The sequence below is a fragment of the Sinohyriopsis cumingii genome, unplaced genomic scaffold (assembly GCF_028554795.1).
Source record: "Sinohyriopsis cumingii isolate HCF-2022 unplaced genomic scaffold, ASM2855479v2 utg001789l, whole genome shotgun sequence".
Taxonomy (NCBI): Eukaryota; Metazoa; Mollusca; class Bivalvia; order Unionida; family Unionidae; genus Sinohyriopsis; species Sinohyriopsis cumingii.
Genome location: NW_028316053.1, coordinates 59,339 through 203,517, shown reverse-complemented (window position 1 = coordinate 203,517; position 144,179 = coordinate 59,339). Strand labels below are relative to the sequence as shown.

Here is a 144,179-nt window from a genome sequence, read left to right as displayed (position 1 = left end):
TTCTTAGTAAATTGAATTACATGTTCAAAAATGTCAATTAAACACAATCCTTTGCATACCAAATTTCGTATTCTTTTGAATCACAATTCATTAGTCATTTGTAAAATGTTCTTTTCTCCCTTGGCAGTCCTAAAAAGTTATAGTTCGACCTTAAACCGTACAACCCTTGATTATGTATGAATATTTTATAGATTCTTTTTTAATAATGGCTCGTGTCGTAAAATCAGATGTTAACATCATGATCATTGTACAAGTTATATGTGTCAGCATAGCCACATGGAGTCTGTATATGTCACTAGCACCTTTATTTTGTCACCGTTACTTGTTAATAAGCTTGTTGCAGTAAAACTTTGATGATTCCAATACTATGCAAGATCATTAAATAGGTTTGCTTATTCTGATTTTTGTTTAGTTTTTAACCTTAGATATTCTTCATCTTTTAATGTTTCCCTTGCAAATAATAAATGTTTTCGATACTTTTTATATTTTTCATATACAGCATTATAACCGTTTTTAGAAAACAAAAACATCGTGATTTATTACTTTGAAAACATGTTATTTATAGTTTTTCATATCGTTATGCCCAAAAACATTGCATTCGTGTGTCTTTCTGTGGTCATTAATGTATCCAAGTGTCGGGCGGTTAAAGTCTGCACTTACTAATAATCTTCAACTGCATGCTTGAATTATTTCAAATGGAATAAGACACTTCTATAGATATAATTTGGTAAAATGTTTCATTGCCTCTGTAAATTTGTGTTTCCGTCCAATGTCACATAGATATAAAGATAGCATCAGACATTAATACCTTTTTCCCGTTTTGTTTTTCTTTACACCAGTCAAATATTCAAAACGTGCTAAATTAAATATATTTCTCCTAGTTCCTTAGAATGGATGATGATTCTTGCCCTTTATCGTTTTTCCTTATTCCTTTGATACAAATGACTATCATGACCATACAGGGTATTAATAACCATCAGACTATATTTTGGATATTTGTACTTTATATCACATTCATTATATGCTGGACCTATAAACCTACCTGTCAAATGTAATAGTGAACCTTTGGAACATGCGCATTGTCATCGCAAACTTTGTTGCCAGTGATTTGATTTTTAAAGAAAATGGCATTATTGATATTACACGTTTTTGGTCTTTAATTGTTAAAATTTCAATTTTGCTATTTTACATGCTTCATGGTATAAAACACCAATTATCAGTTCTGATTATCTATAACCAATGGCTTACTTACGTGTACTAATTTAATGTATGGACAAACTCTGGTCAAATTTAATATAAAACAAACAGCTGTCAGAATATGTTTTCTTGGTTCAAGGAAACCTTCAGAATCACAGTATATAACTTATGGAACTTTTAAATTATTGCAATAGTTTTTAAATACGAATAATAACCATGTTCTGCATTACATCTTTCAACTTTTATACTTGATTACATAATACTTGTTTATAAATTAATTTTTTTCAGTCCCTATTTTTTCTTTTTAAATTATTTCATATTTACTAACTGATATGCTCAATTCATTTTTAAATTCTCTCGTGTTTTACAGGACATACCATTCGCTACCTTTACCTAGACAGTATCATTACGGTCTTTGTGTATCTATTAGGGTTTTGTTAAAATTTGAATCCATTTCATAAGAAGCCATATTTGTTCTTTCAACTTATAAGAATTTGTTACCGATTGTGGCAAAAGTGTTTATGAAGTCTTGTCGCTGGTTCACATGTCTCTATGACCAATGTTAAATTGTCTAACCTGTCAGTCATCCACTGTGTTCTACACTTATATAGTGTCCTAAATTGTATGTGTATTGTTTTAAACTTTGTTTGTATCACAGTTTGCATTTACCTCTGTTCATTATGTTAAGAAACTCGTTTTGAAAAAGAACAAGTTCTACTCAGCTAACTCTCCTACTTGAGTTCGTATAGACACAGTTTAGCAGTACGTTTATGGAACCAAATTGTCTAATTTTTCTGATAATGATCTCCTTCAAGCATGCTTCAAAATCAATGACAAATTTAAACGAATATTGATTGTTGCCACCGTGAAATTTAATTTTCATTACGATTAAGCGAATCTTATCAGACGTTTGCAAGTGGTTCTGTTTAATGCTGCATGTTTACCAAATTTAGCTCTATTCTATTTTTAGATATCTGGAAGGGGTAGATGCTGTAATTTATTATTTTTGTCATGGTGCTGCCATATCCATTATCGAAGTATATTTCTCTATATATATTCTAGCCTCTTTATCTGAAAATATTTCAATATATATTTAGCTCTTACATTTTATGTCTATGTGTGCGACACATGATTTATAAACTGTGTCCTTCATTTCAAGTTGTATGTAAAATGCCCATCTAGCATTCCACAGATAGGTGTCAGCCCGTGGCAGTAGTTATATCTGAAATCCATCGTCTACCACCCCCACAGAAGATTTTGTCTGTACTTTGAGATTACGAAAGGGGATTTGTTTGCAAGCTACTTTTATTCGCATAGGCTGTCATCAGCAGGGGGGGCGAATCGGACAACTTTTTCGACAAAATTTGATTAAGGTTTTAAAACGACAAATAGAGCCTTCCTTCGAAATCTCACTTTTCGAACAAAAAAAAAATAAAGTCTCCGTTTGGCAAATGGAGACTTAGCGTTTTTTGCTCGAAAACGCTATATTTCGCGACAACATCTCGTTGGTGTTTTCCCGTGGTAATCATCGGGCGTCCCGCGTCGATGTCATCGCCACCCCACCCCCCCCCGCTGCTAAGTGGTTACAATGATTTTACAAACAGAGTGATCACTAACTCCTCCTCTTGTAGATCAATTAGGTTATTTGACTGATCGGTAAGTTTAAAATTAATTCTTGTTAAAAACCGATTATGGCATCTCATATAGACCGGATTAATCGGACTCTCAACGATTAAAAATCCCGGAGGGGCTGTTGGTGAAAATGAATAAAGGATATACCCCTGTTGAGCCTGATTTGATTGCTTGGTATCCACCTGGTAACTCCCTTCGATAACATCACACACTAGATTGATTGCTATCACCGATGCAATATTTACGTTGTATGGAGCAATATGCCTACCACCCTCTCCGTTATCGTGTCTGAGGATAATTGATGGACCGAGAAAATCATTAAGAGATTTTCTTAGTTCTGGTGCGTTGTATCCTGAAAACTTGAAATCGGGTAAATCGGCTTCTGTGATATTATACTCGGTTAGGAATTTTTGTTTATTATCATCGCTGTTAGCAGATATTGTCTTAACGATTTGTTCATTAATATATTCTATGTCTGATATAAGTTGATTTAACACCTCAACGTGTTTTCGTGCTTTTGTTTTCCGTAGCTGTTCTAGTTGTGATTGGTAATCACGATTAATCTCGGCAAACGCACCAGTGATATCATTTAAACCAACTGTGACCACGGCGGACGATTCAGGAGTGTGCTTATACGGAAAATACCATCGCATGGTATTCCTGTCTTGAAATATAAACCTGCTGGGTAATAACGTGTTTCTTATAATAGACAAATCATCTCGATATCGGGGGACAATCTCATGATACGATTGCGCATTCGTGTGCAAGTCCGTGGGGATTTCATGAGGTGGATTCTCAGGCCATCCTAGTATGGTTCTTATTGAACTGTTATAAATATCAACCATATACCCCGGTGTGCTTATTTCAATCGTCGACGATAACGTCGGTTCATGAACCGTAATAGCGATTTTTGATTCTTTTCCTGTGATCGATTTTATCCTGCGTTGAAATTCTTTATTGATTTGTTCTATTTGGTATGACCCAGTTGGTATTGTAACCTCCTTCCAGTCTGGGGTCCCATCGGGTTTATTTGTCCATGCAAAAAACAGCGAGTTATTAGGTTGTTGTCCGTTAAATGCGTCCGCTCGGATATTAGGCCAACTGTGATATATTCGCAATTTTGCCAGCGCTATTTCCTTCACTGGAACCGATGATGGGAAGTTCACACTGAATTCGGGTTTCGTTGATGTCACTAATATCATACTTTGTACCGGGGTGGTGTTCTCCGCGATCCGTTGAAGCAACTGAAACCCTTCGGGGTTCAGTGACATTATTATTATTCGTTGTTTTTAGTGTTTAATATTAACAACCTGCTTGTTTTAAGCCCATTGAAGTGGTTTCAGCGACGTGGTTTCCGGCTTCCAGTTGAAAATTTTCGATTTTTGACATCGCGGAGCCATACAACTGGACCATCGTGGAGAATTCAACATCGGATATGAACGAATTATCAATCGACAACGAGATCAACCCGGATAATTTCGAGTACGCGTCGGATACTATTTGATGTTTTACTGTATACTCGTTGAGTTTTTTCTGAGAACACGATGATATCTTTCTAGTGATTGCGTTGGCGACTCCAGCAATTGTTGTCGCCGCGGAGATAGCGATTGAAACGGTGATCGGGGCCATCATGGTCATTGTGGATGAAATGACACCGGCACCAGCTACTATACCGGACACCGAGTACACGGCCACGTCGATGGCGGTTATTCTTCGGCGGTATTTTTTTATTTTTATACGGTATTGTTCGGAAAGCGTTTTCAAGTTCGCGGAGAATTCTTTTACGGTATCGAATCGAAATTGATGTGACGTCGGTGGTACCTCTGATTCAATTACCCTGGTGGTCATTTTTATTTTAAAAGAACTAGTGTTTTCAATTACTCACTTAGATCCACTACAAATTCTACATACCATGTGATGTTTGTCCTAAATAGACTGCTATCAACGGCTTTAATTATAAACCGTTCGATTGTATCCTTGTCAATGATTGTTGATATTGTATTGTTAAACCCGGATGAACTCGGCGATGATATACTGAACTGCATTGCCGAAATCAATGTCAATCGATAAATGCCCTTAACAATTGCGGTGACATCTATTGCATTACGCGTAGGAGTCCAATCGAATGATCCGTATTGAACCGTGTATACGCCACTGCCGATGATCCCATGAGGTGTTTTCATTTTTTCGAGTTGCTCTGTCATTCTAGGTAGTCTGTCTTTAATCGCTTCAACATCAGTAATAACTATTCCTATTCCTACTCCCCGCCAACTCGCGTCTATATTAGTTTTGATTGTTTCTATTTCCCCTCTATACGCGTCCATATTATTCTTGTTCGCTTCAACATTAGTTTTGATTGTTTCTATTTCCCGTGTATTCTCGGTTATACTTTTTTTGTTCGCTGCAACATCAAGTTTGATTGTTCCTATTTCATATGTATGCACGTCTATACTTTTTTTGTTCGCTGCAACATCAGTTTTGATTATTCCTATTCCCCGCCAATACGCGTCTACATTTTTTTTGTTCGCTTCAACATCAGTTTTGATTGTTTCTATTTCCCGTGTATACGCGTCTATATTAATAAGGAGTGTATTTATTTCCTTTGTATGCGTGTCTACACTCCTTCTGTTCGCTGCAACATCAGTTTTGATTGTTTCTATTTTCCGTCCATGTGAGTCTATATTATTTATGATCGTTGCAACATTAGTGCTGATTGTTTCTATTTCCTGCTCATGCGCGTCTACATTATTCTTGTTCGCTGCAACATCAGTTTTGATTGTTTTTATTTCCTGTCCATACGCAGTGATATCATTTATAGTTGTTGTAATCTCATCCAGCTAGGTATTTTTTTTACCAAAGAATTTATCAAAGTTGTCATCGATCCTGTTAACATTTTTTCGTAACGTGTAAAATTGGCCCGACAGCGTTGTAAACTCCGAAATAGTAGTTTTTATCCCCGCAAGATTCGGTTCGGTTACCGTCGGGGTCCCAAAAAAACTAGCGGTAGTGAGTTGTATATCGGTGACAGATTTTTTCACCTCGGTGACAGATTTTTTCACCTGCGCGTCGAGTTCGGTCACCGATCTATCTAACCTTGTAAAACCGTCTTGGACTAATGTTACCCTATTCGTTATCGTCGATAGATGTTCACCCGGTTTGAGTCGTCCGTCGCTGGTATACAACGCGATAGCGTTCTCGGCGGCATCACGCTGTCGTGTTAAAACGTCATCCAGCGACACATTACTGGATTTCAATTTACCCTGGCGGTCTTGAAATGCAACTATTTCACCTGGGTCAACACTTGTTAGGTTCAACGTATCGGCGATTTCATCCTCGATTAGTTTTTTTATGTCATCGGTGGCGGGCGTTTCCGTGGATCCTTTCAGCGCCGAAATAGGTCGTCCCCAAATATCAATCATCGTTATTGTAAAAAAAACGGTGTTTTTAATTAACCCGCCGGGCCTCTACGACCCCACTAGTGTATTCGTTTACAACCACATGAGGTGGTTTTCGCGATGATGAAATCGCCGCGAGTACGTTCAATACCTCACGGCCACATATCGGTGGGTCGCTTAATTGCTGTGTTGGCAGCGTGGAATAAAAAACCCGGGCTGAACACGCCCGGACATACCGCATGAACTCGTTTGGCGGGGCTAACCCGTATGAATCAAAATAGACGATCGCACGCGGATCAATCGCGTATGCAACCCAATGAGTTCCCGCTCCGGAGGACCCATCGAGGTTAATTATGCCTGTTTCAATATTCCTTGGTGCCGCCGGTAATTGATCCCTCATAAAAACACCTCTGAAGTTTTTTATCGCTAGCGCGTTTGCGGCGTCTATTAAATCAAAATTAGACATAGAAGTCATTAAACGGTTCCCGGTAGTCTTAGACCCTTTCCCGAATACCATGAATACGGGGTTCCCGGTAGTCTTAGACCTTTTCCGGCCACGGATCGTTTTTTTTTTATAGCCTTTCCCGGTTGCCTTCTTCAATGCCATCCCCGCCGCGGTACCAACGGCCCCTAACGCCGCCGCCTTAGCCACTGCTGGTGCGGCCGCGGCAATCAACGCTGGAATCGCAGCTAACAGCGGAAATATCCCACCGGTCTTTTCCATGTTTTTAATCGCTGCGGCCGAGAAATCTATCTGAACACCCTTTTTATTCTTCATCGCATCTTTGAAATGTTTTATTTGACGTGCCGTCAACGATATCTTATGATTACCACCTGCCATCTGCGACGGCTTCAGCGTTATTGTGGTTCCGCATTGTTTAGCCGACTTTGATCGTAATTTCTTGACTTGACCATCAGTTAGTGTAACGCCGACAACACTATACGACATTTTTATTTAATTACAGATTGATCTAATTGCTACATGTTTTCCACTGGCGCATCAACGATTCTCATTCGTCCACCAACACCTTCCAACAGCATTGATTTATCGCTGAGAATGACAGCAACCGCTCTATAATTAACACCACCCGGGGCTATACGAGCTCTAAAGTGTATATCAACGACGGATTGTCTCGTTAAATCAAGATGTTCCAACGAAAAGTAATAAATCGGATACAGGTTTTTAAAATCAAATTGTGATATTTGTAAACCGGTATCGACGTTTTGATCACGGCCCATATATGACAGCAATCGATGATACACACATGCGATATGGTTGTCGCCGTAATTAAGCTGTATATCCTCGGATGGTTCCTGTTGTCCGTTTATTCTCAGCGAAACATCCCTGACTCCTAATTGATCAAATATCATATGGCTGCGTTCTTGATTACCCAATCGTTCCCTATTCTGTAACGCAACAAATATATGACGCGGGGCTGAAACACCCTGTTTTGATGCCAAGTGCCATGTAAATGCATCAGCGACATTATCCTCTTTAGCATCAGTTGTTACCGCTAGCCAACTCAACAACGATTTCCCTCCCTGTTCCATAAATGATAACAATCGTGCTTCCGTGGTAACTGATGGAGTTAACACCGGCATCCACAATGCTATTTTAGTTAAAACGACTTTACCGTCAGCGACACCAGCAGCACGCCATATTGCATTGTTATCATCGCCCCTTCGCGTTAGCGCGATTGTATGCTTAGCCCCATAGATAACTTTTCTGACATTTCTGCAAAACCCAAATATGTGATGGAGTGGAATCGCGCATGAAAACTTTCGGCGTGGTCTTTGCAACATTTCTACTCGTGTTGCGAATCCCATATTGTAATTATCGTTAATACTTTTCATAATATTGAAATCAGCGCCCGGTCTTGCCCGGCGGTCTGGATTGGCTGCTTCAGCTTGATTAGCAACTGCGGTATCTTGTGGTGTCAGCACGTTAACGTACTGAAGATGATCAGCGTTATTAGTGGTATCCTTTGCAAACATCATAGATGGGCCCGCCGATCTTGTATAATCATCTGAATACCTCGCTAACCCAATTATCGTCGTTGCAACATCAACCTCGCGTTCTATTGATTCAATTTCTCGCCCGTCAATAAGATATCTGGCGCTCTCAAATAACGCCATGATACCGTTGTTGACGAAACCAACTCGAACACGATTGTCATCTGCGTATGGTGCATTATCGGCAGCATTTGTTACAAGTTCTCCCTCAATTTCGATAAACGCTTCACACGGCAAAAAGTACTTGCTGGTATCTTGGACCTGAAGTTCAATTCGCGATCGTAGGTCGGCTTGTGGTGGTTGATAGGAATAAAATTGATAATCGTGGACAGAATCGTCCCTGCGCACTGGGGCATCCATATCAAACGCGGGATCAGCGGTTCGCGCAAACATTTTATTATTTATCATGTTGATGTTTTCAATTGCGATTTTTTCGTCGTAAATTCTTTGAATTCTGTTTAAGACCACTTCCCGCTATTGCGTTCATGAGCGCGTTGGTTGCCGCATCGGCGGATGGCGGAGTCGCCAACGACTCTAATTTTTCTTCCACGGCGTTATTTATTACTTTACTGACATTCGCAGGCATCACTGTCGTAGATGGCATCACCGGTGGTTTCTGTTTTTTTTTTCTCTTTCTCACCAACGACATTAGTTTATCTCGTGCGGCAGAAAACGCCTTTCCGGCAACATCTCCAATAGCGCTGATTCCCTTATCACGAATAACATCAATAGCCTTCATTCCTAATTGTTTGGCTAACGGCGCTACTTTTGGAGCCATTCTTGTAAATAACCCCGCAATGGTGCTACCGAGACCATCTCCATAGTACGCGCGGTAAACAGGCAATCGCGAGTTTACCACGTAGACGAGTACTGGTTTATCATGGTTATAGTGTATGATCATCTTTATTATAAAAACACCAGTTTTCCAATTAGTGATTGATCACCCCCCCACCACCACCGAATCATAAATTTTGTCAAAAACATCGATTTTCTCTAAATGATTTCCTGGGGTTTTCATCGGCGGTAAAAATCCGCGTTTTTTGTCAATTTTTGTCAATTTTTGTCGTTTTCTGTCGATTTTTGGTCGTTTTTGGTTGGTTTTTGCCGGTTTTTGGTAAAAAACATCGATTTTCTCTAAATGATTTCCTGGGGTTTTCACCCGTAAAAACCGACCAAAAACGACAAAAAAACGACCAAAAACGACCAAAAACGACCAAAAAACGACCTAAAACGATAAAAATTAACAAAAATTAACAAAAACGACAATTTTATAATTTTTTTAATCATCCACTAACTCGTCTATGAGCGTTCGATATGCATTAATGTCCATGATACCGCCTGCAAATAACCGCTTGCAAATATCAGCGGCCTCATTGATTATTTCCGGAGAGTTATTTCCGGCTCGTTTTCCTCCGATTAGTACCTCTAGCCGTGATATATCACTGAGAACACTATTAGGACAGGTAACGCCGTAGGATTCTTTACCAACAGAGTATCCTTTTCCTTTTTTTAGTCTTGCCCTTTTAACCTCGTCGAGGAATGCTTTGTAATCGGGACCACCACCACGTGGTATTTCGTCCCTGTGTATACTCGCTAAATGCACTATTCTTGCCCAATCATTTATATCCTTTACATTTTCCTCGTAACCGCTATTGATATGCTCCTTATCTCGTGTACTCTTAGTAAAATTTGTGGCAGTAAAATCAACCAATTCTTCCCTGCTGCTGAACCCTCTAATTTTATCTATTGTGCCCTTCTTGAGTACATTACGGGGTATATTCCCCCCTTTCTCTTTTTTTTCCGGTATTTCTTCCGGTATTTCTTCTTCTGGTTCTCTTGCGGTAGCACCTAGTTCTTCTTCGTCGGCCATTGTAACATAAGGTTCTTGTGGTTCGGTTATAGCGAGTGGTGGTGGCCCCGGTGTTGTAGCTAAAGACCTTTTTGTTTGTTCGGTCTGAGCCGCTATCTTTTCAAGTACGCCAAGCAGTGACGCCTTTTTTTTCTTTCTTCGTCGGGAATATCCCCGTATATCGCTGTTTTCACGTCTTTGGTTGCACTCGTTATCGGAGCAAAGAGTTGTTCGCTTCCAACGGTAAAATCGGTTTGTAGTTGCTGCCGCGTTTGAAGTTGTTTTCGGACCCTGTCTCGTAACGGTATGAACTTTTTAAGCGCCGCTAGCCGCTCTCTGGCTAGCCGAGTAGTAAGTGATTCGCCTACCATTATTGCAAATTGCTCCGCAATTTCTAATTTCCCGCCGAGTGTACCATCGGGGGCTCCACGGAGTTTTCGTCTATAATCCTTCTGATGTTTTTGATCTTACTAGAAATCTCCCGGCGTCGTTCATAAACACGTCCGAGTTTTTTTCGTATTATTTCAACGGCAGTGAATAGTCCAATGAATGCATTTGCGTCAATGTGGTACAAGTTTTCATTAATCGTATGTTGTAATCGTTTTATAAAAAAGTACTCGCGGGCCAGGGTAAAACGCCCCCGTTTCGATTGCTCGTTAATAATCTCATAATCGGATAATATTTTTTCGCTGTCGAGACTATCAGATAATTCAATTCCTTGATTTTTTAATTTTGAAATCTTGGCTAATATATTATTGATGTCTTCAATATTCATTATTCTTATAAAACATCTTGTTTTTAAATATAAAAAAATGAACTCTAGGCAGTGTGTTAACATTCGATAAAACCGTAGAATAATTCGTTTTCTTTCGGTGTAGCGTTCGCACTGTCATGGCGACTTCGTCAGCGCCATGGGCGCCGGTGACCTTGTCACTCGCTGATATTTGTGTACGAAAATCGAATTCTGTGTCCGGTCCTTTTTGAGATCGCTGTTTGATATACTCGTTCTGCTACTTTTCGTATTGAGGCGATACAAATGTCAAAATATTTTCCTGCCTCATTCATCGACTGAAATATTTTTTCCTCGTGAGTTGTTGTATCAAATGACTTTACGGGTTTTGCTTTCTTTGAGTATTTACCAGTTTCGCCTTTTTTGGTATTTTGACTTTGCGAGATAGCTTGCAAGTTTATAAGAGAGTTATCAGTCTTATTATTATTAATATGATCAATCACAAGCCCATTCTCGATTAATCCGTTGAATACTTCAAATACCATCCTGTGAACATAATACTTCTTCTTTCCGGCACCAAACATCAAATACCCCTGATTATTTACGGTGCCAACGGGTTTCTTCAGTCTACAATTTCTAACAACACCGTCGCGAGATGCCTCGTAATTAACGAGCACAGGGTGAGGTCTGAACTCCTGGTCCATTTGTATAATAATACTACTTGTCTAATTCATTATTTGGTTTAATTATAAATCTTTCAACGTAGTCTTGGGGGGTTTTAATGACGAAGTCAGCGGTGGGGTCAATGACGGCGTTTTTTATTCGTTTGTCATAATAGCGTTTTAACTCTCTGTATCGCTTTCCGCCACAATTAATACACAACTGCGATTTTCCTCTTACACTAACGTGGCAAACCAAGCACGGGAGGGGGCCAAGAGAACCATTACGAACGCTTTGTAAATGATACCCGCAGAATTCACCTCTACATGATTTATTGCACGGGGTTGTCGACCCAATCATCAACCATTTGCATTTATTCATTATACTATATTCTCATTTAAATACTTGTTTTAATTATATGGATGAGTTCGAGAGATTAGCAGCAATTAAGCCCTGGAAAAATATTAAATTCAATCTCGATAGAGCCCTCAAGGACGCACCAAAAGCGTTAATAAACGATAGAACCCTGTTAAATAAAATACGCGATTGTATCAATGAATTCAAGCGTGATGGTGCATCTCATAGTTGGTCAACATTTCGAATTGATGGCGTTGTTGATGCTACCATGAACGACAACCGCGCAGCAACGATAATATCACAACTTGGCTCCAGCGAGTATTTCTTCAGAGTAAAATTCATTGTCCGGGTGGAATCAGGTAATTGGATCATACGTGATAAATTTGAACCAGTTCTCAGCGACAAGAAAACAGTCATTGTTAGCCGCGACTCCAAGCCGGGGCTGTTAACCGGAATTGACAGACCATACTATGAACGAGCGTATCCTGAAACAGCAGTTGTTTATGGAATATACCCGTTAAATAAGAAACCTGATATCGGAAAACTAGCGCCGATGAAACAGTCAACGGGGATAAATTGTGTAGCAGAACGAATAATAGAGCATTTTACAAATGCATGTCGAGGAAACAAATTGACTGATTTACGACGTAGCAAAATCAACCAGTGGGAGGAGACAGTGCGCGAGCGAGGAGCAACCATCAGCGACATAGCGAGATTAGAAACGTCGTTAAGATTTCCAATAACCGTTACAACGATAACCGGTGAAGTATTACACGAATCGAAGTATAAATCAAAGGGAGCCCCAATTAAAATTATTGATCATAACGAACACGCGTGGACGCCCGCGATCACAGTGTTTCCACGGGATAGAACAGTAAAGTATATCCCCGGGGAATTTATACAAGATGGTTTTCTCGCGGAGAGGAAACTATTTGATGCTATTGCCTGCTTGTGTAAAAACGACCCTGTGTCAGTGTGGTTACTTCGCAGCGCTGAAAACGATGCGGATACTTTTGATCAGTTTGTAAGACCAAACGGTGAATTATACCGCACTGAAGCGTTTCACAACAAGATGAAAAAAACCGCCATAGAATTTGAGGAGCATGATGAACAACTGCTAACAAATTGTTTTACGATTTCATCGGTTGCGGCTCATGTTGCAGCAAGGAAAAATGCGTGGAGTCCAACACGCAAGGAATTTCTACCGGATGTACAATCCAGTTGTTTGGAATACTATCGCGGTGGACTATGGAACACTGAATACAGCCGCGACGCTATGATTTCCGTTGATATGGTTGCCTGTTATCCAGCGAGTTTTCTCGGGTATGGATCCGCCGCTGAGTATTTCAAACGATTTGGACACCCCAGACATGAAATGACTCGTGTTGCTATTAATGGACCACTGCCTGATTTTGATTTAACCGGATTCGCTCGCATAGTATCATTTGAGTTCGCGGCAGGACTTCATCGCTGTTGCTATATTTGGATCGGTAGACACATGGCTGAAAAGAAGTGGCTGCCAATAGCGCTGCTACGGTATATGATTGATTGTAAAATGCTAGTTTCGTTGATTGTCAGTGACGCGATTATATCATACCGAGCGCAGACTGAAGTCTGGTTACCAGAACCGGAGCGTCTAGATAGCATAATTGACGAATCCAGAAAACACATCGATGCCGACGAGGAATATATCATCGAATGGTCCAGGAGGATATTCAACCAACGAAACCGCGAGGCAAAAGATCTCGGTAGAAGAATAATCGGCAAGTTCACACAAGGTGGAAAAAACTGCGACTACAAACGATATTGCTCACGACTGATTATAGATGACGCAGAATATGATTTCGTAATCAAGGACGCAGTGGCGAAAAATAAATACGTGAACTGTAAAACAGCTTTCTTGTCCAATGGAACAAGGTTGGGTACAGTTGTTACTTACAGCGATGGAGACAGCCCGGCATACCCGCATTTGAGGGCGTCTATGCTGGGTTATGCTTGCATAAATTTATTCTCGATGATAAATAAATTTCCCGACACCGCGGTTAGAGTAGCCGTTGATTCATTTTATGTTAACGTAAAGTATAAGGGAAACATAGCCGAGTTTACTAGTCCGGACGAGAGTTGGGGTACATGGAGAATTAAAAATGAAATACGACGCGATTATTCCCAGTCAGCAGATGTCACCGTTGAGAACAATTACTTACGCGGTGATAAATTGTCAGAATGGTCTGATGCACCACCGTGTTCTGATCCAATTTGTAGATATAAAACAGTTTATTTAAGCGGCTGTGGCGGGTCAGGAAAGACGACTCGGGCAATTGAATTATTTCGAACGCGGGCAAGTATAATCGTGCTTACACCAGCCCATAGACTAGCGCGAGAGATAAAACAACGAAATGTTGACGCCGTTACTTATCACAGCTTTTTTCGATGCAGCGGCGGTGAGTGGACTCCTGATCGAATGGGGGAAAAATTTATTCCTGAGGTTATCATCTGGGATGAGATATGTACTGTTTCGTTAGATGTTTTACAAATGTTTCTTGAGTGGTTGCTGCGCGCGAATACAGCGGTGATCATGTGTGGCGACCATGGCCAACCACCACCATTTGTCGGCGAGGGTCCACATGATTGGTTAAAGGGTTTTGTGGACTATTATGAAGAAACCGATACTGATTACCGGGCACTTGATGAACAACTGCGCGAGGTTAAAAAATTAATCAGATTACAGCCGGATAGAATTCAGTGTGAAATAATCCGCGAGGTGATTCCGGAAACGCCGTTAAATGAATTCTGGGAAACATGGAGACCAAATGATTTGATTGTAGCGAGTAGAAAGATAGTCAGAGACACACTTCAGCGGAAGTTGTTTACGTTGCATAAGGAAAAGTTTCCAACGCGTCCAGTGCCGTTATGTTATAGACCCGCGGATACACGGCGGCAGAACATTGAAGTTGAAATCCCGGCCCCGACAGCGTCAGGGACAAAAAAACAAATTCTCGTGCTAAATGATATCGTGCTCGTTGATATCAGCGTCGTCGAGGACGCGCTACGTGCTGATAAATCCCCGTGGACGCTAGGATACGCAACGACAATACATTCCTCGCAGGGACTAACCGTCACGGACACAATTGTTTGGATGGTTGATAATCGCATCGAATGGTCAAATCTAGTCTATCTTGCGGTGTCCCGAGTACGGAGAATAAATCAGCTTCGAAGAATTGTTGTTGACGGAGTCAGTGACGAAGCCAGTGACGGAGTCAGTGACGGAGTCACCATCGATGCAAGCGTCATTGATAGAAAACTCTCGGGTTACCGCCAACAGGATAAAAAAAAACAGCGGCGTTTTGATATTGATGCCGAATTAATAATTGCGTTACGACAACAACAGAATAATCACTGCGCGAGTTGTAATTGTGTAATGCGTTGGCGTTATTTGGACAAAGACGCTCGCCAATTTACCGTGGACAGGATCGATAACAGTCTCGGTCATGTCAAAAACAATGTGAGATTGACCTGTCTTGAGTGCAATAGACGCAACGGCGCTAGTTAAGACCACGCGGGGGCAATTGAGTATCGTCAGGTATCACTTGTAGTTGCTCGCGTGTAAACCCCCGCTGTGGGGCAGTTGAATCCAGTCTATAAATCGGTGGTCTATTAGTTGATCGTGTTATCGTTGATATGTTATGTGTGGTAACACTCCAGATAGGATCAGTAGCTCTTTTTTTACCGCCTTCAAGCTCTCCTGGTTCATACAGATATCTAACAGTGACATCGCCGAGAATCGGCTTGGAAACGCTATCTATTTTTGATCTTCCGGGTATATACTTTTCTTTAATCGCGTCGCTTGGCTTCATGTTGATTGCTCGGGTAATCTCGTTATTTAACGCGGCAATTACGCCTGGCAACCTTTTGACCCATTCACGAGATCGTTTTTCTTGGATGAATTCCTTCGCGTATTGATATCCAAATAACCGTTCAGCAACAGTCCGATTGAATCGTTCAACAATTGCCTGATCACGATGTAGCGCAGTATGACCTCGTCGTATCGCGACGCTATGATGTTTCAGCGTTGATAGAACAGCGCCGCGAAATTCACTACCGGGATCAACTTGTAATAGATTTGGCCAGCGCAGAGGACCTCTTCGATAAATCCGCTCAAACGCATCGGCTACTTCAGTTGCTGACTTTGTTTTTAACGGCTCCGCTTGTTTGTATCGACTCGCAACATCAACTACGGTTAGCGCGTATTTGTAACCGTTGTCATGCGGCAGAAATAGTATATCAGCCTGATGAACTTCATTAGGTACGCTAACATCAAAGCGCGAGAAGTTGATTTGTTTAGGCGGTGGTAGATAGATTTGCCATATAGCCTGTTTGGATAACCAATTAGCCGCAGTGGCCCTCGTTACTTTTGCAGCGCTTGCAAGCTTACCAATTGCGGCCTTCCCCTTCCAGTATCCTCTCGGAGAATAATAGATGGATTCCATGTTGTTATTATAAACGCTAGCGTTTTCAATTACCAGCGCGAGAAGCTCCGCTTCCAATCATTAATTTACCTTTCATAGCCGATTTTACCAACCATGAGGCCAATTTTTCTTTGAAGGATTTATCAGGAATAGCATTTAGCGCGTGAATTAATTTTACGTCCGCGATATGACGCTGTTGCAGATCGCTACTTTTGTAAGCAACATCATGAGCATGACACGCCTTATCGATAGCGTTTATTGGATACTCACCGGGTTTGGGCTGATTTTGATCATCGAGTCTGATATCTAATCGCGTTCCGGGGCCACAGTAGCTATATCCTGGGAGGTGTTTTTCTCCTGGATACTTTGCCCACGGGGTTCCGGGGAGTTTTGATAACTTGGCTGCAATATCACCTCCTCGCTTTTTTTTAAAACATCTCCGGGTCTAATAGAAATAAATCTAAATTTCTTTATACCGCATTGTACACACTTGCCAGTAAGCGCCGATCTATTATTTCTTGTTGTAACGGTTGTCATATCATTTGTGCCAGTACGCACTCTGCACTTCACACAATATAGATCCATAATTTATGTATAGAGATATGAATATAATTGATTTTTCGGCGACTAAAACAAGAGAACCAGTTAAGCATGTTGCAGTGTTACCAAACTCGATCCGGATGATTATCATCGGACCATCTGGATCCGGCAAGACGCAATTGTTACTTAATTTAATAATAAGATGGATGAAGTGGGATAAGTTGTATTTAATCGCCCCTAGCGTAGATGATCAACGATGCTACAAGGTGTTGAAAGATTTCAACGAGAATGCATCAGCGATCGCTGAAAAAAATGTCATCGAGTTTATTACGGATATCAATGATGCACCGGGTATCGATGATATTGATGGCGACGTTAACAATCTAGTCGTGTACGATGATGTTATGTTAGACAATCAAAAAAACCCAGCTAGGATATTTTCCAGAGGCAGGCATAAAAACACTGACGTGATATATGTCACTCAACGATACACTCAGATTCCAAAAGTAATCAGAGACAACTGTAATATTCTTGCTGTATTCAACGGCGTTGATACACACACGCTACGAAATATTTGGCAGACATGGTGCGGCGGTGACATGGACTTTAATGTTTTTCGAAACTTTTTTAGTCATGCTCAGTCGACCCCACATGGATTTGTAACGATAAATTTACATGATCCTCGGACACGATATCGTATCGGACTTGACCAAATATTCGGTTAAATTGTAAATAACCACTTAGCAGCAGGGGGGGCGATGACATCGACGCGGGACGCCCGATGATTACCACGGGAAAACACCAACGAGATGTTGTCGCGAAATATAGCGTTTTCGAGCAAAAAACGCTAAGTCTCCATTTGCCAAACGGAGACTTTATTTTTTTTTTTGTTCGAAAAGTGAGATTTCGAAGGAAGGCTCTATTTGTCGTTTTAAAACCTTAATCAAATTTTGTCGAAAAAGTTGTCCGATTCGCCCCCCCCCCCCCCCTGCTCTGTCTGCAGGAGACTATCAAACTTCGGAACTTTTCCTAATTCATCTAATGAATTATATGTGACACTTTTCGGGGCAGGAAGACTTGGTGCAATCTGCTTCTTTACAAACAGCATGGCCTATATACACAGCCGCTAGGTTTACAGATATAGAAAAATGTGTTTTGTCTCTATCGACATTCGAATATAGACCTTTTGGTACGATTATCATACACCTCAACTAAGAGATCACGTGGCCTTATTTACTAAATCAAAAGCTGTTACCGTTACTCTTTAGCAGACTAAATTGTTACATGCACAGATAATGTGTATTACGTGCTATCAGGATGTGCTTCGTGATTTCGACTGTGCACTAACTGAAAATCGATTTATGTGAAAATAATATTCTCAAGTCGGGATAACCCTCTGAGTAAAGCTTAGCTGCTGCGCAAGAAATTTTTAATTTTTATTTTATTTTTTGTGTCTGTTTATGTTATCCATGTTAGAGAGAGGGGGAGGGGCGGGTCTCCACCTCATAAATACAAGTTGCGGGTTGTTCTACAAAGCTCGAGTGTTGTCTCTCATTTCTGTATTTATTTCGAGTACGATATGGTTTATATAATTCCCCGTATTACTGACAAAAATATGACGATATGTGAATTAATGAGATAGGGGCACAGAAAATCAGTCTGCAATTGACATCTCTTCGATAATCAACCTTGAATTCAATTCATAAACACTTCTAAGTCAACTCCATAGTATAGCATGATCCAACAATCCGAGCTTTATTTTGGGTACAAACGATTACCATGATATCTTGGGGGGAAAACACAACTAAAGATTTTAAGAACAAAATCATCCTAACCAGAGATTTAAAAAAAATTAATTAGTCATTTGTAAAATTTTCTTTTCTCCCTATAAGCTCTACATATACATATATTCCCGATATTGATTTGCTCATCAAATTGAGCTCTTTTAGCCAAGAATTTGAAGTGCTTAATACATTATATATACTAATCATTATAATATTTATAATGTTTTAAATAAACTACATACCTTACCCTAAATTTGCAATAGGAAACTCCCATATATATTGCCTAACAATTATAAACGTCAAAAGTCTGGAAATTATGCGTGCAATTTTAATATATAAAAAATACAAATTTAGTGAGAGAAAAGATAAACACCATTTTGACTGCAAGTCTGCAAAACTGCACTTATCTCAGTTCTACTTACCTATATCTGTACAAGTTTTTTTATTAACATTATTTACGAATTGTTAGTTGACTTTTGCTCTTGTTAAATTGGTGCTAATGCACCAGAATTTTCTCTCACGCGAAAATAACACACATCTATACAAACTTATAAATGAAATCTCGTCATGTAACACTTTCTCTACACTCAGTTAACACAATAACTTTTGATATTTTCTCCATTATATCTACATGAAATATACGATTATGTCAGTATCTCGCTATGCTCGATTCAGAGATAAAACACTACTTATATTTACACATATGTGTACGCTATAATAGCTTTACATATTTTACATTACATCTTGTCATATATTTACATTAAGTTTTAAATGTACGGAATTCATTTTCATTTTGAAGAACATCTTTCGTGAAACAAGTTTCAAAAGGAAAACATTCAATCAGGGTTGATAACCGCTCAGATGTCAGTCAGGCATTACAATCGTATCTCTCTGATCCTTGTCACATGCGAAGCACATGCATTTCACTGGGAACTTGCTATTGAAACACGTTCTTTGCGACGTTTAATTTATCTGGTTAGGTCACAAAAGGTTACAATCTTCACTTTTCAGAATGTTTATTGACACCACATGCACGTGCGCTACGCGCTACATGATGGCTCGATTGATGTGATCGGCACCAACCAATAACAAGCAGACTCTCTCTCTCTCTCACACACACACACACACACACACACACACACACAAATCCGTTCCGTTTGACATAAGCCGTCTTGGGAGGCAGTCTCCGTGTCAGATGGACTGAACTACTACTATCCGCAAGAGGCAAACTTGTGTTTTACCAGTAAGAGTGAGTCTTCATTCGTTCCAGTAGCCCAACCGGATTGTGAGGTATAATTGAATTGTTTGGCGGATAATACAATACACAACAAAACAGCATTATCTATAATATGCAATATACAAAGAAACATACAAAGTAAGAATGGACACAGATGCAGATCGATGAAAATGACGTAAGGAGGTTAGTTTACAAAGTAGCTCCGTAGGGAGAGATATGTACCAGTAACGGCCTTAGCAAACGCGGGGCCCGATTTGGATCATTTTGGCGATGCACCCTGGATTTACGCGCGTGACCCCCTGTGATCACTGCATTTGGAAATAAACTTTTTAACAAGTTTTATATAAAAATTTACTCCATCGCTTTCAAAAATTGTTTCTCTCTATATGTATATATTTTTTTTAAATTACTAACGCGCGGGCCCCCTGTGAACGCGGGGTCTATAGGTCTAATCAGCCTAAGGCCGGCTCTGATATCTACAATATGAAAGGTAATACTGTGACGATTAAATAAGAAGTTACGTAATTGATGTAATTTATATTCGTATTCAATTAGTCACAATATTACAAGATGCCTCAATATACGACAGTATTTCTATAATTAAAAGACTTTAAGTAAGTAGCCAACTTATTCAACATTCTATTATTCTGAATATTCGTAAGTTCTATAAATTAAAACATTTTAACTTAAATGTTTTTCTATACGTTGGCTCTTAGATCTTTATATCATACGTGCTGAAGGACAAAATAATACTCATCCTCTAGGTGGCTACAAATAGAACATAAGTTTTCCTGGATTGATTTATAATGTCTAGCCAATTGACCAACTTCCACTTCGAGTCTGTGAGAGAATACTCTAAATTTATTTATTTCAAAGAATAGATGCAATCAAGGTAAAGGATTGCTCCGAAATGTGCAATATTTACATAAAATAACGCTCGACTACTGTTCTTAAGACGATCCATCCACCTTTGGATAAAATTGAAGGATAGCCTTAATTTACATAACTGTAAAGGTGTGTCTTTGTTACCGACCACTTGATTACCCAAACTTCAAACAATCATGATTCTTGAAAAAATATTTAACTATATGTGTGTGTGCGTGTGTGTGTGCGTGTGTGTGTGTGTGTGTGTGTGTTTGCTCCTTTGCCTCAACCAGTACGTCACAATGTAATTAAATCTATTTACTATCATTGTCGCACATTCTAACTCCCCATAAATAAAATTTTGTGTTGTCTTCTTCACTTCTAGTATCTTTTTGCAAAAAATGTAAGTCTATTCTTTCAATTCATTTCTGATTAATCAATCCCCAAACTTAGCAACAATAATTTAAAATAGGTCTGTCAAGAAGACCAATGACATTGCTTGTTTTTATCGATGTAAATTCATACAGGTTTTTTCAAGTAAAAATATTGCCTTTTTAGCTCGCCCTGCCAATGTTTTCTTTGTCTTTGCTTGGGTAAAGCAACCACCAGACATCATAGCAAATCCAAGATAAGCAAACTTATTTACAATTTACAATATTTCGTTACAATAGCCAATTTCATACTGCTAGGTAACTACCGCCTTTTATGAAATCATCACCTTTGTTTTATGAAATCATCACCTTTGTTTTTGAAATGTTAACCTCAAGTTTCCACTTATCACAATAATCTTTCAAATAGTTTAGCCCGGCATGAAGTCCTTTGGATGAAATTATAAAAATGTTACCTGCGTATAAGTAATAAATTGTACCGTGTCAATAAATATACCTTTAATAACATGCATAGCAAACTCCTCTAAATCATTTGCAAATGTTGAATAAAGACGGTAATAAACATTAACCTTGCCGGAAACTATCAATACAAGAGAATTCATCACTTAACCTTTTATCATATTTAACATTATTCTACATCGATTTGATTATATCTAGAAAGTTTCCCTTAAACCAAGCTTTATTAATTTGTACCGTATATTATCCCTTACTCTATATTAAAATACGTGTGAATACTTGACCTATGGAACTCAATAGTGTGTCTGATTGTGATTTCGATTTTTAACGTAGCTTTAGCAATTTTTCACGCTACGATGTCAACAGTGTGGCAGTTTATAGTGATGTCTAGCAGACATGTAGCATCATGTCCCACGCAGTCACGTTATCCTAACACCAGTCCGACCAGTCCTAACACTAACCTCCTAATGCTTAGCGCCTAGCGAGGCAACTGTTTCGTAACATTTTTATAAGTCTTTGGCATGACTAGGATGGGGTTCGAACCGGAAACCTCCCGCATCCAAGGAGGACGCTCTAACCACTAGGCCACCGGAGCGGTCGTAAAATTAAGTAGTTTATAGCGCTTGAAGAAAGTGGCCAAAATATGATCAACCAATCTGACCACTAACATTTTTCCTGTATGAAAACTAAGGGGTTGTAATAGTGGAAGAAAGTGGTCAAAATATGATCAAGCAATCCGACTTATGACATTTGTCCTGCATAAAAGTTATTAAGACCAGAATATACATGCCTTTACAACAACATGCCTTTACAACAACAATTATACTCCTCCTCCACATCGTTGTTGTTGCTGTTGCTAATATTATTATTGGCATGAAACATAAAATTCAATACAAAACGATCCACAAAGTTATGCATGTCACTGAAGCAGAGTAATGTAAACATTTAATTGAAGTATGTTAAATTTTATTTGCTTTTTATCTTGATCTTTTACCCTACATTATATCGTCGTGATACGGATCGCTGCTAACGAACCACTAGGCTACCGGAGCGGTCATAGATTTTAAGACATATATGGTCCGAAGGTCTAGTTATGTCGTTAAATAAAAAGGGCAATTATATATATATATATATATATATATATATATATATATATATATATATATATATATATATATATATATATATATATATATATATATATATAGAGAGAGAGAGAGAGAGAGAGAGAGAGAGAGAGAGAGAGAGATAGATATATATATATATATAGATAGATATGTAGATACATATATAGATAGATATGTATATATACATATATATATATATATATATATATATATATATATATATATATATATATATATATATATATATATATATATATATATATATATATATATATATATATATATATATATATATATATATATATATATATATATATATATATATATATATATATATATATATATATATATATATATATATATATATATATATATGCGTCTGTTGTTGTGTGCCACTAAACTTGGACAGACTGATTTTTGATAAATTTCACAAAAGAGCGATTCCATGCTCGGAATAATCGGTTCATGACGATCCTGGAGATGTGAAATCCCTAATAACTATACAAAATTTTCTGACACGAAAAAGTAGATTTACTGTACAAAAGTAGGGATATATACATAAAATACTGGGAAACGCAAAGATCATAGTTGGTCACTTTGGAGGTAGATTCCTAGTTTAATATTGTGTAATAGTGTGAGAAGGTAGAGGGGGAGTATTTTGTAGAAGGAGCTGTGTAGTCATGCCGAGTCAATATGGATTAGACACTTGGCGGCTGATTCTGCACAATTTGCACCTTCAATACCAGTGGTTTTTCCTTCCACGGTCTTGGCTGGCTGCAGTTCAGTCAAAATTAGGTGATAGTCTTTTCCCATATGAAGAGAAGGATCGCTACTGTACGACTAAGTGATTGGGCCGGTACCATTGCGTCTCTTTATCCAGTGGGTTCCTGGTTGATGGCTGTCGTCGGTGTTGATGACATACGATTGAATGACTTTAGGTTTGAGATAAAGACGTTCAACTTTAGCGCACAACACAGGATTACAAGAAGCAGTGTACGAAGTCCCCAGGTACCCATTTTTTCTTTTTTGTTCACAGGTAATTGTGAGTCATCAATTCAAGCCCGACTCTTTCATTAAAACTGTCAATTAGGAGCTAAACTCTTTGTCTCCATACTCTGTGACAAGAGAGCTTCGATACGTTGGATCTCCAGAGAAGACAGTGGAATGGATGAATGGTCACTCAAGAGTTTGTACCATGTTTTCAACACTTTGCAGTCGGAGATGAGGCTCCAAGCGTCATCCAGATATTCTTCCAACGTTTCTTCTTGACTCATCATCGTACATTTCTTGTATTGAATCTGGTTGCGATGATCGTTTTGACATCCGAAATAATGATTGTGGGTTTAAACTTTTTTTTCAGCTAGGTACTTAGTAAAACAAAAGACTAAATGTTCTTCTTATTCTGACCATCCTGACATCATGATTATTTCTTTGTTTTTTTATAGTTTGTTTTTTCTTGTTCTAGCTCAAAGTCATCCTCGCCACACACACACACACACACCTCCATCTCCGATGAGGCTCCATATTCCAAAGATGTGTCATAATCTTACATAGCTTCCAATGGGCTGTAATCACTTCTCTCAAGTTTTTGATTTCCAGAGTTTATCAATTATGCATACATGATTCTGTGCACTGTGTCCTTGATCAGAACTTCTGCAAACTTACATTCCACATGAAGATGGTACGATTTTTGGGGGTGGAAATGTCCCTCGTCGCTGCTTTTGGTCAGGAGTGTAATCAAAAGCCCACAAAGCATAGCATCCCGCATAATCGTCGTTTGAAATGACTGCCGTTGATACTTAACTGCCCGGTGGCTTCATACAGAGCAAGTAAGATCTCAAGTATTTTCTTCTGTTCAAAGGTTAGGGCATCTTCACTCACTTCGATCTTGTACACTTTGAGGATTTCAAAGTTGAAAGATTTGGAGTGTTTGTTCCGATGAAGCCCGAGTTCTTGACAATGCCGATGATTAAAAGTTTGGGCAACTCTCCTTGGAAAATATTAACCTTGATCTTCATTCGGAGTCTTTTAGCAATGATCAGGATTTACACTATCACTCCTTGTACTGGATATTTGGTGGTCGCTCTACCCAAAACTTTACTTTGGGTAAAACTTCGACAGGAATCACGTAGAGTCGGGCTTATTCGATGATGATTTTGTTCTCGTTAGCATCAAACATCAAAACGGATAGAGGTACTACTTTGATTCATTCTAAGGCAGACATCCACTCCGTTCAACAAAATACTTGTTTGCATCGACATGTACAAGTACAAATACACTTCACTGAACAATAAATGCATGAAATTGTTGACTGGATCTACTTTGACACAACACATCTGGAGGTGTTTTGTCCGTTTTGAGAACTTTGACTTTCGGGTACAAGTAACTGAAATTCAGATCAATGTAATCTTTGGTCTGTCTTCTGATTTCAAATTCGATTGGGGCAGAGTTAGTCAAAGACGAGAAGGGATGAAATTCTACTCACTGGGACTCTTGCATCTACATCCTGGTGGTTGGCATGTCGAACAGATCTAGTTCTGACTTGGAACATTCGCAAGCATCTTGGTGCATCATTTTCTTAGTAGTCAAATACCTATAATTCTCTGGCTTTTCATCTTCTTTTCTACGTCTTTCTAGCAACGTGTTTATGCGCTATGACGCAATGCCGATGTCTCTTTCTGCCTTTCCTATGCTGTGACGTTGAAGAGGAAGTAATGCTTTGACTAACATGGTACATTGCATTTATAGAGGTCTCTCAACGAGCTTAAAGAACTTTTCCAGTCTGACGCAATACAATTTAGCCAGCTCTCACGAAAGCTTCTTTGGGGTTTTGTTTGTCGATGATGACAGTTTGAAGAAATTCTTGCATCCAAGCGACGTCTTTCAATGCATAAAATCCTCACCATCGGTTTTAAGATGGAAGTCACCGTATGAAAAGCAGTTTTGTGCACATCTCCTAAACAATATCCTCATTGTCCAGCTAATCCTTGGCACATAGGATATATGACCTACAAGTCGCTAGAGAATATTTGTCGAAAATGTAGTTTGACCGTGACTTTTCCTTTCGAGAATGGAATTTTTGTCACAGATCTCCTTTTATATCAATGTTGACACTGTCAAAATACGACTTACTGATAGGCAAATAGTGAAGGTGTACAAATTCACGGTGAACGTGATAGTGTTTCCACCCTCATCGTAAGCAGCCGTGGCAGATTTCACATTGAACAGAATGACTCCTGGGAACATATTTCCTGTGAACATATTTCCTGTCAGAGTGTACTCCACCACATTAAAGAACAGAAATATTAAATTCATTTCTTTGTTTTAACTGAACGGGGTATTTAAAATACTTGAAGAATTGCTTTTTGCTGTTGATATCTATCTTGAGACCTGTGGTAGGGATACCACCCAAAATAGAATACAACTCAGGACAAAATGTAAAATCCGGGATTTTGCATCTTTATAATACAATTCCAGACTATGAACAATTGTATGGTACTCGATCTTGACAGTAAGTTTTATTCATTTCCTACAGGGTTTTGTCCAACTGTTCGTCGAACATAGAGGCAATCTATTCACCAGATGTTGAGCAATAAAATAATAGGCAACATGAATTCTGAAGGTCCAGATACTTGACTTGTACATTACTTGTTCTTCTAACCAGTGTTGCAACGGTTGTAACCGTACACTGGGTTCTGGAAGCACAACAAAATTTTTGAACTCCTCTGAAACCCGCAGGATGAGCAGGATTGTAGTAGATTCTAGCTAAAAGGTTCTCCATCACAGTTCTCTTCAACAAGTCACTCACTGTTCACCGATGTTACTCAGTGATTCGTGGGCTTGGAAACCGCTTGAGTGTCTGACGTGCCATAGGAGTAGGACCTGAGGGTGGTGGTGGTGGTGGTAAAGAGGTAATTTTTTCTTGCTTTCTTTTTCACTTCTGGTTTCACTTTTTCATTTTAACTTCTGTGTTTTAGAGAAATATTCTCAGTTAGTTGGGCTCTTACACTGGAATCTGTATGTTGTGTTGTTTGGAGTTATTTCAAATTACTTTGATTCAAAACGATTAATTCTTTTTTTTCCTGGAAAATATGTGTGCTCATATGAAATTCTTGAACAAAGACAACTCTTATAAAAATTTATTCATATATCCCAAACTGGAGTGATATTTCTTGTTTCTACAAGGAACTGCAGACTTCAACGCACTACAGGTTACAGCATACGCCATCACCTTTCATCTTGGATTCTTCGATAGGACTCGAACTTGAAATTATTTGAACATTTAATTATTAAGACTTCTAAAATTTTATTTGTGGATTATTCTTGGATTATTTTTGGATCTGATTCTTAAAACCGTGTTCATATTTTTTTATTTTTACAGAATATTTCTAGGGAAATAAATTATTATATTTTTAAAAGCTTGTTGTTTTCACTCTTTCTTGTGTTACTGTTTATTCGAGCCTAAACACATAAGAACATCTAAAACACTTGACGCTTTCTCACAAGTAAACAAATACAGCTTGGGCCAATTTCTGGGGTGCAGGTCCATTCAGATATTTAGGCTATATCCCTTCAATGTATGGAATCGACTTTCAAAGTAAAAGTAGCCAGGCAAAACTACAGGCAACATATATTCTTCTTTCATGGGGGTGCATTTGGAAGATGTAGTGATAGAATCAGGAATAGCTTCCACAGATATGGATGGAATCCGAAGAGTGGTGCATGCATGGCATCACTCTATGAAAACCAGTAAAGAGGCTGGGAGGTCAGTAATAAATGACATCCCCTTCACTAGTAGAATGGTGAGGAATACTCACGACATCACTTTCTATGGTGGTCATAATAGAGAAGCGGCCATGCTGTGCTGCATCGATGATGTTACAAGGTAGGGCATCGATGCAATTGCAATGCAGCACAGCATCACACTCAAGTTTATCACTTAATCTGTGTCTGTGTGAAATGATTCGTCTTTCTATATCTGCCTTTGTAGTCACAGTGAAGTGTCAGTCTTGGATGTCTTCCATTTTTATACAGGATGATATTGGCATGTCTGTAAGGTATAGTATTGTGTTTTGGAAGATGCACACTTTCTGGTGCACAATGTGATAAATATTTTCCAAAGGCGACTGATGATTTGGTGATTTATTTTTTGTTCTGGAATCTTCTAGTTTAGCCTCATGGAAGAATGAATTTTTCATCATGCAGTTGGAGTATTTTTACATGCATTAATAAATGATCTTTTTGTAAGTGAATCACCGAGGACAAATTTATTGTATGTTTTTATTACTTTCTCAACGTTTGTGGCTTCTGGTTTCATCTTGAGGAAAGTAAATTTTATTGGTAACACTTGCTTATGGCGTTTCAACATGTTAATGAACAGCTGGAAATCAAAATCTAAAAGGTAGCACTTTTAGATGCTAAATTAATAAATTCAATAACAAATATCAATAATTTGTAGGGGGATGGGGATAAATAGTCAAATCTTCGCTTTAACTGGTCACATACAAGTCCGCTGTGTTTTTGTTTGTTTTCCTGAGCTATCTGGAAGAAGTCAGCAATATTTGGTAATCAAATTTCCAAATACGTATCCAATGTAAAACATTATATGTACTGCATATCATGCAATTTCAAAATGATTATAAGATTGCAAAACGGTACCATAAGGAAATTAACTTAATGTTTTAGTAAAAATAGATTATTTTACTGCAGGGAATTGATATTTATTTCCTTCCCCGATTCGAGAAATGTAAATCTTCCATATTTATTTATTTTAGCATACTGGAAGTAAGAAATTAATTGGTATCTTTGTCTGGACATATTTCTTACATTATATTCTAATAGACTGAGATGCCATTGTCTTGGTAATTGTTTTATCATATAGATTTTCCCACCCATTTACAAGACAAAGTGTGATGTATATAAAACATGCGCAAAACTAAAATAAAATTTGCCAGAATTTTGGATGGCAGGTATTTTCAAGGGATTACCTCCAATTAGGAAAATAATATATAAAAATAAATGTTCATCCATCTGTACATGCTGACATAAATCATTGCATCTATTGTCAGCTACCCAGTCTTCCAAGATATATGATGTTAAATTTCACACAAGCCCTCTTATCCCCAATACCTAGGCCTCTTATCCCAATATATAGCCCTCTTATCCCCAATAAATAGACCTCTCATCCCAATATCTAGCCCTCTTATCCCCAATACCTATACCTCTTATCCCAATATCTAGCCCTCTTATCCCCAAGACATAGGCTTCTTATCCCAATATCTAGCCATTTTATCACCAATACCCAGTCATCTTATCCCAATATCTAGCCCTCTTATCCCCAATACCTAGGCCTCTTATCCCAATATATAGCCCTCTTATCCCCAATAAATAGACCTCTCATCCCAATATCTAGCCCTCTTATCCCCAATACCTATACCTCTTATCCCAATATCTAGCCCTCTTATCCCCAAGACATAGGCTTCTTATCCCAATATCTAGCCCTTTTATCACCAATACCCAGTCATCTTATCCCAATATCTAGCCCTCTTATCCCCAATACCTAGGCCTCTTATCCCCAATACCTAGGCCTCCTATCCCAATATCAAGCCCTCTTAACCCCAATACCTAGACCTCTTATACCAGTATCTAGCCCTCTTAACCCCAATACCTAGGCCTCTTATCCCAATATCTAGCCCTCTTATCACCAATACCTAGACCTCTTATTCCAATATCTAGCCATCTTATCCCCAAGACCTAGGCCTCTTATCCCAGTATCTAGCCCTCTTATCCCCAAGACCTAGGCCTCTTATCCCAATATCTAGCTCTCTTATCACAATATCTAGCCCTCTTATCCCCAATACCTAGGCCTCTTATCCCCAATACCTAGGCCTTTTATCCCAATATCTAGCCCTCTTATCACCAATACCTAGACCTCTTATCCCAATATCTAGCCATCTTATCGCCAAGATGTAGGCCTCCTATCCCAATATCTAGCCGTCTTATCCCAATATCTAGCCCTCTTATCCCCAAAACCTAGGCCTCTTATCCCCAATACCTAGTCATCTTGTCCCCAAGACCTGGGCCTCTTATCTCTAAAACCTAGGCTTCCAATCCATAAGACCTGGGCTTCTTATCCCAAAGACCCAGGCCTCTTATCCACCAGACCTAGCCCCCTTATCCCGAAGACCAAGATCAAAATTGGCAACTTAAATAACATTGCTCAGTCCATATATGGTACTTCTACAGCGATTTCCTGGCTTCAAGATTATTCTGCTTGGTTACTTTAAAACCAATAATGAATAGAAAATTATCCATGCTGGATAAAGACCACATTTACTTAAAGCTACTTGGATATGTGTAAGACAAAATCTTTTCACATGGTAACTATTATGCATGTAGTTTCTATTCTTTGGAAAAATGATAAGGGGAAGGCTAGACTATAAACTTAGAAATTTCTGCAATTTTTGTTTTAAAAAGGGAGAACACAGAATACATGTTCCAGCCATTCCTTTTTCTGCCTGTCCATCACAAGCAAGACAACTAAAGAGCAAGTTGATAGTGCATCCCTAAAACTGCCAAGAAGCAATACCTAAATCACTACTATGTTATACATGCAAGATAAATATATTGAAAACCAAAAGTACCAGATTAAAACAATTTGTATTTCGTCTTTGATTATCATACAGTTTAATCATCATATGCTGTTCTACATAAACATCGATTCACCTAGGTAACAGTATCATTGGTGACAAGCAATCCTAATTTACAATTTTGGATGACTTGCAAGAAATACAAAGAATATTGACAAGTTTATGAATTTTGTTTGGATTTATTACCATGCATCTCATTATTTGGACTATTTAATGTTGTGGAAATTGTATCTTTCAATTTAGTAACAATTTCTAAAAGAATATTAACCAGTAGTAAAATAAATAAAGTTGGCATGTAAACAAAGGAATCTTTTGCCTATACTCAGAAATGACAACTGTATTATATGTAATAAGGTCTCTTGAACTGTACTATATATAATAAAGTCCCTTGAACTGTACTATATGTAATAAGGTCCCTTGAACTGTACTATATGTAATAAGGTCCCTTGAACTGTATTATGTGTAACTGTCACGGAATGGTGTAAATGTTATTCATTAAATACATGTACTTGGGTTTCATTTCTTTTCGCTGTACAACGATGCCCGAGGGTGATTATATATATGGTCTATTGTATTTCGAAATCGTGAGTACGATTTGTCCTATGCCACATGTGCAAGGTGCTTTCGATACAGCAAAACGAAAAGCCTAAAGGTATAAATATGTTACTGCATGTAAAGGGTCTTTACAATACTAATGGTTTTGTCAGCAAGCGGCCTGCTTAAAGGATTCGCACAACTCCAGCTGTAGGGGTAGGTAATTTTTCGGTCTTAAGTGATAACTAGTGTATTACCACATTTACCTTTGCATGTTTCTTATATAGTTTTCTTTATACAGCATAATGTGTGCATTATTTTTATTCTTGTTGCAACGTAGTACAGGATTTATGTTGGTAATGTAAAGCTACATTTTTTATAAAGAATTGTTTACTATAGTCTTATTGAGCAGGGTTAGGTTTACTAGTGGACTTACCATTTTGTAATTGCCATAATAATATAATCTTTATAACTTACCATGCATGACGTCCATACGTTATTATGTCTGTATCAAGTTTAGTACACTGTATCGGGTATATTTTCAGCTGTTCTGAGGGTAGGAATATCCAAGGTGTCCGGTGTTGTCTGAGGGTAGGAATATCCGGGGTGTCCGGTGTTGTCTGAGGGTAGGAATATCCGGGGTGTCCGGTGTTGTCTGGATGTAGAAACATCCATTTGTCCGGAGCATTTAAGGTGCCGGAATGTCTAATGTTTAGTGTCCGGAGTGTCTAATGTCAAGAGTGACAAAGGTGACCCAGCTGAAGAGCCATCAAAGGACCAGGGTGTCCGGAGGGTCTAATATTTGGAGTGTCAGGATGGTCTAATGTTCCGAGTGATCATAGCATTCCGAGGGTCCGGAGTCTGTGGCAGTTGTGAAATTGATTCGTAGGAGCTGTGGAGCGGATATGGTGCACGGGTAACGGAGTGTATCCCCATACATGTATTTTATTAGCTGTATGCTAATTTTGGGTTAGTAAGACCCAGTGTATCATTCAGGACTGGAAAGATAGATGGTATATCCGTTCTTGTGTTTAGCAACATAATTTCGCTAACTGAGCGAATACATTTTTACTATGAATAAAAAGCTTACATCGTTTACTATTTGAGTGAACTATATTCATCTTTCCATTATTGAATCATTTGTGAATCATTTATCCTGTGATTTTTTTTGTGTTACTGAACTAATTTATTCGTATTTTTATTTCCATCTTTGAATCTGTGCGTTTTATGTTAAATAAATCCAATATTTGGATTATAAATACGCACACATCTCCATAATCTACTGCTCATATAAATCACCACATTAAACCATATATATATGTGTCATCAAAACGTGTTCTGTTGTCAATCCAAAATATCCCACCCGGTTATCTTGTTACAGTAATAAGGTCCCTTGAACTGTACTATATGTAATAAGGTTGCTTGAACTGTACTATATGTAATAAGGTCCCTTGAACTGTACTATATGTAATAAGGTCCCTTGAACTGTACTATATGTAATAAGGTCCCTTGAACTGTATTATATGTAATAAGGTCCCTTGAACTGTATTATATGTAATAAGGTCCCTTGAAATGTACTATATGTAATAAGGTCCCTTGAAAGGACCGATGCTCTACTGGTCAAAAAGAATTTTCAAGACGAGTCAATTTCTTCTGTATTTTTTTGTTTTTTGAACTGCTGAGTATATCAACCATCACTAATATTCTTCAGAAATTCTGACATAACATATGAAATAATCTGACATAACATATAAAATAATCTGACATAACAAAATAATTCTGACATAACATAAAATAATTCTAACATAACATAAAATACTTCCGACATAACATATAAAATAATTCCGACATAACATATAATAATTTTGACATAACATAAAATACTTCCGACATAACATATAAAATAATTCTGACATAACATATAATAATTCTGACATAACATAAAATAACTGACATAACATATAAAATGTTTCTTACAAGTTCGAGTTAACAGGATGTTTAGAAGATACCTGTAAGTACAGTACATAAATGTTCTGCTATGGCCTTTCACTTTAACCTGATATCATGAATTGAAAATCACTCAACCCGTCTAAGACAACAACATGATACACCCTTATAAGTTTGATTAAATCAATCATTAAAATTGTTTTGAAAAAGAAAAGAAAGAAAATGTTATTTAAGGGGATTATTTAAATTATTCATTAGATAACCCACAAACTGGGTTTGATAAAAATCCATTTATACTTATTTGTGTTATCAATCTCACAAGTCAAACAGTTACAGCTAACATCTGGATTAAAAGACCTTTGACCTTAAAATCTAAGTCAGAGTGCTGACTACCGACTTGTTCACTGGAATGCAAATAAATACAAAGTCTGGTGAAATTATAAACTCTATGACTATGATATGACCATCAAATCAATTAAGTCTGGTTTTCCAAACTACTTCCCAATAGTGCCAATATGTTGGTGGTCAGATCTGCACCATTTTCATCCTGAACCAATTAAATAATGCAAGAGGTGTTTTATTGAAAGCTCAATAAAATGCCACCATTCATGAAAGAAGATTGGTAATAAAAAGATTTTCATGATGGCCCCTATGGTGCCATTTTGGAGATCAGATGAACACCATTTTCATTGGGAACCAGCTACATATTGCTAAAACAGTGCTTTGCAAAAATCTCATGTCAAGACAATATATTCAGGAAAAGCAGACATATAATGATTTTCAAAATGGTTGTGAGGGCAGCCATTTTGATTTTAGATCAGTATCATTTTAAAAGAGACAAAAGTATATAGTGCAGTTGCCCAAGAAATCATGATCAGTAGAATGCATTCAGTTGCTCAGGAAATCATGATCAATAGAATGCATTCTGTTGAAACGTTTTCCATTGCTACTGCTGCATATGGTTTTCCAAATTATAATAATGGTGGACATACCTAATGATGGATCATTGTAGTCATTTGTACAAAATTGAATGGTCTTTATACCTGGATGCTTTCTGTCAAATCTGATCAAAATCTTTTTAGCAGTTTTGAAGACAAAGTCATTTTGAGATTTTACTGTTATTAGTGACTGTGGAAATATTATGGTAGATGAGCATCTTTGTACAAAACTGAAAGTTCTCTGCCAAATTTGATTTAAAATGGGCTGACAGTTGTTTATTTGAAGTTCAAAAAAGTTATTGTTGACAGACAACAAATGGGTCTTGACTATCTTTAGTCACAGTGTCCATATTTGAAGGCAGATCAGTATTATTTGTATAAACTTTAATAGTCTTCAAATGAACTTGATCAAATTCTGTTCTTTGGCTATGGAACAAATGTTATTGAAAGGTTTTCCTATTTTAGTCAACAGCAGCCATAACTGATGGTGGATTGCATCATTCATAAAACATTTGATAGCCATTCATGCCAGGGTGGTCTCTGCCAAACCTAGTCAAAGTACTCCAGAGGTTTTTGAGAGGGAGTTTAAAACAGCAATTGCTGATCAACAGGCAACACATAGAGGACCACACCATAACCTCATGAAATAGCCAGATGAGCTAAACACTGACACCAGGAAGAAATCTATGACTGACACCAAACTCTCACCAGTATTTTTGAATGATGAATAAATAATTTAAATGTTATGGAAATTACTGAGGAAAAAAATCTGAATAAAGAGTGTGAGGCACTTCACTGAAACATTTTTATGTAAATGCTACTTATTTTCAAGTAAGGATAAAATACAAACTAATTTACCTTCTGACAGGCATTAAACTTGTCTGGCACATACTACAAACTAATTTACCTACACCACTTCTGACAGGCATTAAACTTGTCTGGCACATACTACACAACAGAGATATTCATTAATTATAGTTAATTATTATTTTCTAATTTCTCAAAAATTTTAATAAATTACATTAATTAATGCATCATGACTGAATTGACGCAATACTCATTTACCAATTAAATGACATGACACTCATACACCAATTGATTGACATGATACTCCTTCACCAATTAATTGACATGATAGTGATACTCATTCACAAATTAGCTGACATGATAGTGACACTCATTCACCAAATGACATGAAAGTGATACTCATTCACCTATTAATTGACATGATAGTGATACTCATTCACCAATTAATTGACATGATAGTGATACTCATTCACCAAATGAGATGACAGTGATACTCATTCACCAATTAACTGACATGATAGTGATACTCATTCACCACATAATTAATATTATACTAATTTCCCAATTAACTATACTCATTTACCAATTAAATGACATTTACTTGTTGACCAATTAACTCACCATAATAGTTGTTTACCAATTAACTGAAATGATATCATTTACCTACTAACCAAAGACCTGAGCAATTAAATCTTTTTTATTAACCTTCCCCATAGCGTTTCTTGGCATTGTGGGAAGAAATTTCACTATCCTAGGTATATGATATGGTGGCATTTTATCTGCTGCCCACTCTTTAATATCCTGCACAGTCAAGGTCACTTCAGGTTGTGTCACTATCACAGCTGCAACTTGCTGACCCCAGGTGAGATCTGGTAATCCAACAACAGCACAGTCTCGGATAGCTGGGTGAGCCAGCAGGTGACGTTCAATATCCAGGGCACTTATTTTATAGGCACCACTTTTGATAATGTCAACAGAGGTTCTACCAATTATTTTGTAGACTTTTTTTTCATGGCAGTATACTGCAGTATCACCTATAAAAACATAAAACAAACAACAGGATCATATTCAGAATTGCTTAAAAAGTGCATCAGTTAACTTTAATACATACACAATGAGAAGTTTAAGTGTGTGTGTGTGTGTGTGTGTGTGTGTGTGTGTGTGTGTTTGTGTGTGTGTGTGCTATGCTATTTGTTAGGACTAATCAGTAGAACAAACAATAAAGGTCATGATCTGCATAATGCAATAGCAGATCAGGGCCATTCTTGATTACATCTGAACCCAATTAGTACACAAGTATGTATGGTATACAGTTTTTATTTTTGTTGCAGTGATCAAAGTAACTTTACAATCGCAAAGGTGGAGATGATTTAGGATTATGATTTGGATTATTTAATATTGTATATACTCATGTACGAGTCAGGGCCAACTGCAAACAACACAGACCTTGTTCTGATAGTGCATTAAGTGGTGGCAGATTAGGGTCTATGTTGTTCGTTCTACTGATTGGTACTGGTAAACTGCATAGACCCAAATCTGCCAGCATATTATATGACAGATCTGGGTCAAAAACAGTTTGCAGTTGGATCCAACATGCAAGTGAGTATATATGGTAAATAAGAAGAGAAAAAACCCCACTTAAAACTGCTGCTCTATGCTAAAGTTCTAGATGAGATGTTAACACACTAAACGTGTGTGAAGTTTAACATCAGCATCTGATATTAAATGAATAATTTTATTGTCAATTTTGCAACTTTTCATTACATCAAACTGAACTGTATATATGATTTATATTATTATATATTATTTAATGTTATTATACAACCTTGAAGTCTCCATTGATATCAGTTAGTCTGAAGAGTGATGTCATAATATTCTGGTTGTGTGACATTTAGTTTGTTCCTCAAGGCTTTTACATTAGAAACAAATTTAGGAAAAAATGAGGTTTTACTATGATCAAGTACCATAATTACCTTTTATCTGTATTATTTCCTACCTTTAAAACACACGCACGCACACATGTATGCACGCATGCACACACACACACACACACACAAGCATGCATGCACACACACACACACACACACACACACACGCACACAAGCATGCATGCACACACACACACACACACACACACACACACACACACACAATCAAAACAGCCAAATCTACATGCAGACTCAGAAAGACTTTTCTAGTTATGCCATTATAATGAAAACTCAAAAAAACAAATTTTACTGTAAACATGGCAAGGAATAAATTGACTTCTGTATTTGCCTGGATTTCTTTGGAAATGTGAGATGCATTATGGGAAAGTTTGAATTTCGAGAGTTATACAAATATTACAACTGTTATTCTCATTTAAAAAAAATTGAAAACTGAAAAAGATTTGCTAAGTAAGATTCGATAAAAAGTGATAAAAATCTAAATTGCTGAAAACAATCATTTCAGAATTTTGGCTTAAATATTTATAATAAATTAATTGTACTTAATGATGCAAATATTATATCAGCAATGGCTCCCACACACTGTCAATAGCACCTATTACACTTAAGATCACAGAAAGAAAAGAAAAACATGACTGGCTGTAACAAAAGTCACAGCCACTGTAACAATGGCTAACAAACGCAGTTACACCTAGGGCCACAGAAGAAAACCATGACTGACTGAAGAAAAAGCTGATAAAGCCAGTTATACTTAAGGCCAGAGAAAAAACATGACCGTAGCAAAGGTCCTGGCCATCATATCAAGGGTTGACGAAGGCTCAGCATAATCACCAGTATTAACAGCTCCAAGACAGAAACAAATAATATTAAAATGATCCAATGATGCTAGGGAAAAAACATAATCAGACACACTTAAATCAAGACAAAGTACTTGTACTTGTAGGAAGTCATGAAAGTTGATGGATATATTTAACATTGAGGGCAGTACTTGCATATGCAAAAGTAGGTCAGAGAATTCCTTTTATTTTTATGTCATCTGCATTTTATTCCATCTGCATTTCAGCTATCATTTCCTAATCTTTTGTTTGCAGTCTCAGAATTGCACTGTGATTCTGCATTTAGCTCTTCCATTTATCATTTCATTATCTTTCATATGGAACTAAATGGAAATGCGTTTAATAAAGTCAGGTTTTCCATTTTCTTCAAGTGTTAAATAGATATTACTGCTTTTGCATCTGGTGTAAGAACACTAGTGTGTTTTTTTATTTACACTTCAGTTCATAGACTTGATACATTTTATCAATCATCTGATGTGGACTTTCAGTGCAAGTATTACTGTGAAGTGGACTTTCATGAAATTATTCATGTGATGTGGACTTTCCCTGCAATTATCCGTGAGATGTGACTTTCTCTACAAGCATTCATGTGAAGTGGACTTTCATGAAATTATTCATGTGATGATGTGGACTTTCACTGCATCTATTAATGTGACTTTCACTGCAATTGTTCATTATTGTCATTAAAAAAAACCACAGTTGATCCTCTCCAACTGCTCATAAAACAACACTATCATAAAAGTGATTCGTTAACAAACTGGAATCTTTGAATCTGATTCTTAGATGACATGTCGGAGTTGTTCAACAAATAAGATTTGATAATATTCTGTACAAATTCCCCAAAACAGTATGGTTTTGCCTCATTGGCAGAGCCTACAAGTATCTGTAAAGTTCCCCCAAACAGTATGGTTTTGCCTCATTGGCACAGCCTACAAGTATCTGTAAAGTTCCCCCAAACAGTATGGTTTTGCCTCACTGGCACAGCCCACAAGTATCTGTAAAGTTCCCCCAAACAGTATGGTTTTGCCTCATTGGCACAGCCCACAAATATCTGTAAAGTTCCCCCAAACAGTATGGTTTTGCCTCATTGGCACAGCCTACAAGTATCTGTAAAGTTCCCCCAAACAGTATGGTTTTGCCTCATTGGCACAGCCTACAAGTATCTGTAAAGTTCCCCCAAACAGTATGGTTTTGCCTCATTGGCAAAGCCACAAGTATCTGTAAAGTTCCCCCAAACAGTATGGTTTTGCCTCATTGGCACAGCCCACAAGTATCTGTAAAGTTCCCCCAAACAGTATGGTTTTGCCTCATTGGCAAAGCCACAAGTATCTGTAAAGTTCCCCCAAACAGTATGGTTTTGCCTCATTGGCACAGCCCACAAGTATCTGTAAAGTTCCCCCAAACAGTATGGTTTTGCCTCATTGGCACAGCCTACAAGTATCTGTAAAGTTCCCCCAAACAGTATGGTTTTGCCTCATTGGCACAGCCTACAAGTATCTGTAAAGTTCCCCCAAACAGTATGGTTTTGCCTCATTGGCAAAGCCACAAGTATCTGTAAAGTTCCCCCAAACAGTATGGTTTTGCCTCATTGGCACAGCCCACAAGTATCTGTAAAGTTCCCCCAAACAGTATGGTTTTGCCTCATTGGCACAGCCTACAAGTATCTGTAAAGTTCCCCCAAACAGTATGGTTTTGCCTCATTGGCACAGCCCACAAGTATCTGTAAAGTTCCCCCAAACAGTATGGTTTTGCCTCATTGGCATAGCCCACAAGTATCTGTAAAGTTCCCCCAAACAGTATGGTTTTGCCTCATTGGCACAGCCCACAAGTATCTGTAAAGTTCCCCCAAACAGTATGGTTTTGCCTCATTGGCACAGCCTACAAGTATCTGTAAAGTTCCCCCAAACAGTATGGTTTTGCCTCATTGGCACAGCCTACAAGTATCTGTAAAGTTCCCCCAAACAGTATGGTTTTGCCTCATTGGCACAGCCCACAAGTATCTGTAAAGTTCCCCCAAACAGTATGGTTTTGCCTCATTGGCACAGCCCACAAGTATCTGTAAAGTTCCCCCAAACAGTATGGTTTTGCCTCATTGGCACAGCCTACAAGTATCTGTTCTTGGCATCCGTCCGTCTACGAGAGACGATGGCATAGCTCCAAAGTACGCTTTTGCTTATCCTTCTTTTTAGCTCTCTTTTCAGCTTGCTTTATTCTTCTCTTTTCCTCTGCGTTTTGAACTCCCTGCCTGACAGCTAGACGCCAGCTGGAACGGTTGTTTGCACAGCTCTCCCAGTCGTTGACATTGATGTTTGCTGTCTTCATATCCTTCTTGCAAACATCTTTGTAGCGCAGATGTGGTCGTCCAGTTGGTCATGCACCTTCTGCTAACTCCCCATATAACAGGTCCTTGGGAATGCGACCTGGGTCCATTCTCTTGACATGGCCGAGCCAGCGAAGGCGCCTCTCGCTGAGTATGGAGAACATGCTGTTCATGTTGGCGCGTTCTAGAACCTCTGTGTTGGGTACTTTGTCCTGCCACTGGATGTGCAGAATGCGCCGCAGACATCTCAGGTGGAAGCTGTTGAGTTTCCTCTCGTGTCTTGCATAGGTGGTCCATGTTTCGCTGCTGTAGAGAAGTGAGCTGAGCACGCACGCTTGGTAGACACGCAGTTTGGTCTTCTCTGTGAGGTTGGGGTTGTTCCAGACCCTCTGGTTAAGTCTGGCCATCACTGCTGCTGCCTTGGCAATCCTGCCGCCCACCTCAGAATCAATGGAGAGTGAGCTGGAGATGTTAGACCCGAGGTATGTGAAGTTCTCGACAACTTCCAAATTGTACCCATCGATGGAGACAGAGGGAGGGGAGTCTGTGTCCTGTGCCATGACATTTGTTTTCTTCAAACTGATGGTCAGTCCAAATTCCTTACATGCATGGGAGAGGCAGCATACCAGCTGCTGGAGTCCATCTTCCGTGTGTGATGTCAAGGCTGCATCGTCGGCAAAGAGCAATTCACGGATGAGTACCTCTGTGACTTTAGTCTTAGCACGGAGACAGGCGATGTTGAACAGCTTGCCGTCAGCCCTGGTATGGATGTACACTCCCTCGCTGCAGTCCTTGAATGCGTACTGGAGAAGCATGGAGAAGAAGATGGCAAAGAGCGTCGGTGCAAGGACACAGCCTTGTTTGACTCCGCTAACGACTGGGAATGCTTCAGATGTTGCGCCATTGAAGCACACTGTGCTGTGCATGTTCTCGTGGAACGACATAATGACAGCAAGCAGACGTGGGGGGCAGCCGATCTTCTGCAGGAGTCTGAAGAGTCCACTCCGACTAACCATGTCAAACGCCTTCGTCAGGTCTATGAAGGCAATGTAGAGGGGCATCCGCTGCTCGCGACACTTCTCCTGCAGCTGACGTAGTGAGAAGATCATGTCTACAGTTGACCTGCCGGCTCGAAATCCACACTGGGATTCTGGGTAGACGCGGGAGGCTAGGATCTGCAAGCGTGCCAAGGCAACACGGGCGAAGGCCTTTCCGACGATGCTGAGGAGGGAGATGCCCCGATAGTTGTTGCAGTCGCTACGGTCTCCTTTGTTTTTGTACAAAGTGACGATGTTGGCATCACGCATGTCCTGTGGGATGTATCCCTGTTCCCAGCAAAGGCAGAGGAGTGTGTGTAGGGGCTGGAGCAGTGCTGGTTTTCCGCTCTTGAGGACTTCAGGCGGAATGCCGTCGCTTCCAGGAGCCTTCCCACAGGCAAGGCAATCGATGGCTTTTCCGAGCTCTTCCAGGGTGGGCTGTGTGTCTAGCTCCTCCATGACAGGCAGGTCTGGAATGGCGTCCAGGGCAGTTCCAGTGACATTGTTTTGGGTTGCATATAACTCAAGATAGTGCTCAACCCATCGCTGCAGTTGTTTCCCCTGGTCTGTGATGACTTCGCCCGTCTTGGACTTGAGGGGGGCGGTCTTGTAGCTGGGGGGGCCTGTCGCTTTTTTGATACCCTCATACATTCCTCTTGTATCCCCGGTGTCAGCAGCTGTCTGTATACTGTTGCAAAGGTTCAGCCAGTAGGTGTTGGCACAGCGGCGGGCGGTCTTCTGGGCGTTATTCCTTGCAATCCTGAGGGCTTGTAGTGTTCTGGGGCTAGGTGCAGCCTTGTATGCCAGAAGGGCTTTCCTCTTTGCCTCAGTCACGGGCTCCATCTCCTCCCAGTTTGCCTCATACCAGTCGACATTCTTTCGCTCCCTCTTCCCGTAAGCTGTGATGGCTGATTTGTACACAGAGTCACGGATATGGGACCACTTGGAATCAATGGTGTCATCAGGTGTCACTTTGGTGAGGGCTTCCTTCAGTTTGCTGATGAACTGCTGTGTTTTCTCTGGGTTGCTTGCACAGTAGGTGTTGATACGTGGGTGACCCTTCTTCTTGGCGTGGTGCAGCTTCTTGGGTAATATTCGCACCTTGCTGGCCACCAGGGAATGGTCCGTGTCACAATCGGCACTGTGGTAGCTGTGGGTAAGGAGGACACTGGCCAGTTCTGCACACCTGGTGATGACGAGGTCTAGCTGGTGCCAGTGGCGTGAACGTGGGTGTCTCCACGACACCTGGTGGATCTCCTTGCATTTGAAGAAAGTGTTTGTCACACATAGGCTGTGGGAGCAGCACATCTCCAGCAGTCGCTGACCATTCTCATTGATCTTGCCCCTTCCGTAAAAACCGAGACAGGTGGACCAGGCCTCATGGTCAGCTCCCACTCTAGCATTGAAGTCTCCTAGTAAGTAAAGGCTTTCATTGTTGGGGATACTGGATATTGCCTGATCCAGAGCCTCATAAAACTTGTCTTTCTCCTCGTAGGTGGAGTAGAGGGTTGGGGCGTACACACTGAAGATGTTGACCGGGCCTAAGGATGTTGACAGCCGGAGGGCAAGGATTCTCTCAGTACCTGATGATGGAGGTTCAATGAAGGCGATTAGCGTGTTCTTGACGGCAAAGCCTACACCATGCTGCCTAGGTTCATCCAAGGGCTTCCCCTGCCAAAAGAATATGTAATTGGCTTCCCTGATGGTGCCGCTGTCAGCCAGTCGGGTCTCCTGGAGGCAGGCAATGTCGATGTTCAGTCGGGAGAGTTCTCTGTCAATGACGGCAGTCTTCCGTGCATCGTCGATCTGCTGTAGGTCAGTGGTCAATCCAGGACACATGGTCCTGATGTTCCAGGTTGCAAAACGAAGAGTTGGAGTCTGTTTATTTCTTCTTTTAGTCTTTCCTGGTGCAGAGTTTTGTGGCCCACTTGTCGAGATGGTTCTCTAAGCTCCACGCACCCAGTGAAGCAGGCAGGCCATGGCGGGCAGCACCTTACTGACTGGGGGCTGCCCAGCTTGAGGCGGGCGGTAGCTGTCCAGTGAGACCTGATGATCTCTCCCACCGTCAGAAGTAACCCCTGGCGCCAAGCTCTACGCCAATCGAGCTTTGACTTAGAACCGGTAAACTGCTACTTCTCGTGTTGTGCCGACGCCGTACGACGACGCTGGAGTGTCCTCTCCAGTGGAGCTATGAAGCCTGGGCAGGGTGGTATGGAGAATCAGCTGTTGCCCATGCAGCAGATCCCCCCTCTCCACGCAGCTGGTGTGCCCAAGGGAACGACGAATGCCGATACAGCTTGGCACCAACGGCGTCGCAGGAGTTGCCGGAATGACGTTGAAGTCAATGTCATACCGCCTTAGGGACTCCATCTCCGGATTTTCTGTCGGGGTTTACTCCCTCAGCCTTTCCCATGAGTGGGTATAGCCACAAGGCAGCAGAGGTTTGGAATCGGAGTTTTCCTTCTCCTAGATGAGCTACCATCCAAGGTTTACGAGTCCCATCTACCCGAAGCAACTGGTTTTAAGGCGCCAGTGGGCCGCCTTCACCTTCAAGATCAATAATTGTAGTAATAACCCTATTCAAATCCAAGATCAATAAATGTAATAATAACTATATTCAAATCCAACATCCAATGTAGTAATAACTGACTACATTCAAATCCAACATCAATTATTGTAGTAATAACTATATTCAAATCCAACATCCAATCAATGTACTAATAACTGTATTCAAATCCAACATCGATAAATGTAATAATAACTATATTCAAATCCAACATCCAATGTATTAATAACTGACTATATTTAAATCCAACATCAATAATTGTAGTAATAACTACATTCAAATCCAACATCCAATCAATGTACTAATAACTGTATTCAAATCCAGCATCCAATAAATACAAGTATCTGTAAAGTTCCCCCAAACAGTATGGTTTTGCCTCATTGGCACAGCCTACAAGTATCTGTAAAGTTCCCCCAAACAGTATGGTTTTGCCTCATTGGCACAGCCTACAAGTATCTGTAAAGTTCCCCCAAACAGTATGGTTTTGCCTCATTGGCACAGCCCACAAGTATCTGTAAAGTTCCCCCAAACAGTATGGTTTTGCCTCATTGGCACAGCCTACAAGTATCTGTAAAGTTCCCCCAAACAGTATGGTTTTGCCTCATTGGCACAGCCCACAAGTATCTGTAAAGTTCCCCCAAACAGTATGGTTTTGCCTCATTGGCACAGCCTACAAGTATCTGTAAAGTTCCCCCAAACAGTATGGTTTTGCCTCATTGGCACAGCCCACAAGTATCTGTAAAGTTCCCCCAAACAGTATGGTTTTGCCTCATTGGCACAGCCCACAAATATCTGTAAAGTTCCCCCAAACAGTATGGTTTTGCCTCATTGGCACAGCCTACAAGTATCTGTAAAGTTCCCCCAAACAGTATGGTTTTGCCTCATTGGCACAGCCCACAAGTATCTGTAAAGTTCCCCCAAACAGTATGGTTTTGCCTCATTGGCACAGCCCACAAATATCTGTAAAGTTCCCCCAAACAGTATGGTTTTGCCTCATTGGCACAGCCCACAAATATCTGTAAAGTTCCCCCAAACAGTATGGTTTTGCCTCATTGGCACAGCCTACAAGTATCTGTAAAGTTCCCCCAAACAGTATGGTTTTGCCTCATTGGCACAGCCTACAAGTATCTGTAAAGTTCCCCCAAACAGTATGGTTTTGCCTCATTGGCACAGCCTAAAAGTATCTGTAAAGTTCCCCCAAACAGTATGGTTTTGCCTCATTGGCACAGCCTACAAGTATCTGTAAAGTTCCCCCAAACAGTATGGTTTTGCCTCATTGGCACAGCCCACAAGTATCTGTAAAGTTCCCCCAAACAGTATGGTTTTGCCTCATTGGCACAGCCTACAAGTATCTGTAAAGTTCCCCCAAACAGTATGGTTTTGCCTCATTGGCACAGCCTACAAGTATCTGTAAAGTTCCCCCAAACAGTATGGTTTTGCCTCATTGGCACAGCCCACAAGTATCTGTAAAGTTCCCCCAAACAGTATGGTTTTGCCTCATTGGCACAGCCTACAAGTATCTGTAAAGTTCCCCCAAACAGTATGGTTTTGCCTCATTGGCACAGCCCACAAGTATCTGTAAAGTTCCCCCAAACAGTATGGTTTTGCCTCATTGGCACAGCCTACAAGTATCTGTAAAGTTCCCCCAAACAGTATGGTTTTGCCTCATTGGCACAGCCCACAAGTATCTGTAAAGTTCCCCCAAACAGTATGGTTTTGCCTCATTGGCACAGCCCACAAATATCTGTAAAGTTCCCCCAAACAGTATGGTTTTGCCTCATTGGCACAGCCTACAAGTATCTGTAAAGTTCCCCCAAACAGTATGGTTTTGCCTCATTGGCACAGCCCACAAGTATCTGTAAAGTTCCCCCAAACAGTATGGTTTTGCCTCATTGGCACAGCCCACAAATATCTGTAAAGTTCCCCCAAACAGTATGGTTTTGCCTCATTGGCACAGCCCACAAATATCTGTAAAGTTCCCCCAAACAGTATGGTTTTGCCTCATTGGCACAGCCTACAAGTATCTGTAAAGTTCCCCCAAACAGTATGGTTTTGCCTCATTGGCACAGCCTACAAGTATCTGTAAAGTTCCCCCAAACAGTATGGTTTTGCCTCATTGGCACAGCCTAAAAGTATCTGTAAAGTTCCCCCAAACAGTATGGTTTTGCCTCATTGGCACAGCCTACAAGTATCTGTAAAGTTCCCCCAAACAGTATGGTTTTGCCTCATTGGCACAGCCCACAAGTATCTGTAAAGTTCCCCCAAACAGTATGGTTTTGCCTCATTGGCACAGCCTACAAGTATCTGTAAAGTTCCCCCAAACAGTATGGTTTTGCCTCATTGGCACAGCCCACAAGTATCTGTAAAGTTCCCCAAAACAGTATGGTTTTGCCTCATTGGCACAGCCTACAAGTATCTGTAAAGTTCCCCCAAACAGTATGGTTTTGCCTCATTGGCACAGCCTACAAGTATCTGTAAAGTTCCCCCAAACAGTATGGTTTTGCCTCATTGGCACAGCCTACAAGTATCTGTAAAGTTCCCCCAGACAGTATGGTTTTGCCTCATTGGCACAGCCCACAAGTATCTGTAAAGTTCCCCAAAACAGTACGGTTTTGCCTCATTGGCACAGCCCACAAGTATCTGTAAAGTTGGCATCTTTCTTAGCATCTCATCCTCAACACAGAAACCAATTCTTTCAAGCTAAGATTCTCTTTCTTTATGAGCTCTGATGCTGACTTACATTGTGCAGTTTTTTAAGCATTGTTATATTTACATTTTTACTGCCAATGTGGGTATGTGAGAAAGCTTGCCAGTAGCTTCTCGAGGGTCAGTGGTTCTTTCCGGGATTTCCCGGGTTCTTCTTCCACCATTAATACTGGCCGCCATGTATAGCCTATTGTGTGCTGAAAAATGGCGTTAAACCCTACAGCAACAACAACAACAACATTTTTATTAAGCTACATTATCTTGGTGATATATTTAGTTTTCTTAAATTGGGGAATAAACTTAATAGAAGTATGGACTTAGACAAAGGTAACATTTTAACACATTGATCATATTGAAACCTGTTTATCAGCACATTGTTTAAGAAACTGTTTTTTTAATTTCTCTTAATAGTTTAATCTCAGTATAAAGGACAACTGTCTTTAAAGAACAAATACTGTATTTCCTTCATTTTCCCTTATCGATGTGTTGTACTGATCCACTCCAAGGAATATAAAGGGACATAATAAATGTATCATAAACTCCATGATCAAATGTCTTAACCACACCATAACCTTTAATTTCTACCACACATTGTTTGAACTGGTCCAAACCACACTCACACTGGAACAAAGGTCAGTCCATTTTTTCTGCCTCTACCACCCTCTTCCTAGTAGAAACAACAAGCTGACTGAATCTTTCTTTATGGAGCAGTTTCCGAATCTCCTGGAGTAAGGAAATTTGATAGGTGACAACCTGATTATTCTTGGAGATTTCAACTTTCACTTTGACTGTCCTGGAAACCCATACACATCAAAAGTCCTAGATTCTATTCATGTTTTCAACCTCAAACAGTCAGTTAACCAACCCACCCATAAACATGGTCACATTTTAGACTGGATTCTTCATAGACCTGATGATAATATTCTACGGTCCTCCCTGGTATCCCACGAACTTGCATCAGATCACCTCTGCATTATATGCCATCTTGATATATCAGTCCATAACTCTCCACCTTTATTTGCTACTAAGAGAAACCTCCATATAATAAATAGAACCAAACTAATGCATGACATCCAAACAAACCTAATAACTTGCTTGCCTCCTACAGCAGAACAACTCAATAACTGCATGCATTCATTGCTCGACAAACAAGTCCCAGCAACCAAGTACAGAGTATCAATTGAAAAGTGTTCTCCGTGGTATAGCAGTGTTAGGGACCAGCACTGCTAAAAGAGACTGCCGTAAAGATGAGAAGCTTTGGCTTTCCACATGACTCTCTATTCATAAGCAAATCTATGAAGATGCTAAGAAGAACGTCACAAACATAGTCCATGCAGCAAAATCAGCCCACTATAGTACTAAAATCATGGAAAGTTCCAGCTGCAAAGAGCTCTTTGAGATTACTAACAAGCTAATGTTGAGGAACAAATGTACACCACTTAAAATGACCTTCTCTTCAGTCAACCTTCCAGACCTGTTTGCAAATTTCTTCCATGACAAAGTACAAACCATTAGAGATAAGCTTGAAAACACAATTTCAATTGACTCGTTGCCACCATACAGTTGCGTTACAGAATTTCAGCGATAACTCTTAGCAGCATTTGAACCTATCTCTAGATTTAGTACAAACAATCATGATGAAGAGTGCACCAAAGTCATGTGAACTTGATCCAATTCCAAAATCACTGTTGCTTGAGTGCTTAGATCCTGTATTGCCTTCACTAACTGATGTTATTAATACCTCTCTCTCATCCGGGGAATTCCCATCATTTTTCAAAATTTCCATTGTAAAGCCTCTGCTGAAGAAACCAACACTCGATTATAATGATTTAAAGAACTACTGCCCAGTTTCTAATCTCCCATTCATATAAAAAAATCTTAGAAAAAGTTGCTCTATCCCAACTTGTATCTCATCTGAATTCAAACAGTCTTTTTAGTAATGTACAGTCTGCATATCACCCTTGCCACAGTACTGAAACTACTCTTCTGAAAGTAGTTAATGAACTTCTCTCTGCTTTGGATAGCGGAAAGATTACAGTCCTTGCCCTCCTTGATTTGTCTGCAGCATGTGACACAATAGACCATGATATATTACTTCACCGTCTCCAGCATGTATTTGGCATTCATGATACAGCCTTAATGTGGTCCTACTTGGTAAACAGGACACAAATTGTGTCTGCAAACAGGATACACTCCAGCCCAGTTGATCTATGTTGTGGTGTTCCACAGGGGTGTGTTTGGATCATCCTTAAGTGTACCATGATCAGAACACACCTCCCCCTGCTCTGTACCCTACACCAACTATCCAATCGATCCAGAATCAAACACAAAATTTGTTCTCTGTGTTATGTTTCAGTGACGGACTCCAGTCCAACATACCTATATGACCTCACCCATGTGTACACACCAGCAAGACACTTATGCTCCTCTTCTGACAATCGTGTACTCATTATTCCCACTATAAAAACGAAGTCATATAGACAACGTTCGTTTGCATATTAGGGCCCAGAAACATGGAATGAATTGCCCACTGAACTTAGACACAAAGACAAAGTGATCTCATTCAAGAGTGCTATTAAATCTCACCTATTTCAACTGCAAGAACAAACTTAAAGACCCAATAATGTTTCCTACCTTAAATATTTTCAGCATGTTTTATGTTTTCTAATTTCTTGGCAATGTACATTTATATTTGCTACTAATCTGGTTCTGCAGCCTCTGAAAATTCTTGTCACAACTGGGCAAAATACACGTAGATTAGAAGCAGAATGCTATTACAAAACATACTGACAAATTATTTATATTCAGTGCTCACTTTAGCTAATCTACATATGTAACTTTTGCAGACTGATTATCAAGTCATGAATTCTGCAATGAGCATGACAATCTTGTGCTCATCTTGAGTGCTGTATTACATTACTCTCATATTCTTCTTTGCAAAGTGATCTTGTTTTGTCCAGTCTTCTATTTTTCTGACATGTTTTGAAGTTTGAAAAGATCCAGCTGTTCTAACATTTTCAGTCATATAAAGTCATATGAAGCTTGTTTTTGGTTAAGATTGGACACCATTTTGTTTAAAAGTATAGACTGGTTCTCTACTTAACTATCCTATCAATATAATGAATTTGTGAGACAAAGTTTCATACTGAAGAAACCCATCTGTTTTCTTGGAAATTTGTTATATGCAGTTACTACAAACAGAAAATAAGGAAACCATAAGTACGTCTAGGACATCTAATGTAGCATTCTTATGCTATTCTATGCCAGCAGTCATCTTTTCAAGAATATTCTCAGTCTGATATGAATGGAATAAAATATATGATAATAAAAATGACAAACACAACCTTTTATTGCTCTATATTTATTTTTCAATGTATCAAAAATGCATAATCCATATATAGTTGATCATAAGATATAATTAGGGGAAAAAAAAGCATTATGATTGAACCAAAAGCATAATTGCTGGCATGTATATCTTAATGACCTGTTTCAAATCATGTTGCTTTGTGGCTTTACAGACCTGTTTAAACCATGCTGCATTTGTGGCCTTACCTGTTTTAAACCATCCATCCGGAGTAAAGGCTGCCTTTGTGGCTTCAGCTTTTTTCCAATACTCTTTGAAAACATTAGGTCCCTTGACCAAAAGCTCTCCACTCTCCTTTTCCATGCCTGCAATTAACAAATAATGCCAACAACTACAGTCCAATGTACAACAATGCCACATTATTCTGTCCCTAACAAATGTATTAAATAATAAAATAACTGTGAAAACACTATTAAATAAATAAACTCATTGCCTGGACAAGTTAAAATATGTAGTGTAATTTCACTAATTTTCATGAGATAAAAATTTTCATGGATTTCATTCTTGCCCAGAACTAAAAATCCTGAGCAAGTGCATAATGCAGATGAAACTGCACTATACTGGCGATGTGTGACCTCGGTTGGTCCGGGCAAAACTGTTAATCCAGCAAGACTTTGGAACTAAGGGTGCCGGAAAATTGGTGGTTTACCTGTAGTTAAAAATATGTTAAAAGATATCTTATTCACTACTATTTATCACCCATCATACACCATATAAACCATTATTTTTGGATAAATTGTTCTTAACAGCATAAATAGACAACACTCTTTTTAATTTATTTCAAAGTCTAAATCAATCGTTATTTTTTTTCATTTACAGTGGTGAAAACTGCCTGCATATTTTTGGATTTGAGCCATGAAGAGAAAGAAGCCCTTGAGGATGAGACTCAGGAATAGATTAGATGTCAAGTATAAGTCAGGAACTTCCTCCATGGGATGAAGATAATGTGGAGGAGTATCAGATAAGCAGTCAACAACCTTACAATCCCAGCAACAGGAACACTGATATTAGAACTTCTTTGCTGGCTGAAAATAGTTGTCCTATCATTCCAAGGGGGCCCCGAGTGGCCAAGTGGTCTAAAGCGCTCTCTGTTACAGATCACTGCCATCTCACCTCTGTCTGCGTGGGTTTGAGTCTCGGATTCGGCAAATGTGGGTATGTGACAAAGCTTGCCAGTAGCTTCTTGTGGGTCGGTGGTTCTTTCCGGGGTTTTCCCAGGTTCTTCCTCCACCATTAATACTGGCCACCATGTATAGCCTATTGTATGCTGAAAGATGGTGTTAAACCCTACAACAGCTACAACTATCATTCCAATATTCTGGTGCTGATACAGAGAGAACTTTTTCTATTCTTTGCAAAATACAAAGTGATTCAGGAGAAAATCTGGACCAGAGAATGATTGAGATCTTGTTAAGCGTGGAGCTTAATAATCACAGTGAACATTCCTCAGTGATCTTGTGAAGAAAACTAACAATGTTATGGGATTTTATTAAAAGAATCTTTACAGTGAGAATTCTCAGGTGGATTATAATAATGTCAGGTAAATGTTTCAGAAACAGAAAGTGGGCTAAAACCATATTTACCGTATATATTGGGACAAGATAAAATAATTATTTTTTTCCCTGTCCCAGAACTTATGGTGAAACTTTTTTCATCTAGGTCATATGTCCCAAGATATAAGAAACTAAATAAATTTGTATGGAATTTGCAGACACACCCACTGCATGTTGCAATAAAATAGAATAAGAAAATGTTTATTTGATAACAAAATGAAAAAAACTAACCTTATATTGTAATAATTTATTCCTTTTTGTTTTTATCCTGATCATTAACGAATAAAACATATCCACAAACTCTGCATATGTAGTGTAGGCTTCCATACTATAGAGTGCATCATTTATGTTTGATAATGCATGACACATTGTTCACGGACACGAACACTGAGAAACAAATCGTGTTTGGTTCTACTCAAAGGTTTGAATATGTTATCTGACTGAAAAATGGATCCAACAAAATTGCAAACGAGAGGGAAATAATCAACCAATCACTTGAAGACAACTGCCATTCACGCATGACACAGTGTTAGGTGCAAAATAACCAAGACTAAATTATATCCAGGTCAACTATATAACAGTATCTCGAAAATAAAAATCATTATTTGAAAATATATTCACATGAGTGCAAGTGACAATCTTTTCGCTAGCATGGGTTACAAAAGTATCATTAAAGCAAGTTATTGCTGAGTATACTATTTACCCACAAACATCAATGCCTGTTTGTATTAATAATAACTACAGATGCCAAGCAAATAGAAGCCCAGGTGGTGAATAAACACAACTGGCAGCAAGCAGTAAACTGATTGTTTCAACAGGCTGACAGTAAGATGGGGGTTAGAAGTGTGAGAATTAGCACGAACGGTGCAGATTTTTAAAAATCTGACTTTAGTCCTTGCAGTTTCCACTTCAGGTGATGTGTTGCCTCTAACGATGATTTTTCACAACATGAGAAAGCTATAAAAAAAATATTCATGCACCGAAAGAATGGACTGTATGTGTGCATGAGAAGGGTTGTGTTGATGAGATCATGCTGCAGTGGATTAAAGAGTTCTCAAGTACAGTTTTTTATTTTTTTAAATAAAATTTCAGTTAGAGTGTATTTTCTGATATGTAATTTTTGAATGATTTAAAAGATCTCCCACAACTTACAACTTGAAAAGACAATGTGTCTCAGAACATACGGTGCATAAAAAGTTACTTTAAAAATTAATTTATGGTGTCCTAACACATACAGTGTCCCAAAACGTATGGTAATTCATAACAGATATCAAGCTGATTATAAATGGAAACAGACTAATCTGAGGAAAGAAATCCCATGCCAAAGTAAATTTCCATTCCCCATTCTCTTTTCTGACATGATGCCTTGTTTTCATGGTTGCATTTAACAATAAAGGCAAGTAAATTTGTTCATTGCATGGCTGGAACTATTTAAATGTTCTATACTCACCGTATTTTAATCAGGGAAAATTGAAAGCAACAATCAGTAAAGGAGAATTAACTGCTGGTATGATAAACAAAAATGTTAATTGTCTGTCTTTGTTATATACATGGTACGCAAACATGGTCTAATGTCAGCATCTATGACATGGTCTAATGTCAGCACCTACCACATGGTCTACTATCAGCACCTATGACATGGTCGAATGCCAGCACCTATGACATGGTCTACTATCAGCACCTATGACATAGTCTACTGTCAGCACCTATCACATGGTCTAATGTCAGCACCTATGACAAGGTCTACTATCAGCACCTATGACGTGGTCTAATGTCAGCACCTATGACATGGTCTACTCTAAGCACCTATGACATGGTCTAATGTCAAAATCTATGACATGGTCTACTATCAGCACCTATGACATGGTCTAATGTCAAAATCTATGACATGGTCTACTATCAGCACCTATGACATGGTCTAATGTCAGCATCTATGACATAGTCTACTGTCAGCACCTATCACATGGTCTAATGTCAGCACCTATGACAAGGTCTACTATCAGCACCTATGACGTGGTCTAATGTCAGCACCTATGACATGGTCTACTCTAAGCACCTATGACATGGTCTAATGTCAAAATCTATGACATGGTCTACTATCAGCACCTATGACATGGTCTAATGTCAAAATCTATGACATGGTCTACTATCAGCACCTATGACATGGTCTAATGTCAGCACCTATGACATGGTCTACTCTAAGCACCTATGACATGGTCTAATGTCAAAATCTATGACATGGTCTACTATCAGCACCTATGACATGGTCTAATGTCAAAATCTATGACATGGTCTACTATCAGCACCTATGACATGGTCTAATGTCAGCACCTATGACATAGTCTACTGTCAGCACCTATCACATGGTCTAATGTCAGCACCTATGACAAGGTCTACTATCAGCACCTATGACGTGGTCTAATATCAGCACCTATGACATGGTCTACTCTAAGCACCTATGACATGGTCTAATGTCAAAATCTATGACATGGTCTACTATCAGCACCTATGACATGGTCTAATGTCAAAATCTATGACATGGTCTACTATCAGCACCTATGACATGGTCTAATGTCAGCACCTATGACATGGTCTACTATAAGCACCTATGACATGGTCTAATGTCAAAATCTATGACATGGTCTACTATCATATATATATATATATATATATATATATATATATATATATATATATATATATATATATATATATATATATATATATATATATATATATATATATGGTTACCTGGAGTAGTTTTTGACTGTTTGGAGTCTCCCCTGTTGATGATGTCATAACCTGTGGGACTGTATACATTGGGCTTTCCAATACATACTTCAACACCTGGAAATGGATTTCCTACTGCACCTGAAACACAGAGAGCTAATAGGCACCTAAGAATGACTACTGATGGGTCAAGCTTAGAGAACAAGGGCTCAGCCTGTCAATCACCAAGTTTGCACTTTACTACAACTATTTTTTAACATGGCAAAGGGTATTTCTATGCATACACATTTAGCAAACATTTCTGGTCAAAAAATAGGTTGCTGCAGACCTTTTCTGCTGATTTACCTATTTCTGAGATATTTTCCTCCTGTGGGGTGTTTTAAGCCAATCTTATATCTGAAAGAAGTATTAACCCATAATTTTAATCAAATGCCTTACAAGAAATATTTCTTTTTAAAAATTGTTCAAGACATTTTTTTTCATGAGAAACAACCATTCTAAAAAAGATTTTCAGTGAATTTGCTTGTGGCAAAATTTTGTTTTAATTCACAGGCCCCGCCCTGGAGAAGTCTTTAAGGTAATACAAATGAGGCAGACTGAAAGAGTGAATCCAAAACCTAAAGATAAATCATCAGGTAGTAGGTAGGTAGCAATGTAAGAAGGTAAGTAGATCGATAGATAGGCATATACCTGTAGATAAATGTTGGATAGATTTATGAATACATGTAGGTAGACAGATCAAATGAAGGCATTATTTCTTATAAAGACTAAAAAAATAAACACTGCTAAATGACTGCCATTTGTAACATAGGCAACACAATATACTCCATGGAATCATAGCTATCACTAATTGCTTTAGTCAAGTGGTCGGAAGATACAGGAATATTCTAACAGAAAACTGGATGGGACAGAAAAATGATCATTGCAGTGATGGTACAATATCTATCCTCTATTTTGGATGGTGAGAAAGAGTCCAGAAGTCCCTTCCAAATGATACTGTTTTGCTTCAGATGACATCTGCATTTTGAAGTTCTTCAAAGCATTAGCTAAAGATGTTACTGACAAGGAACTGACAAGAGATAAGACTGTATCTTAAAAGTAGTGTGCAATAACCCATAGAAAGTTGATCAAAGCAACCAAATTCTAGTGTGTGAAACATTTTAATTACAAGATGCACCTTGTTGTGTCTATTCATGGTGGTAAATTGTATAGAATATCTTTAGTTAAATTTTGCATACGTGACCTGAGTCTGTTAAAGCATAATATTACATATAATCTATAAATAGATGTGTATGTATGTGTTGACAATTATTAATAATAATCTTAATATTAAGACTTAATGTCTCCTATAGATTCATTTCTCATTGGCTGATGGGGGGTTTTGACATTTCTAGAAGAATTCAGTAACTTCCCATTGGTTGGGCCAGGCCACATGAATAGGCAAGTTCAGTGCAAAATGAAGTGTGATCTGTCATGTGGGTATATTGTGAAAAGAGTAGTAATATTTGGTGTATATAAAGAGAGAACTGAGCAATGAGGTTCATTCCGATTTTAGTCATATCCTCATAATCTGTGTACCTGTTGTAAGTCTGCAGACATGTTTTGTGTTGTACTTAGATATTATTTGCGAGAAAAAATTATTGTTTGGACTGTTCAGTGGAAATAAAAAGTGCTCATTATGTGGACTATAATATTATTTTGGAACTGTTGTGAATTATCTGAATGAGTTCTGGACGATGCCATCTTCACAACAGCACGATTCTTGAAGAACCAGTTTTGAAATTTATGCATAACTTTTCATTCATTTAGGACTTTCATAAAACTTTAACAGGATTATTCTGGATTCACATCATAATATTTTAAGTTCTTCTCACATTTTCAATTATGACTATGATAATCAAATTCTTTGTTAAGTTTTACAAAACTTGTTAGTTTTGCTTCTTTCTCTTACTTGGTTTGTGACCATTTTTGTAACAACCTACAATGCACATTTTGTAGGAACAGATTAAATGGTGTGAAAAAATCACCACAGAGACCATTGCTAGTAATGTTAAAAATCCTGTTTGGGTGCATTGACTGTTTTCATCAAAAGGTTTACCCTCAACATAATGTACAAATGTTGAGTAATTATAGCTTTTATTACAATTCTCATAAGATTTTGAACCAGTTTTTAATAAATCCTGGGAAGCAGGTCACAGTGCCCTGTTTTGGTGCAAATATGTGTTCATTCCAAATTGTACACAATCATTATAGGTTATGTTTTATAAGAGTTACAGCCCAGACACAGAGTATAAGCACACAGTTTAAGCAAATCTTAATAAATTTTAGAATGTTGGCCATGGTATCTCACATTTGGTGTGCAACTCCCATTTATCCTAATATGCATCCAGAGTTCAATTTGTGTGGCAGAATATCCAAAGGTATTTATATCACAGCCCAGAATTGCAACCAATTTATTAATAAATCACTGACATTAGGTCACAGTGACTCAGTTTACAATAGGTGCAGATATATGTTCATTTAAAGGTATTATACAAAGTGTAAGATTTATCTCAATAGGAGTAGTAATAACAAAAAAGGATGAATATATTTTTTTTAAACAAATTTTAATCAATTCTGGAAAGTAGGTCAAAGCAACCCAGTTTAGTGCATGACATAGCTCCATCACATGATGTATCCTTATGTAAGTTTAGTGGCAACAGATGAAAAAGGACTGGAATTTGGGCCAGACACAATTCTGAACCTATTTTAAATAAACCACAGTTACTGTAATGAGGTTACAGTGACACATTTTTCTTGTACAACACATGTTCATGCCAAGATGCACCTATGCATACATAAAGTAGTATAAGTTTAAGCCTGAACAAGGAAAAGAGATTAAGAAATAAAGAGAATCCTAAACATCGACTGCTTCTGGATGCAGGGTTATAAAATTTTCAGCACATGATAGCCACCAATACATGGCAGCCAGCATATTTGGTGGATTAAGAATCTGGGAAGAACCACCAAACCAAGGGAAGCTACTGGCAAGGTTTCTCACATACCCTGTGGGTTGAGCTGGGACTTGAACTCATGCAGAGGAGAGATGTGTGAGTGATCAGTAGAAACAAGTGTCTTAGACCACTCAGCCACTATAGTAAATAGTAGAACTCATGTAATGGTGTTTAAAGCATCTTATCATGTAAAACTAATGGAAATTAAAACTTAAATATTGACGATAATCTGTATATAATCTTGAAGTGTCAAATTCATGTAAACGTACCTGGTATTCTCTCTCCATGTAGTGGGTTTGTGAGAACCATCCCAGTCTCAGTCATGCCATATCTCTCTAGCAGTGTATGACCAGTGTGTTTCATCCATTTCTCCATGATAGGTTGAGGTAAGGCTGCTGATCCACTCACCATTAATCTGTTTAAAAAAATTGCTTAAGAATACCTTTAGTAGAACAAGGTTTCCTTGGGACCTTATTGCTTGCCTGCATACTGTTCTAGGATGAACACTTCTTATTTTATGCCTGCAACCTGTTCTAGGATGTACACTTCTTACTTTATGCCTGCATACTGTTCTAGGATGTACACTTCTTATTTTATGCCTGCATACTGTTCTAGGATGTACACTTCTTATTTTATGCCTGCATACCTTTCTAGGATGTACACTTCTTACTTAATGCCTGCATACTGTTCTAGGATGTACACTTCTTATTTTATGCCTGCATACCTTTCTAGGATGTACACTTCTTACTTAATGCCTGCATACTGTTCAAGGATGTACACTTCTTATTTTATGCCTGCATACTGTTCTAGGATGTACACTTATTTTATGTCTGCATACTGTTCTAGGATGTACACTTCTTGCTTTATGTCTGCATACTGTTCTAGAATGTACACTTCTTGCTTTATTCCTGCATACTGTTCTAGGATGTACACTTCTTGCTTTATGTCTGCATACTGTTCTAGGATGTACACTTCTTGCTTTATGCCTGCATACTGTTCTAGGATGTACACTTCTTGCTTTATGCCTGCATACTGTTCTAGGATGTACACTTCTTGATTTATGTCTGCATACTGTTCTAGAATGTACACTTCTTATTTTATGCCTGCATACTGTTCTAGGATGTACACTTCTTATTTTATGCCTGCATACTGTTCTAGGATGTACACTTCTTATTTTATTCCTGCATACTGTTCTAGGATGTACACTTCTTGCTTTATGCCTGCATACTGTTCTAGGATGTACACTTCTTGCTTTATGCCTGCATAATGTTCTAGGATGTACACTTCTTGCTTTATGCCTGCATATTGTTCTAGGATGTACACTTCTTGCTTTATGCCTGCATACTGTTCTAGGATATACACTTCTTATTTTATGCCAAATGAAACTTTGATGCAAACTCTTAATCTTCATGTTGCCATGGCTTCTACCACAGGCAGAAAAGTCCCAAACAACCTGAAATCTGTTCTGGAGTTCTGACTACAAATGAATATATAAAGTTTGGCAAAACAAAGGATATTTTTTTTTTAAATTATTAAATTAACTGAACATATTTTACATTTGATCTCTGAACACCTCTTTGTAGACAAATGAAGAAGAACTCGAAACTATACAACACTTATCCATTGTTACCATTTGGACATCTAATGTACCGTACTAAGTTGGGTGAATTTTCAGTTGGCAGAAATTGTGATACATGTAGATCGACAAAATAATGAACTGATGGATGGACAAAGAATATCTCACTACTTCTTAGGTTAATGTGCAAGTATTAATAAAGGTAAAATTAATACCTGATCTTGCTTTGACATGATGACCTAACAAACTTGGCAGTTAGATCGGAGCCTTCAACACTGAAAACCTCCGACTCCAAATACTCAATCAGTTTGGCATAGATTGTTGGTACGGCCATGAACAGTGTGATTTGTACAGGATGCTCCATCTGGCCTTGGTTGAGTAGAGCTGACCATGTCTAGAACACAAAAAAGTCAAATTTTTTAGTGAAAAGGGGTCTTACAAATATTCCCAGAGTCAACTGGAAGGCTAACAAAATCCTGTGTCTGAACTACCTTACAGCACACTGCAAGTTCTGCCAATGTCCTGTGTCTAAGGTACCATACAGTATGCTGAATTCAGATAGTTCATTCATGGTTTGGTGTGTATATTGTTAAATATAATTACTGAAATTTTCATAAAGGAGAATAAGTGCCCAGTAATCAAAATGAAGAAAAAAACCTGGGAATTTTTAAAACTAACAGTTAAATAATAAAGTTCCTTTCACAGGCTACTAAATTTAAGCTGTGCTACCAAGTTCCTTCCATGGTGGCCCAAAATTTATCAAACCATGAAGCAGTTCTGTGAAACATCAAGTCTCTGGAAGCACTAAATAGTTTCATATGATTGGAGTTGAGATATATTTTTTATTGATACTTTTTATCCATACTTTTCTCCATGTTTCTCAATCACTACTAAAAGTGGTATCAAGGATACATGATTTCACATTTTATGTACAAGAGGTTATTCTAGTGTACAATTACATTTGTGTAACCTAGGTTCAAGATTAACTTTTGGCCCAAAATTTAAATCACGGGCTTCCTATTTTCTCTTTGCTCTGTTATGTACTTTGTATGTTTACTAAACATTTTCCTTGTAAGTAATTTTGCAGGAAAACAGCCCATTCATCATCAACTTTCCACTTTATTAAAGTAATATCTGGAATGCAATTGTCATCACCTTTTGTTTGAAATATGTCTGCTTTTGTACAGCAGAAATACTTTATTGGTTGCAAATTATGAGCTTGAAGGATTTTCATATGTTTGGAGGAAGGGGTTTATGGGAGTGGGGTTGGTAGTGTGATTCATACCAGCTACCCCAGCACATGGCATACATGCCCTGAAACTGTCACTGTTGTACATGGTCACTACAAATTTTTCATATAATATTAACTTCCTTGTTTAAAGACTGCTATAAAATATGTATTAAATAAAAGTTTACAAAATTATCTTTCTCAATATGTATGATTTGTTAGTGTTATTTATTTATATTTACACCATATCACAGGTTCAAATGCAAATTACAGGTAAATTCACATGGCCTGTACAAAGTCAGTAGTTTACTGACTCAAGTTTGGAAAATTATGCTGCCAGATTAATGGATATGAATATTCATGAAAATCTCCAGCCAATCTGTGGTTCATTTAAAAAATTAAGCTGCTGGGTTAATGGATATGAATATTCATGAAAATCTCCAGCCAATCTGTGGTTCATTTGAAAAATTATGCTGCCAGGTTAATGGATATGAATATTTATGAAAATCTCCAACCAATCTGAAGACTGAATGATGGTGAGTATGGAACTTAAAGAATTAAAATATGACAAGTCATACTGATGATATGTTGATGCAAATTTAGCTATTGTTCATGTGATCCTCAAAGTATATATTTATTCACATAACATTAGACTGTACACATTCACAGCTTTAATTTCATATAGAAAACATCTATCACAAATGAGATTATGTGTACCAGTGTTTGCTTCCAAGGTTCAGAAACTTTTTTTCAACTTCATCATTTATGTGGTTTAGACACCAATGTGACTATTTTATATTTCTTAACACTTTTGACCAGTAACTTAACACTATATCAATCAATGGATGTTCACAATATAACTGCCATGACTTATGGCTAACAAATAAAATGATCTAAATTGATTTGTACAATTTATTCATATATTTTAAATGCAGTCTTGATGTGTTAAATTGTTGTCTAACTTGTTGAAACAGAATTGTTCTTTATAACTATTCAAAATGACATTTAACATAGTGAATTGTTTTTTTCTCATTCAACCCTAATAATTTGCTAGTTTGTTACTTATATAGCAAACCATTCAGCTTAAAACATTGCAATGATCATAAGCTGATAATTACAATAACTGTTTTGAATTTTCCTGTTAAGTATGCTATTAAAAATAAGAAAATAATTATAAATTAAATAATACAATTGTTTTAGATATGAATGAAAAATACACACTCACCTTTTTCAATTCTTTTTTTTTAAAAATTATATTACATTTATTTATATTTATATATATATATATATATATATATATATATATATATATATATATATATATATATATATATATATATATATATATATATAGAACAATAGCTTGTACCTCTTTTAAATTAATGTCTACCCAATCTAGACTTGTACTATATAGATTCCATGCTGTTCTGGAATTTTGGTCCTTTTTGCCATGCAGAATGGATTATCTGCCCCTTCTGCCAGAAATATGACTAGTCAAAAGAAAAATTATAGAACCACATCCATGACTAAAACCCTATATCCACTTTTCAAAATCGAGTTGTCTTAGAATTCAAAACTTTCCTTGAGAAGTCCAAAAGAACTCTAGTGAATTCATTAATGTGGTTTTCATGCTGAACCCAAGGTTCAATACAGTGAGTCAAAAATCATTGGCAACAAAACTTACCAGACTTTGTGAGCAGAGAAACAAACCAGGCCATAAGAAAAAAGTTGCAGGCTTCAACAATGTATCCAACCTCTTGGATAAAATTCTGAACCACCAGCAACCCTGACAAATCATGCTCTAGTAGCAATCAATAAATCAAAGGCCAGATCATTAAAGACATATGGTATCCTGGATTACTCCAGTCCATTGTGGATACTTGGCATCCTGGATTAGCCAAGTCCAACACAGATACTTGGCATCCTGAATTAGACCAGTCCATTATGAATAATTGGCATCCTGGATTGGTACAATTAATTACAGACACTTTGTGTATTGAATTAATAAAGTTCATTACGGATACTTGGCAACCTAGATTAGCCCAGTCTTTTATGAATACTTGGCTTCTTGGATTAGTCCAGTCCATCATGGATACTTGGGATACCAGGATTAGTCCAGTATACTTGGTATCCTGGATTAGTACACTCTACTATGGATACTTAGATACTGGATTAGTCCAGTCTGTTATGGATATCTGTCATCTTGGATTAGTTCAGTCCATTATGGATACTTGGAATACTGTATTAGTCCAGTCCATTATGGATAATTGGCATCCTGGATTAGTCAAACCATTAGAGACACATAACATCCTGGATTAATCCAGTTCAACATGTATACTTGGTATCCTGAATTAGTCCAGTCCATTGTACTTGACATCCTGGATTCATCGAGTCCATTATAGATACTTGGCATCCTGTGTTATTCCAATCAATCACAGATACTTGGATAATGGATTAATCCAGTCTGTTATGGATACTTGGATACTGGATTAGTCCAGTCCATTATGGATACTTGGCATCCTGGATTAGTCCATTCCATCATGGATACTTGGTATCCTGGATTAGTCAAGTCCATTATAGATACTTGACATTCTGGATTAGTCCAGTCCATCACAGATACTTGGACAATGGATTAGTGCAGTCCATCATGGATACTTGGCATCGTGGATAAGTCAAGTCCATTACAGATACTTGACATTCTGGATTGGTAAAGTCCAATACAGATACTTTGTATCCTGGATTTATGCAGTCCATAATGTATACTTGGTATCCTGAATTAGTCCAGTCCATTATACTTGACATTCTGGATTAGTCAAGTCCATTATAGATACTTGGCATCCTGGATTAGTTGAGTCTGTTATAGATACATGTACTTGACATCCTGGGTTACTTGACATCATGGATTAGTCCAGTCAATTATAGATACTTGACATCCTGGATTAGTCAAGTCTATTATAGATACCTGACATCCTTGATTAATCCAGTCCATCATGGACACTTGGTATCCAGGATGAGTTGAGTCCATTATAGATGAATGATAACAGGCAGTTATAACATTTAAGGGTCCATGTCAAAATGTTTGACATTTTCAAAGGCAAACAAGGGAAGACAAAAAAAGCAGTGAAAAACAGACAGTGAACTGGGTCATGACAACTTACAATCATGGACAAAAGTTAAACACTCAATATAAACCAAATATATATAACATATAAAAACTCTTCTGGACAAGTAGATTTTTACAGAGACAAGTGCCCTTTCAAAGGAATTAGGCTCTTTTCATGATTGAGAACATTTTTCTGTAGCTTTTGCCCATGGATCATTATTTAGGCTCGTTTTATCTAAGAAACACATTTTGTTAGATAAACTAGATACACTGATTGACAAAAAGACATTACTTGAGGGTCCCCATGGGTAAATCAGTAATCTAGCTGAGCTACCCTCATGAAAGAAAGATTATTATTATTATTATTACAGTAAACCACCCATTATCCAGACCCACTGAGAGACAATGATTTTGTCTGTAAACTCAGTCATCTGTATAATCCATCTTTAATCAATGTGTATTTAATTTCATTGGTATTTAGTGGCAGTCCATACAAGTAATTTTCTGGACAATTGGCATAGAGATCATTGGCATAAAACAAAGAAAACATACTGCACTTTCAAATGAAGAGCATTTTATGCTGAATGGTTCAATACTGTTTTAACTCATTATCCCCTTGTGTCACATTTAAGCATCATGAGGCAGTACCCTAGTTCTGAGCACTGAAACATCACTATCATTCATGATACATCAACTGGGTGGTAGAAGGGAAGGAGAAAAGTGAAATGATGTTAAACAATGTAGACTTTCTACTCATATAAAAAAATACAGCAGAAAAAACTACACTTTTGAGACCAGACCTCTTTTAGGCTATAATTTCCAATTTTCAGAACCGAAGATTGTGTCTGGATTATTTTGCTGTTAAATCTAAAGCAAACTGGTCTGAACTCTCAGATGAACTTTTGTAAAAAGTACAATAATTTTGAGATGAACAGACAAACTTTTGCCAGCAGAAAGATAAGTTTGAGAATTGGAGAAAAAGTGGACTACATCATGAAAATCATGGGTTCAACAAGCAAAACAAACAAACAAACAAAAAACAGAAGTCCAATTTTCACCCTTCTGCACATGTGTGAATGAAATGGTTGATTAAAAACACTACATTTTTTATACACCTAAGCATCCACCAAAATTAAAATCTCATGGAAACATGTATTTGAACGAAATCAGAAGAAACTCTAACATGTGTTTCCTACCCATATTTCAGGCAAAAATGAAAAGAATCACCATGAGAAAATGAAATAAAGTACTACAGCAGTTGTTAGGCAATTCAAGGGAGGTAACCACTCTCAGGTCTAATCATTTCCTCTCAAGGATGAAATCTGAGTTTTATCCCTTACACAGAAAGTGTGACGCATTTTAAAGCAATAAAAGAAAGTCGAGCTAAATAAAAGAGCTCCTATTATGAGAAGCACGATCTACTTTTAGTAATACATGAATGGACAGCATGCCATTGGGTTTGGAGGGTGTGAAATCTCTTCAAGCCCAAAATGTCAGCACACAAACTTGTGGATTTTAAACGGTATCCAATTTTCTTTATCTATGAATAATTTGTTCATTAGGTCTTTAAACTCATCATTGACACAAATTCTATCAAAGTTAGTACCCTCACACAATTTATAATTTAAAATAACATTTGTGGAACTGACTTGGAAAAATATATGTTAACATATGGCCATTTTAATCATTAAAAACAAGCATTTAGCTAAACTAAACAATTACTTACCATCTTGCTGTCAAACTTAGGTAACATCACACATGTTGCGCCACAGTACAAGGATGTCAAGAGTACATTGACAATCCCATGGACATGATGAAGTGGCAAGACATGAAGTATGACATCTGATTTTGACCATCCCCATGCTTCCACCATCATGTTAATCTGTGCAGATAGGTTTCCATGTGTCATCAACACTCCCTAAAATGGACAGAACTGATAATGAAAATAAAATCATAGAATGTTTGCTAATCAGACAACTTCATGCAAACTGTATGCATATAAATAAAAAGATCTGATGGATAACACTAATGACCAATCCAAAATACAGCTACATCTGATGGGTAACACTAATGACCAATCCAAAATACAGCTACATCTGATGGGTAACACTAATGACCAATCCAAAATACAGCTACATCTGATTGGTAACACTAATGACCAATCCAAAATACAGCTACATCTGATGGGTAACACTAATGACCAATCCAAAATACAGCTACATCTGATGGGTAACACTAATGACCAATCCAAAATACAGCTACATCTGACTGGTAACACTAATGACCAATCCAAAATACAGCTACGTCTGATGGGTAACATTGATGACCAATCCAAAATACAGCTACATCTGATTGGTAACACTAATGACCAATCCAAAATACAGCTACATCTGATGGGTAACTACAATGCCCAATCCAAAATATAGCTACATCTGATGGGTAACTACAATGCCCAACCCAAAATACAGCTACGTCTGATGGGTAACATTGATGACCAATCCAAAATACAGCTACATCTGATGGGTAACACTAATGACCAATCCAAAATACAGCTACATCTGATGGGTTACTATAATGCCCAATCCAAAATACAGCTACATATGATGGTAACATTAATGCCCAATCCAAAATACAGCTACATCTGATGGATAACACTAATGCCCAATCCAAAATACAGCTACATCTGATGGGTAACTATAATGCCCAATCCAAAATACAGCTACATCTGATGGATAACACTAATGACCAATCCAAAATACAGCGACATCTGATGGATAACACTAATGACCAATCCAAAATACAGCTACATCTGATGGGTAACTATAATGCCCAATCCAAAATACAGCTACATCTGATGGATAACACTAATGACCAATCCAAAATACAGATACATATGATGGGTGACATTAATGACCAATCCAAAATACAGCTACATCTGATGGATAACACTAATGACCAGACCACTAAACAATTGTTGTCATGAATACTTTGATATGAATTATAATATAACCTGATTTGAGCAAAATCTACTATGACTGACCACCCATCATTTACAACCTAAATCATTGTGCATAGATAAATTTTACTACATAAATCACTGGTGTGAATGATCACCTGCTAAATGCGATCAGTAACCATGAATTTCTGGCAAAATATATCAAAAATATGTCAAGAAAGCTATGAATGTATCACAAAACTATATATAAACTAAAATGCACCCAAAAAAGAGAAAATATTTTTTGTCCAGTTACTGGTGTTGTTAGATTTATTCGATAAAGTTGCGTGCCACAGACAAAAAACTAGAACACAACTTTCACAGACTTATACATGTAATTTCTCTCATTCTGTACAGTAAAGGGTTATTTTTGGGTTCTAAATCACATCACATGTTGTGGGTGTGGAGTTAAATTACAAGTGAACTTCAAAAACCCATGGAAGCATGAATGCTTGACTAAAAGGATGAGGTTCTCGTAAAGTCTGTTTAGCACCATGAGTGATAATTTGTTTATACATGTGCACGAGAAATCCCTATGGGATTCTGTACTTGATTATTGTCACACCATAAAAAGTTCCCATGCAAATCCAACATATGTGGCAAAGTAATGTCTGGGTTTAAGACTGATTTCTTGAATGGGGAGTGTCTATGTAGGACTCACAGTACTAATTCAGTTCCCATAGTAAACCTAAGCAAACACCATGATATTAAAAATTCAATAACTTAAAATTTTTGAGTGCTCATGATCAAACCTATATTTATCAGTATAAATGAAACCTGATGTCAGCTTCTGTGTAGAGGAATTGATATGAGCCATGGCATTTTCTGGACCTTCATGTGTTTGAAATGTTCTGTCAATTTTGCACCAAAGAGTCAGGTGCTAATTTTAGTAATGAGTGTCCCAAACTCAAGACTGTTAAAGGACTGAAATTCTATCAATAAAACAATGTCACTCTCTATTTTTTTTTCACTTACAACTAGGATAAGCTCTCAAAAGATTCTTTATCCTAAAACATAACTTAGATTATTAACACTCCTTGTCAGCCAAACCCATATATACTCTATTTTATGTTCACCCATTTCTAGGCTGGTTCCCATTTTTCCATATCAGTACCGTGTGTCCTGCAGTTACCACTAACCCAAAGAGATTAAGTTCTCTGCTCAGGAAGGCCATGTCACATAAATGTAAGCTACAGAAGACATACTGGGCCATGTCATACAAATTCAAGCTATAGAAGACAGACTGGACCATGTCATTGCAAATGCAAGCTATAGCAGACAGACAAGACTACGTATGTCATACAAATGCAAGCTAAAGAAGACAGACAAGACCATGCCAAACAAAGGCAGGTTAGAGAAGACAGACTAGACTATGTCAAGCAAATAAAAGCTAGAGAAGTCAGACTAGGCCATGTCATATAATTGCAAGATAGAGAAGGCAGACTGGGTGAGCCAGTCAGCTGACTCAGCTATGACCTGATTTGAGACATTACATTGAAGGCAAGGCTCATGTAAGTCACTTGTATTTCATGAACTGAAATCATTGTGTACCTGATCCTGTGAGACTTCATAGTACACTGATTTATTAACTCCCTTTAACCAAGAGGTCATCTTTTGTGGGGTTAGATCGTGCATTACTGCCATCAGCAGGAAGAGTCTTTTACAGTTGATGTGGATATTGTTCTTGCATCGCAGGTAACATCTGAGGGTACATCCAGGATCCTGCAGCTTAACTTCTCTCAACAGACTTGTTGTGGCCAAAATCATCTCTTCCATGAAATCTGAATGTGTATGAGACTCTTGACTGGGATAGAGGATAACTTATTGCTTTTAAAGAGAAGGAGAAAGAAGTCTGCCATTGGGAAATGGGTACTTAGAGTGATGTGACATCACAGACGTGACACCAGTCACTGATAACACACAATTTAACCTTGGATTTTGTAAAAGTGCAAGATCTTCAGTTGTTGTGATCCTCTACACAAATAAAGCTCCAAACTCCTTTTCAATCAGGACATCCTGAAAGGAACCAAAAGTGAAGGATGAGTTTCTTTGGCCACTGGTGGATAAGTGATGACCTCAACTGCTTGAGCAAAGTGGAGTTTGCGTTGATTCATCTGGATATGGCTGTCACGAAATTGAGCAGATCGCTGTTCCAGGATGTTTCATCTTAGTGGAGCAGTCAAAGCTAATGCAGTCTGTGGCTCTCATTTCTTTATGATCATCATGCTCAAAACTGATGGTGGGAAAGTTATGTCCACATTACCTCCTAGCTGCGTAAAAGAGCAGATACAGCCCATGGCTGTGGGGTCAAGAAAAAAATGAAATAAATATCAAGCATCAGACAACCCCAAAGGGCACAGACCCTATGGAGGGTTCATGGAGAGACAACTCTGTATGAAGCAGTTGTCCTCCCATGAAGATGAGTTAGCGAGGACAGTGAACCAGCCAGAAATGTGTCAGATTTGAATATTACCTGTTACTGGGAGTAGCCATCAAGGTTTTCTTCCCTACCATGAGGCAATGGTCTGGTGATTGTCCTCCCCACCCTTGCAGAGGTATGTCACCACAATCGAATTGTCTGACATTATCAAGACCATGTTTCCATGGATATGTTCTACCCACATGCAGAAGGCACTGAGAATGGCTTTCATTTCCAGGAGGTTGATATGAAGAGCATTCTCATGAAGCATCTACATGTCAATGGCCATCAGAGGTCCAGTAATAAACTGGCACTGTAACAGGTCCACCTCCATACTGAGCAGGTCAAAGATCTTGAAGAAACTTCCTTGTATTAACCCGGTCTTATTTGATGCTTTCTCAAATGCCTGAGCATTTCTATGCATTTAGGAGAAATCTTTCATGCTAATATGTGTTAATAGTTCCACATCTAAATGGACACAATGTTGAGAAGGAAAAAGGTCTGAATCCTCTACAATGGTTATCCATCCTAAACTGTGAATGAGGAAAGCATATGTATAAACATTTAACTTCATGTATATAACCATCCACTTCATGTGTATAAACATTTCGCTTCATGTGTATAACCATCCACTTCATGTGTATAAACATTTCACTTCATGTGTGTAACCATCCACTTCATGTGTATAAACATTTCACTTCATGTGTATAACCATCCACTTCATGTGTATAAACATTTCACTTCTTGTGTATAACCATCCACTTCATGTGTATAAACATTTCACTTCATGTGTATAACAATCCACTAAATGTGTAAAAACATTTCACTTCATGTGTATAACCATCCACTTCATGTGTATAAACATTTCACTTCATTTGTATATACATCCCAGTATGGCAGTATGTTGTCTAGGAATCAGAATGTTGCCTTTGCTGTAGAGGGCAACCCAAACTGAGATATAACTTAGTCTAACATCTTACTGATGGTCCAACTTCAATGCCTTAGTTGATGCCTTCTCTAACACATGCACAATTTCTTTTGAAGCTTTTGGGAGGAAGAAGCCAAGTAGATAGGTTTAAAGGGTTCCATGCCAAGATTTACCAAATGTTGAGCAGGGACAGATTTGACTTCTTTACATTGCTTATCAACCACACTATGAGGGATGTAAGGTTGTTCATGTTGTGAACCAAAAAACACATACGGCTGTTCATGTTGTAACCAAAAACCAACCTTACAGAATGTTACTGTAGTGTTTCATGCTGGAATGTCACCATCTCTGCAGCAGACATCCTGAACTCTTAGTATAGCCCCAAAACTGGGGCTGCATGAATAAGTATATCGAAGTACAAATCGGACACGTCAAAAATATTCACATACTTGTTGCATCTCTATCGCACATCTCAACTGATGCTCGACTTCATATTCAGAAATGTTCTGGAGTAAAAGTCCTATGTGTGAAGCAGAAAAGCAAAATTTTCTTGTGTATAAAATATTCCACTTCATGTTTATAAGTATCCCCCTTTCATGTTTATAAATGTCCCCTTCATGTGTATAAACATCCACTTCATGTGTATAAACATTTCACTTCATGTGTATCAAACTACCACTTCATGTGCATAAATATCCCACTTAATGTGTACAAACATCCAACTTCATGGAATTGCTAAGGAGTTACAAAAGACTATGAAAGGGGATCAGATAATGAAATCTGAAGAACCCTCTGACACTGTTTGGATCACTGATCATTTTCTGAGAATGGACTTTATTGGACAGGAGTAGCATGGCACCATCAATTTCTGTTCAAGATTTGTTTGTGTGTTTTATCAACATGTAGATAAGTTATGTGTGGAAAAAATATTTCTGTACACCTTTTACCTGTGGGGTGAGAAAGTTGCATGCATCACAGCATTAAAGGCAAAATTGACTAAAGCTGAAGGACACATTCAGACAGACAAAATCCTACAGATTTTCTCTGTAGCTTCCATGAACTAAATTCTGTCCATTCCTTTGTCAGATTCGCATATTCCAGCATTGCTTTTTCATCAACTTATTGGGAAATGATGATGAAATATCATCAGCACGCATCATCATCACTATGTTCATTGGATATGTTATCAATAGTGATCACTTTACAGAATAACAGATTGGCTTGATCAGATGACTTCATAAGTATTGACAGATCACTATGAATTTCATAGACTTCATAAGTATTGACAGATCACTATGAATTTCATAGGAATAGTTGCTCTGGTCAACTAGCTGGCTCAACAATCAAAGATAACAGATTCCTGAATACTGTAAATGTTCATTTCTCATCTGTATGGCTGGAATGTTTGGTCTGTAGTTGATATGGTGTACTAAAGTCGGCATATACCTTGTGCACTACAATCAGCATGGCTAGTCAGTTTTGTGGTCAGTTTGAATGGCTGACTCACCAGTTACGGACTCCTGACCACTGTAATCATACATAGCTCGTTTGTTTGACTGGATCATTTGGTCAGAAGTCTGAAAGGTGTACCAAAGATATATATAAATTGTGGTCTTTTGCTGGCTGGTACAGCATATTTGGTATAGACTGTCAGTCTGTATGGTATTGGTATGGACCGTCCATCTGTACCATATTGGAACAGACTGTCCATAACGTATTGGTCAAATTGCAATTGTCCATATCCAGCATGTTTTTTTTTATACTGTCATACATCGATGGGGTAAATGATTGCAAGTTGTCATGTCTCATGAACATGGTCCAATTGCTTGTGAGCTCTCACGGCTCACTGGTCAAGTCCTAGGCTTACCCCGAGTATGAATGCAACATCCAAATACCATTTCTATTTATCAGCATATTGACAACAAGCTATTTGCATCATATTCATCACATATGGTTCCATAGCCTGATTTGAACTATCTGTGCTTTCCACTCTAATCATGGATACAGTATTTTCTGGCATTGTTTCTTCATCTTCATTGGAGGTGGGGTTTTGAAGGCATCTTAACACACGAGACTAATCTACAATTCAAATGTATTCACAAATACTGTAGTTTCAATCAATTTTCATGGAGGACCAATTTGTGTGGTTTTCGTTGTTGCCCTGAACCATGAATTTAAATCCCCAACGAAAACTGAGCCACGTAGGATGATGACACACACCCTGTTTTCTTACAGTGTTTCGTTCCTAGAGTTTAACACAGCTACCAGCATTTGATAAATCAAGGTCAATACTGTAATCTGGTAATTAAATGTTAGTTTTTACGTTTTTGTTTTATGTTTTATTTAACCATTTGAAACAAGAATTATAAATGATTTTATATTGTTTCAGTGTACACATTTGATTAGGCATCCGATAGCTGAAATTTTACACTCACTGCCTTAAATCAATATGTGAAGTAAGGATTGAGAGAAAATAGAGAAAAAGCATAAGGTATTCAAACAATAGTAATAGTGAAAATGAAAGAAAAAATAATACAAAATAACAGTACATGAAAATTAAATTTAACACTTTTTCAAATCGATCCTTCATCTGAGTACAACTATTGTTGAAACGTTTAAATCCTTTTGAAAACTCATTCATTTTATCCATGCATTTTTAATCCAAAAGAACAACAATTATGTAAAACATTATCTATAACTATTTCTTCAAAAACACTGTTATTAATGAAACACTATATATATACACTAATTACAGCAGTATTGAAGCTTACACTTCACAGATTTTTGGACAATGCCACTGTATCAACATTATGTCAATCAAGTTTCATGGTACTCACAAATGCTTCTCAGGTAAATAATCCCCAAATTGCTGAATTAAACAAGTCAAGCTTTCTCCAAACCACTGATAATTAGGTCCGATCTTTCACTCTTTGTCGCATGAGCTGCAATTATCCATTCAGCGTGAATTTGCTTGATTAGTGAGGTTGCAAGGCTTACTAATACTGTGCACTCGTCATCACCAGTAACATCTTTTTCCGTAATGGCATCCATGACCTGTTTAGTATACCATTCATGGAAGTGTGACTTTAATTTTTCTTTGTACTCTTTATTTACCGTCAAGTCTAGTGGTTGAAGTTGGTCAGTACAAGAGAAAGGCACAAATATTAGCTGCCTGGTAAGCAAGTGCCTGCGCTGTGTTCGCAGCTTCTGATGGGTTAGGAAGTCCAGGAACCGAGGGGGGTCTAAGTTGAATTTTGCCACTCTTAAGCCACTGTGTTAATGCCATGATCGTCAGAGAGTACTTATGGTGCAACTTGATGGACAGTGGTTTAAGTAAGAGATTATTCATATGTACTTTAATAACGAATTGGCCTAGTATTGTTGGCTGTGTCGCCTTCCTTTGATGTTGAGCACTCAAACCAAAACACAGCAAAAGTGATTAATCTTGACAGGTGTTTTATTTGCATTCTTAGAGATGGAAGTATTGTTTTAGTGTTGGCTGCATCAGCTTCGACTTACGTTATTCACTTGGTCAAAAACACAGTGTAAGTATTGAACTTGCCAGGTCTTTGATTTGTGCTTATACAGGTGGTAGTATTGTTTTAAAAATTAAAGTGACCACAGTTTGTGTCGGCATAGTTTTATTCTTTTGTATTATTTATTTTGGGTATTTGTATAGGTTAAACCATGAAATTAAATACCTACTAATATACAAACTTTGACAAGCAAAACCATGAATTTAAGTACCCACTAAAATGTCTGTTGTTATTTTGCATGTTCATGAGGGGTGGAGCAGACATCTCAACATCACCCAGGAGACTAATCAATGATGTGACTATATTCACAGATACAGTATGTTCTGATGCAGTTTCTGCACTGGCATGAGGGTGGGGTGGGGTGGTGGAGAGGGCATCAGAACATCCATCAAGACTAATCAACAATCTGGATATGAGATTATGTGCTATGATGTATCTGGAATGTGCTTATTTTTGCAGTCCTTGAACTCTTTTTAAAACTTTAGAGCAAGTACTTTCGTACCAAACTGCACAATCATTAAAGGTGTGTGCCAATGAGCACTTGTATGCATAGACATGTCTCATGTCCATCCTCCATGACTCTGAATCCTTTACACTTCTTGTACTTAGTTGTCATCTGTGTAGTAAAGAAGAGGAAGAAACAATTACTTACTATAAATATACATAAATTGAAATGATGCAAAACGCATTAAGAAAACAATGTAGATGAGTAACAGTTGATAAGTAGTACCCAAAAATGTCTCCAGTAAAGCTGAATGAGATTAAAGTCGCATGTGAAAACAATAAACAGCATAATTATGTCAATTATGTCAAAAATTAGGGGGGCCCCGAGTGGCCAAGTGGTCTAAAGTGCTCTCTGTTATGGATCACTGCCATCTCACCTCTATCAGCGTCAGTTCGAGCCTCGAATTCAGCCAATGTGGGTATGTGAGAAAGCTTGCCAGTAGCTTCTCATGGGTCAGTGGTTCTTTCCGGGGTTTTCCCAGGTTCTTCCTCCACCATTAATACTGGCCGCCATGTATAGCCTATCATGTGCTGAAAAATGGCGTTAAACCCACAACAACGACAACATCAAAAATTAGGAATAAATTCACCAGAATTCACAACAATGAATGCACCATATTAAACAACCACTGAAAATTTAAGATGGATGATTTCAAATTAAGGTACAAGATTAAATGAATTATATGTAGGACATCTTTATAGTATGACAGTGAATATAAAAATATTCACATCCATGCATAATGGTGGCACCCAGGGAGTTAGGGGAGTTAACCTGTAAGAGTTACTTCCCTTAGTCTGCATAATATCAAGACAGTTTTTCATTTTTAAAGAAGAGCTGGAAAGGTAGCTGAGAAAGTTGTTCTACTGTAACATGATCGTGTAATGTCTCTGACAAAGAAACATTTAGAACTTACTGTTATGGCTGAATCCTTTCAAGATCATTTGGAACATACTTGGCTCCTTCTAATGTGAGTCAAATAACTCTGACCCTATGAAACAGACTCAGAGGTAATCATAGTGATACTTCACAAATTGGTTAATTTTTGACATGGCTAGACATGCAAATAACAGTCATATAAAATGACAGGTGGTGAAAATAACATTCTAGGATATTTTAACAATCAATGAAATGCCTACACATTTAAACAGAAAAGGCAGAGGATGTTGATTGATTTAATTATTTGACCTAGTTTAAATGGCTTTAATAAGCGTTTAAATTATCGATACAAGTAGACAACTTGCCTAAAAGTGTGCAAAGGTACTTGCCAACTGCACCCTGCAGAGAAACTCTCTATATTAAATACAGCAATCTGGTTTCATCCACAACAAGGAATACTCCTGATTTTACAGCTGTACAGTACTCTGGTTCCATCCACCTCCAAGAACTATCCCTGATTTTATGAATTTACTTTAGAAACCGTTACATTTTGAAATACAAATTCAAAACAAGTCATTTATTGTTTACAATAGCACCATTTAATTTTTTTAGGCATACTTTTTATTTTATCAGCTGTTTATAATTTGCAAGTTTTTTCACCAAATTTTCTTATTTTCAGTTATACGTATTCAGTTTGCACAAGAATTAAAAGAAAAGTTTTCTTCTGGCCGATCTGATGGAAGGATGATGGTACTATAGCTACCTACATGTGTCATGTTCACTCCTTGTGAAATATTAAATCCATTGCACAATGAGTTTTTTACCAGTAGTAAAGAAATAAATAATACTTACTAACCCTGACACTCTTATTTATTGATTGCTTATGTTAATAAACTTGTTTTGTTTCAAAGCACTGTGTAGCATTTTGTTCTGAGGCACAACTTGAAATATGTACACCTAATGACTGGCAACTTGTCATTCTAAAGCAGTGCAACATACCATACTGCACTCACTGAAATATAATATTTTAAACTCAAGCATTGTTAGTGTTCTCATCATAGGCACATTTTGTGGACATTTTTTGTGAATACCGTTAGTCTGTCATGGTGACAATGACAGATCATGAAGAAAAAACATTAATGTATAAAGTTGGAAAAGATTTTTTCTTCTTTAGAAAATAAATTTCGTTTTAATTTTTATTTCATCTTAAATCATAGAATTTGATACATATCTTTGCAACTATATGATGATTAAGGTTTCATTGACTCAATTTGGTCTTTTCACAGTAATAAGTGCCAGCTAAGCTTTGATATGCTAAAAATAGTTACAATGCATCTGTCTAGGTAAATTGGGAATTTATTAACTTTCTTTCACTAAATAAGCTTGGTGCATTGTTACATTAGAGAAATATTAAGTTGACAGCAAGGTGTTTTTAAAGGTAGACTGTGCTTCGTTGACTCAGTGCGTACTTTCAAGAAAATCAGAGCTAACTAAAGCTTTGATATGCCAAACATAAAGGTAATCTCTTTGCTCGGTTTAGGCATCAGTAAATTTGCAATTTCTTAAGAAAATAAATTTGGTTCTTCGTTTTCTTTCTTGTTTGATATTTCTTTGTTACAAAACAGTAAGCATTGTTCAATTTGACTCAGCAATTTTTCAAAATTGATGACCATAACAAAGAATGTGAGGGATCTGATACAAAAGAAAGAACTCCATCAACAAGGCAAATCTTAAAACGGCCCTTTTAAGGACCATCTGTATAATTAGAAAGATATACTTTACTATCAATACTGACACTTTTTCATTCACTATCCAAAATGACAGACAGTTGTTACATTATGAAAACGTACTGAAATTATCATGATTTTGTTTGTCTGTTTGTTGCTTTATAGCACACCAACACAAGTAGGTTATTTAGTGCTGAGGCAATTGGAGTAAAGTGCCTTGCCCAAGGACACACCACGGCAATAAGAGTAAAGTACCTTGCCCAAGGACACACCAAAGTAGCTGACTAAGGCTGGTATAATGATAGGATTCAAACTCACATCCTTTCAGTCGTAAATTTAGCATGCTAACCACTGCGCCACTAGGGCTCCCTAACAAGATTTTAAAATGAATTATATACTGCGGCTCCCTAACAATATTTTAAAATGTATTATATCACAAGTGTGTTATATAGCTTAGTTGTTTTTTCCCCTCAATATAAGTCAAAAGTTGGAGTGCATGTTATACACACTAAAATATGGTATACCATGGAATCCTGTCCTTAAAAAAAGAACCTGTTCATAGACTAACTTGTCAACCACATAAGTAGTCCACTTATGCCATTTTTTGCTTCCTTCCAGAGAAATGGTAATGACCTCAAGAGGCCAGATTTTCACTTTATAATGTGTGGTTTCCTTTAAAGATGTCAGAACTAATTCTATAGAATAAATTAGTTGATGTCTGAAGTTGAAAATTTTTGTTTACCTTTGGTCTCCCTGTAGTTCCACTTGTGTAAACAATCATGGCTGGCAGGTTTTTGTACTTATTATCACGAAGCATATTTGCATAGTATACGTTTAGTTTCAATGAAACTGAAGGGTCAGGCTGTGTCTCACTTTTATATTCTCCAGTATAAGACTCCTTTTTCAATAATAAGATCTGCACACTGAGTTTCCTGGAGATCGGTTCTATTTTATCCACAAAAGCTTCCGTGGTGATGACTAATGGTGCTTGAGAGTCTGCAATAAAATATTCCAGTTCACTAGCTGGATGGGTCTTGCATAAAGGAACAGATATACCTTCATTCATCCAGATTGCCCATTGTGCTATGACATACGATAAGTCATTCTCACAAAGAAATGCAACACAAGGAGACTTCTCAAGCTTGTTTGGTGAAATCATCTCTCGGATTGCCACAGCCAAATTGGAGCTATAATGAAGAAGATCTTCATAGGAAAACTTTCCATTCTGGTCTATGATTGCAACTCTATTTACATGTTTTTTAGCCTCCAGAAAAACTGGAACTACTATCCCCACCTTCTTCTTAGAGTAAACCAATCTGCTCAAGTAACTCTTGCAGACAAATGTCAAGTTTTGTTTCATCCTCCAAGTGTTTCTGTCTTCAATATATTTGTCGGTATTTGTCATTGTCAGAAATGGCCTATGACCCCATTTTAACACTGGATACTGGTTCTTGTGCAGAACACTGCCCCATGGGCTCTTGCATAAAGCTAGACGACACTGGAAAGCAGATGGCAACTTGTACAATAGCATGACGTTCATCTATTGTTTTCTTCACTTATCTGAAAGAGAGAACAAGATTTCAGTGACATCAATGAACATGAGTAACAAGAACATCCAACTCCATCTTTAACAATTTCCTATTAAACATAACGCCCAGAGCCATTATTTTTTATTAGTCTTAATGCTGACCATATGACTCCAGAATAGTTAGGTTTCTTTATTACTCCCAGTGCAAGCCACTCAAATGTTTGGTCAAAGAACTTGCTATAGAACCAATTTATTCTGCAAAATCTTTGAAACAAAATGATCTTGACCTTTGGAGCAAAATCAATAGGTCTCTTCCATACCTTAAGTGCAAGCCTTCCCCCCACAAAGTTATGTGGTTATGAACTAAAAATATAAAGCAAAAATACAACATTTTTCTTATTTAAACCCTCAGTGAATTTACCTTTGACATCATGACCCCAAATCAATATACATGTACTTCTTTTGTTTGTGTGTGACTTGTTTTTTAATGTAGCTTCAACAATTTTTCAGTCATATCACTAAAATGTCTGCAGTGTGACAGTTTATAATGATGTCTAGCACTGGGGCATTATGCCGCAGACATGTAGCATGATGTCCCACTCAGTCACATTATCCTGACATCAGGCCAACCAGTCCTAACACTAACCTCTTAATGCTGAGCGCCAAGCGAGGCAACTGTTAGTGTCATTTTTGTAAGTCTTAGGTATTGCTTGGATGGAGATCACACCTACAACCTCACACATCTGAGGCGGATGCTCTAACAACTAGGCCACCAGACTGGTTTATTTCTTTTGTACCAATGTCTAAATCATTTCTATTTTAGATGAAGGTACATGGTCAATAACTTAAATTTTCTGCACAAACCATTTTTCTTCTTACAGTGACCTTGATCTTTGATCTTTTGATCCCAAAATCAATAGACTTTTTGCTTGCCTCAAGTGCAAGCTACCCACAAAGTTTGTTCTTGGTATGTAATGCAAATCTAATGTTAATGTGTAGAAATCATTTTTCTTCTTTCTGTTGATGTGACCTTGACCTCTTAATCACAAAATCGAAAACAGTGCTTCCTTTCCCCAAATGCATCCATCTACAAAGTTTGGTAACCGTAGGTGCTGGAGAGCCCAACTTATTATTTCAAAACAATTTTTTTCTTCTTTTAGTCACAGTGACCTTGACCTATGAATCTTAAATCGCTAGGGTCATACCATATCCAATGTCCAAACACGTACAGCATTTGGCAATTGAATATTGAGAAGAACTCAAGTTATTATTCAGAAGATAAATTCTGAGTAGAGTGATCCTTGCTTACAAAAAAACTGGCCATGAGACAGAGAATACAATCAACTTAAGTGATCCTGACCTACAACAAAAACTGGCCCATGTGACAGGAAATAAATTTAGACTAAAGTGATCCTGACCCACAAAAAACTGGACCATGAGTCAGAAAATAAATTCAGACTATAGTGATCATTACCTACAAAATACTGGCCCAAAAGACAAAGAATAAGACATAATGTACTAAAAGAACATTTTATGTTCTAAAATATCAAAGCGTATATACTATAATGGGTTTATGAAAACCAGAGATTAATTATTTTTAAATAATTGTTAAAAAAAACCTTTGGGGGCCCTGAGTGGCCGAGTGGTCTAAAGCACTCTCTGTTACGGATCACTGCCATCTCACCTCTGTCTGTGCCGGTTCGAGTCTCAGATTCAACCAATGTGGATATGTGAGAAAGCTTGCCAGTAGCTTCTTGTGGGTTGGTGGCTCTTTCAGGGGTTTTCCAAGGTTCTTCCTCCACCATTAATACTGGCTGCCATGTATAGCCAATTCGTGTGCTGAAAAATGGCGTTAAACCCAACAACGACGACAACAAAACCTTTGTTTGTCCACCCATAGAATCCAAATTTCACATGCTTTGAGTAACCTTGGAGTGAAACATGCATAGTTCATGCATGATTAGCCACTACAGATGAGGCTTCACATGAAATCATGCATGAATAGTCACTATGGATGAGGCCTCACATGAAACAGTTCATGCATGAATAGCCACAACAGATGAGGCCTTACATGAAATGTAGCCCACTCTTTTACAATCTAAATAAAATAAAGGTAAGAGTTCTAATAGGCATGTATAAAAAGTTCATGACCTAGTGACCTTTTCCCACTGCACTTATTTTTAGTAGCCATTCAGGTAAGGCCTTTCATTTCATGCATGGGAGATAGTAGATGTATAGCATGTCAAATATTCATGTGATTATGTACTAAATGCAAAAACCAACAAAAGCCAGCAAAAGGTGAATTATAGGTTGTTGTGAACTTCCTTTTTTTTGTTGTAGTAAGAGAGATGCATATTATCATTACTTCATGATTCTAGCATGAACAATGCCCAAGTAATGAATATCAAACAAAATGGGACCCCAGTCCGTGTTGCATAAAATATAGGTCATAATAACCAGCTTTTGCAATGAGGGTGTAGTGATCATCACGATGCATCCCCTTACCAAAATTTCATGATTCTAGGTCATTATGTGCAGAATATGCAAGAGACATGTGACCATGGCCAAAATGCAAAACCTTAACCTAAGCAGGTAAAATATGAAACTGAAAGTGGGATCTATTTAAGATACCTTATCAATTAAAGATACTCAAAAATGCATTAAATGTATGTCAGAGTGACCTTTTGTCTTAGGTGTGTGGTACTAACAGATATGCACACAATCAACTATTTTAACCATTCTAGTTAGAAAGGTTTGTTTTGTTGGCTCTAATGGTGTTTTAACTGATTGATAGAATTAGCTACATCATACTGAGGAAATGGATCTAGTGTGGAAAATGCAAGAGAAATAAACTAAAATAAAAAAAATTATCCAGGGTAATTGAAGCATGAAATATGGACAACAGTGACCATCTTTTGGAAGGAGGGTATCATTTTCATCTAAATGCATCCCCTCACTAAGTTTCATGATTCTCAATATGACAGTGTACTACATATGGACTGCAAAAACAACCAATGAAGTTGAGCTAAATTCAAAAATTAGGTCTAAGCCAATAAAATGTGACAAGGAGGTTACATTGATCTTTTGCAGTAAGTGTATGGTACTAAATGAAATACATATAGTCATCTAGTGTTTTTAATTCTAGCATAAACAGCCCATAGGAAATAAATTTAAAAATAAGATTTAAACAAAATCAGCGAAGTTGTTAACATTAGTCAAACTGACCTACTTTAGTTAGCATGGCATGCATATTCCAACAAGAGCAAGTGAATGGCTCCCTGTGTTTAATAGTTCTCTATGTTGACAAGTGAAAGGTTTGTGCACAAATCATTTTTCTTTTTTCAGAGTGACCTTACCTTTGACATTTTGACTTCTAAATCAATAGCTTTCATCTTATCCAACATGTGAGACATCCACAAAGATTGCTTGAGGTATGTCATGCAGAACTATTATTGTACAGGAACTGTTTCTTTTTCTTTCGGGGCCACCATGACCTTTGACCTTTCAAGCTCAAAATTGATAGGGTTATTCCAAGTACAAGCTATCCACAAAGTTTGGTAACTGTATATGATGAGGAACTCTAGTTGTGCAAAAACCATTTTCTTTCTTTCAGTCACAGTCAACTTGTTCTTTCAACCTGTGAGCCCAAAATCGATAGGATTCTTCCTTACCCCAAATGCGAATCATCCATACAGATTACTAACTGTAGATGGTAGACAACAGAAGTTATTTTGTGGAAACCAGGCAGGTAACAGACTGATGGACATATGGACAAAAGCACAACACAATACACTCTCTTTTATGGTTGGCATATAAAATCTCCTGTGGTTCTTAGATGCAAACACTTAGCCAATGTCATTAAAAAGATAAAAGATAGGTCAAGTGATTGGAAAGTGATTAGGTTAAGCCACATAGCCTAGATCTTAGCAGAAAAGGAGATTAAGACACCTGCTAATTGATTGCTAGCATCTAATGATAAGCTGGATGAAAATGAAAAGGCTAATTATGTGTGCATGTGCTTTGACACCTTGCTTTAATAAGCATCACCCATCAAATTTTTAATCTATCGTGTTTTACATTCTTACACAATTTTTGGAACACTTGTATTTTATCAAAAATTCTTGAGTGTTTTTTAAAATTGTAACAAGATTTTGGGACTTATTTGTTTGTCAGAGGAATTTGATCTTCCATATTAATTGTGTTATCTATATCTACATTATGTGTTTAAGTTTTGTCCATGACTGTAGATTGTAATGATAATCTACAAACAAGATATTATATAGCTAATTTTTGTACATGAGTGTAGATTATTTTAAGATAATTAGCTATATAGGTTGTTTATTTGGGTCTGAGTTCATGCAAACGGACCTGTGTAAAGTCTGAAGTAAATTTCTATTGGATTGTTAAGTCAGGTGGATTGTGTTGAGACACAAGTCACATGGGAGGGAAAATGGCAGGGTTATGTGGATGTATATAATGAAGAAGAAAACAACTAATTCATTCCTAATTCCTATTTATATTACTGTTCTTAGTTTATTTTCTTGCTGGAGATGCATTTAATGTTTAGATTTAACTTGAGAGAGATCATTTAATTAAATTATTGATTGGAATTACAAGGTGCTCATATGACTGTATGGATAAAGTACTATTTTGGGATTATTGTGAATTTATTCAAACAAGTTTTGGACAATGTCATTGTGATACATCAAGGCTGTTGACACTTCATTACATTCATTGATATTGGTACATGTGGGCATTCAAGACTTGGAATTAATTCTGAACTCTATTCTTTAGGACTTGTGATAGAACTTTTAAGGATTATTTTGGATTTAAGTCACAATACTTAAGTTCCTCTTACATTTTCATTTTATAACTTAGAAAATTACATTGAGTTTTACAAAATTTCCTGGTTTTGCTTCATTCTGTTGTTTAATTTAAGACCATAGAGTTGTAACAACTGTCACAAATTGTCATCAGAATCTGCTGTTTTTCTGTCATGTATACGCTTCTGTTTTTAAGTTATTACCACATGCGTACTCTTCCAGTGGTAACTATATATAATTTCTTTGGGGCCAAGTGCAAGACTGTGGATGAGCCTGATTTGAGTGAGACTGACTGAAAGAAATTAGTTAAAGCATTTATTTTTGATAAAGAAAACAAATTTTTAAAGAGGCTGTGAGAGTCATGGAATGAATCATGGAATGGCATTTCCATTAGCCACAAAAGAAAAGAATGGAACATTATTAGGTTTATGCACTCACATGTTTCTCCAGACTTTCATGTTTCATTGATAATGTCAGGTGGTCTCTTCACATAAAATAATGGGCCATAAATATAGACAATGAACTGTAATCTCATCCTTGATTCCTTATAACTGTTACATCACCAACAATCAAATTATCAATGTTCTCTACTGCACTAGTTTTTCATTTTTTCACTGTAATAAAAATACTAAGATTCTAATGACACACACATATCTTTCCCAACAATGTTCTCAATTAGTGAAAGGGGAAAAAATATTCTTATTAAGACTCCTATCTTGGGGGGGGGCCTGGGACTCCAACGTTTTCAAGAAAAGAGCCCTGGACCTCAATTTTCAAAATCTTATGGAGAAACATGAATGTACATGTGTGTACAAGTTAGTTCCCTAGGGAGTAGGTGTTAGGAAACTCTGACAAGTACTAATGAAGAAAGAATGGTTGAAATTCTATACAAGCGTATGTTTTTATGTGTGTACTGCAATGCTGACACCTGGGGTACCATAATAGTTCTCCTCTAATTTGAAGCTCTAGGTGAGCTACAAAGCAATTCCGCAGCGACGGCTTTTTAAGCATGATAACAGATCAGATCCTGTGTACAATTTTTAAATGTCTTGATCTGAAAATGCTGTGAAATTCACTAGCTTTTGAAAATTTTCTATGATGTTCTTTTAGTTGTTCTGAGCCAACAAAAAATATCAGATAACCTGACACCAGGGGCCTGTATAAATCTTGATTGGGCCACTTTTATATCCAAAATTAGTTGCTGAATGGGCCTGCAAAAATTTCTTAGTTGGCCTGGAAGAAACCTAAAGTTCGCTGACAAAAAGTTACATTTTCATTCTGAAGTTCTGGACAGACACTAATATTCAGCCTCCTGCCAGACTCCATTTGTAAGTCCCTCCACCTTATGGAGATTTTCAAAGCTATAAACTTTGTGTACAAAGCAAAGCACATTACTGATGAATGGAGGAGCAGTACAATTCCTGTTCTCTGTATTTCATTGGTTACTTATAATTAGAACTCACTTGTCCTGAATGAATAATGCTGAGCTGTCCTTTGCTCACGCTGACTTGGTAATACATCATTGGTGATACATATGATGCATCTAAGGTACTATAACATGACTAATTATGAAACTTTAAGCTACTGTTTTCACTGATTGGTCTAATAAAGGACCCATGCCTTTACAACTTCATTTTGTTTTTGAGTGAGAAAAATGGTGCTTGTTTTAGTTTTCAGAAAACAAACTTAACTCAGTACTGGTTTATATCAGGACATGGAAGAAAAAAACAATTTACTTTTAATTAAAATCAAATTCTGAGGTCATAAACAATTTTGTTGGGAGGGGAGAGGGAGTACACTATTATGACAGACAAATACACAAAAAACATGTCAATTTATATCTAAATGCCATGTCAAGTAAATGGATTTTAAGTCAGGGCAAGTGATTTTTTTTGCTCTTGGTATGACAGAAGAAAACATCTTTGAACACTGCTATTATTAACTCCATAAAACAATGTATTATCATCTTGCTAAATATTTGTAAAATGGTAATGCATTGTTTGTACTACAAGCTTTTATCTGGCTCTTAATTACCAGTTTTACAATTTGTGAACAAAATATTCATCTGCTGAAAAACTACACATCTGGTAACTACTTTTGGTGAAAACAATAGAACAATTTCAGAATAACATTTTGCTGATACCTATTTTTGAGTTATTCCCCATGAGATGATTCAAAATTTACCCCATTTCCCATTTACCCCATCTAGATAGACTGAAGGCAATACTTTAAGTCCACTTTATTTAACATAGCATTCAGTAATTAGAGCTATTCACTAAGATAGTTTAATTGCAATTTTCTAACCTAAATAATTAGACACCCCAATAATATCAGATGCTGTCAAATCTGCTCACATATATCATTTCTTCAATGATATTAGGTTTGACACCTGTCAATTTACAGATGACCATGTGGGAAGCCATTGCGATTCACACCGCTCCGGTGGCCTAGTGGTTAGAGCATCTGCCTCGGAAGCAGCAGGTCGTGGGTTTGAACCCCAGCCGAGTCATACCAAAGACTTACAAAAATGTTACTAACAGCTTCCTTGCTAGGCGCTCAGCATTAAGAGGTTAGTGTTAGGACTGGTTGGCCTGGTGCCAGGATAATGTGACTGGGTGGGACATCATGCTACATGTCTGCGGCATGATGCCCCAGTTCTAGACATCACTATAAACTGCCACACTGCAGACATCGTAGTGATATGACTGAAAAATTGTTAAAGCTACGTTAAAAATCCTAATCACACACACACACACTATTCACACAAATTAATACCCTCTTTAATTATATTTATGCCATTAACTGTCTTAAAGCAGCAAGTAAAATAAACTTGTCATTTTTAATCTGCTATCCACATGATACTCTAAATTCTCTCAACAGAACTGTAGTGAAGTGATAGTAACCATAAAGTAAGAATCAATATAGGAATGCTAAAGTGATATGGAAGAAGAATATTGACCCTGATTGTAGATTGTAAAGGGTTATTTTTGGAAATGCATTACATAGCTTCTGAATAGTGGGTTGTACTTTTAATTTAATTGAACATGTTTATGTGGTCTTTTAACCTTAGAAGGTGTTGAAGTAATATTGTTGAAGAATTTGATTGGGTTTGAGTTCAGGTCATTGTTTCCCCCCAAGGAAATTCTGCCATACCTAATTTCTAATTGGTTGGCTGTTAAACAACCTGGCCATGTGCACAAATTGTAATGTTCTGGAAATGAACATATGATCCTCATCCTGGTTCTGAAATTGTGTCTTAGTTTTTTATATAAGGTATTGAGTAAGAAAATTATTCATTCCTATCTTAAACATCTATAGTACAGTCATTTAGTTATGATCAATTATTATTTTAGAGAATTTATTTATTTCAATTATTCACTGGAATTACATAGTGCTCACAGATATGAGGACTAAATAACTATTTTGAAAAAACTGTGAATTAATTTAAAGAAATTTAGATTATATCATTGCGATACATCAAGACTGTTAGTATATCAACACTATTCAATGATATTTGCACATCAGTACATTAGACTGAACTTCATTCAGAACAACACTGGAACTCATTTGAAATACTCTTTACTTTTAGCCTTGATATAGAGCTTTTCAAACTATTTGGGAATTCATTTACAATACTATGAGTAATTTTTAATTTTCACTTCGCATTTAAAAAAAAAATTATCTTGAATTTTACAAAGCTTCTTGGTTTTCTCTTTGTCATGTTACTCAGATTAAGATCATAGTGTGATAACAATGAAATACAAGTGTAGATCAAATGATTATAGGCCATCTTTGAAAAGTGCATGGTCTGGTCTATTTATAAGTTTTTTTTAAAATAAAGCATGGTCTGGCTCACTCAGGATTTTCTAGAAATGTATGAGTATTTGGGTCTGTTTTGGAGCAGGGAATACTTTATCTTCCGATATATCTTTTCGTGATATTGACTAGATGTAGGAAGCAAAATTTATTTTAAGCAGTGTTTTTAATTTACAGAACATTACCTATTGCATCTGTCTTCAACTGTTAAAAAATCAGATTTGTATAGCATAGATGTTATACCTATTTTGGGTTTGGCTTATAGAAAAGTAGGTTTTCAGATCTCCAAATATGAATTTATATTTGGTTCTGCCAATAAGTGAGATAAAATGCAATAAAATTAACATGAAAATCTTTAAACAAAAGATGTTCTTAAACAAAATCACCAATTACTTTCTTGCATGATTATGCTTTATTACTTTTGATTTAAAATTCTATTTTAATTTTTCTATTTTTGAAATTATGGATCAAACTGACATGAAACAATATTTTGTGATTGCTAATTTGATTCTGTGCAACTATTACAACGGTACAAACTGTTCCAAATTTCAATACAGCTAAATTATTGCATGGACATGTATATGTACAAAGGTTGCACAATATACATACATGTATATACTTGCTTACAAGTCCAAATGCAAACCCATATCTGCCAACACGTAATGCTATGTATCACATACAAAACTCATTAAAAGTTGAAGGTTAATATTTATTTTCCATATCTGATTGGGTACAAAAAGGCTTTGAGTTGCATGCCATCTCATAATACTTGGTGTCTGATATCATAAGTTAAGAAAAGTAGCATCATTAGTGTGGATTACAGGGATGACTTATAAACGGTTCTACACCCATCAACAAATGTATTACACTATTCACTTTCATATTTCTGTGAATACTAACTGCAGACTTTCCTGTATTATTACTTTGCCAGCATTTCTTACTCTCTTCATATTATAATCATGCTGTCTCTTGTAACAACAAAGTTTGGACAGATGTAATAGTTCTAGCACACCTTGCAAAATCTTCCAATTGTTATACAGATTATTTGTTGGCATGTTATTCTGCATGATCTAAATTATTCATTAAGTTTGCTAATGCAACCTTTGCTGACTGCTCAAGTCTAGCTCAATATCCTAATTTTTTCATTATTACTAATAATAAAATCAGTGTTCATGATCAATACACCAGGCAAGGTGTGCAAAAACTGAAATAAATCACTCTAATTTACTTGAGGTGTGGAATAGCACCTGTTCATACCCAGTGACAGCATTTATAGTACCTCATAAAGTGTTGAATGTTGGTTGATACTCCACACAATAAACAGATCAATTAAGCATTAATGGGAATGGTATCTCATGTTTTATTCATTACATCCAATACAAGACTACTTGTTAACTGGTATGATAACAACTGGGAGAAATCTCCACTGCTCCAACAGGTTAGTGATAGCTGGGTTTTTATTGATCTTTCCATTAGCAGATTAGCAATGTGATCAACCCTGAAAGATTAACACTAATGCTAACTGCATCACCTTAAACCCTAGAATGAGAGCAGTAATTATAAGTTACTAATGTATTCCACTTTCCAAAATGATTTAAACACAAACTGTGTGACTGTGTGTGTGTGTGTTTAATATCTGTGTAGTTGTCATTATGTGAGTGTGTATCAAAATGTATGTATTGATGATAATGACAAGGCTAAGTCTACCAGCAATATTTTAATTGAAAGTATATCATATGCTTAAAAAGAACCCATATTTTCTTTAATTCAAGTCTTAATTTCCAGTCATATTGAACAGGCTTATATGAGTAAATAACTTATGGGTCAGTTGTACAATATCACTTATTTGCGTCATGTGCACGGACTCCCCTTTTGAAACAATGATACACACTTCTGTATGGTCTCCTCAAGCCCCACAACACTGTATGGTCTCCTCAAGCCCCACAACACTGCCTAGAAAGTTGGCAGATATGTGAATCACGAATAATTACCTGTATATCTTCAAGTCCCAGACTCACACCCTGCATATAGTTTTTTACCACCTTCGCGTTAATGATAGCAGCTGTTCCGTAGTATGTAATGCAAATCTAACGTTACTGTGTAGAAATCATTCTTCTTCTTTCAGATGATGTGACCTTAACCTTGCTGTTCCGTGCAGCACAAATTTTGACCTAAACCAGATTAGGGACCTACATTACAAGTACCTTACCTCCATCGTAACGAAGACTTGTACATGACCTCATGAACCAAGGTATTTAACAAATGTGATAACAAGGTCTAGACCCCTAGTCACTAATACAGTTGATGCATGCAATCGACGGGCCCAATGTGGGTGAGCAAGTTGGTGCCGTGTTGTTGTTTTTTTTTTCTTTCTTTCTTTTCTTTCTTTCTTATAGCTGAAAATACCTGGGCTTTAATTGAAAGTTTCATTTGCATTATACATCTTGCATTACACGTACCCAAGCTGGGTCACAGGTCCTCGTATCGTTGCTTAGAATTTACCTGTCGTACATGTACTATATAATAAGTACTTGTAGTTATTATATAGTACATGTATGACAGGTACATTCTAAGCAACGATACGAGCCCCTGTGAGCTAGGTATAAAAAAAATAAACAAAATAAAAGCAGCGATCCGATATACGAGGTTGTAATTGCAGTTTAATGTGCACAAATACCGCAGAAAGTACTAAAACTTGCCTTGTTCATACTATTATTACCTTTAAATGTCATGAACTTAAAGTAATAAATCTGTACTAAGGTAGTCGTCTAATTTTGACCCTGAAGAACGAAACCGGAAGTTATAGGCCGCTGACATTTTTCGACAGAACTGTGGGAATCGTTGTTTCTAGTCTTTTTCATCTTTTTGCACAATCGCCGCAAAACTAGCGCCGTTGCTATCTGGCCGTTTATTATGCAATTTTGGATATTATCCATACGCTGACATGGAAGACGCCGTTCGCAAGTTTCCGATTAGATCGGGTTCGTTTTTTTGGCGGAGAAATTTCTGCCGATCGCAATGAGTGTTTTTACTGCGGCGATAACACATCCGAGGCATATTTGTTCATACAGAAATAGCAGAAGTAGAGCCGAATGAGGCAGACATGGGTGCACCAAATATATTATGAACTTGTGAGAGGTTGACCGGTATAAAGTAAAATTGTTTATATGTGCAACATGCACTTTGGAGAGAATGTTGGCATATCTCTACGTTACTTTCATGAACTGTGGCTGAAATTTCTTGGATATTGTACTTGTGGAAGTTCTACATGGCCTAAGCACGCAGCTTACCAAACCGACTGTTACATGTGCTCAAAAAATAGGCCTGAATTAGTCCAAAGTACACTATTTTTAGCAGTTATTCCAAAAAACAACAACAAATTTTGCGAGTCATCACAATGCCAGCTTCTCTAAGTGCAATGAATGAATAATAAAATATATCAAATGTTCAAACAAAAGTTAATGGCTTTTTTTTTTAACAATTTACCCTTGAAGCTCTGAAAGTGAACATTAGCGAGCAGAGCTAGCAGGTATTTTTTTATAGATGTACATCTAAACTAAGGCCAAGCTGTTAACTCTACAAACCAAATTGCATCCATTAATCATACACCAACATAAAGGGATTTAAGAGTTCATGTAACAAGCCTTAATATATACAACGTATTTTTAAAGAGCCAGTATTATCAGTGAGGAAAACCTGGAAAATTCTTTTTTGCTAAATACGAAACTCAAAAGTGTCACGAAATGTAACCTTCGCCTAAAGTACCAGGCTAGGGCCAGTCTACACCTCAAGCTCTTAAATGCTACTAGTTAGGTCACATTTGCATGTAGTCCGCAATCCCAGAATGCCTAAATAGACGTGACAGGCTTTGAAATCACACCGGAACTTATTAAGTTTCGCCGGTACCCTAAGGCAGAAGTGGTAGTAGCAAACTTCAACCTGCTAGCAACTAGCCTTGTTGGCAAGGGGGAAAAACTCTGTCTCGCCCATGGAACTCTATTCCAAGACAATTTCGATCCATGATTTTGTGTTGAGATAAGTATAGTGAAAGTATCGTACCTAACAGGTAGCTGTCTTACTGTAACGTTATATGTTTTCTCTGTAATTTAATCACTGGCAATCCATCAGTGAAAGCCGCGTTTTATCCACTGCCAATACATCTGATGAACAAATAACAAATTTACGCTTTGAAACTAGTCCTACAACGTAAGACACATCACCCGATGGGGGTGGGGGTGGGGGGGGGGTGGGGGGGGTGTGTGCTGGCCCTAAAAGAAAAACATGTACTATGTCTTACATTGTATGACTAGCTTTGAAACGTACAATTAAGATGAAAACGGAGACCCTTTAGACGTTTGTTTTTAATTAAACTGCCTGTACTGTGGGTCATATTTAAATGCGAAATCAACAAAATTCAGGGATGAATATATTATTTTCTCAGTAGGGTTCAATTTTGAGAAAGGGTGGCTCTTTTTGTTTCAAAGTACCAACGGCGTCAGTTATTCACAGAGAAGTGTCCAACTTAAACAGGAACAGAGTGGTTTAACTGCCCCTGTCCCCATATGCAACTGACATTCTTGTTAAAAGTAGTGCCCAATTTCTATTTTTATAGATGATAACCGAAAAGTTGGTGCTAAACTGGTAGCATACAGCTATGGGTAAGAAGGACACAACTGGAGTGCGATCAGCCCCTGTGGAACAATACAGGAAGCAGATAGGTAAGGGACAGACAAACCAACTAATTTTCTGGGTGGGGCCGGGGATTTTCTTTTAGTCTCACCAGACAGTTATTTTAGTGAATTTTCATCCAACAATGACCTGTTGCCAAAAAAGGAGAATAATATTACAATAAAGATACAAATAAAAACTACCTAATGATTTTTGTAGAAAGCATGCTTGTAAGATTTTGACTTGGGTAATCAGGTTAAGTCCTTATGCAATTGGTGGCATTTATACTGAACCAACACTGCCACCAACCCCTCTTGTTTACATTCATTTTTGACGGCCAAGAGCTTTTTTAAATATTTTCCTGTGACATTAGGCAGCTAAAAGAATATGTGCCTTATGCATAATTAAATTTCACTAGTACTCTAACAAATTAGCAGGGGCCTCGAGTGGTGAGTGGTCTAAAGCGCTCTCCATTACGGATCACTGCCATCTCACCTCTGTCTCCATGGGTTCGAGTCTCGGATTCAGCCAGTGTGGGTATGTGAGAAAGCTTGCCAGTAGCTTCTCGTGGGTCAGTGGTTCTTTCTAGGGATTTTCCGGGTTCTTCCTCCACCATTAATACTGGCCGCCATGTATAACCTATCGTGTGCTGAAAAATGGCATTAAACCCTACAACAACAACAACAACAAATTAGCATACCTTTCATCACCCCTCAACAAGCTAGATTTTTCGATATTTACCTCTGTAGCAGACATATGTCAATATTTAAGCCAGGTAGGCTGTTCATTTGCAGGTTACACATTTGATCTCCAATGCTAGTCTAACTGTGACAGGCATTTACCAAACAAGCCAACCCATTTTCAAGCCTAAGTCAATGTAAATCTAAACCACATTACAGATTTAGCTTCTGTTTGAATTTAAAAATGCTAGGCATATAATAATTAGGTTCATGCCTTCTAACTAAATAAATAGGGAGGTGTCAAAATACGAAACCATCCGGTGAGACCTTGAGAATTTATATATCAGTCTGATTAGGGGAAAAGCTTCTTAGTTTCAAAACTTTGAGCACTTCTGAATAAAATGCAACCTCAACATTTGTAAAATTCACAATCGTTTGTTTCTCATGATGTATTGCACTTGTTGATGACAGAGAGCCATGATATAGAGCTACAGCTATGACATTTGGAACAAGGCAGTGCCTCTCAACTAACATAGATTTACTTCTGACTCAGAATGGCTTAGATATGTCTATTGTCAAAAATCAAAAACTTCTTGGTATCTACATTGATCAGTATCTCAGCTGGAATGTTCAGTCACCTATTTGCAGTGGAATGCTCAATCACCGATTTGCATCACCTATTTGCAGTGGCATGCTCAATCACCTGGTTGCAGTGGCATGCTCAAACACCTATTTGGAGTGGAATGCTCAGTCACCTATTTGCATTGGAATGCTCAATCACCTATTTGCAGTGGTAGTCAAAAAATAAGTATTTTAAAATTCTCCCAAGATTTCTACTTCCCCAGTAACTTGAACTTTATTTTTGGAATATATACTACCACTGATAGACTACAGCTATACCATATGGGGAAACACATCCAATTATAGTCTGTCGAGAATTGATAAACTCCAGAAAAGGTCAGTCAGCCCAAATAATAATGAAACTTCCTATTATGACTCTCTCAAATGTTTTGTTTTCACATCTGTAATGGCTGCCCATGAAAATATGTATTCTTTATTTTAAAGGAATTATGACATATAAGTCTTTAATGAACTTTCTCCAGATTATATCTCTTACCTAATTGAACTAAAATGATCAAAATACAGAACGTAATCTCCAATTGATGACTAACAACAATCTTCAGATTCAGTGGTCGAAAACCAACCATTACAAAAGCTCATTCACATTGCTCAGTGACTACTGTATGGAACTCCTTACCCCTAAGGATACGTAATTCAAATTCCCTTGCTTCTTTTAATATATCATGAAAGAAATTCTCTCTAGACCTGCTGGAATGACATGTTGAAGTATCTGAATAGAAAACTTTATCATTATGTCCATAAATAACATGTCCAGGTCTTATTCAATGTATGAATACATATGACTTAGGTATTACTGAAATGTATCTTTGTATAGAATATTGCTCAAATATGTATGTTTCTCAGAATAGTCTCGCATATACATTCATGTTAAATATGTATAAATGAGTGTGCGACATGTTATGTATATTTGATTTAATTTATATTTGATTTAATTTGTTTGTTGTTTAAAAAATTTTATTCTATTCCATGCTATTATAATGTAACTTTATTTACTGGATTTGATATTGTTCAGTTCTGACTGGTTTTTTGTTTTTGTTGTAAACAAATTTATAGAGACATTGTATCTAATGCTGTCCTAGTTCCTGACCTTGATTCAGAACCAGTAAGAGTTGTAAACAACTTTAAAAAAAAAAAAAATTCTTTCTCAGAGTAAGATTCATAAAGTGGAATTGAGGCCATACTTGAAGTACGTGACAAACACCATGTATCAGTTAGGTTTTTCCAGAGGATTGACCCACAACCGGGCATCTGTTTTGCGTTGTAGCTAGATTTATTATTGTTGTTTTGAGAAAGAATAGTCATTAGTGTCTTAACACTTGAGAAGTTGAAGTGTTTTATGTTGTGACCAGTTTTTGGAATAATTATTTTGTTTTCTTCAATTTAATCAAGGGGCCCCGAGTGACCGAGTGGTCTAAAGCGCTTTTCATTACGGATCACTGCCATCTCACCTCTGTCTGCAGTGGTTCAAGTCCCAGATTCAGCCAATGTGGGTATGTGAGAAAGCTTGCCATGAGCTTCTCATTGGTTGGTGGTTCTTTCTGGTGGTTTCCCGTGTTCTTCCTCCACCATTAATACTGGCCGCCATGTATAGCCTATTGTGTGCTGAAAAATGGCATTAAACCCCACAACAACAACTAATTAATCATAAAGTATTTGCATCAAAAATGTCCTTTGGATCACATATTTGACCAAAATATGTTTAATCTCCTGTTTGAAAAAAGACTTATGATGTCAGAAAGAGAATAGTGGTTGGCAAGCTCCAGCAAGTCATCTTTCCTTTAACACTCAGAACCTTTCTTGGTCAGATTGGAAACAAAATTCTCCACCCCAGGTAATATTGTAAAAGCTTGTTAGTTTCACTTTGGAAATCAAAAGACCTGGGACAAAGAAACTTCTGAACAATAAGTAATTTAAATTTGAAGATAATTTCAATTTCTCTGCTATATTTCAAAAATTCTTATCCAGGACAAGCCCCCAACTTCTGTTACAACTCTCTAATCATAAACTAAATACATGTAACAGAAAGAAATGAAAAACTTCACAAATAATTTAACTTTCAAAGAAAATGCGAGTGGAACTTAACATTATTACAAAGTGAATCCCAGATAATCCTGAAACATTTATTTTAAAGTCCAAAAGAATGAACAGTTTCATATAAATTTCAGAACTGGAAATGTACTGACTGGTCTGCCAAGAAATGTGATGTCAAAATGTGTTGTTCAAAACTCCTTTGAACAATTCACAGTAGTTCCAAATGAATATTTTAGTCCAATGAACACTTTATATTTGCACTGAATGGCCCATTTTCCACCCAGATAATATCTAGATACAACATAAAATCTGCAGGTCTGGTATTGCAACAATAACATAAGAAATAAGAATGACCAAAATTGTCCAGCTATTTGTATTTATATACTAGCGAAAGGGTGAAAATGTACTTTGCTACTACTACCTAAATGACAAATTGCAAATTTCCAACATCATAGAACAATCCGCATGATTTCACCCATCTAATGGGAGTTAACTTAATTCATCTAAGATACCAGCTGACCAGCCTCTCCAATGGGAGAAAAAAAGCAACAACTCGTAAACATGTTTACAGTACTAATCATTCTTTTATTAGTAACTGTCAAGATGTGCATAAGCATCTGTTTATAGATCCTATGTACCTTTACATTTTTTAATATCTTAAAATAGATGACATGCATGTACACCAAATCCAACTATAGATAATCACTTCATTTTACAAAATGAATAAAAGTTACAAAAATTATACATAAAATTATGTACCAGGAGTTAATAGATATACATAACAGTTGTGACTCTTGGGGTATAAGGACCTGGTGGTAAGATCAGACTCAGGAACCTGTGACCCAGGGGCATGTCTCCAGGGTACAAAGAGTGACATGGAGGCCAATTCTGATTGATAAATAGCATCAATGGCTCAGTCTTTCTTGGTCTATAAATATGTTACAAAATTGAAGTAGGGATGTAAGGGTACCCAGTCTGGCCACCTAGACCTGGCCAGTTTTGTTTGACTCAGTAATGCCATGCCTGGTTTTAAAATGAAAGTTTGATTTTGCTGGGTTCCACCCTCCACCCCCTAATAATAGATTATAGAATAAATTTAAAAATCATTTTATGTTTGACAAAAATGTGGGTGAGAGAGGGAATCAGGCAGTGAGACAAAATGGGAGTAGAGAAACACTAACACAGTTAAAAATGTACGAATGTAATATTTATTCATGATGGTAAATGTACCTTGAGTTCTATCCAAATATGTAGAATTTTTTTTATTGACCTTTGACCTTCCCTAACTCTTGTCCTAGAGTGGGATTCACTTTGGTATAATAAAATCAACAAAAACAATCCCCACTTCCAAAATAGTAAGTGTAGCAAACTTTATCCAACTCCTACATGGTTTTGAAGTTATGGGCTTCAAAAATACTCTAACAATGAATTGGCACAGATAACAACAGACCACATATAGTATTGAATTGACACAACAGACCACAAATAACATGGACACAAACATCAGTAGACCACATGTAACATTCATTTGACACAGACAACAGACCACACATAATATTGAGGTGACACAGACAACAGACCACATAACTGAGTTGAAACAAACAACAGACCACATAGCATTGAGTTGATACACACAAACAGCAGACCACATAATACTGAGTTGACACAGACAACAACAGACCACATACAACATTGAGTTGACACAGACAGCAAGAGACCACATGCATGCTATATCTCACCTTTTTGTAAAATAACAGTTTGCAGTCCTAAGGCAATGTGATATTTAGCCATTTTTAAAAATGGCACTTAAATTTCATTCAATTTAATTAAAATGTATGTCATCATAATTATCAGATTTAAATTCATTATTATTCACAATGACATTTTTACTTTACTTTATTTAAAGTATGCACAGTGGATAATGAACTTTTGGATAGAGAACTTGCTGCAAAAGTAACAAGTTCTCATTTATATTAGATGGAGCATGTACGTTGTGTTATATATATAATTTGTATTGTGTGCTTGATCTTTGTCCATAACTGGAGGGTAGGAGTTTGGGTCTACCTAAAATCATTTTTTTATAACATGTTTACATGGATTTTGAGTTTAGGACCTCGGTTTTTCCCAGGAAAATTCTGTTGGGTCATAAAATAATATATGTTTCTGGTTGGCAGGCCATCACTGTTTTTTGTTGCCAACCCTGCCACATTTTTTCCCCTGGGTTAATTTTTTTTTTTTAACAAAAGGTTCATGAAACTGACTTGTGCATTTTATTGAGCTGGCTTAGCCCAGTGCTTGAAGCACTTAGAACATTCAATATACAGTTATTATATATATATATTAAAAAAGATTTTTAATTATTTTTTTAAATTCCTGAAATTGATTTGTGCATCTAATTGAGCCAGTTTAGCTCAGAACCTGAAGTGCTTTGTACATTATATATTCTATAAATCAGTCACTTGTATACAGGTGTATGTCCTTGCAAGGTGAGATATAAGTCTTAATTGAAATCAGTCACTTGTATACATGTGTAGGTCGCTGCAAGGTGAGATATAAATCGTAATTGAAGACACAAAATCCCAATAAACCAAAGAATCACTGAAAGCAGACATTTTAATTTGCTCTGAAACACTTAACAGATATGGGTCTAGTAATGATTGCATTAAAATTAATCAAAATGTAACTTTGTTATAAAATGTTCTTTTTCATTTGTAGGCAAACAGGATTGGAAGAAAAGTAAAAAAGAAGTGAAAGCATCCAAATCACATGCCCAAATCAAGAAAACTGCATCTGGTATGCAGGTACTCAAAGACTGGAAGACAGTATTTTTTCTTCTTCATTTTGTCCTGCCAGCGTTAGTTGATAAAAGACTACAGTATCACTTTCCAGTTCTAAAAATAGTGGTGACAACAGTTGTTTAAATATTGATATCGATTGTTGAAGTTTCATGGACAGTTATTATAGCATCAATTATTACTTGGATCTTTGACCAGGATGAAAACATTTAGCAGAAACCTTGTTTCAACTAATAAAAGTGTTAGTAACAATTTTCTAAAGTAGTCAGACTGGTGTATCAAAGTTCCTGAACACTCTAATTCATGCTCCCTAAGTGTACACATAAGCATTTGTGTGATTCTACCGGCAGAAGGTCAGAATTACTATAAAGGCTGTCTACTTAACATACCATTTTATACTTAAAATCTACTGCTTTTGACAATTTAAAGATTTTTTTTTTAAAATGAATTACAAAACCAAACACTGTGTTTGTGCAAGTTCTATAAATACATTAGAGAAACTAACCAAACCAGTCTACTAGAAAACCAGAAATGTTCCACCAGTACACCGATTGGTGTGATGATGCATGACTGAGTAATAGGATAAGATTTGTGAAGGAAGATCTAACACGTGTTCACAGCAAGCTTTTAATTGATTATCTTATTGTTGTAATTTGGGGAATGTAAGGCCAAATGTGGGATGTTTTTTGAGGTGTTGTAAGTAACAAGGGATCAAAGGTGGTCCATACCTTCTGAGGCTTTGATGAAAATCAGCTGACCTTTGACAGAGGGGAGATAAAATGAAGAGACTGACCGTACAAAATGATTTCACCAGACACAACTAGAGTAAGTAATTTGATTTTTTGTGTCTTTTTAAATCATTATTATATGATTCACAATGTTTTATGAGGATTATTTAAGGACAGCTCTTACACTATTTGCTCAATTCATGTCAAAATGCCAAATATTACAACAATGCCTGCATATCAGAGTTGTATGAGTTTGCATTATGTGTTACAAAGGTATGAATCCTTTGTATTTCATAACCTATTTGAGGTTTTCATTCACATATATTCAGTACTAGTCTAGATATATTATATCGGTTAAAACTGTATTACAGGATGATTAATTTTAAAGTTAGGATCAATTATTCACAAAAGCATAAATACATCATGTTTTTTATAATTATTTATTTCAAGTCTAAATCGATCTTTATTTTTGGTTAATTTACAGTGGTGAAACTTTTCAACAAATTCTTGGATCTCTGCCATGAAGAGAGCAGCCCTTGAGGATGAGTCTCAGGAATACATCTTAAGTCCAAGCCAGGAACTTTCTTCTTACGGTGTACATGGAGAGCAGTCAGCAACCTTACAAACCCAGCATCCAGAAAACTAAGCTAGAACGTCTTTGCTGACTGAGCAGGGTTGCCCTGTCATTGCCATATTTGTATGCTGATACAGAGGACATTCTCCATTATTCATAAAAATACAGAATAATTCAGAGGGAAAGCTGGACCAGAAAATAATCACAGTGAATGTCATCTGCAGTCACCAGACAGTGATCTTAGGAAATTAAAATGCTTTTGGATTTTATTAAATAAAATCTTTGAACTGATCTAGAAGATAAATAATTCTAACATTTTTAATTAATTGACAATATACTGATTCCTAATGAGTTATTATTATTTAACATTTTTCCATCAGAATCTGATTCATATTCAAAACTTGATGTTTATTATATTATGAAGAGAATATATATATATGTACCCAAAAATGCACTTGTTTTGTGTTCAGTTTCCATTAAAACACATAAAATGTATGGCAATAAAAAAATCTACTAGTTTAGAAGACAATCCAAATATGAGAGTCTACTCATTTTAAAATCCTGGTTCTGTCATATGTGTGTATAAGTAAAACACAAATCATAATCTCATATTCCACATAAACATGTTTCTATGCATAATATAGAATATCTCTTGACCCATGAACTGAGACATACATATTTTTAAAATTTTGAATAACATTAAACCAACTTGTTAGATATATGCACCATTTTCAAATATTTGATTGTTCCCCTAACAAAGTTGGGCAGGGGAGATAAAGAAAACCTCACCAAGATATGTTGCCTTGCTTGTACCAGGATGCACGTCTTTAATTTCTATAATTTCCTGGAAGTTGTTGCCAGCAATCCTAACAAAATCATGACTAATGGCAGGTGCTCACACTTTAATAATAAATTCAGTATCTTTGCAAAATATTTTAGCAAGTAACTGATGTTTTAATCTGTATCTCATTTTTGTATTTAAAAAAAATACTGTTGCAATACTAGCTCCATAACTAAATTTGATAAACTTCATGATTTACGGTAATTGGGGTTGTCCCAGAATAAGACTTAACAATACTAGTTTGACTCACTACCATGGCTTGCCATGAAAAAACCACATGCTTTATACTCCACTTTCTCTGGACTACTACCTCACCCCCACCCCATTCCCCCAAAAAGCTTGACTCAGTAGTTGTAATCCAAAGTCTGTTACATATATAATGCTTCCTGGCATTCTGACTGCATGTGTAAATTTTGGTAAAAAATATTAAAAATGTCACTGTAACCGCATTCTTTTGTATATTGAACCTTTGACCCCTCCCATGAATCCCAGCAAAAAGGTCAAAACTATATATATTGTGAAGATGGTCATCACATTGGCATCCTATGTACAAAGTTTGGTTGATTTCCACCCAGCAGTATTGGTACAGACAGAGTTATGGACAGACTGATAGATGGAGGTTATCACAGTATTCATGCTAAAGCAATGGTATAACTAGTTGATGTCAAAATGCAGTACAGAAGAGACATATTGTTATTATAGTATATTCTCACACCATCCCATTTGTTTGTACCGCTGACGGATATTAAAAACAGAAGGCATCATGGATATGAAATATGCACAAACCATGTCATTTCATTCATTGATTTATAATTTCTAACCTCATTATCACCAGGGGTCCCAAACACTTGTTGGTGTTTCGAATCAAACAGGAGTTTCTTTAGGAACATGGTGAGCATATTTGCTTGGGCCATTCTATGTTTTCAAGCAACACATGTCATTTAGTTCACCATCTTTGAAAATCTCAATAATTCTGTAAATTTTGCATGTACATCTCCTTGGGCAAATGTTTATAAGAGTTCTTCTGTTTTTTATATGTTCAGTTTGTGTTAGAATTATTATAACTAGATATTGCAGATAATGGATGCATGCAACACAGTTTTTACTCAAATAAGCTTTTCTAGAAACCAGTGGACAGTGAGCAGTCTGACTGATTATTTACATTGTGAGCTTCCATTTGCTTTGAAATGTCACTAATTTGACAGTGGCAACAATCCAGTTAGAATTATAAATCAGTGGGTGAATTGACTAAGTTTGGTTTATTTTTTATATCCCTGATGCTTTTCATGTTTAAATTAGGTTAGAGGGTACAAACAAATAGGCAGGTGTGCGAATACTATAATATGTTACATGCTTTGGATTTATTTTATCTTCTTGTCAATAACAGTCTATGATTCTGATTCCCTCGTAAAGGTAATTTGATATGTAAAAGATATTATGTGTATGAAAACAAATGGTAAAGAATATATGCTGGGCAAAAAAAAATGAGAAGTATGCTAACATAGAATAATTCTACTTTAAATCAACTTTACATGATTCCTAATAATACTTGCATTAATACATGGCACTTTTGATACTGCATTTAAAGGTCCACCTGTTGTATAATTTTGACATGCCTGAATACTTGCATTTTGTAAATCATCAAGTTTTACTTCAAATGTCACAGTGATAAGTGTCTGCATTTATTCCAGTATGGAAGAATTTTATACCTTTCATGTGATGTTTTATTTTTAATAGTGAAGAAAAAGAGTTATCTCCCTTCCTCTTGACTGTATCAAGAAATCCGACTAGCACTATAGTCTCTGTTACTTGGTTTACCTCCCATCCATTCCATCCTTATTGTCTCTCATAATAATCATCCTGACAGGTCAGTTTATAATTTATTGAAACTCTTTCAAACAGTTTCTGAAACAGTTAAAACAAAAATTTATTTTAAAATGAATAGTGAGATAATTTGAAATAAAGTAAACCAGGTCTTCATTTTTCAAAATATTTTAGAAGAAATATTTCTACTGTGCGCTATAGAATAAATTTATTGATTAGAAGAAATGGATTGGAAGCCAGCGTGGAGCTTACAGTACCATAAAACCTGTCATGAGCAACCACCATTTCTGGCAGCAAACAATGGTCTCTCAAGACATGATCTCATTAAAGAAGTAATCCCATGACAACAATTTGATTTGAGCAGTGAGAATCTGCGTATATATGACAGGTGGTTTTTTTAAGGGTTGACTTTATTTCATCATAATTTTTCAAAGGAACATGATACCTCAGTTGGTGAGTGTCCAGACCCCAGTGCTGGCATGCTGCTTCAGATACTTTTGGGTAAGGTACTTGGCCTCATCTCAGCTTACTCGAGCTGAAATAGCTGATAAAAACTAAGGTTACTTGATGAAAATTAAAAAGCCACATTAAATGAAAATTATTATAATTATTATTGTTCATTTGTAGGATGTGCTGTTGATTGTGGGAACCTGCCTGACACTGGTGGTAGGGTTGTACTTCATGCTGTACTGGTACCTCAACAAGGAGAACCTTGTCTCAGCTCCAATGGATGAAGAGTATTAAGATAGACTTGACTTTATCATATGAAATAGCGTATGTTTCATATCACTGAACCCCAAACTATGAAGAACATTGACCGAGACTCACTGTTGCATAATACATTATCATTACACAGTTTTTAACTTCTGATTATGCTTGTACAAGAATTAAATAACCTCAGAAAAATGATCTTCAACCGGAATTGTTGGCTCAGGTGATGCTAATTTTTCTGGGGTTGATATAGCCATGTGTCAGCTGAAGTCAGGAATCTCTTTTATTATATACGACTTTTAATTTCTTTATTTTACCTGCATTAACAGTATGAACAATAGAGTTCATAAAGTTTTAGGTGTCTATATCAAAATCTTAAATTGTTTGTAAAAATTCAACTGGAAGATAGCCTTTAGTTTTATGAATTTAAAGATTTGTACCATTGTAAAGGAATATAAAAGAAAAAGAACAGAAAAGGCAGAGAAACAATGAATGTTTACATATTCCCCTTTTCTGCTGATAGTTTCCATTATAAAGCATTAATTTAGAAGTTGATGTAATGATTTAGCAGTCTGACCCAGAAGAGCAAAGTTAATCGAGAAGTCATGTAATAATTTGCAATAGATCAGGGTCTTTGCTGTTTACAGTTCAAAATACATTATACATGAGCAATACTATAATAATAATTCATTTTTTGTTGAGTTCAGTCTAGTGATTATCATGGCATCTGTTTGCATGTCCATTTGATCAGTCCATATGTCCATCTATACCTTATATTAACCTCAGTATTAGTGGGGGATTTTCTTCCTTTCTTTGGGGTACTTCCGTAATATGGTCAGTTTCTCGGCTATAGTTGGACATAGTCATATTTTAGTATGTGGATATATAGGTCTATGTATAGTACCATTTTACTAAAAACTCTGGGGTGGGCTCGACATGCAGGTCATGACCAGCTTATTTTATTGTCTAAATCATTGTTCTACAACATTTATGAATTTAATGCGCATTTTATTGCCAGATGCATTGTCATGATTGTCCCATTTTGATGTTCATGTGAGTTGGTTAGTGCCTTAAAAAATTAAATTTGGAGAAATTTGTTGACAAAATTTTCATTGTGATGAGGATAACAGTCTTGTTCTTATGGATTTTAAGATGGTTTTAGTCAAAATTTTATTTTAATATCTTTATTGTCACTTTGGGATTAAACTCAGTTTACGACTGTAAAACCATCAACATCAGAAATTTAAGATAGTTATTTGATAGGTCTAGCTTTAGGAATCCCAGGATGGTTACACATGGTAGAGTTAAACATGATAAACACTCTGTCACATGTAAGCTAGTGAGATTTTATGGTATTTTGCACAGAATTACATTCCTCACTGTCCACATTTGTAAGGGAGTCAACATTCCTTCTGAATCGTATGGGGAAAGAGGGTAACATGTCCAGCTTCAAGAACATGACCTATAATACAGTACATTGTATTTAATTTGAACACCATAGCCAATATTACAATAATGAAAAGAAGCTGGCAAAAACAATTGATTGATCAGTTTTTATTGAAGGGTAAATTTTGTTTTCTTACAAGTTAGTGAATGTTTTGTAATCAGAACCATTGGATGGAAGAAACATCCCAAATAGGACATACTTTTGAGCAAGGAAATCTATGTAAAATGCTTAAAATTAAATAAGATCATTATGAATTGATATAGTTTTATTGATAAAGAACATGGCTAAATTGCAAATGTCATTTAAAATTGAATGTGGTGTTGGAATATTCAAATATGGTGACATACAGAGATTCCTGGAAATTTACCTAAAATGTAAAAAAGCAAAGATCTATGAAAACTGTAATGTTATATTATGTTTGTTTTGTATGGTAGTTTAAATACCATGCTGATAATTCTTCAATTTTGTTTTAGATCCTGTTGTTATCAGAATAGTTGATATCTTTTTGTCTCATACATGAATCGCAAGACATGGATATCACCGATTTCCAGTTGGTGATGGCAGTGCTATCGTACAAAATGTCAATGGTTCTGTGTTCAATTTTCTAAAAGTCTTATACATAATTTACTGTTTTAGGGCTATATTAGTTTATGTTTATAGCTTGTACCTGATCTGCTAGGAATTCCTATCTTGCTAACATTAGCAGACAGCTCGTTTCATTATTGTGAACAATGAATGTTAAGATGTTGTGTTTAAGATTTTGGACACTAAATATCATCTACATCATTTGTTCTATTGATTTTGGACACTAAATATCATCTACATCATTTGTTCTATTGATTTTGGACACTAAATATCATCTACATCATTTGTTCTATTGATTTTGGACACTAAATATCATCTACATCATTTGTTCTATTGATTTTGGACACTAAATATCATCTACATCATTTGTTCTGTTGATTGAAGACCAGGGATAATATTACTGTAAGATGCTCAGAATTATAATAGAAGACTTCTCTTTCCAATATAGTTTTTTGTGCCTTGTCTAAAGTTGTTTTGTTGTTTGCAAGTAATATTTTAGTTTAGCAATCAACTTAGTATCTCCTGTGCATATTTATCTCTAATGATATATTGTACTGCATATACTTTGCAAAAGTCCATATAGAATTTTAATAAGTGGTAAATGGTTCACCTGGTTATCTTCAGAATGACAAAAAATGATTTATAAAGTTTCTAGTCTTTTTTAACAATGAATCTTGTAGCTTAAGCTTGGATCAGGTTGGAGGAATCCCCTTTTGGTTCATGTCCCTGTATACCTTTTTGCAGTTCTCTTCAGCCTAACTCCTACAAATTCCAGGTACTTTTAAAATGGCAATTCAGCAATTGATTCTGGTGCAAAACAATTCTTGTTCCAACTCTTTTGTTCCTCATCTTGTCATAAAAAGAATCATCATTACAGTAAGTTTGGAAAGTTTTACAGGTCCAGATTCTTCTGTCAGCATCTTGGTAATGTTGAAACTTCAGTACTTGTGGTGCTTTACTCTGTCTGTCTCTCTGTCTGTCTGTCTGTCTCTCTCTCTCTCTCTCTCTCTCTCTCTCTCATTTTTAGAATTTAATTTATAGTACTCTGCAGTAGTCAGTACTTTGTAAAGTTTGCTATTTTGTAATCTCTCCCTGCATTAATTCTGACATATCTGAGTCAGGCTTCATCTCTTCTCTGTGATATTCATCAAGCTCATTAAACTTAAACATTCAAAGTCTGTGATTTTTCTTCAAGCATGTAAGGTCTCTCTTGTTTCATACAGTGACACAGATCATCGGACCTTCAGTGATTCAAGTCTGAGATGCTATTCAGAACATCATATAACTTATAAAATGGTTTCTTATCCGAGTTCTCTTTTTAGATTTTCTATTTCTTTTCCTCTTACTGACCCTAATAATATTGTTTTTCCATGGGACAGTCTTAACAACCCATTTTTGTGACCCATTATGATGTAAAGAATTTTCAAATTTTAATCTGGCATTCAGCACTGACTTGTGCTATCCAGATGTGTTTTGGAATAGATGTATATCTTTTTCAGAGAATAAAGAAGCTTGAAGCTTGCTAACTTGCAGTCAGTAATACCAAATCTTAGAGAATAAGATTAGTATGGTCACAAAACCTGCTAAAACACATGGCTTTAAAAACTTTATTATTTGTTTAAATGATTCTAGTTTTTCAGACACCATATTTTCCATTGTTCAGGAAAATTTCAATTATGTGCTCTTTGAATGGGTAACTACACTTTCATGTTTTTTAATGCCACTTATAGTTTTCATGATAAAACCATGATTAGCTATCCAGTCTTCCCCTAATCAAGTTTAAAGTATGAATCAAATTTGATTATCTTTACAGCCTTCTTAATTATGAAAGTTTAGTCCTTTGACTCCATCTTTTTGTCAAAAATCTATATTATCTAGAGTGTCCAGCTCCTAACTTTATGTATGTCCATAATCTAGAGTGGCCAGTTCCTAACTTTATGTATGTCCATAATCTAGAGTGGCCAGCTCCTAACTTTATGTATGTCCATAATCTAGAGTGGCCAGCTCCTAACTTTATGTATGTCCATAATCTAGAGTGGCCAGCTTCTGACTTCATGTACATCCATAATCTAGAGTGGCCAGCTCCTAACTTTATGTATGTCCATAATCTAGAGTGGCCAGCTCCTAACTTTATGTATGTCCATAATCTAGAGTGGCCAGCTCCTAACTTTATGTATGTCCATAATCTAGAGTGGCCAGTTCCTAACGTTATGTATATCCATAATCTAGAGTGGCCAGTTCCTAACTTTATGTATGTCCATAATCTAGAGTGGCCAGCTCCTAACTTTATGTATGTCCATAATCTAGAGTGGCCAGCTCCTAACTTTATGTATGTCCATAATCTAGAGTGGCCAGTTCCTAACTTTATGTACATCCATAATATAGAGTGGCCAGCTCCTAACTTTATGTATGTCCATAATCTAGAATGGCCAGCTTCTAACTTTATGTATGTCCATAATCTAGAGTGTCCAGCTGCAAACTTTATGTATATCCATAATCTAGAGTGGCCAGCTTCTAACTTTATGTATATCCATAATCTAGAGTGGCAACTTCCTAACTTCATGTATGTTCATAATCTAGAGTGGCCAGCTTCTAACTTTATTTATGTCCATAATCTAGAGTGGCCAGCTTCTAACTTTATGTATGTCCATAATCTAGAGTGTCCAGTTCTTAACTTTATGTATGTCCATAATCTAGAGTGGCCAGCTTCTAACTTTATATATGTCCATAATCTAGAGTGGCCAGCTTGTAACTTTATGTATGTTCATAATCTAGAGTGGCCAGCTCCTAACTTATATATATCCATAATCTAGATTGTCCAGCTCCTAACTTTTTGTATATTGATAATCTAGTGTGTCCAGCACCTAAATTTATGTATGTTTATAATCTAGAGTGGCCAGCTCCTAACTTATGTAGATCCATAATATAGTGTCCAACTGCTAACTTTATATATATATCCATAATATAGTGTCCAGCTAGTTACTTTATAGGTATCCATAATCTAGAGTGTCCAGCTCCTAACTTTATATCCATAATCTAGTGTCCAGCTCCTAACTGTATGTATATCCATAATCTAGTGTCCAGCTCCTAACTGTCTGTATATCCATAATCCAGAGTGTCCAGCTCCTAACTTTATGTATGTCCATACCCATGTAATCAATGTAGTAACTTTTCTGTGCCTAAGAGTACAGCTAAACTTTTAAGTGTCACATTTTTTATTGAAGAATTATTCAAAGTTCCTTCAAGAGTAAGTTTCAGTGAACCTCATAGAATAGCATCTTAGTTTTACTTATTTACACAGAGAAATGTAAACTTGTTGGATGTAAACAAAAGACTCCAGTAATTACATTTAGTTTTTGCATTTATGTAAGCTTCAGTGCTACTACTCAGCACAGGGTAAAGTAGGTTACACTGTCAGATTTTTTCTTGACTTTGCAGAGCTTTTGGATTATGCCTCAGCTGATCAGGTGAGACATACCTTCTGCAGAATTCTTGTTGTATATTATATTATATGTATTTGTTTTTCTTTTTAAAAAAAATGGAGAATTGTTTATTTTATTGATGTGTAGATATATTAATGGTTTAAAGTTGTATTTCATTATTGTTTGTTAGCTTTGAGACTTAAGAGGAATGATTTTAATAAATTTTACTACTTACACCAAAACTATTGGCTGAAAATTTGTCGTTTATATTTGAAGAAAAATGAAGTCCCTAGTTGTTTTTATTGTCATGAATACTTTAGCATCATCTTACAATTTTATTTTTCAGTGTTAAGTTGTTTGTATGTAATCTTGTAATAATTTTGCAATTTATATAAAATAATGCAATTTTTTTGTTTATTGGTTTTTTCTTGTTTGTGGTCAGAGATAAAAAAATGTTCTTGTGTAGGAACTTGTAATAAGCTACAATATTTTCTTCATAACTTAAATAGTTTTCATTTGCTTAGAATTATTTGCACAATATGAAGAAAAAACTGAACACATTCACTCCAAGAACATGGAAAATTTTCAGCTGTAATTACCATGAACATACTGGGATATTTTGGAATGAGCCAATAATTGCTCCATGTCAAGGCATGGATTGTATTAATTTAAGAAGATATTTCAGCCATTTTGATGCATACATACCCAAAATCCTTGTAGGGACACCTGATTCGCTGATTGACTCTCTAACATACCACTGAAGCACAAAAATTATTGTCACATACTGGTGTAAGTGGAGCATATAGTTTTTTCTTGCAGCAATTTCAGTTGTCTAAAAATGTGTTCATATGTCTAAAAAAGTGTTAATTGAAGACTGGTACAGAACCAATTGCTACCTGCATATTTTTTTGCGTGCAAATGAGACCTAGGTGCTGTCATGCATACTGATGAGAGATCATTTCATGTCAATGTGCTGTCATGTATACTGATGAGAGATCTTGTCATGTCAGTGTGCTGTCATGCATACTAATGAGAGATCATGTCATGTCAATGTGCTGTCATGCATACTGATGAAAGATCATGTCATGTCAATGTGCTGTCATACATACTGATGAGATCATGTCATGTCAATGTGCTGTCATGCATACTGATGAGATCATGTCATGTCAATCTATGATGCCATCAGAAATTCCAAAATGTCTTGTGTGTCATGATTAATAATATTGTTAGATTCACAGAATCTATATCAAAAGAATTTGGCATTAAATGTAATCTCATGGCAAGATGCATGTAATGTTCAGTGGTTTCATAAGGGAGGTAATATGTAATAGCTTTTAACCTGCCGAAGTAGTCTCACACAGTTGATTGAATTCACTGTATTATTATATAAAATATTTTGCAATAAAAATTAGAAAACAAATTTTTTTCCAAAGTTCTTCAAGTACCTAAGTTTGTAGATTTTTCCGAGAAACGAAATTTGCCAAGGAGAAAAATGTCTTGTGCAATACTTTAATGAAAATAAGCATCTTGAAAGTGTCCACCATCACATTTGCCTGTAAACATAGTAGTAAAAGAGCTTTCTACACTGCACATTAAAAATTCCAGATCAATCAGTTTAAATGCTTTTGTTACATTCAGTTGGTATTATAGTATAAATATCTGTCAATGCATTAAGTTTTTACAAGAATTTGGCTTGGTGGCACACTAAAAGAAAACACCCCCCAACACTGGGTATGTTTCTGTCAGCCATGTTTTAAGGGTCACTAGGAAATGACATTGCTTTAGTTTCTGTTTAAGAGGAAATCCAACCCTTGCACTGATAGTACAATATATATGGAATCCCTAGAAATCCACATATGCTTAACAATGAGAAGATGTTAAAATACATTAATATATGTTCTGCACCTGTTCAACATTAATATTCTTATTCCATGTGGATTACCTACCATACGTCTCCTGTCCTTGCCACTAAAATGTGTTTGGAAAAAAAAAGTTCCCAATCAATGAATTGAACCTAGCAGATCCTTGAATCATTTTGGTAAGCAAATACTTCTGTAATAGTAATTGTTCTTAAATCTTCCTTTTTTCATGATCATGTTTTTCATCAGGCTAGGTCTATATTAACACATTAATTTAGTGTTTTGTGAACAAAACTTTGAAACAACATTAGTTGACACTTTGGCACATCATTGATTCATATTTATTACCAGTACCAAGCTTTCTAAGCATTGCCAAAGAATTGTTGTATTAGTACTTAGCAGGCAGAAGGATTCCATACCTTTATCATGGTAGAAATAGGTTACAGGTTGTTATTGGGTGTCTATATTATATTATATATATATATATATATATATATATATATATATATATATATATATATATATATATATATATATATATATATATATATCTGTGTGTGTAACAATGTGTTGATCATTGATTGATGAAAAAGTTCCATGTTCTAATATAAATTCCCAGTGAGTGCAAGATCATTAATGATGTGCACTTTTATTTGTCTTACGTATGCTGTATTTGATGCAATACCTTATCATTCAAGCTATATTTAAAATATGGAGATGAAAGTGTACAATTAATATCAAAGAAATAAAAAAGCTACCTTATAAAAATGAATTGCTCTTGTTCTTTGCATAAATGTATTGTTCACAACTCTGTCGTTGTGGTGGCTTAGTGGTTAAGTGTGCTGGACTAAGTTTCAACAGGGTACAGGTTTGAATCCTACCAGCAAATCAGCCTGGGTCAGCTACCATGGTGGTTCCCTGGAAAGGCACTTTGCTACAGTTGGCTCAGCACTAAATAACCTTCATGTGTTGATGTGCCATAAAATGCCAAACCAAGTTCAAAGCTCTTTTCTTGTTGAGATCTTCATGATGCACTATATGGGTGTGATTTGGATTTTTAATGTAACTTTAAAACAAATTCAGTCATATCGCTACCATGTCTGTAGTGTGATGGCTTATCGTGATATCTAGCACTGGGGCATCATGCCATACACATGTTGCATGATTTCCCACCCAGTCACATTATCCTGACAACAGGCCAACCAGTCCTAACACTAACCTCTTAATGCTGAGTGCCTAGTGAGTACGTATATGGATAGAAATGTTTTGTTATATCCCATAATTGTCAAAAGATGTTTTTGTGATGCTTAACCATATGCAGGCTGTTGCCCCCACTCCGAGAGACCAGATAAATAAACCATGTCAAATTATTATTGATAATCATTATATATTACACCCAAATTTTGGGGGGTACCTTAGCTACAATGTTGCAGCCTCAACATGGTTGATGCTATGATCTGATCCTGTACCTTACAATGGAGCAAATAAAACTATTGTCAAATATAAAAAGGATGACTGTCTTTCAAATCTACTACCCAAGTAGATTTAAAATGCCTGGACTCCCATTTAAATAAATGTTGAGTGTGTTATTGGTAAATCCAATAAAAATCTCTATCTTTTTAATTAATACTACTACTAAAGTGCTTTGTATCAGATTAGAAGATTTATATTATGTGACAAAGAATATAGATTGTATTGTGATCATATAGGTTAAAGTGAATAGACATTAAGGTAGCAGCAAATGCTTGGCTTGTTAGCATCCATATCCTTTCAGTCATCACTTTCTACTACCCAAGTAGAGTTATGTTATTTTAGGAAGTTTCGTTAATGACAACATTATTAAGCTTATATCAGGTAAATTATATTAGAATCATTATGCTAAGTTTAATGTATGCAACATAACAGATAACAAGATTCTTGCAATAATTCATTTCCAAAATAAGGCTCGCTATAGCACATTTTGATATTCTACGATACATTATTCAAAAACAAAATTATTAACTACAATCTATTTACATTTCCAAATAAGGCAGCAATGGCATTATATGGCACACACAAAAATATGGCTGACAATGGAAGTAATTGGTTGCTCTAATATGCCAGATGATCCAATGAAAATATCTGGTAAAGAAGGTCAACTATATTTTACACATATTTCTAGAGCGATATGCAAAATTCTGTATTGAATAACAGGACTATTTCTTCTGGAATATGTAAGAGGACTATTTAATTTCTTCCACTATATGTAAAGAACATGTTCCCGCTGTTTTATAGCAAAACGAGAGAGATAAACTACATCCCTCCTAACTGAATTAGAAATACTTTATGATACGGACAAACCACATCCATCCAGACTTAAAACACTTTATCCTTCCTGACTTATTTAAAGATACTTTATCCCACTTGACTTAAGTAGGCAGATTTTATAATAATTATTATTACAACACTTGTTATCCAACCATTGAGTATAAATGTGGATGGTCAAAGAGTTTTTTTTATTACCTTGGATACAGTTAACTGTGGTTAAGAAATCACACCATCCTATGCCTCAGGCATTTGGACTACTTTGGGTTTTTTGCATTAGTTTTAAATTTCAAATGATTGAAGTGTTTGGAATAATCAGAGCCACTTGGACAAGAGAACCAGGTGAGATAATTCGGTACACTACATTATTTCACAAAGTATTGTGATAGCAAAATCCTACCTTATACTGAGCCTGAATAAAGACCAAACATCAGGAGATTGACAGTGCATGATGCTTTAATAGTTTTGTGTGTGTGGTAAAACCAAATCAGAAAAAAGGATGAAACTTGACATTTTGATAAATTGGCTCAGAGAAATAGTTATGTAAGTGTCATCTGCAATTATTTTAATTCATGAAGTTGGCCTAAAAGGTATATGGAGTTTACATTTTGCTGTTCCTTTCTCCACTCTACCAGTAATTTGGTAAATTGATACATTTATCATTAAGTTACCTGTTTCATAGGACTTTGTTTCTTTATTTTATCTAATCATTCAGTAAATCAGTTCTCAGTTCATATATTTCATAACTATTCATAACTATTTTTCCCATTCTGCAACAGAATTTTGGGCAATATTTGTGCTGTCAGATAAATAAATTGCAAGTCTTGTTTTGAATTGGACCTATGCTCAATGGATATGGAACATGTGTCAGTTTTGACATTGAGGAAATTTAAGTCCTGTTACTTACATTTATTGTCAGTAAATTGGATTTTTCTTCACATAAAACAAACTTGAGCAGGAGTTATTAGTTACATTATTATTTTTAAAATTAATTTGGCCTCATTTGCTTGATGCTTCATATCTCGTTGATACATTCATCATGCCAACCTATTCATCCATCTATTGATCATTAATGGATTTACTTTTTCATTTAATTTGTTGATTCTGTCCGTGGTTAAGGCATCAATTCTTTTTGTTACTTCAGTCCTTCTCTCGTCAGTCCTTTCATTAATCCATCAACAAGTTTTTCACTAATTCAATTTGTCATATCTTTTCTAGATTAATTCTCAACTCATAAATTCCCTCATTAAATTGTAATTTATACTCACATTTTCTGTGCCTTGTAGTTTCACTAGTTTGATTTCGTTAAGCTCTGCATAGGACTGTCATAGGTATAAAAGAGTTATCTCATATGGACTGGTTTTACTTGCTTGTAGTTTATTATCCATTGTATCAAATATTAACAGCCAAATCTATGGCATGTACTGTTACACCGTGTTTGGATTTATGACAGCTGTTTGTATTTTTGTGAGTGTGAATGCCATGGACATGATAAATTCAGTGTAATAATGACTTTATTTATTCCAGTACCAGAAAATGTTTATGTAAAATTTCTGCTATTTGCATGGAAAACAACATAAAAGATTTATTAATGAAAGTTTGAAAAATACATGATTCAGTCTTTAAATAAATGGATATTTTTCATTGGGTAAAACAAATGGATATTTTACATTGCGTAAAACAATGATCTATCGTGTTTCCAGGAAACTTGTTGTACAAAGAACAATTCAAATTACTGGGTTGCTGAATGGGAATGCATTGTATATCTACTCACTGTTCTGGTTAGAGCATTGGGTTTCAGTATTCTATAGGAATAATTCTGAATTTGTGATTGCATAGAAAGATGTGACACTTTAAAGAAATGTAATCCATTAGTTGACACAGTTAGTGGCAATAGAATATTTTATGAATTTTTATGGTTATAATGATGATAATCCTAACTTGTGAATTTGTATGGTTATAACAATAATCTTAACTTGTGAATTTGTATGGTTATAACAGTAATCTTAACTTGTGAATTTGTATGGTTATAACAATAATCTTAACTTGTGAAATTGTATGGTTATAACAATAATCCTAACTTGTGAACTTGCATGGTTATAACAATAATCCTAACTTGTGAACTTGCATGGTTATAACAATAATCCTAACTTGTGAACTTGCATGGTTATAACAATAATCCTAACTTGTGAACTCGCATGGTTATAACAATAATCCTAACTCGTGAACTTGCATGGTTATAACAATAATCCTAACTTGTGAATTTGTATGGTTATAATGAGGAAAATTCCATTCAGGATTTAAAGATACATACCTAGAGACAAAAATCTCAGTTGAAACAAAGTAGATTAAATTGATTTCCAGTAACAGATGATTTTCATATCAATACACCTGATGTATGTATTTTACCAGATTATAAGACTGGCCATTGAGGTATTGTTTTGAGTGTGGCTGTTTCAGATTATCCAAGGGGAAATGAACATCAGAAATTTAATTTCCTGCTGTTGAGGACCATTCTTGAATGTATTGATTTGGTCAAAAAGTGCATAACTGACACTATAAATGTATTCATTTGGTCAAAAAAAGTGTATTTGTTTTGGTCAAAAAGTGCATAACTGACACTATAAATGTATTGATTTGGTCAAAAAAAGTGTATTTGATTTGGTCAAAAAAAGTGTATATCTGACACTGTAAATGAATATTACATAGGGGGGAAATAAGAAGACTCCATATATGTTTCTGTATCTTGTAATGATCATATTCCTTTGGAAAATTTTAAAATTACAATAAGATCTGAAACTGTAGGTTACTATATTAAGAAAGTAAAAAGAGAAGAAATATTAAAGGAACTGAACAGGAAATATTAGAAATTCTTAGAGGATAGATGGGAAAACTATAGGACAAATTTAGGAAAAAAGAAATCAGAATTTGAGAAATATAGAAAAAAATCCATAGAAGGTGTTATATTAAGATCCAAGGCTGGATGGTATGATTTGGGAGAAAAAGTCAACATACCTTTTAAATGTTGAAAAACATAAATTGTTAATAAAACAGTAAAGAAAATCATTTTAGATGGGACATATACCGGTATATACCAGATCAGATAGATATTACAGAAGCTCAAAAACAGCTTTATATGGTATTGTCTAAAAGTAGAATTGCTCGGCTTGATATTGATGATACTCGAGAAGCTCAAAATAGTTTTATATAGATAATATTAAACTTAGTCAAGAATAGAGAGCATCACTTGACTGTCTACTTATAACTAAAGCTGACCTATCTGACAGAAAATGGAAAAAGTCAGATTCAGATGGATTCACTGCAGATGTAGATGGGAAATAGATATTTCCTTTTTTGACCCCATAGAAAACATAATAACAGAACAAGAGATTACCACCATGATCAAATCGTTAGGATAAACAGTAAAAATACAGCTTTTCTTGAGTTAAGACATTACAATACTTTTTTGCCCCAAGCACAAAAGCAGGCCCAAAAGGACTTCTTCCCATGGCTGGGAAAAAAAGGCAATGGAATAAAAAGACCCAACTGGTACTAAATAAGAGGACTGCACCATGGCTGATGCAGATGTGATTTGGCATGAAGCTGGAAGCTTTTTTCCTCATGCCAAAAAAAAGTCAGTACAAAAATCTGTTGCTAGAATATAGAAAGATGCAGTGATTGCCACATGCTATATATGCTTGGCCTGTTGTAGGTAAAAATGATAGATGTAGTAGGCTATCTATATGGGAGTATTGCTTTGTAAAACATGAGAAAAGGAGTAAAACCTATTTTATTATGGATGTGCAGATTTGGTATGATTGCAGAAAGCTTGGTGACAGTGTAGCAGATGGGATACCATGTGCCAAACAAGAGCAAGAAATACTTCTGAAATGGTTTTGCTTCAACTAAAACAAGCAATTAAAGAAACAAAAACTGTTGCAATTGCCAGGCATTGAGAATGTTGGTGGCTAGCAAAGCATTGTGTGAAGGAGCAACTGCAGGGAATGTATTTGACTTGAACTGCTTCCATAGGACTGGCACCAAATTTAAGATTATCCTTCAAAAACGACAGTGTGGCTACTTCATACCCAGTATGAGCATGGTTTTAAAGGATTGTTTAAAAAGCCCTAGCTATAGAGAAAATAAAATGCACAATGTGGCTAGACAGGCAGTCAATGGTGGTGACAGGCAACCTTAGGAAAGGGCAAATAATTGTGCATATGATGCATAGCTGCTGCCTTTTTCAGTCAGTTTCTAAGCATGACAGTGAAGTGCTAAAGGGTCTGCTTCAGTCATTTGTTTATCCCGAGTTTTGTGCCATGGCTTGAGGTTGATTTTCTGACGCATTTCACTTCATGATGGTCATTTTTCATCACTCCATGCAAACTTTGTGAAGATTTAACATGGCCACATCATTCCCACAATGTAAAGTCACCAAAGCAACCTGTTTTTATAGACCCTTCTCCATCTGCCAGGTTCTGCTTCCAACACTGATGCTGGCTGTTTTTTTTTCTCTCAAGATTTTTGTCTATTGAAGATAATGATGTTATGATCTTTTCCAATCACGTTTTCGTCCGCTTTAGAAAGACCTAGCAATGCATAGGCCATTTTAGTATTAAGGGTTTTCTCTTAAAGTTCATACCCATACTCCTTCATTATGTAGGTTAATGAGTACAGAAGAATAAGGCCACCACAGTGATACTCCAACTGTATTCTGCTACCCTTCCACTGCATAATCGGCATACAATTGTCATTAACTGGATTGTTGCAAATCAAGATCAATGCTTGCTTTGAAAGGTCCAAAAGGTTGCCAAACTGTTTTCAATGTCTGATGCTTTGATTGAAACTCATCCATGTCAGAGACAGGATCTGTGGTAAATGAAATTTAGTCTTCACCGCTAGCCTTGCTGGTGCGGCCAGGATAACTTAATTCAGTACATGACACTAGCTGTTTTACAAACTTCTGGTCAGCAGAGTGCTGGTAAATACTGAAGGAGCCCCTAACCAGCTGTACACCTCAGAGCAAGTGCACTTTCAGCAGAAGGATGAGGCACAAAAGTTCTTTGAATGCAAAATAAAAAGGAAGCCGATGGGCTCCAACCTTAGAAATTACCCACTTGTAGAGGGATCACAGTCAACCATTAGCGACTATATATATTTTAATTAAGGCCCTCTTTTAGGTCCGGTGGCTGCCGGCATGATCACGTACAAACATAATCTTTACAGTTGACATCAAATCTTTCAGCGACAAACGAGAAGACAGCGAATACACATTTTAATAGTGTGACTTCCGATGGTACCTGCACAAGCTAGTGTGGTGGCCACCCCAGCTATCCTGAGATGGCTCCTGAAAAGGTTCGTGATGATGTTGCTGAAAAGGTTCCTGTGGAAGATGTGACAATGGAGATTAAATGAGCCAACATGCAAAATTTCAGGAAAGGTGGTTGCAGGCAAAGCTTTGTCCGATTTGAATGCAGCTCGAAAAGAAATACTTGGAATGTGGTAACAATGCAGGAGTTAGACGATGCGAAATCAGTCGTATACTCATCCTCTGCCAAGGTTAGACCCAAGGAAAAATTTGAGATGAGCGCGCTTTGAAGCTGAAACTGGTGAAAACAATATTTTAACCAAAGCATCTGCGCCACTTTTTATTTTATCCTCGGTTTTTTCTTTGTGTGACTGTGATTTTCAACACTGTTCCTTGCGTCCCGCATGGGGCAGCCTTTGCCAAAACGCGCACTACCAAGGCTCCACCCCCGGCCCCACCAGCTCCAATAAAGTTTCGCCCATTTTATCTGGAATAATGTAATGTTGATAAGTAAAGCTACATGGCAGTTCCACCATACCCCAAGGACCTAGTCAACGTGATTTACTATGGCCTTATAGTAGGCTGGCTAGATATTGGCTATACCATGCTTTTCAACTACCTTTTAAAGATGCAGTCAGCATGAGCCAAATAGACTTGGAGGATGTCGGCAACGCGTTCATTATGAAAGATCTTACCCTTTGAGCACGCCAACAATTGTTTAATTGTGTGGCTGGATGGATATGTCTTTGGGATAGCCACCCGTGTCGTAGAAGGCTTTCTGTGATGTTTACGCAAGTGTCTGGGGTTTCAGTATGCATCATCAGGCTGTATGTGCTAGTGTACAGCAGGCGCGCCTAGCGTTGCTTGACCATCAGTAGAAGAATGTGTACATCAAAAGCTTGGCCTATTTAGCTTAAAGCCTGTCTTGACGCTGTGGACGACTACCAGAATTTCTTCAAATATTTTGCGCAGTTTTAACGCTGGATCGAGCATAAGCCGTTTTAGAGCGCCCTTGTCTCAGACAAGCCTCGCCAATGTCATTATGGTCCTAATGCTGTTGTTCAGTAGCTGACATAGTTATGTTTTGAAGCTTGTTTTTGGCTTTGACCCGCAATATGTGTCCATTTCTATGTACAGAGCCATCCACGCTGCTTATCGGTTGGAGCTTGTGCACTTTTGTAAATTTCACCCCAAGCTCTTCTCAATTTCTTAATATTTTATCGGCCATAAAATGTTCTTATTGAGCAGATTGGGGTCTAACTAATTTGCCCCACCCCCCACCCCCCGTTTGCTTACCAATGCCTTTTGGTAGTTGCCAAGATGCTGTTCCGTCACATTCAAAGACCTCGATGCTAATGGGTAGTCACTGAGCAGGACATGCAGGTCTGGTGAATATCCTATCATAGATTCGTCCAGTGGGATTTTCCATGGCTATTCTACAATTTTGGCTTCTAGCTCCATAATTTTGAACTGCTGAAGTTATATTGGTGTATAGTATTTTAATCTATTTGCGAGAAGAAAAAAAAAAACAATTAATATGCTTAGTTAATTCTTGGTTTATAGAAATATTATTAAAAGCAAATTCTAAAACTGGTGAAAATAACTATTGGAATTTAATGTAGAAGTCGGAGAAAAACCCATCTGACCCTGGCGATTTAGCTTTATTTAGTTAATTAATTGCCTGTTTGATTTCTTCAGCTGAAATGTGTATGACACATTGCGTTTTTACTCTACGGTTATTTGTCTAAACTTTATATCTTCACAGTATTTGTTGATTGTATGTACTGGAATATTTTGAGATGTATATAGTTATTTACAGTATTTGTTGATTGTATGTACTGGAATATTTTGAGATGTATACAGTTATTTACAGTATTTGTTGATTGTATGTACTGGAATATTCTGAATTATTTACAGTATGTACAGACCTCGCTAAGTATGGCATTTTTCTGGTTCTGTGGCTTGCACGTTTTTTTTTTTAATGGTACTGTTATTCTTACTTCTGACCCTTTCCTTCATATTGACCTTGCTGCACAATATTTCTTAGTTACTTTTTTTTAATCCTTCCATTCTTTCAGTTTATACTTGTCAACTCTGCTTGAGAATTTTTCCAATACTGCCATTATTTTCTTTACATATTCATCTTCATCTGATATGGAGTTATTGATTTTCCTTGTCTCCTTTTTTGCCATTATTCTCTACTCTTATCATTATATCGACCGCGTTGTGGTCTGAAATGTTGTTACATATTATTTTACACAATTTTATTTCCTCCATTCCTCTTTAAATTCGTAAAATTTGTCTAAACGACTTCCCTCATTGTTCCCATATTCATGTGTAAATTTAATTTTGCTTCCATTTAGTACTAGATAGATGTCCCTTAACCCATTTCTTTCTTTAAATTGTCTTACGATTTATTTATGATATTTATAAAAACTATTAAAACCGATTATGTGACGTCTTCGCACGTGTCTGGGGTTTTAATATGCATCATCGGGCTGTCTGTGCTAGTTATTTTATTAATTACCATCCCTTCAAATCAGACAAAAATAGGAGGAACTGCATAATGAAGAGTAAAGAATACATCCAGTTATGCCGAGACCAAGAGCGCAAAAACTGCATGATTAACATAAAGGAAATCCACGTGAGTTTGGGAATCGTTTTTAAAAGTCCGAAACGTTTTAACAATCAGAAAATAACGCTGGTCAATTAGAACAGAATCACACTCGGACTATTTCGATTGTTCACTTGGGCTTCTTCAAGGAGAAAGCCTCTCTCCATTTCTGTTTTATCTTTATATAATTAATCTGGAAATTGTCCTTTTATCAAATATAGATACGGGTATAATTTTAGAAGAAATGTCTTTATACCTTATATTGTTTCCTGCTGATACGATGTTATTTTCAGAAATATCAAATGGCCTACAAGCATCCTTAGATAAGTTGCATCCATACTGTAAAAGGTGAAATATATTTGTAAATATTATGTTATGATTTTTAATCAAAGAGTTAGAATAAACGATGTTTCATTTTAAATGAAGACGCATTTCTGGACGTTGTAGATAGTTTCAATTATTTAGGACTATGATTATTTTTACCAACCGAGGCTCGTTTCGCCGTGCTACAGACGCTATCGTTTCGTCGTGCTACAGTCGCTATTGCTTGAAAAGGTGTCAAGGCAATGAACATACTCCTCGATAATACTAACAATCTACAATGTCCAATCTTGTGTGATTTATTTTATTCTTTTGTATCTCCAATTGTGTCTTATGGCTGTGAAATGTGTGGGTTTATGAAAGCAAACAGCACAGAACGGGTACATAGAAAATACTGCAAGTATTTAATAGATGTTAAATTTCTACCAACAATATGTTTGTATACGGAGAATTGAGCCGTTGTCCACTTTATTTAAATAGCTATGCGCGTATTATTGGGTTATGGTTCAAACTGCTAAACAAAAATAATTATATTCTTTAAAGATATATATGCTTACTCATTGCAAAAGAAATAATATTTTTTAAAAAATGGGTAAATTAAAGATTTTATTCATTACGCCTATTGAATATGGAGCCTAATCGTCATATAAAAAATAACAATATGAAAGAAAATGTGAACTTTATGTAAATAATGAAACCGAAGATGACTTTTATCTTAATCTGTCCCCTATACCTCTCACGTAGTTCTAAATACCCAGGTAAATATGTGTAAAATGCATTTCAATTTAGATTAACCTCTCTCTCTCTCTCTCTCTCTCTCTCTCTGATATATGTTCACACAGATTTGTATCGCCTATATTTATTATTTAATTCATGCAACAGTGTATTGAAAATCAATAATTATCAAAATGACTATGTGCTTTTAGCAGACACCAAATCAATAATATTATGTTTTGTTCTGTTCCAATATGTATTGCTCCGTTTGGAAAGTACGCTTCCGATAGAGTGCCACTGAAAAAAATTAAATCGTTGTACAGATTACTAAATCGTTCGAAACGGATTAGGACATCGTTATAATAGATTGCTTATTCGTTTAAATGGATTATTAAATTGTTATTATGCACAGGAGATTCGTTCAACGATAAACGGATTATTAAATCGTTATTATGCACAGGAGATTCGTTCAAACGATTGATAAATTTGTATAGTAAGCAAATCGTTTTAGTAGAATTAGTAAACCGTAGGCATATATCTGCAATATGTTACGAGTCTATGCTCTTGAAATAAGTAACAAAAACGAGTGAGGACAACAACTTTGTAAAATTTAACAAATAATTTATTTACCTAGAATACAAAATGAAAAATGAGAAAAAAGAACTTACGGTATTACGAATTAAAGCAAAATTAATCCAAGAATTAAAAGACACAAGTCCTAGTAATAAAAAGTCCTGAATGAAACTCAGCTAAGTCCCAAAGAGATCCAAAATTGAAGGCGATGACGTGTCTGTTATGGTCAGCGAAGTGCTTATATTATTTTAGGTTTTAATTCAGTATAAATTCAAATGAATGTCTTTATCTAAGAATTTTGTCAGAGCACTTTTGTATTTCCAGAGAAAATAATCACTGGAGTTCAACAATTTGACAAAAATAAAATTCAGCCCAAACTGGAAACAACATAATACAACTTAAATAGCTAGATATTAAAGCACACCTGCTAAAATCCTCACAGTCATAAAATAATATAGTTCTCTGATTGACCTCAGGATCACAATTAACATTTTCTAAAAACAACCATTACCTAATATAAAATAACCTCCTATAATGGTCTAATGAGCCTTGTTTATTTGCAACACAATAACCTATAAAATTCACGTGGGAATCAACAAAAACCTTGATCCTGATCAACATATTCGCCACTTCTTGTTTACTTGAATAATAATTCGGTAAATAAGCTCATACACATAGAGAATAATGAAGTTATTATTCGTTCTTTACATAAATGAAATATATTTTTTAAAAATTAAAAAGTCATACAGGTCAAGCAGAAATGAACTCAATTTTGGACAAGGTCAAGTTCAGCAAACAATGTTACATTACAATAACATGTAATAAAAAATATAAAAAATAACAGACAAACGATTAAATTAAACATACATAACATATGTAAGAATTACCATAGGAAGTCTTCCGAAAAAAAATAATAAAAAAGTGGTAATAATTACAAATCTAACAGTAGTTATGACGGCGATATTGCCTAACGATGGGAAATCCTGTGTCAAATCGGGAGGGGAATAGTTTGTTTTGTTTGTTTGTTTTCGTTTCAAAGGAGAAACACATGTGAGTATGACCTTAAGATGGGAAATACTACTTTAAGACGTCCATATTATTAACATTCTATATGGCACTCTGGAATCAAGATCCTGTGTTAAAAATATGTCCTATGTCAAATCGTGGGGGTTTTTTTTTGGGGGGGGGGGAGAAGGGGTTGGGGGTGTCCATAGGAAAAACACATGTGGGTGTGACCTCAAGATGGGAAATCCTATTTTAAAAAGGTCAATAGGATCTGCATTCTATGGCATTCTGGAAGCAAGATGCAAATTATTATGTTAAGTTGAGTTTAATATATGGGTAACGGTAATATGTCCCTCGGGACAAGATGTGAAATAAGTGTTCAAGATTTGTCCATAGGTTCAATAGTATGGGTGTGTCTGGCGGGAAATATAACATTGTAACACGAATGGCCTGTCTGGTAGGAAATGTAAGACTAGAACATTATGGATCTGTATGGTGGGAAGTGTAACATGCATGCTCTGTCTGGTCGTTAACGGCCATGTGATGTAAAAATGTCCATAGGCTTAATATAAATCGGTCTCTATTGCGCTTAACGGAAATTTAACATCGGGAAGGAACAGGGGGTAAAGAGGAATTTAAGATGCAGATGGCGTTTTGGGTACAACTGAAATTTAACATAGAGATGTCACTATGAATACAAAGGCAATTTAAAATGGGAATGACACTCTGCAAAAATTACCTACATAGACACAGAGGCGTAGCTATGATATTTTGCGCCCGGGGACGAACTATAAAATTGGCGCCCCAGCCCCCTCCCCGTTTAATCACATTTTTGAATGTTACCCTTGTTTACTTATTATAATGTAACGTTGTAAGCCTCATTTTGGCGCCCCTGTACCTTGGCGCCCGGGGACATATGTACCCCCTGCCCCCCCCCCCAGCTACGCCTCTGCATAGACATATGGAAATTTTGTAACACTGCTTTTCGTTTTTACTAGCCAAGTGGCAGAAAGTGTGCTGAAATGATGAGGCAGATTTTGGCTCTTTATTAGTTTTCTACAAACATTTGCTATTATGTAACCTTGGCTTTAGTACATTGACTAGTTGTACCCAAGGTCTGTTCACATGTTACAAATGTTTGGGAGGGGGGGTGTTTGTTGTTTTTGTGGGGTTTTTGTTTCGTTTTGTTGTTTGTTTTTTTTTAACAACAGGTGAATGAAATACGAACTAGGAGATATTGAGTTCAGATATAAATTTGTCTCATTGATGAATGAAATCAGAATTGTGACGGTTGCTAAAACAATTCTGTTCTGTTCAAGTTTGAAAACAGCAAAACTAAGGAAACAACATTCTATCTGGGGTATTGGCTTACTGTGCAATCGAAATACAAACACTATTTGACAATTAATTATAGAGAGAGTGAGAGAGTAAAATATAATTATGAAAATATTTTTTTTTCTTTAGAAAAATCATTTTTTGACACTATATGCACATTTGAATTGTATTGTGTGCTTAATTTTTTTTCCATGACTGGGGATTGTGGACAGGGTATTTGCATGTCTGGCTTTGTTATGATTTTAAGGGGTAAACAATATGTTTATTAGAATATGAACTCAATGCCTGATCTTTTATGAGTTAGTAGAATTTTCTGTTCGGAATGATTTGTTTTCAAGAACATTCTTTCACGTCTTAGGTCAAGTGAAGTATGTATAATTAGGGATTTGGTTTTTAAAAAATATGCATTCCTATCTTGAAATCATATTCTAGAATCCATTCGTTATGAGTTCACAGTTGTATTCAGATATAATACGAGAGGACTTTTTTTAATCATTCATTGTAATTAGAAAGTGCTCATTGACTTTAGAACTCATACAAACACATACTCCATTACATCGTTGTGGTACATCAGGATATTCAAGACTATTGATATATAATGATATTAAAAACTGTTTGTAAATCAGGACATTCACTGCTTTTGGTGAACCAAGACATTCAAAACTTTTGGAATTCATTCGGAACATTTTACATTTTTGTACTTGTGATAGGACATTTAGGATTATTTAGAGCATTTAGGATTATGTTGCATTTAATTCACAATACTGCTTCTTAAATTTCCATGGTGTAACTTACAGAAATAAATAACTTGTTGGTTTTACTAAACATGTTGGTTTCGCTTCTTTCTGTTACATTAGTGTGGGTGTTGGGTAGTAGATAATTGGTTGCTGGTCAAACTAACGGCGTGTTAATGATATGGTGAGTATTGGTCTCTCCACCGGTTTGTAAATGGTAGGCAGTGGGTGACATAGAGTAAATTATCTAGTATTGGTCAGTCCCAAAAAATAATTGTATAGCGTGGGTGATGGATAGTAGATAACTAGGTATTGGTTACTCCAGCAACGTGTTGATGTTATAGTGCGTGTACTGTATAGTAGATCTTTGGGTATTGGTCACTCCGAAGACTTCTTGATGCTATAGTGTGGATGGTGGATAGTAGATAACTAGGGTATTTTTCACTCCCATCGTTTGTTGGGGGTATAATGTGTGTATTAAATAGTAGATAACTGGATCTTTCTCTCTCTAACTCGTGTTATATGCATGGTGTGTATTGATCGCTACAACAGCGTGTTGATGGTATAGTGTAGATATTGAAAAGTAGACAACTGGATGTTCTTAGACAGTAAGTGAGGGGTCGGACAGAACAAAATATTTTCTTAACAAGTACAAAATCTTTTGTTTAATTTGTTGTGCGTGGGCATAGTCCAGGCCAAAATAGTCTTACTATTTTAAATTAACTGGTGGTCGAGAATTCAGGTGTATTACCTACTGACTGTAATCGGGCCTTTCTCGTGTAAATTACCGTGGTCAAAACTTTTTGTATATCCATTCAAACGGCATATTTCTGGTGGGCAGTTTGTTCGTACGAATGTTAAATATATAGCCTAATATATAGCCTACTCTTTAGTCATATGATTTTTTTATTTTGAGGACATATCCCACCCCCCAACGCCCACGTTAACCCAAAGGTAAAAAAGTTGAACATTGTATTTCTCATCTTTAAGCTGTATCACTGTCCTATATTTCTGCTAGGTCTGTACTGTCATTGTCATCACATTGCTTTATTTCTTTGCAGAAGAATTCCTTTGGTAATTTCGACATAGCCATCTACGCCTAAAGTTTAGTTAATCCTCTCATTCGATTTAGTACACAAATTTAGTTATCTGTTCGAAAGACTTACAATCTTACTAATCCGCTATAAAGATTCAGTAATCCGTTTAAACGAATTAGTCGTCAGTTAGAATGATTAACTTAAATCGTTGAAACGAATTAATTAATCCGTTAAAATAATTTTTGTTTTTCAGGCACACTACATCGTCAGCGTAGGAAAGAAAGAAACTTCATATTAAAGTGGAATAATGTAAGGAGTAGGTCATGTTATCAATTTAAGGCAAGAGAAATAGGGTAGGTTGTGTATTTAAGACAGGAATGGTTTTATATTTTTGGGGGATTCTTCTTCAGAAGGGCTAGGCAAGTACATAACACTATATATTAGTTTCAGCTAGCTCGATTCCAGATTTTACCAATAGCTAAACTAACTGAACTTTAAAACAGAAAGGTCTATTTATTGAGATGAGGATGCAGTTGCTTGGTCAGCCAGTAGCTCTGCCGAGCAGACAAAGAACTTCGTTGCATAATTGACCGACTGTACCTGCTTTGCTAATTGCTAATAGACTACTCATAGAGTCCCGATACAAGATCATGCTTGTCTGCTCCTTACCTATTAAGCAATGAATTAAGCAGACAGTTCAAAATGAATTAAAAAGTATTATTTCTAATACATTAGAGTGAAATGCATAAATTATCTTCTTATATATATATATATATATATATATATATATATATATATATATATATATATATATATATATATATATATGTATATATATATACATATGTATATATATATACATATATACATATATACATATATATATATATATATATATATATATATATATATATATATATATATATATATATATATATATATATATATATATATATATATATATATATATATATATATTATGATGACCTTTTGTGGAGTGAAATGCTTTAAAATTATTGTGGTTGTCTTAAAATGATTTTAATTTTTCTTATCGAGTTCCCAATTTGTGATACCATATCATAAACCTTTTCAATCTAACTGACTGACCACTTCCTTTTTTAAAGGAAAGTTGTTCAAAATATACACTATGGAAAATATGTAGATTGATACAGGTATTATTATAAGACAAACACATCGCCGCTCAAGTTACACTTGCTATAACTTCTGATATTTATCTTTTTTAATGATTTTGTTCTTTGTAAACACTACTCGCAAATTAAATATTTATTTATTTAGCCTAGAATTCTATCTGATGTTTTAACATGTATGTCAGATTCCAGTTCATTTTCCTACGTTACTATTGCCGTCAAGACATTAGTAGAGACTCACTGGAAGCGTTAATTAACAAACTGCATGATTTTGCGAGAAACTACGAATACACTGGTCAACAGTGAAATCATTACTGACTTGAAAAGGCCCTAATCTGTAGTATTTTGGTGTGCCGAACACGAATATAACCGTGAAAAATTTGTATTGGCTCTCGTTTTGAAGATATTCATATACCTCATTTTCTATGTTTCACTGTGTAAATTTCTCCAGTAGGACTGCAGCAACATCCGGAATAATGATGTAACATTGCATAATACCATCATGCTCACATCATCCACAGTTGATTGCATCATTTTCTGATGCAATGCAATACTAATGCCATGCGGCTGCTGAAGTAAGTTGACGTCAGCAGTGTACTATACATGTGTAGGCCTATTATACTAATGCCAGGCGGCTGCTGAAGCTGACGTAAGCAGTGTACTATATAAAGCCCAATCAGATAGGTTCAGCATTTAAAATATTTTAGACGTTGTGCGAGACAGTTCAAGCTACTGTTACATAAAACTTATTATTTTATCCATTTACGTACAATAAAGAACAGTAATGCCTCGAAAGTGTGTTAATACCGCGGACAATTTTTGCTATATTTGTGGGGAAGTGACATTTGCCAACCAGAAGAAAAGTATCAATTCTCAAGTGAAGAAGGCATATCATCTTTACTTCGGATGCAAGGTTGGTGACCAAGACAAGCCTTGGGCTCCGCATATATGCTGTGCTACATGTACAACACAGCTTTCACAGTGGTTGAATTGCAAAAGGTCATCAATGCCGTTTGCAGTCCCAATGGTGTGGAGAGAGCCAAGCAACCACCTAAATGACTGTTACTTCTGCTTGGTTCCTCCTCTTTCCAGCGGAATAACGAAGCGAAAGAAGTCGAGAATAGTCTACCCAAACATTCCGTCTGCATTGAGACCAGTTCCACATGGTGAGGGACTTCCTATTCCAGAACCTCCAGCAGAATATTCTCTTGATTCATCTGACGAAGACAAAGGTGAGTCGACCTGTTCTTCTCCTGGTCCATCAGCATGCAGTGATTCAGATTTTCACTGTGGTGCATCATCAACCCCACACAGAATAACACAGGAAGAACTAAATGACCTGATTCGTGATTTGGACTTATCAAAGAACAAGGCAGAATTGCTAGGATCAAGACTCCAACAATGGAATCTTCTAGAAGAAGATGTCACAATTACTGCATATCGAAAGCGCCACCAGCAATTGGAGCCTTTCTTCAGAAAGGAAAGTAATCTGATATTCTGTTCCGATATTGAGGGCCTCATGAATGCTTTAAAAATCACTCATGACCCACAAGAATGGAGACTATTTGTGGACTCTTCGAAACTGAGTCTCAAGGCTGTGCTTTTGCACAATGGAAACATTCTTCCATCTATTCCAGTAGCGTATGCTGTCCACATGAAAGAGACATACGATAACTTAAGGCAGCTACTGAATTCCATTGAGTATAACAAGTACAGCTGGCACCTCTGTGGTGATTTGAAGGTAGTTGCCCTTTTAATGGGACTGCAGCAAGGATATACAAAATACATGTGTTTCTTATGCGAGTGGGATAGCCGAGCAAGGGAAATGCACTACATGAGGAAGGAATGGACTCACAGGCAGAATGTAGCCATTGGAGAGAAGAATATCCAACACCCAGCTCTGGTTGAGGCTCAGAAAATCTTGCTACCACCCCTTCACATCAAACTAGGTTTGATGAAGAACTTCGTGAAAGCCATTGACCGGACTTTGCCAGCATTCCGATACCTGCATGAAAAATTCCCTCGACTCAGCGAAGCAAAGATTAAAGAGGGAGTTTTTGTGGGTCCTCAGATTCGAGAGCTTTTCAAAGATGACCGGTTCAACAACTTGCTGGAAGGTGACGCGAAACAAGCATGGAATGCTTTTCGCCTAGTTTCTACAAACTTCCTCGGAAATGTTAGGGCAGAAAACTATAAGGAACTAGTAGAAGACATGTTGATGAAGTATAAGAAACTTGGCTGCAATATGTCTCTAAAGATTCACTTCCTTCATTCCCATTTGGATTTCTTTCCTAGCAACTGTGGTATTGTTAGTGATGAACACGGCGAATGTTTTCATCAAGATATCGCAACAATGGAACAAAGATACCAGGGAAAATGGTCCACTACAATGCTGGCTGACTACTGCTGGACACTCCTCAGAGATGCTCCCGAACAGCTGTACAAGAGACAGGCGAAGAAATCTAAGATGTAGTCAATAACTTGATTTTTTTATAGGTAGGCTATTACAGTTGACCTTTTACTATTGGAATGCATTTCGTTATGTAAACATTAATTTCTTGCAGATTACAAAAAAACTAGAGCCAATTTTGCAATTTGACTGTCATATTCGTGTTCAGCACATAAAAATTGATAAGAATTGACTAATTTTATTTCAGTAACATGACTTTTGTAAAAATTTGTTGTCCAGTGATATCGATATAAACAAAAGGTACATGAGATTTCTGACGAAATTGCAACAATTCTTTTAAATAGCACTAATTAAAAAATATATTTGCAAATAGGAACAGTAAGCAAATTTACCATAATAAAGTACGTAGCAAACCATTTTGGGGAAAGAATGTAAGCTAGCTAGAATACAATATCATACAATATCATACTGCTAAAAAAAATTCAATCTCAACTAAACACCCCCAAAAGAATGGCGAGTTTTCTGGCAGTAGAAATTAAAAGAAGACAATAAGAAATTGTCAAACCTTCATAGGAAGAAAACTCAAGATAAGCTAAGAAACGTGCAATGAACAAATTCAAAACAACACTGGTCTAAATTAAACAACTTGACTAAAGCATATGATGACATACCTATCGAAATTAACACAATTAATGAGTATCTTAAGCTCTTCCGATGAAAATAACGACGAGACAGATGCACATGAGGAACCATTAAATATCAAACACTACACAGTACTAAACGAATCAATCTCTTCAGAGAACATAATCAGAGTACTGAGAAATTTTAAATCTATTAAGTCACCCGGTGAAGAATCCATATTGAATGAATACTTGAAATGTACAGACGTTTTTCTTCCGGTTTTTGTAAGCTTTTTAACCTGATTTTAAATATTAGTGTTGTTCCAGAAACCTCTGCTCGGTATTTATCACGGTTCGTAACGATAGAATTTCGCTTTTTCTAGAAGAAAACAATTTACTATCTGAAACCCAGGCAAGTTTTCATAAAAGATACTCTACAACTGATAATATTGTTGTATTGTATTCCTTAATAGATCTTTTCAACCGAAGATATAAACCAGTGTTATGCACTTTTGTGGATTTTTCACAGGTTTTCGACAGGGCATGGGGAGTTGGCTTATGGAGAAAACTAACCGACACTGGTATGAATGGAAAATACTCACGGTGATAATGAATGTGTATAAGGAAGTAAAGTCTTGTATATTGAATAATAGAAATAAATCAGGTATATTTACTTGCAGTCAAGGAGTTAGACAAGGTGAGAATTTTCTCCGGAATTGTTTGCCCTGTATCTAAATTACACTGAGAATCACTTTTTGAACTCGAATTGTAAGAGCATTAAAGTTGGTTTAGTAGATGGAATTATAGTGAGATATTTTAAATTATTTGTATTACTATATGCAGACGCTACCGTTGTATTTTCAGATACCGAAGAAATATGCCAATAACTTTTAAGTATTCTTGAATTATTTCCGAAAATATAAACTTATCTTTAACAAAAGCAAAAGAAAAATTGTGATTTTTTTTGGAGTGAAGAAACAGAAAAATGTGAAGTTCAAGTTAAGAGATTCGGAACTTGAAATTGTCAATATATATATATATATATATATATATATATATATATATATATATATATATATATATATATATATATATATATATATATATATATATATATATATATATATATATATATATATATATAGGGCTGACCCTAATGGAGAATGGTAGATATTTGCTGGGAATTCAGAACCTAATTAGTCAAGCCAGGAAAGAGATATGCCTTCTTAAGAAAATAATATTAGACCTGAACTTGTCTGTTGACTGTCAGCTTAAACGTTTTGATACGACAATAGTCCCAATTCTCACATACGTACCTGATATCTGGGGTTTGTAAAGATTATATATGATGGAGGCGTTAATTTAGGTTTTCTAAAATATATAGATAAAAGTTTGTTTTTTTTTTAAATCGATCCCCAAGTATATGCTTTGTGGTGAACTTGGTAGAACCCCGTTACACTTACAAATACAAAGGAGAATGGTTGGCATATGGGTAAATCTCATTAATCGTAAAAAAAAAACGGAATTATTTATTATCATCTTTCTGATAAAAATAATGGTCTAGGAAGAAGCAGACTGGCTGAGGGCATTCAAAAATCCTATCGGAAACTTAGTTTAAATTTATTTGGGCTGATCAAAACATTCCCAACAAATGCTGGTTAAATAACATATATAAGGAAAGACTTCACGATCAGTTTATACAAAAATGGGAATCACCCATTACTAACTCGACAAAATCTAATACATATAGAATTTTTAAAACGGAATTAAAATTAAACAAATTCTTTGTTTAAAATATAGAGCAAATATGACAAAATTTCGAACATGTAATTACCGTTTAGAAGATGGGAACATTTACCTATATATGAAAGACTGTGTACGCTTTACATGCAGAAGTGTGAAGGATGAATTTTATTATCTCATTGAATATAGCAACAAAGAAAGCAACTACTACCCAAACAATGTACCAAAGTTTAAAGAATGATTGTGTTCTGAGAAACTTGTTGTTTTTAGAATCCCATCTAAACTGATTTATATTTTATCAAAATTTCGTTAAATTCAAAACTAACTTTACTCGATGTGCGTATTGTTCTTTCCTTTTTAAGGAAGAGAAAAGTAACATAAGTAAACCAATGAGCTTATTAGAGGTTAGTTCGTGTTCCATATATATATAGCAATTTATAACCTGTCTTTCCAATTAAATCAATATCTATGTAATCAAGTTTCAACATTAATTTATTCCATTGAAGTAATTACTTTAATAATGTAATAATGGTGTCAATCTGAGTTAAACTGCGATTACTGGGGGGGGGGGATTATATCGTCCATGGCTGTTGTACACGCATGGAAAGTGAGATTCTAATATTTTGCACTATATATTGCGTAGTGTAACCTGAGTGTAACTTATCTTGTTAATACTTTAGTGATAATTTATTGATTCTTGGTGGCAGGGTTAGATGTGACGTTGTTCTTACGATATTTGCGTTCTTTTCTACCTTAAGGTTGTTTTGCATTTGTAAAATACACTCATGTAAATGTATAGTTTTCATCTTTTGCGAAGTATGGCAAATGCTAGAAATAATAAAACTGAAGAAAATTAAAGGGCACTTTCGAAATGTTCCCTTATATTCTAAAAGCGACTGAATAACACGCAAATGAAAATGCAAATGACACGGACTCTGATAAATGAATGATGCCACCTTTGTCTCCAGTTTACCCTCAGTTGTATTTTATTGTATAATCTCGCTACTATTATGTAACAGTCAGTGTCTTCAACTAAATTTTTCATCCCTTAGCAACTCTCAGTCCATGAAAATTAAAAGCAGTTTTTCACAAAAAAATATTGATCCCTTAGCACACTCCCCACATGAACATTTAAACGCAGTTTCTCGAGAAAAAAAAATGTGTTCATCCCTTAGCACTCTCCGCTCATGGACATTAAAAGGCAGTTTCTCCAAACAAATTTTCATTCCTTAGCACTCTCCGCCCATTAATATTAAAAGGCAATATCTCCACCCACCCACCCAAAAAATTCATGCGCTAGCACTCTCTGCCCATGAACAAGGACAGTTCTTAAAATGATCATTCATCTTGTGTTAAAAACCATGCAAGTCTAGTATTTTTGGTAAGTGTGAACCAGATTCACGAAAATATCTAAGGAAAAAAGCTAGGACATGCATTTCAAAATAAATCTCTCCTTAGCATGTTGCACAACAGTTAAATGGCTATGAGCCCTCTCCGTGGTTTCAAAGGTCAGCATGCCGTACCATATGAGCTTGGTTTCGAATCCTACCACTGGATCAGCCCTAGCTACCACGCTGTGTCATTGAGCAAGCATTGACTCCAATCGCCTCTCAAGAGTTGTTATGCAATAAACACACAAACCAATCATGGCTATGAACATATTCATTCCTAAATTTATGGCAAGACAAGAAAGACAAAACAGCAATTACTCAGATTCTATACTTTCCTGAATTTGTTTTTTAAATTAAAGACAACTGTTGATGCGATGACTGGAAATTACCTAATAAATTGCGATGGTGGTGATTATGGTGGTGTTAGTGACGATGATTATGGTCATAAAGCCGACACTCAGAGGAGACAACGTGGGTATTGGGCTATTCCTCCAGATCATGTCCGAGTGATAAATGCGCCGTTGAAAAGGTCGTTATTATCACCAGTTTAGTATCGGTTTCTAAATCGTTGTTACCTATTAATTCAATCGTCTGTATTTCTAGCATTCATTGTCTGCATTTAATGTATCCGACCTCTCCATGCACACTGTATGTATGTATGTATGTATGTATGTATGTATGTATGTATGTATGTATGTATGTATGTGTATGTGTGTGTGCATAATAATAATAATAAAGAGGACTTTGTATAGCGCCTAATCTTTAGAAGCTCTAAGCGCTTTACAGCATTAGACAACACCTATAACATTAAAAAAAATATAATGATATGATTACAAAAAACAAACACCATGAAATTAGAAGACATAAAAACATGCTGAAAATATTTATGGTAGGAAACATTATTAGGTCTTTAAGTTTGTTCTTGCAGTCGAAATATGTGAGTTTTAAGAGCACTCTTGAATGGGATCACTGTCTTTGTGTCTAAGTTCAGTTGGCAATTCGGTCCACGTTGCTGGACCCTAGTATGCAAAAGGACGTTGTCCATATGACTTCGTTTTCATAGTGGGAATAATGAGTATACGATTGTCAGAAGCTGAGCGTATGTATCTTGCTGGTGTGTACACATGGGTGAGGTCGGATAGATATGTTGGGCTGGAGTCCGATAGTGAAATGTAGCACAGCGAACAAATTTTGTGCTTGATTCTGGATCGAATGGGTAGCCAGTGTAGAGTACAGAGCAGAGGGGATGTGTGCTCTAATCGTGGTACTCTAAGTATGATCCAAGCAGCTGTGTTTTGAACTTTTTGAAGTTTCTGGAGTAGATATTGAGATGAACCAGACAGAATTGAGTTACAATAGTCCAGTCTTGAAAGTACTAATGAACACACGAGTGTTTTAGTGGCATCAACTGAAAGATATTTGCGAATGGAGCTGATGCGTCTCCGCTCAAGATATGCAGCTTTGCATATGTTCATGACATGTTGGTGCAATGTGAGAGTACTGTCTAGAGTAACACCTAGGTTTCGTACTGACCGCGTGAATTTAATGTTGTTGTTGCTGATATTTATTGTTTGAGGTAAAGGATGTGAATGAGAAAGTTTTAGCATCATTCACCTGCAGCTTCTTACATGTCATCCATAATTTCACATCAGAAATGCACCTCTCTACACCTTGGATGGTAGCATCAACTTTAGTTGGGTGGCTAGATTTGTGTATTTGGGTGTCGTCAGCGTACAATTGGTGAGACACTGGATGATGATCTATGACACTTGAGAGCGGCTGAGTGTATAAAATGAAGAGAACAGGTCCAAAAACACACCCCTGTGAAACACCACAACATAGATCTACTGGGCTTGAGTGTATTCCATTTGCGGACACAATTTGTGTCCCGTTGACCAAGTAGGACTTGAACCACAGTAAGGCTGTATCGTGAATGCCAAATACATGCTGGAGACGGTGAAGTAATATATCATGGTCTATTGTGTCAAACGCTGCAGACCAATCAAGGAAGGTGAGGACTGTAATCTTTCCGCTATCCAAAACAGAGAGAATATCATTAACTACTTTTAGAAGAGTAGTTTCGGTAAAGTGGCAAGGGCGATATGCAGACTGTACATTGCTAAAAAGACTGTTTGAATTCAGATGAGATACAAGTTGGGATAGAACAACTTTTTCTAAGATTTTTTATATGAACGGGAGATTAGAAACTGGGAGGTAATTCTTTAAATCGTTATAATCGAGTGTTGTTTTTTTTTTTTTCAGCAGATGCTTTACAATGGCAGTTTTGAAAAATTATGGGAATTCCCCTAATGAGAGAGAGGTATTAATAACATTAGTTAGTGAAAGCAATACTGGATCTAAGCACTCAAACAGCAGTGATGTTGGAACTGGATCAAGTTCACATGACTTTGGTGCACTCTTCGTTACGATTGTACGTACTAATTCATATAGACAGGTTCAAATGTTGCTAATGGTTGCCGCTCAAATTATGTATCCCAACTGTATGGTGACGACGAGTCAAATGAAATTGTGTTGCCAAGCTTATCTCTAATCGTTTGTACTTTGTCACGGAAGAAATTTGCAAACAGGTCCGGAAGGTGGACTGGAGAGAAGGTAGTTGGAAGTGGTGTAGATTTGTTCCTTGACATTAGCTTGTTAGTAATCTCGAAGAGCTCTTTGCAGCTGGAACTTTCCATGATCTTAGTACTGTAGTTGGCTGATTTCGCTGCATGGATTATGTTTGTACGTTCTTCTTGGCGGCTTCATAGATTTGCTTATGAACAGTGAGTCTGTTGGAAAGCCAAAGCCTCTCCGCTTTACGGCGGTCTCTTTTAGCAGTGCGAAGTTGGTCCCTAACACTGCCATACCATGGAGAGCACTTTTGAATTGATACTCTGCGCTTGGTGGCTGGGAAATGTTTGTCGAGCAATGAACGCAGGCAGTTATCGAGTTGTTCTGCTGTAGGAGGTAAACAAGTTGTTAGGTTTGTTTGGATGTCATGCATTAGTTTGGTTCTATTTATCATACGGAGGTTTCTCTTAGTAGCAAATAAAGGTGGAGGGTTAGGGACTGATGCGTCAAGATGGCATACAATGCAGGGGTGATCGGATGCAAGTTCGTGGATACCAAGGAGGACCGTAAAATATTATCATCAGGTCTTTGAAGAATCCAGTCTAAAATGTGACCATGTTTATGGGTGGGTTGGTTAACTGACTGTTTGAGGTTGAAAACATTAATGGAATCTATGAGTTTTTATGTGTTCGGGTTTTCGGGACCGTCAAAGTGAAAGTTAAAATCTCCAAGAATAATCAGGTTGCCACCTATCGAATTTCCATACTCCAGGAGATTCGGAAACTGCTCCAAAAAGAGAGATTCAGTCAGCTTGTTTTCTCTACTAATAGGAGGGCGGTCGAGGCAGAAAAAAATGGACTGACCTTTGTTCCAGTGTGAGTGTGGTTTGGACTAGTTCAGTCAGAAAAGCTCCGGACAAGTAATCCAAGGATCGTGGGTTCGACAATCGCCCAAGCCACTCTGTGTCGGTAGCCTCAGTGTGAACATGGGAAAGGCGTTAGTTCTCTTTTCTAGGGCACGATACAGCCAGTAATGCATTAAATGTGTCGCTAAAGCCAAGCAGAAGAAGAAGGAGAATAAATACTACTGGACGTCAACTGTAAGTTCAATTTAACCCAAAAACCTTTCTATAGCAATCAATACACACAATGTAAGTAATATATAATGGTCACATAGCAATATAATAAAATCGAAACTTATATTAGTTATTATCTGTGTCATATATGTAATTATTATGAATAGCTACAAATCGAACATGTTTTCAATGCTGTATTAGTTCTCACGTTGTATAAATGTCAATTTGTTAGCATAGATCAATGGGAGAAAAATCAAACTCATTGATTCGCTACGGGAATTATACAACCTGTTCATATACATTCATCAGATGTACTACCTGTTGCTCTATTCCCTAGCTCAAGAGTTAATATCCGAATAAATTTTATCATGGGACCAAGCTTATAAAAATTATGTCAGTTGTACTAGAATAAATAATATGTTGATAGTGCAGCGCGAATCTAAAAGAATTAGTTCATGCTTCACACATAAAAACTGTATAATAAATGACGTTTAATGCAATGCTGGACAGGTTTTTTCAAATGCATAAATTGGTATATATACGAGTATCTGCGGTACTATAGAACACCAAAGAGAGTTTGACACCAACAGCTCCCAATGCCGTTTGTTGACTTTACATAAGTGGATTATTGATCACGTGCTTAGTGGGTAATAAAATAACCATGGTGATATTGAATGACATAGCTGACGCAGATTTGAAAGAAAGCTATATTCTATTGATACTCAGTTGCAGATGTTTTTAATATTTATCTCCATTTAACAGTAAATAAGATATTCCTGAACCCAGTCTTTAAAAGTATAATGACACATAGGTTGACGGATGGAACATTGCTGGAAGATGATACGCATATTTATAAAAAGCTGAAGTCATGGAGGCCAAGTCAGCTACGATCAACGAACACGAACATTTGTCCTCTAAGACACGTTTTCTGTATAGAGAGGGTCTCCTAGTCCCGGTTTCACAAACTTTTTCAAACTTTCTCATTAAATTTAGATTTTATAGTATCTTCCTTTTGATACTTCTAGACGACATCGAGAATTTTCAAAGATGTTAACTTAATAGAAAGGGTCAGAATTACTCTTTATGTTTAATACTGTAACCTGGAAACATTTTTACTCTGGACGAAAGAGTTGATGAGTTTCTCAAATTTGAGAAAGTCCTCAAAATTTCCTCAAAGATAAAACAGGTTTTTTTTATTAAAAGAAATAAGAATTTAAGATAATATGACTGTATTTTAAACCTTGATGCCTACTGAATAGCGATAAATTAATTGTTACCAAGCAACAGGTCAAGTATTACAATATCTGTATCCGAGGAAGAGATATTTAGTGAAACTAGGGCCTGAAAATTGTCACCTTTGCATCGTTCAGTAACCGTCAATCAGTCAAACACTAAAACGTGTCTGCATATAAAATTATAGTGCATATTAATTTAAATAAATTTCCATGAACAATTGGGGGTAGGGATAACGTAGCTGGCGGAGCGTCCGACCAATAGTCGGTGGTTCGCGAGTTTTGAACATCAGCAACTATTCAGTCTCACCTCAACTGCTAAAATATGTTATTTGTGGGGGTTTAAAAAAAAATTAGCCGATAGAAGTTAATGTTTATTATTGAAAACAAAAAGTCCCTGAAAATAATAATAATAATAATAATAATAATAATAATAATAATAATAATAATAATAATAATAATGATAATAATAATAATAATAATGATAATAATGTCATTCTGTAGCAAACTATCATGTTCATATAGAAAAGGAAAATGACTTTGCGTGGATGTTATGTATATTTAATTTGTATTTGTTACTTTTTTTTCTCGATGATTATTGGTTATCTCTAATTGTATTTTGGACTTGGTTTGCCCAAAATCAAGTTCACTGTGTACCTGACTAGAGACTATGATGATGTTTTTATTTTTTAAACAAATAATACATAATTATTATTTCTCTAGGAGTGTGGGTTCAATATTAGGATATTATTAATAAGGTACACATGTTTATTTTTAGTCTGGATCTAGGATATTGGAATTCCCCCCATTAAGAATATGTTGTACTTGATGTTTACCATGTTTTTTGTTATAATTTTAGTAACAGATTTTATCTGTTTGCAACTTAAAAATTTTATATAAATGAACTTTGGACCTAGAACCTGACTCTCTAATCATGAGCCTTATTTTTGTATAATCTTGTTTGCTTGAAAAAATTATTCATTCTTGCGATAACATCATAAGCGGAATCATTTGTATTGTTGTGTTCAGATTTTTAATTTGGGTGCAGTTATTTGTCTAGATTATTATTCTCTGTAATTACAAAGTGTTCAATAATATTCTTTGACAGAAACGTTAATTCGGAATTATAGTGAATTCAGACAAGAACATCTTGGATTATATCATTGTGATTGATTGGAAGACTGTTAGCAGTGATTGATTAGAAGACTGTTAGCAAATCATCACACTTCAGTACACTGGTACATTAATACATTCAAGACCACATGCACATAAACACCTTCAGAGCTTGATCTTATTTCGAACACCACTGGAATTTAATTGGAACTTTATTCATTGGGACTGGTGATATAACTTTTTGTACTGTTTGGGATTTCATTCCTAATACTGTCTATTCTGTTTAAAATTTTCACTTTGTATTCTACCGAAATAAAGTATTTGTTGAATTTTACACAATTTGTTGATGTTCGTTCTTTTCTGTTACTTAGCTTAAGACCATAGAGTTGTATTTGGTGAAATAATGACTGCATGAGAAATTAAAAGAACCAGTTTTGATTACATATCTCATAATGAGATACTGAAATATATCAATGGGAGAAAAAGGGTACCTTTCCACGGTGGCATTAACTCTTTTCGAACGACTTTTTTTTTTAAAACCTCTTTATGAAATATATGTTTTTCAAATCGGTATTTCCATATTTAGGACTATTTTCTTCTTCTTCTTCTTCACTCTAATTCATCAGGATGAACACATCAAAAATGTGTGAAGACTGTAGACCTTCAAGCACACATTTATCTATTAAGAAAAAAAAAATGACTAAAACCGATCTCCGAACCCCCAAAAAAAACTATGTTTCGAGGATAAACTTTTGTACAAAATCAGTTTTCCTCATGAATAATGCAAATTAGGATTATTTTACCCATAGAGCATTGTACACATTTTACCCATAGAGCATTGTACACATTTTATCCATACAGCATTGTACACATTTTACTCTCTACGATAAACGGGCTCATTTTCAGGGAAAATCCTCTTGATTAAATATAATAGTAAATTTGAACAAAGGAGAAATCGGGCTATCGGTGTAAACTGCAAGCATGACAAAGTAAAACAATTACGTTTGATTCCAGTAGTATATATAAAAAAAATAGAGAATCAAAATCCATACAAGTAAGCTAACAATCATTAAAATGTTTTGCTTAAAGATGTTACGCTCTAAAATATGTTTGATGTGGCCGCTCTGTGATGATTCTACAACAAACCACCACCACTCGCTTAACATTTTTCTACTATATCAGTCCGTGCAAAATAAATGTCATTATCACAAATATCTTAAAAAATCTCGTCATTATCGTTTGTAAACAGTCTTTTTTTTTCTCTCCACAAAATACACAATTTGAAGCATTATATCTAAAAGCTAAGTTGTAAAATGTTAGTCTTAAAATTATTGTCAAATTTTGGAATTTTTATTTAATAATGTAACAATGCAGTTGTTAATAACACTGGAGCAGAGTGAATAAAGATATCCAGGGAAATTGACGGGTTTTGCCTTAATATTTATAGTTAAAACAAAATCTACCTTTTGTTGAGGAGGTATAGAAAATATTTTACGAGTGAAATGGAAGCCATTTGAATTGGCATTCGAGGCTGCACTATTTTCCTCAATACAAAGTTTTCCACTTCGCTCGTGAAGTAATTCCTTTTATTATACACCTGTCAATTTTCTACCCAAGAATGGCCAGAATTTTACCGTGAAATCCGAAAAGTAGAAAAACGAATCTGTCTATTTCTGATTCCGTATTTTAATATGCTCAAGCGATGCTGGACCTACTTTACCTTCAAGTTTCTTGGTTACACTTGAACAAACACGAATAACTATGCCGTGGCCTCACTTGGCATACTAATGGAAACGAGTAGAATTCTCTTTAACAAATCTTTATAATCAAGTTCCAACAACTGATTAAATTCCGCTGTAAATAACCGTCAAAATAATGCTGTCATTTCCATATCAATTCCCCTTCAAAGACTCTCATAGTGTCCCTCCAGAAACAGTTCAAACAAATCTTTATAATCAAGTTCCAACAACTGATTAAATTCCGCTGTAAATAACCGTCAAAATAATGCTGTTATTTCCGTATCAATTCCCCTTCAAAGACTCTCATGGTGTCCCTCCAGAAACAGTTCAAACGCTCAGCCACGACTTGGATATAAACTTTCATAGTTATGAAGCTGGTGATACCTTCCGTGATGCAAAATTTGACAATTGCACAACAGCTGTAATTTACCTATATGGGTCAGTGTTATGTATATTTGATTTAATTATATCTGATTTAATATATATTTATTTCAATTTAATTGTTTTTCAGTTTTAAATTTATTTATATTTTATATTACATGCTATTGTAATGTAAATTTATTCACTAGAGATGATACTTTTTTAAGAAAATAGTTTGACCTTGACTGATCGTTTTATAAACACCAGGTATTGATCTACATCCTGATCTTGATTCAAAATTTGTAGAACCACGCAAGCAAGCTATATTTTTATTTTAAAATCATTGGTTGATGTCGAGGTCATGATGGGACTTCGTGTTTAAGATGTAAACAATTTATTTTTTATTTATTAGAGTAAAATGATTGGTTTTAGTCAGGGCCACACTGGGTTGATGTGATCTTTAACAAGTACATAATTTCTACGAGCTTCGAGAACATGAGAATATGACCCCTGTTTACGTTTTAGAAGGCGATATAACCTATGTTTTGGAGAATTATTCTCAGTTGAAGTTGGGCTGTTACACTGGAAGTTGTATGTTGTGCTGTTTGGGGTTATTTCAAATTACTCGGATTCAAAAGGCTTAATTCTTTTTTCCCGAAAAATACATGTGCTCATGTGAGATTCTTAATCAAAGACAGTTCTTATAAAAAAAAAAATTCATTCAGCTTTCTACAACCGGAGTGATAATTCTTGTTTCTACAAGAAACTGTAGATTTCAACACCACAGGTTACATCATACGTCATCGTCTTCCATCTTGCATTCTCCGTCGGGGTTCGAACTTGAAATCTGTAGAACATTTTGTAATTAGGAATTCAAAAATATTATTCTTGATTATTTTTGGATTTGATTCTTAAAACCGTAAAAGTTCATATTTTTGTTTCATTTTTACAGAATTTTCCAGGGAAATAATTTTTTTTATTTTTCAAAGCTTGTTGTTTTCACTCTTTCTAGTGTTACTGTTTATTCGAGCCTAAACACGTGACATAAGAAATTGGGGAGCTTGTCCTATGGATAATTTTGAATTTTGGATAAAATAATTCATAAAACTTTGTTGTTTTTTTTTAAATTTGAATTCCCTTATTTTATTTTATGTTTTTAGTGAAATCGGCAAGCTTTTTCTGAAATATCATCAAAAGTAGAGAATTTCTTTGAATTTTACTCAGGAGTGGTTGGAAATTTTGAAAATGAAAGTACAGCTTAAAAAAAGTTGGAATTAGAGATAAAACATGTTCAGTCTCAGATCGAAAAGACACAAATGGAAAGAGAGATGGAAGCAAGACGAATGCAGTTTCAGAAAGAGATGTAAGTAAGACGAATGGAGTTGCGAAAGGAGAGTGAGGAAAGAGAAAAACAGATGCAAATGCAGTTACAAGCAACACAGAAACTTCCACATTTGCAAGAGCAAGCAAAAATGAACTTAAACAGTTATTATTTGAATATGAACACTTATTTCCATATGTTCCTACAGGATTTTCCATGACAATTAAATTTTAAATTCCAAACCTGTCAAACAACACCCGTGCTGGATGAACCCTCTCAAACACGAATACTTCAAAAAAGAAATTCAATATTCGCTGGAGAATGATTTTTTAGAGCCCAGTAAAAGTGATTGAAGTTCACCATGCATACTTGTTCCAAAACAAGATAAAACTTTCCGTATGTGTACTGATTATAGACAGGTGAATATTTTGACAAAAACAGATTCATTCCCATTACCAAGAATCCATGACTGTATTGATAAAATCTGGAATGCCAAACATGTCACCAAATTTGACCTTCTGAAAGGGTTATGACAAATTCCAATAGCGGAAAGAACAGAGGAAATTTAGGCATTCGTGACTCTAGGTGGACTTGACCAACATAAAGTAATGCCGTTTAGGATGAAAGGGTAGGCAAGTACATTTTAACGTCTCATGAATATGATTACCTCTGGTCTAGACAATTGTGATGCTTACGTCGATGGTGTCATCATCTACAACGACACCTGGAGAGAACATTTAGCAACAATTCGGAAATTCTTTGACAGACTCACAGATGCATGTTTGACAATTAATTTGTCTAAAAGTCAGTTCTGTAGTGCTAGTGTAACTTTTCTAGGACACTTCGTGGGACATGAACAAGTTAAACATATAGCTGCTAAGGTCAAGGCTATATCTGAATTTCCCGTGCATGTTAGTAAAAAGCAACTGATGCGATTTTTAGGTATGGCTGGATACTATCGAAAATTTTATTCTAATTTTTCTATAATTGTTGAACCTCTGGCAAATTTATTGAGTAAAAAAAAAAAACAAGTTCCTTTGGACTGAAAAATGTCAAGAGGCTTTTGACAAGTTGAAAGCCATACTTAAAAGCGCGTCAGTTCTTACACTCCAAATTTCAGCGAATCTTTTCAACTATTTGTTGATGCAATGTTGGGGTTGGAGCAGTTTTGATTCAAGAAGATGAAAATGGTATTGATCATCCAGTGTGCTATTTTTCTAAGAAATTAAATAAGCACCAAAGAAATTTTTCAACAATCGAGAAGGAATGTTTGACTTTGATATTGGCATTACAACATTTTGAAGTTTACCTAAGTTCAACCCCTTCTTCGATTGTTGTATTTAGTGACCACAACCCCCTTACTTTCATCGGCAAGATGAAAAATAAAAATCAAGGACTACTAAGGTGTAGTTTGTTATACAGGACTGTAATCTTGACATCAGGCACATAAAGGGAAAAGATAATTTAATAGCAGACGCACTTTCCCGTGTATAACAGTGCATTATTTAATGTTCTTTTTAACCTCATGTATAGCTTTATGTATATATCTTTCTTTTTCTTTATTGGGGGAGTTTTACGTATATTTGATTTATTTATATCTGATTTAATTTATATTTATTTCAATTTAATTGTTTGTCAGTTTTAATTTTTTTATATTTTTTATTATATGCTATTGTAATATAAATTTATTCACTAGAGATGATACTTTTTCAGAAAATAGTTTGACCTTGACTGTTCGTTTTATAAACTCCAGGTGTTGATCTAGATCCTGACCTCGATTTAAAATTTGTAGCAACTACGTACAAGTTCTATTGTTATTTTAAAATCATTGGTTGTTGTCGAAGTCATGATGGGACTTCGTGTTTAAGATTTAAACAACCTTTTCTTAATTTTTATTTCTTAGAGTAAAATGATTGGTTTTCGTCAGGGCCACACTGGGTTGATGTGATCTTTAACAAGTAACTAATTTATACGAGCTTCGAGAACATGATAACGTGACCCCTGTTTACGTTTTAGAAGGCGATGACACCTATGTTTTGGAGAATTATTCTCAGTTGAAGTTGGGCTGTTACACTGGAAGTTGTATGTTGTGCTGTTTGGAATTATTTCAAATTACTTGGATTCAAAAGGCTTAATTCTTTTTTCCTGGAAAATACATGTGCTCGTGTGAGATTCTTAATCAAAGGCAGTTCTTATAAAAATAAAAAAATTATTCAGCTTTCCAAATCCTGAGTGATAATTCTTGTTTCTACAAGGAACTGTAGATTTCAACACCACAGGTTACATCATACGTCATCGTCTTCCATCTTGCATTCTCCGTCGGGATTCGAACTTTAAATCAGAAGAATATTTTGTAATTAGGAATTCAAAATTTTTATTCTTGATTATTTTTGGATTTGATTCTTAAAACCGTAAGTTCATATTTTTCCATTTTTATAGAATTTTCCAGGGAAATGAATTATTATTGTATTTTTCAAAGCTTGTTGTTTTCACTCTTTCTTGTGTTACTGTTTATTCGAGCCTAAACACGTGAAATAAGAGTCTGCTGCCCCCATTCGTCAAAGAAACGGTAATAGTAATGAAATCAGTAAATGTTGTTATACACGCATCTTTCATTAAACTGATTTTCATGCGAATAACAAGCGTTCAAACATATGAAATTCGGTTTATTAGATAAGATGAAGTTAGTATCAGAAAGGCTGAAATCATAATTACTTTCAGCCATGTTTTGGGATTTTATAAATTTGTCTGAAAAGTGATAGCTATATAAGAACAATATCATTATTCTAGAAGAACGATCTTCATTGCTAGATTAAGCATTGTAGAAAAATAACGCCTATGTTATATGGAGTGGGGTCAGCACCATCATTCTATGCATGTACTTTAAGTCTATGCATGTATTTTCTATCCTTATATGCCATATGTTCTATTCTGAATTATTCTATTTGCATTATCTATTATTTCAGTTGATAAATATGTTTTCAATATTGCAATTTTAAATAGTTTAAAATGCTAATAAAAA

The 144,179-nt window shown here is 36.3% G+C and overlaps 2 protein-coding genes across 4 annotated transcripts; one reads left to right on the top strand and one right to left on the bottom strand.

The window, feature by feature from the left end:
• Nucleotides 1-30,336: 30,336 nt before the first annotated feature.
• On the bottom strand, nt 30,337-88,735 carry LOC149771515 (malonate--CoA ligase ACSF3, mitochondrial-like). Of its 2 annotated transcripts, none has more exons than XM_089948359.1 (8): nt 88,402-88,735; nt 76,258-77,075; nt 64,256-64,447; nt 58,414-58,592; nt 56,892-57,037; nt 53,651-53,770; nt 49,535-49,651; nt 30,337-35,605 (listed from the first exon to the last, which is right to left on the bottom strand). In XM_089948359.1, the coding sequence occupies exons 2-8, from the start codon at nt 77,053-77,055 to the stop codon at nt 35,238-35,240; spliced, it is 1,920 nt and encodes a 639-aa protein (XP_089804485.1). In that variant the 5' UTR covers nt 77,056-77,075; nt 88,402-88,735; the 3' UTR covers nt 30,337-35,237. The 2 variants fall into 2 exon arrangements, with proteins under 2 accessions (XP_089804485.1, XP_089804486.1); XM_089948360.1 differs by lacking the exon at nt 88,402-88,735 and adding an exon at nt 87,674-87,801.
• On the top strand, nt 87,803-109,257 carry LOC149771514 (triple QxxK/R motif-containing protein-like). Of its 2 annotated transcripts, none has more exons than XM_089948362.1 (4): nt 87,803-87,933; nt 90,295-90,400; nt 96,419-96,504; nt 101,093-109,257. In XM_089948362.1, exons 2-4 carry the CDS (start codon nt 90,337-90,339, stop codon nt 101,207-101,209), a joined length of 267 nt encoding a protein of 88 aa, XP_089804488.1. In that variant the 5' UTR covers nt 87,803-87,933; nt 90,295-90,336; the 3' UTR covers nt 101,210-109,257. The 2 variants fall into 2 exon arrangements, with proteins under 2 accessions (XP_089804488.1, XP_089804487.1); XM_089948361.1 differs by lacking the exon at nt 87,803-87,933 and adding an exon at nt 89,565-89,748.
• Nucleotides 109,258-144,179: the final 34,922 nt, after the last annotated feature.

Excerpts from the sequence above, each read along its gene's own strand:
- LOC149771514 (XM_089948362.1), top strand. The coding sequence starts at position 90,337 with ATGGGTAAGAAGGACACAACTGGAGTGCGATCAGCCCCTGTGGAACAA. Across the intron at positions 90,401-96,418 it reads ACAATACAGGAAGCAGATAG|GCAAACAGGATTGGAAGAAA; the intron begins GTAAGGGACAGA and ends TTTCATTTGTAG. Across the intron at positions 96,505-101,092 it reads AAACTGCATCTGGTATGCAG|GATGTGCTGTTGATTGTGGG; the intron begins GTACTCAAAGAC and ends GTTCATTTGTAG.
- LOC149771515 (XM_089948359.1), bottom strand. The coding sequence starts at position 77,055 with ATGAACGTCATGCTATTGTACAAGTTGCCATCTGCTTTCCAGTGTCGT. Across the intron at positions 57,038-58,413 it reads TCATGTCAAAGCAAGATCAG|ATTAATGGTGAGTGGATCAG; the intron begins GTATTAATTTTA and ends TTTTTTAAACAG. Across the intron at positions 35,606-49,534 it reads GGATGGATGGTTTAAAACAG|GTGATACTGCAGTATACTGC; the intron begins GTAAGGCCACAA and ends ATGTTTTTATAG.